The sequence below is a fragment of the Molothrus ater genome, chromosome 2 (assembly GCF_012460135.2).
Source record: "Molothrus ater isolate BHLD 08-10-18 breed brown headed cowbird chromosome 2, BPBGC_Mater_1.1, whole genome shotgun sequence".
Classification (NCBI taxonomy): Eukaryota; Metazoa; Chordata; class Aves; order Passeriformes; family Icteridae; genus Molothrus; species Molothrus ater.
Window position 1 is genome coordinate 101,984,662 of NC_050479.2, and position 144,179 is coordinate 102,128,840.

At 39.7% G+C, this 144,179-nt stretch overlaps 4 protein-coding genes across 10 annotated transcripts; 2 read left to right on the forward strand and 2 right to left on the reverse strand.

Annotated features, from left to right (window-relative positions):
* Nucleotides 1-2,479: 2,479 nt before the first annotated feature.
* Nucleotides 2,480-18,748, reverse strand: GABPA (GA binding protein transcription factor subunit alpha). The gene is made up of 8 exons (XM_036380963.1): nucleotides 18,672-18,748; nucleotides 16,065-16,209; nucleotides 15,130-15,214; nucleotides 9,640-9,885; nucleotides 5,955-6,149; nucleotides 5,163-5,219; nucleotides 3,990-4,130; nucleotides 2,480-2,676 (listed from the first exon to the last, which is right to left on the reverse strand). Exons 1-8 carry the CDS (start codon nucleotides 18,746-18,748, stop codon nucleotides 2,480-2,482), a joined length of 1,143 nt encoding a protein of 380 aa, XP_036236856.1.
* A 4,391-nt stretch (nucleotides 18,749-23,139) lies between these two features.
* Nucleotides 23,140-27,159, forward strand: ATP5PF (ATP synthase peripheral stalk subunit F6). 7 transcript variants are annotated; one of them, XM_036394470.2, is made up of 4 exons: nucleotides 23,140-23,247; nucleotides 23,872-24,051; nucleotides 25,295-25,419; nucleotides 27,036-27,159. In XM_036394470.2, exons 2-4 carry the CDS (start codon nucleotides 23,882-23,884, stop codon nucleotides 27,062-27,064), a joined length of 324 nt encoding a protein of 107 aa, XP_036250363.1. In that variant the 5' UTR covers nucleotides 23,140-23,247; nucleotides 23,872-23,881; the 3' UTR covers nucleotides 27,065-27,159. The 7 variants fall into 7 exon arrangements, with proteins under 7 accessions (XP_036250363.1, XP_036250415.1, XP_036250382.1 ...); XM_036394522.2 differs by having other exon boundaries at nucleotides 23,160-23,247; nucleotides 23,869-24,051; XM_036394489.2 differs by having other exon boundaries at nucleotides 23,213-23,291.
* Nucleotides 27,160-27,764: 605 nt separating this feature from the next.
* JAM2 (junctional adhesion molecule 2) lies at nucleotides 27,765-68,447 on the reverse strand. Its single transcript, XM_036394457.2, has 10 exons — nucleotides 68,319-68,447; nucleotides 46,504-46,569; nucleotides 43,302-43,415; nucleotides 41,664-41,816; nucleotides 38,471-38,676; nucleotides 36,199-36,301; nucleotides 34,651-34,758; nucleotides 33,666-33,681; nucleotides 32,911-32,944; nucleotides 27,765-31,979 (listed from the first exon to the last, which is right to left on the reverse strand). The coding sequence occupies exons 1-10, from the start codon at nucleotides 68,371-68,373 to the stop codon at nucleotides 31,947-31,949; spliced, it is 888 nt and encodes a 295-aa protein (XP_036250350.1). The 5' UTR covers nucleotides 68,374-68,447; the 3' UTR covers nucleotides 27,765-31,946.
* Nucleotides 68,448-81,939: 13,492 nt separating this feature from the next.
* Nucleotides 81,940-92,068, forward strand: MRPL39 (mitochondrial ribosomal protein L39). The gene is made up of 10 exons (XM_036391872.2): nucleotides 81,940-82,039; nucleotides 83,266-83,472; nucleotides 83,696-83,835; nucleotides 84,476-84,575; nucleotides 85,842-85,909; nucleotides 87,186-87,298; nucleotides 88,818-88,883; nucleotides 90,075-90,228; nucleotides 91,217-91,264; nucleotides 91,937-92,068. Exons 1-10 carry the CDS (start codon nucleotides 81,997-81,999, stop codon nucleotides 92,021-92,023), a joined length of 1,026 nt encoding a protein of 341 aa, XP_036247765.1. The 5' UTR covers nucleotides 81,940-81,996; the 3' UTR covers nucleotides 92,024-92,068.
* Nucleotides 92,069-144,179: the final 52,111 nt, after the last annotated feature.

A 144,179-nucleotide genomic window follows, 5' to 3' on the forward strand; every position in this document is an offset into this window, starting at 1 on the left:
CATGCAAGATTCCCACATCTCATGCTCTAAACACTCAAGTTAAAATCAGTTAATGTAGCGAGAGGATATTTTCAATACCATGTTCAATGTATTTCTGATTACAGCATTTGCCTACTCAAAAATATAGAAAACTAAAAATACATAACATTAAATACCCATTCAAGTTCACAAAGTTACTGGAACATTCCAAGACACATGGAAACTTTGTTTCAGAATAATACAGAAGATGAAATTTTTTTCTTCAAGTCTCACCTCCCTACTGGATAACTAAACAGACTTAAACAGGATTTTTAGAACATTTACCAAGATATGTATAACAAATAAAAGCTGCTCTTCCCTTTCTGCCCCTCAGCCCTAGTTTCTATATGCCTGCTTTTCCTGCAGCTGGGCAGAAGAGCCAGCATATTTCTCAATAATACCAACATTATTTCCTGTATTAATCAATGATTGACACAGTGATTTCAATACATTAGTAAACAAAACATATAATCATTTATTAAACTTCAGCTTGGCACCAGTGTTTATCACAGGAGTAGCAAGAGTCATTAAATATCCCTACAGACATTCAACTGTTAGAAGACATGTCAATATTGATGCAGCTGCCAAAATGACACCACTTTGAGAATTGTGATTTCTGTAATTCTCTGACTAAAATATAAATGCAAAATTTTGCTCATAGTGATTTATGCAAACTGGTGTTTAATATCCCACTGATAAGAGCACTATTCCAAAGTTCTTCAGCTGCCTTTGGCATCTTCTGTGGAGCTTGTTGATGAAGCCATCAGCATGGTTTACATAATTTTTATGTATCAGAAGGTTTTCACATATGCCTTTAGTACACAGACTCACAGATACACGGGTTGGAAACATGGGAATGGTATTGGAACAATACAGGCTGGGGAAGAGCTGCACTGGAAAGGTCCAGAAACCTCCTCCAGCCCTCCAACCCAAGAGAGTCTGTGATACTGAGAAAAAAATTAACGTTCTCATTAATATATAAATAATGCAAGAATAGCCATACAAGACCAGACTAAAGATCCATCTAGAACAGGAACAGACTCCAAGAGACTGAAACAAGAAACAAGACTCCCAAGAGACCTAAGGAAAAGCATGAGAGTAAGCATCTACCAATGCTCCTCCTTGCTTTTAGTGACCTGAGGCTCAGGAACTCTCATAAGTTGCATCTTTCAATACCTAATATGGTTCAAAATATTTGTTTTTCATTAATTTTTCCACTTGTCTGTCAAACATAAAATAATTCTGGCATCCTCAGTGCTGTGCCTAAAGAAGTTCTAAGACAATCAAAAGGGTATTAGCTGTGCATCTCATGCCTGTCAAATGCTAATTAAACACTCCCTAAAAGGGTAAAGAAAGCCAGAATGTGATACTTTACCATCATTTCTTACAGAGGGATTTTCAAATAGAACTTGATATTTTTATATAATGCTAGAGGAGTTTACTTCAAAAAACACCAATCAAGCAACGGCACATATCCAGAAGTGAAAATGCTAGTAAGTAAAACATAGACCCTCAATCAAAATGGAACTTCACTCATACAAAAAGAATTTCTAAACTTGCTTGAATAATTTGCAGGATTAGGCAAAAAACATCTTTCTCGAAAACAAATCAAGAGAAATATATTTAACAATATCAGAATAAGAAATCAGAAGTTCACTCTCAATGATTTCAAAGAACGTGGATGAATTTTCAAATGATTCCAGAGACTAATATAATCAGGGAAAAGTTTAAAATTCAGGTACTTGCACTCTTCCCCCTCCTCAAGTACCTCACCCACAGTGAATCAATAATACAAGTCCCTTTTATCAATGTCAAACTAAAAAATCTCAATGAAATGAAGATACTGAAACTCTTCCATTTCTTCAGATCATTGTGATGTTGGAATTGCAACTGTTGGAACATAGCTATCAACCGTATTTTTCAATTTAAGATCCACACAATAAGAACAATGACATGAAACAATGAATATTTGAAGTTAGAAAAGGTTCTTACATACAGAAAATCACTAACAATTACAGAGAAGTATCTGCTTTATTCCATAAAAAGAGCAAGAACACAGACAGTAGAACATAAAAATAAGTTAATAATTCACATTTCTGTATCTTTCATCAATATTGTTTGGCATGCTACTAAAAGCATAAATATTGAAGATAAATAAAAACCAGGCATATTTCTGGAAGCGAGCAACCCAAATTAATGATCTTGAAAAAAGGAAATCTATTTTCAAAAGGTTATTCTACTAGCTTCTTTAAAAATGAAAAAAAAAACCCAAAAAAACAACAACCCAAAACAAAGGCAAAAAAGCCCAGCAAATGCCTCTGCCCTAAGATCAGCAGGATCTCATTGCAAGGACCAGCTTCAGAAGATCTGCCTTACTAAAAACGCTGCAAGTTTTGCATTATGCTAATTGAAGAGGTAGCCAAATGAAAGCAAATCATACCCCACGAGTTCCTTAAGTTTCTTACCTCAAAGCCCGACTAAGCTTCTCATAGTTCATGGTGGGCTTGTTCTTGCGCTGTCCCCATTTCTGTGCAACCAGTTCAGGCTGGTTCAATTTAAACTCTCCTTCATCACCAACCCAAGAAATACAGTCCCGAGCATCTTTGTCTGTGAGAAGTTCTAACAAAAATTGCCACAGCTGGATCTGGCCATTGTTCCCTGTTAAAACAGGAATAACAAGTTTCACTTCAAATTGTCCTTTTCATGTTCCATTCATGGCTAAAAACTTGCAACCAACATATTAAAGCAGACCAGCATAGACTATATGATGGAAGGAAAACTTTCACTTAATTAATCCCTCCTAATGATTCTTTTGCAAACATTTTCTTGTCATCAGTACCCATTTTTATTTAAAAAAATTAAGAATACAGGAAAAAAATAATCAAAATTAATCACATAAATCTTCTCCTAGAACTTGAAAAAACACAACTCCCCCAACATAACCATTTAGAAGCATATCTGTCTTTAAAATAGGACAGATTTATCAAGAGCTGCTAATTCCTCTTCACATACACACATATGTGTGTAATAGGTGTTTTTTAAAAAAAACATTTGGTCTCAGAGTTTCAATATGAAATACGAGAAACATAAAAGAAACCCCCAAATTTCAGTTTACACCAATGTTGCATCTTTCACATCCAATAGTTAAGATTTTTTTCTAACTCAAGTAGCCACAGTAAAATTTCTAAATTCTCAGTGAGATAAAGAGAGTAGACCTGATGGCTGAAGAGAGAAACACACAGTATTCCTCACTAATGTCAGCCAATAAAACCTTGGCCTTAAAATTCTGAATGACATCCTTAGAGGCCTTTATGGAGTCTAAAACAAATAAAAACTCAAGGATGAAGAGAAGGAAGGATTTAACAGAAAAATTCACAACATAAAGGGAAGCAAAACAAAAATGACAGTAAGAAAAAATAAAGAAATTAATAATCAAAGAGTATATATAAATAACAGTAATTCCAGTATTAAACTGTAAATTTAGTGTGCAGTTTTCCAGACATACATTCATTTAACTAAAAAAGAAATATGAAACTTTATAAATTTTGAAGTCACCAGACTGGGGAAGAATGGAGGAGGAGCACAACAGACAGTGCAAGTAGCAGCTAGGCTACATTTTACAACATAGAGTTTATTTTCTTTCCTTTCTACAAATAGAAGGAAGTTCAAAGCTTGAATAAATTCTATGCAGTGGTTTGAGAGGACAGATTGTTAAATGATAGGGAAATATATCCATTTTATTTGCTGCAGGATGGAAAAACCGCAGCATCATGTTGAAATGGTGCCTGTGTGAGCTGACCAACCTGCCAGGGCTGCCTGGGCTTACCACAGATTTTTGTACCCATGGCTCCCTTCACACAGACCCTACAAACCTCTCATCTGGAGCTACAAAGTCGTGTCTCACCAAACAGTAATTAAAATGAATGGGTCAGTGTTCAGTGCATTAGCATGTAAAATAATGGAGGCCATACCTGTTCTGTTCCCAGGGGAACTCCTATCTTCCCCAGAGATCCTTGGAGCTCTCTGTACTTTGGCTGCTTTTGCACTGCTGTTTATCACTTTGATGGTGGTGGGGGTAGCAGGCTGTACGGATGCTGGTATAATCTGCACAGCTGTAGAGCAGAGAGTGTTGCAGAACATCAACTATAAATTGTTTGAAACAAGCATATTTTATTTATTACCTGTATTATGATAACATCTAGAAGCTATTTTTTTCCTTTGCTAAAAAGGCACACTGCATTAAGTCACAATGCTAAGTATAATTTACAGATCTTTTTACCTCTTATTTGAAAATTGCAGTTTTAGACTCATTGCAGAAGTGTCACATTACAGATAAAGCACCAGTTTTAATTTATTATGTGTTTACATGCTTCCACAAAAGGAATACAAACTCTCTCAAGCCCTTGTTTTGTCTTCATGCTGTTCCCACATGATCTGCCCTAATGCCCTTTTCTCTACAGTCCCTGCACAAGCTCCATACCTGATATTCAAACAGCAAACACCTTCTATTGCAATGGTGTAGGAGGAAACAGACGCCCCACTCAAGCTGGCTTTAACTAGACACAACCACAGGATGTAATAAACAGTATGTCTATTTAACATATAAGATGCTTATAAATCATCTGAAAATTGATTCATTTCAATAATTGATGACACTGCTTAGCTGAAAGAATGAGTTTCAAATAACTGGAAAGTTACTTTAATGTATTATTTCTAATATTGGTTTCTAAGCAAGTCATCTCTTCCACAGAACCCTTCAGTTTTTGGAAACACTTTTTTATTTGAAATTAATATTTAAGTAGATCCATTCATTAATGCAATATATAACCTAAAGCCCTAAAACAACTAAAAACCTCAAATATGTATCCTAGACAGCTTATTTCAAGACAGTGAAAAATCTACCATCCAAAAAGAAAGTTATAAACTTCCACAGCTCAGGTCAAATACTACCTTTCAGCCAGTAACAAAATACAGAGAAACTCAATGTTATCTTTTGAAGTTTAAAATATGTCCTCCTCCGTTCCCAAGGAAAATCTCTCCTGAGTGATTTTCTAAAAGTTGCACTATCATACTTCTGAACCACAGTACAGTGCTAAACCTGCACACAGTGAATTGTGTGAATTAATGCTGACACAAGTACTTACGCTGATCAATTGTAACAGTTGCTATTTCTCCAGAGTGTTCTTGGCTAGCCAACACATCTACAGATTGGAGAAAAAAACAATAGGCTTATATTTAACCTGCAAATAGTAAGTCACCTGAAGATCAAAAACCTTTTTATTTCATAGAGGAAAGAAATAAAAATTTGGTGTTAGTTTGCAAGGGACATGTACAGTTCATGGTCTTACAAGTGGAGATATTTAACATCTGTCACACATTTTTAGAAGGGTGTACATGGCAAATTTCCACTAGCTCCATCCCCAAAAACCTTCTGCTATATTATGTAAATGAAGACAGAATTAGTTATTAGTCTGGCAAGTCACCTCCAAGCATGGTACATCTGAAATGCACATATATTTATTATATGCACATACATTGCATCACTTAGCAGCTGTGTTGTGTACCATCTAAGGATTTCACTTCCTGTGCTTAAAAATCTCCACTTCAATATGACACAGAAATGTACATTTAATAAACTCAAAATCAATATTTAATTATAGAACTAGCAAATTCAGTGGATGCACAAACTATGAAGCTTTATAAAAAACAAAGGCGGAATAATCATTCACTACCTTCCACCAGTTATGAGGTTTGATAAAAGACAGGCAGTGTTTAGTATGCAGACAATGTTTCATGGCAGCAGACATTCTAATACCTTCTCTTATCTTGTACTGATACCCTCGTTTTTACCATCAACATCAAGTAAAGGAAAAATGACTGCTCGTAATTGGTTTCATAGTTCAAGAAAAAAAATCTGGGAAAAAAAAGCCCCATACACTTTCGAAGAAGTTCCAGGTGGCTCCAGAGGATTTCTCCCCGTGGGACACGCTGGAAGAAATCTTCTTGGCTGAGGTTGCAGAGGTCCCGCCCAGGAATGCTGAGTGCGTTGAGGTCGATGTCAGTCATGCTGAACTCCTTCATCACCCACACCACCCAGTGGAGCACCTGGTCTGTCGACCACTGAACTGGGTCTGGAAAAGACAGATGAAACTGCAAGTCACTTCATCATACACTGCAAGGTTATTATGTAATAACTTCCATAAGAGTAAAGGCACAACATCAAGAAGCGGAGTTAAAATGGTGATGGGACGGTGTGGGTTGGTGGGGTGACAGAAAGGGTGAAAGAACTATTTTCTTTAGAGAAAGATTTTACATCAGATCTATGCCTGACATACCTCAAACATAAAAAAAGAATTTTCTTCTTCCACAGGTCTTTAGCTTCAAGAAAACAGTACCCTCTCTCACAGAAGGATACTCTCCTTCAAAAATATTGATCAGTTTGTGATTATGACAAAATACTACATTCTAAACTCATTCACATCATCTCAGTTTCTGCTGACAAAAACCACCACTGGCTATGTCTGGGATGGATTCATTTTTTCCCAGAAGTCCCTATTGTGAGGTACTTTAGGCTGGTGACCAAACCACTATTAATAACACTGAGATGTTTTGTCCACTGCTGAGCAGTGCTTGCGGAGGCCACGAAGATGTGGCTTAGCCCAACACAGAGAACATAAACCACAAAACTAGCAAGAGAATTTCGAAGAGAACAATGGGCTTGAGTTGGCTGCAACCCATGTTCTCCTTCCTGGCCATTAGGAACACCTAACTTTGTGATGGTGACTGTATTATGGACACCTGTACCAGGAATCCTGTTGGGATAGGGATTGGGATTGTGCAATGTTCTGAAACTGCTGTATTCATTCAAGAATATCTTACCTCTGTGCTGGGTTTTAATGTACCTTGTATCACTCTACGAAACCAGAAATCCATGTAATATCAATGACTTTTAAGTAAATCTGATATTCAGTATTACACCCTGCACACATGGAGTATCTAGAAGAACAGACTGTCTTGTCAGACTATTGGACTCCAATGCAAGGCCTTCTCTGTTTCTCATTCAGCCACCCCAGGGAGCAGACAGGGGGTGCACACAAAACTGAGGAGGGACAGCTGACCTCAATTGACCAAAGGCACATTCCACACTACAGGGAATACTGAGCAACAAAACTGAGGACCAGGTTTTTTTCAAGTATCCCTTGCAGAGAGCCTGTCTGAGCATTGGCCTGCTGGAGGTGATTGCTTCTGCAGGACCTTTTCAGCCAGACCATCAAGTTTTGGGATGTTAACATTGGATACAACATATCAAAATATGTCAACAGGTAAGGACAAGAAACTAAAGTAGGGACATCTACTTTTCACTGGAGCAGAGTGATTACGTATTTTTAAATTCTGATATCTCAAGCAGATGTCACCTTGACATTTTTTTAAGATTTAAAACAAAATTAAGCATTAAGAAAAATTAAGCATATTAAGATTTAGAGAAAGGAAAGTACCCTAAGTCTATAAGCATTTATCTAGGAGCTACAAATTTAATTTTGGTTAACAAAGAACAGCTACATGGTATCATTTTTCACTAATACTACCTACAACAATGCAATGGAATCCTGTGGCAAAAGACACACCACAAGAGGGTTGATCTACCAAACATCAGCAGCAGTGAGCTTCCATCAAAAAGCTGCTAATTTGTTCTCATTGAGAGAACACAATCTGCAAGGAAACAAAAATCATTACTTTCTCTAACCACTTCTGTGGTTTCCAAGCTTTCTGCTGCTCCATTTTCTGCATTTATTTCTCATAACAATTAATATTTTCCTTCCTTCTAGGTACCAAATATTTGAATTCCAATAGCAGAAATACTTGTAACAGAAAAATATTTATAATCTCTAATAAAATCCACCCAAAACATAACATAAATATAAACCAACATTTTAAAGACCTGCTAAATGCTAGTTTTCCATTTGCAGCAAACCAGAGAAGCCTGTAAGGACAAAGACACTGAACCACTACTTTTCTGGGTGATTATTTATTGACTAGCCTTGACTCTTAACATCAACACATCCTGTCTTCTGAAAAGATTCAATAAATAGTTTTGGATTTTAATGTAGAACCTAGGAGCACCTTATTTCAACCCAGGTCCCTGTAATGTCTACTCAGAAAACATTTAAAATGTTATTCTTTTTAGGAGTGTAATTTAGCACATTTTTTTGATATCAAGAGAACACTATTCTTCATAATCTACAGATCTCTGTCATAATGAACTAATATGATTTTCCTAAAAAATCTGCACTACTATGGCCCAAAAATCATTGACCTTTTGAAGCCACAGTTGTGGGTTATAGGGTTTTCTTAAAGCATCAGCACTATTAAAGTTTATTAAAAATATTATTCAACATAACAACATTGGTTTAAGTAATTATATTCTAATATTAATGTGATACCATGATGAAAAGTATTAGTCTGCTTCTGATAATGCCTCACCGTTTTTTTGTTCAAACATTAGACATCAAATCCCTGATTATCAACAGACATAACACGAGGAAAATTGTTTCTGAAGTGCTTACCAATGAGAAAACTAAAAATTCATTAAAAAGCCTTTGCTTCAGTTATCAAAAATATGCTCAAAATATTGGCAAGCTGCATGCCCTGCAAAGACCAGTGACTTGACTGGAATTCTTAAATCCTTATAAACTTCCCCCTAGCCAAATATATTCCAGTTTTACAGGTCTGCTCATATGAACAGCTTCCTGAATATGTCTTGACAGTACATTTCTGCCAGTCATAAGAAGCAATTCAGCTGGATAATCTCCCAAACATGATATAGGTCAACATCCCACAGTTCCAGTTCAATCTTAAACAGACATGCAGAGATGTTTTTAAAGCTAACATTAAAAGAGCAACCTGCTAAGTAACAACATTAACTCAAAAAAAGATGATCATCCAGAAAAATATTTCTTTTCAGTTCTGAATCCTCTTCCTCCAGTATGATGAAGTCCAGCACAGATTCTCATACAAAATCTAATTTAACAGAATATTCAGCATCCTCCAGTCCATGAACAATTTGTTTCAGCAACTTTACAGGCAATGCCCCAATACTGAGTCTGTTCAATTCCACACACACCTGAAGTGCTTTATCACTACCACACACATTTTAAGGAGGGCAGGAAGAAAAGTACTTTCTAAAAACTACATTGACAAGGTAGTTATGGCACAAAAGCACTCATTTAATGAAACTATTATGAGCATTCATTTTACTTCTCCTTGGTTTTTAGAGTAGGAAAAAATTCTTCCCTGTGAGAGGGGTGAGGCCCTGGCACAGTGCCCAGAGAAGCTGGGGCTGCTCCATTCCTGAATGTGTTTGAGGCTGAGCTAGACAGCGCTTGGAGCAACCTCACCTAGTGGAAGTTGTGCCTGTCAATGGCAGGGGATTGGAACCAGATGACTTTAAGGTCCCTTCCAAGCCAAACCACTCCATGATTCTACAATTCCCTTATGCAGATTATTTGCATTGAACTAAACCATACCACAGGTTTCCTCCTCTGAGGTCCTTGAGCACCAACCCTGCACAGCACAGAAGGGACCAGCCCCCAGCTGAATGCACCCACAGCTGTGCACTGTTACCATAAGGAATTCCAAGGCGCTCCTGCTCCTTCCGGTAGCCTTCCAGCGCTGCCGCCCACCGCGTCACCTGCTCGGACGTTTCATCGGAAATTGTTGCAATATGTTTTGTTCCATCCAAGGTTATCACTTGAGCTTCCTCAACAAGGTGAGCTTCAGCCTCTGCATGATGAGCATCTGGATCAATCACAACCTCCACGGTCTCCACAGGCTTCACGATTTCCAGGATGTTCAGCTTGGGCTCTATCCCTAAGCATGGAAACATCACAAAACTTAAAGACAGTAATGCAAATATGACAAAAAATGTTGTTTTAAAGCTTTCTGATTAGTAGGCCTAGCAAACTCAGGAAAGAAGCAGGACACAGGAGTGTAATCAAATATCTCTGAGTGTCCTGAATTAAAATTACCTACTCTATTACAGCTTCTTGTTCTATTTAAGTGATGTATTTCACAGATCTTGAACAGAATGGTCAGCATGTGAGCATAAAGTACAGTATTTTGGTCTGTAACAAATATACCATATAAAAAACCCCAAAACAAATAGAAAAAGCAACCTCCAAAAGGACCCAGAACAAGTAACCAGCTATACTCCCACCATAAGGCATTTCTTTCAGCATTTACAATACTTCCCTGATATCTCTGAGGTCTACACAAAGCAGTTAACGTTTTGTTTTAGTACTCTGAAGCAGGCAGTATGTTAAACAGCAAATTAAAAGAAACCTAGAAAATTCTTCTCATCTTAGACTTCGTCAGGTATTAATGTTTTGGCTTTTTGTCTGTCATTTCAGGTATTAGATCACAGAGCTAACAAGATATGTCTGTATCTATTCTGCAGCGAGAAAGAAGACATTCGCTAATGCTTTGTATCACCACCTTCTGTTATCTTCTGTTTTGTCCAGCTGGTGCCTCATTAATTTTCATACATTGTACAGAAGATTTTTCAAAATTATTTCAATTTTTCATTATAATGCCAACAACCACACTTATTTTAAGGTATTTTTACCAAACCTACTTTCACATAAAAAAGAATCCTTGCAATTCTATTTTATCGTGAGTTGGAAAACCTTGACTATGGTTAGGCTGATGAAAGTCGGATTCACAGAACCTCATGCGGCCAGAGTAACTTCAGTATCTTATATTGTACAGATATTACTTTGTGTCCTTCCTGTCTAATCTATATTAAAGCACAGCATGAGATGGTTCTGCAGGTAACAGCCTTAAATGCTAAATCCACAATCCAGTCGGAGTTTGTAATGGAAAACAAATGGAGTATGTACCTGTATTACAAGTAAGAAAAAACAAGTCTTTTTCAGACAAGTATTCATCTAGATTTTATTATGCATTCAGCTTGAAAAAATATTAGAAAGGGAACAAGCACTATAAAGACCCTAGAGTACAAAACTTAGCAATGTGAAATCAAGGAGGTGAAAACAGATGTTGACAGCCAGTAAGTGGTTGATTAGATGAAGAAGCAAGTATGAAGACTAAGGAAACAAATACCTTACTTAGGAGAGTGTTTAATCTAGGCCATGAAAAATTAATATGCACAATGCAGGCTTCCTTCAAAATCATACAAAAACAGGTAAGGAAAGCTACTAAGGGTTAAGATTCTATTTTTGATCCTCAAAAAAGTAAGTAAAGAAAAAAGAGATACAGTTCATTATTGCTCAACAAAATAATTCACTGTGTGTCATAAAACTACATGCAATGAATCTCTGTAAACATCTTGTAAGTAAAAATGAGAATTAACAATCTGCCATCTAACTTACTGCAACACCAGAACAACATTAATCGCCTGGGTTTGCCTGCATCTCTCCTCCCTTTACCTATCCATAAGAGATGACCAGTTCCAGATTCCCATTCCTCCAACCAGAGCAAGTGAGTTAGGGCAAGGCAGAGCACCATAAGAGTCTTACTAGTAAAATGAAAAAATAGGAATGGTATTTTATCTGCTGGAGAATGAAATGCAATAAAATAACTACACTCAAGTTCAACTATAGAAGAAGAAGAAATATGTTTCACCAGTTGTCTTTGAATTTAAAGCCAGCTCATCAAAATTTGGTAGAACATAGCAGCTTTTCTTTCAAGAAATAAGAGAGTCCAATCCACCACAAGGATAATCATCACTGATTACTCACAGTTGAATTCTATACATTACATAAGTGAGGGGAAAATAAACATAAGTGAACTGAGAATCTCTCAAAACCTCATTCATGCAGGTAAAATATGAGGATGGAGTAAGAAGCTGTTTTTTCCCATCTGGCTCAAAGGGGGACTGTGGACTGTGGTCAAGAGTAACAAGTCCATTTTCCTGTTAGCGATCCAAGTATCTTCCTTTTGTTTATATGCATGCTATTTGTTTTCTGATATTCTGCCCTCACATATTTTACATGCCTTTAACAAACAGGTAACTTATGAGTTGCTAAAGTATCAAGGCCTGAAAAACAACACTGAGGAGTGTTCCAAAGTGACACAGAAGTACTTAATGAATATTCAAGTGTTTCTTTTAAGATGGAAGGCAGGGAGGGGGCAGGGAGGGGGGCAGGGAAGGAGTGGGAAGAGAGACAAGGTGTGATGGAGACATGAAGCAAGAAGCTCCTTGTGTTATATGATCATGAACCTCAGTTTTACAATAAAGGGAAAAAATGAAACACAGGAAGAACATGGGTGGTGGTTTTGAAACTGGGTGGAAACACCAATTTCACGTAGTGGTTTTGGTTCGCCAATTTGAGATTTCGCCAATTTTGACATTTCCCAGGTGGCACATCAAGGAGTGTGATGGGTTCAGCATTAGCCAACCACCAATTAGCCACTCACTTCCTGCTGTGAGGTAGAAGAAAGGCAAAGCTGGTTCAAAATTTTAAAAGGGTATAAAGAAAAATTTATTAACAATAACTAAAAGAAAGAGCAATAAGAATCAGAACAAAACCTTCAGAACACTTCTCCTCCCCCAGAACCTTTTCTTTCCCAGTGACAATGTAAAGAAACAAAACTTAATTTCAGTCGGTTTACCACCTCTAGAAGAGTTTTTCTTCAGTTCACTTAGGGAGAGAAGTCCCTCTTGTTAATGTTATGGAGACTTCTCCACGAGGAAAAAAAAAATCCAGCTCTCTCACGGCTCTCAATTTGTCACAAATAGCAGCCACCCGGGGAAATCTGCAATTATGAAGTCCTTCCCACTGCCATAAGCCTTCCCACAGCCATGTTTATGGGCCAAGTCAAATTATGGAGTATTGTTTTAAAGATGAGCTGTTCAAAGGCAAAAGTTCTCTTTATCTATCTCTAAAATCATCTTCATCTGTGGGAACAGAGGTCTTCTTCTCCTGGGGGTACAGGACCACTCTTCTCTCCTTTTCTGTTCAAACATCTCATGGGATCACAGCTACTTTAAGATCTGCTTACTTTAGCATGGAAGCCTTTGCTTGATATCAAATTGCACCCTTCATCTCCCCATGGCTTTCATGTGTTACAGGGAAATAGAGCCTTTTCTCCACAGCTTTACATAAGTATTCCAGCTCCAAGATCAAGTCATCTCCTCATCCCTCCCATCTGGGACTTGACTCCTTCACTGACATTGGTGTCTTCATGTTGCTCCTTTACATGCTTTCATCTTGTTCCACTCTCTCAAGGGAGGACTGAAGCACTGAAAGAGTTAACTTCTTGCCCAGGGCCTGCAGATGGTCACTGGGTGCCAGAGGTGGGAACTGTGGCTTGGGCTGTGTCAGGAGCATGGCTGGTCTTTGGTTTTCTCTGCATTCAATTCCAGCCGCAGGGCCACTCTGCCCAGGCTGCAGGGCTGCCCCTGCTCTCAGCTGCTTGATCTTGTGCAGTGGCCGTGCTGGGGGAAGGGGACCTGGTGGCAAGATCTCCACAGCCATGGCTGGGCCTGCTCCAGCCAGGGCTCCACAGGCTTCTCTGCCTTCCTGCCTGGCAGTGCTGGGGCCTGGCCCGGGCAGGACGGGGCCTGGTGCCCCCCAGACGCCCAGAGAGGGTCCTGACCCCACAGCAGAGCCTGCCTGGCCTGGCCCATGGCACTCCCTCCCCTGCCTGGCAGCCGATGGTGGGGGGCCCCATGGGGAAGGGGTCCAGCCCTGTGGCCAGGACTGCCCTACCCCAGCCTGGCTGAGACAGGGTGCCAGGGCATGTTACCTCTTTGCAAAGAAGAGGAGAAAGAGGAAGTTCCTGCACTTCTTTTGTCTTTAACATGTGTTTTTCACAGAGGCACATCCAGCTTTCCAGTGGCTGGAAGCTTTGCATCACTTCTCTAAATGTCTCCCATGCAAAACCATGGCAAACCCAAAAGATGATAGTAAAGACATTCATTGCTCACATCCTTTTGAAAAGGGAAGTCTGAGCACTGAATACTAGAAGCTACTGGGCATGAATTAAGAGCAGTTACTCTAGTTCCCTGAAGGATATTTCTATTCTATTTTATAAGTAGAAAGGTAGTACACTTCCCATTACATATGGGAAACCAAGGACTCAACCTAGCACTAGTCACCTGACATTCAGCATTAAATGGAAATTGTCTTACTGAAGACTGTTAATACAAAGCAGAAAAGTTTTCTTCTGTTTAATCTACAATGAAGCCAAAAGGAAACAAAAAGTGCACCTCATGTTTTGCTCATTTGCTTTGCTGATATAATTCAAACCAGATAACTAATCTACTCCTGTATGAACTTGTCTCTGTTTAAAAATACAGAAATAAACACCTGTAGCTGTTGCCACAGCCCAATATGTACATTGTCTATAAAGACTGGTGGCTGTTTGGCTGTCCTTCCACTCAAGACATATGGAGGGGGCAAAGAAGAAAACTAGGACAAAAAGTAAAATAATGACAAAAAGTAAAACAATGAAGCTGCTAGTTCCTGAGAATCTGACAAAGGGAAATCCTGTCATACCAGATAATACAAATAGAAACTGTGCGTTAACAAATCCATATCCAACTGGTTAAGGTTCCTCTTACACAATGGTTTATTCTGACTTCTCACCCAAAGAAAGCAGACAATAGACAGTGATCATGGACCTTGATAAGGATTTTCAGTGAGCTACATTTACTTTCACAATGTAATTGTTCCTAAAGCACAAAAGCTCACTCACTTCGCAGGGGTGAAACTGCCACCTGCCTCCACAAAAATCCTTTGCCTGCATTGATATTTGGTCTGATATGAGTAACTACTCAACCCTGAGGAAAACCTCATACTGTAACTGATACTACTTGACTAAGAGTTGTTTGGGTTCTGGATTTGCGTTTAATTTTGGTAGTTAGAAAACAATACAAAATTCCTTTAAAGAACCTTTCAAATAGCATCAGTGCATGACATTTACTTCAATTTTACTACTTAGAACTACACAATGAAAAAGACATTTTGAAGCTCTGTGACCATTCATTGATTTTCTCAATTTTACAGCTAGGAATAGGAGATTAGGTTTGCTCACAAGTATTTGTGCAATATTAGTTTGTCTGCACAACAGACAAATGTAACTGCTTACCTTGCCTAGATATTACTTGTACACTGAGTTGCACTGTTCCATCTGTTTTCACTCCTTGATCAAAAAGGCTTCGATCTGGGTCCAGCTTGAGATAAAAGCATTAAAAATATGTATTAGTCTCATAGATAGAATAAACTTGCTCTCCTTTAAATTTTAGAAACACTGGGTGCCTGCAGCAAATTTTCTGAAGAAGCATGCAAATATTTTTAGTACTGTCTTAGACATAGTACAGAACAGAAAAAAATTTATTGTATTTGAAACCTGCCACTCTGTTCTGTTTAAGGTATTTTTGCCTACAGGAACATTTTTTCACCTAAAAGAAGTAATGCAATAGGAGGAGGTACCTCCACTACCTGAAAACTATCTACAGCTCCTTCTCTGAGTTTTTAACACCTTCATAAAAATTCTTATCTCTATAACAATATTCTCCTGCTGTTTCTGGAAAAGCCACAGATGTTTGATTGTAACTTCAAATAAAACACAAAACAGTTACACTAACATGTGCCAATGCCTGTAAAAATGAGGGGGGGAGATTTCTTGAGTAATGCTTTGCTATCTCTATACCTCAATAATACAGAAAGCTTCTCATTTAGATTAAAAATAAGATTAGAATTATGGAAGTTCTGGCAGCAATAAATTATGTGGGCTACCTCAAGAGAAAGTAGTATGGTCATCGCCCTCATTCTTTCAACTAGGCAAGGTGCTTTCTTAACCTCACACCAGGAACTCCAAGAATATTTTGATTGTATTCACACTGAATTAGTGTGCATATAGCAAACGGTCTGATGATAATGAGCCTGACATGAAATTAAACTCTTAACTGCAGTTAATATTCCACATGAAGCATGAATTCCACAGACAATGGAAAGAAGGGGAAAAGTATGTAAAACTCTTCTCCATTACAAAGTTAAATCTTTCATAACCTTTCAATTTACCTGGATATCTTGCAGACAAATCTCATGTGCATCCAAGGAACACTGCAGTCTGGGTTCCAGCAACTTCTTAAGATTTCCAATGGGTTCACTGATGTCAATAGCCTGACTCACAAATTCTGCGGTGGTGTAGCTTTGCTCGACAATGCTTAAATAGCAAATTGATATAATAAATCATTACTTACATGTTAACAGAGCAGGTATAGGACAGCTTAATAAAAGTTGGAAGTGAACTAGATAAAAAGTAATACTGACTCTGAAATCTTAATAGCATGCAGTGTTGCATTGCACTGAGTAGTTTATTCAGTTATTATTTTGCACTGAGTGGTTTGTTTTGTATCACATAGTTTGCTCTGTACACCCTCCCAAGTCCTGGGGTGTTGTTTTCCCCCAGGTTGGTTCCTCCCTTTACCCCTCTCATCACTGTATCCCATTGGCTGTAGTTCCTTTCCTCCTCCGGGTTTAAAATCTCCCACCACGAGGTACCCAGTCTCTTTCCTCTCCCGGGCCCCCTGTTTTCTCTCGCAGAGTTGTTCTACATTAAAGCTGTGGGACTTTGGTCCCGAGCAGAAAGACCACGTCTCATCGTTTGCTTTTGTCCTTGTTGGTGTTGCTGGGGTCCAGAGCTAGCCAAACTGATCCCCCATGAGGTGAAAACTGACAATGCAGTATTAGTTTGAGTACTCTCTGCTTGAGTAGAGTCAACTACTAAATTTGGTCTCATTAATTTTACAGTTGTCTAATTCCTTTTTTACCCTGTCACCACTAAAAAGCTCAGGTAAATACCAAGATTCAGATCACATTTTTCAAGACAGTAAGTAATGGTTGTTAACTTGTTAACATGTTGTTAACTTCCATGTAGAGTAAACTGATTTCATTTGCTTTGCCTGGACTGTATTTAAAAGATATTCAAGTTAAAAGCAAACACAAACACAGACAGGGAAAATAGAAGGAAAAAAATGCTCACACCCATACAGAGCAACTTTCCATGCCTTTTCACTGGTCAGTACAAGAATAATAAGCTTAACACATAAAAGGAGCAACCAGAAGGAACTACAGCAACATGGAGCCTTGAAGGAACTATTAGTCACATGACATGGTTGTCCCACACTACAACAATGACAGTATTGGCACAAGCATTCAGAAATGTCATTGTTATGGGACACATTTATAACAATGGCCTTACACAGGCTCTTCATTTACACAGAAAGAAACCAGAATGTACACAGACACAGTCTGTAAGTGGCAAAAATACACAAGGAACTTAGAACAGTAAGAAACTAGTAAGTGGCTTTGAGTCAGTTCTCCAGAATAGGTTCTTGAAGAGTAGTTAACCTAACCAGCCTCAGTTCTTTCTACCTGTTGGAGACTGAAATGTTATGGTATATGGCTTAAATATCTTTATGAAGGACTTCTGCCTATTATAGCAAAAGTGAGTAACCAGAACTGCACCAGTGCACTCTGAATGGGCCTCCTGACTTGAGGCCCTCAAGTGCAAATTAATAGAGAGAAGATAAAGTGACCTAAGTCTGGGCTGAGGGAAAAGAATACATTCACAGGAGTGTGATAAATGATACTCCCTTCTAAAACTTTAAAAGGTATATTAAAACCTTATCAAAAATACAAGAGAAGACTGAATACAGAAAATATTACAGAACCAGGATTTTTCCTACCATGGGCTGGCTCATCTACACAATGAATGTTTTGCCTTTTAACCCTTTAGCCCCTCCCAAAGTTCTGTCTCACCACCAAGGAGACCAGACGGATGGAAGCAACAAGATATCATTGGGACCCTTGGAAGGGTGATATGCTTCCACTTAATATTTGTCACTCTCCCTGACCCCACCTCTATTGCTTTTTTTCTTTCTAGTATTAAATAAAATATATCAATTTTTTTGGTATCAACATCTAACCTCATTGGGTTTTAATTAAGTTTTGGGTTATATTTCATACCTTCTGTGTTTGATCTGTTTTATTCTGAGAGAATTTGTTTTCTTTGCTCTTCTGTGCTTAGACCGGAATGCAGCGCTACCCTACACATTAACTGATGCTCTGAGCTTCCAAACACAGCAGTGAAAATTAGAAAGGAAGTATACAAAACTAAAAATCCAGGTTGAGGTAATTAAATCAGAGGGTATCCTACTTCAGTATGCACAATTTCAATGGCCCTAACAACAGTATAGTAGATACCGAGCATCATTTCTGCCCTGTTAAAAACAAATCATCCTGTACAAATCCTGTATAACAGTAAAGCAAAGGACTAGAGATATAGAAAGAGATAGATTTTTCTATCTCTAATATAGAGATATAGAAAAATCTCAATTACAGAAGGATCCACTGAAGCTGAAAGGTTTGCAGCACACACACAAACATACTACTACAGACATGAAAATAGGAAAAGTAAAGTACTAATAACACAGCAAGAGATAACCAAAACAGTTTGGGATTTAGATAATTAAGGCTGAAGAACATGACAGCACTATACTGATTTCCTATAGTGGCTACATCTCAACTTCTGGAAAACCACTGTTTAATTAGACAAGAAACAGAAAAACAAATTAGTCAATTAATTGCTGCCCAAGGATCCCCAAAAGCAAAGATTGTACATACCTTTCTTCAGTGCATTCCTGTTTCTCAGTTCCATCAATCTCAATTTCTATCAGCTCCTCTGCCTCTCTCTTAGTCATGGCTGCAATGTCTTAAGAACAGAGCTATGAACAGAAAAGATTTTTTTGTGTAAGTCACAGACCAACAAGACTAGACAATATTTTGTGTCCTATCCCACATTTTTTGAATCAAATACTAGAACAGCCTTTGAAAGCCAAAAATAAATCCAAAACCTAATTCATATTTCACAAAATATATTACTATGGCTGTTCTCAAATAAATGCTCTAGAAGCAAACATGGGACTATTAAGACATTTACACAGAGCCCAAAGCCTCCATCGCTTGGAGGCACCCAAATTTATGGATTTTTTTTTGTTGTTGCTACAGGCCACCTACAGCAAAGCACATCTGAAAATCCAAACTACTTTCCCAGCATGGCTGAAAGATGCTTATAAATTTGAGCAGCATTTTACATGAAATGCTGCAGAAGGCATTCAGGGAGAAGATGAACGATTTCTTCATAGGCAAATAAAGTCAACAACAAAGTTTTTGTTGACTATCTCATCTTTCCACCCATGCCTCCCATAGGTGAACAGCTGATGACATGAACACAATGAATGTATCCTGTGAAGTCCCACACTAAAGCAGGATGTTAGTAATGAAATGAAAAGCTATTCTGTGACAACTTTCTCACTAACACTGCAGATTTTCATGCCCTGTAGAACACTGGAACCTCTTGGGAACATAAGTGGGAAACAAAGAATTACAGCACTTGGTCTGTAAGACATAGTTAGTCTGGTATTACTATTTTTCACTAACCAGCACATACACCATAACTATGAAATGTATATGATAAAAACCAAACCAAATTATATTAACAGTTTACAATAAATAACAGCATGAATTCATAGCAAAAGAAATAGGAATTAGAAGTACACTGGAAGGAAAAAAAAAAAAACAACACAGGAGAAAAAGCAAAACATTACTACTATTTAAATAGCCAAAATAGAAGAGGTCACCAAGATTACCATCCTGGAATCATCCTTTCCCAGGTACTACTCTATCCCAAACCAACTGTTAGCAAGAGTATCTACTGAAAACAAGACAATAAGGACATGCATTAATCTTTAAAACTTCTCAGAAGCAGTAGCAACCAACTATGTTTTACAGCTACTACATAAATTGTCTAAAGAAATTCAAACTACTCATCATCTCCTTCAAAAACTGTTTTGTAAGATTAGCTGTCAAGAAATCAAGTGCTCGATGTGGTTGATTCTGTAAGAAACTACCAATAGGAAGTAAATAAAACACCTATGAACATCTCACCACAAGAAGCAAACCCAGAACCTGTTCACAGATCTGGCTCCGTGAAAATCTCCAAAGGGCCAGTCCACTGATTAGGGCCCCAGGAATCCAATTCCTGTATCACTTAATCTTGTGTATTATTCTCATGATAAATGGGAAAGACTGAAACACAGCTTCTGAAGAATGCAGACAGGCTTAAATATCTGAATGCAATGACACCCACATAGTTACAGGTGATCTGCCAGACTGTAAAAAAATATTTCCAACCCAAGATTTGAGCAATGTCTCTTGCTGAAAACTCCCAAAGAAGCAAAATGATAAAAAAGGGGAGAATGTCTTTCCTGCATTAGCAATCTGTTGTCTTATCTATTACAACAGTTCTATTATCATTATGGTGCAAGGATTCCATAGCCTCAGAGTTTCCTACCTCCTCGATGTTTCTCACAGGCAGCTCCTCTGAGCACTGACTCTTCTTGGTCCTTGCAGTAGCCAGCTGACCCCTCTAAGTCCTCCTAACCTACTCTTTTATGCCATTTGTTCTTACTGGCTACAGGTGTGGCCTGTTAACATCAGGCCTGTTCCTAATCGTTAGTAATTGGTTCCAGCTGCAACTCATTGGGGGATAAGATTACATTCTACATTACCTTCATTTATCCATGCTCTGTCCCCCTACAGCAATCAGATTAAAAACACAAAGCAAAGGTAAATTGTCTTTTTTGTGATGAAGGGAGTTTACCAGTAAGGTCACAAAGGCTTTAGGCTGGGATTTCTGTTCTTTCACATATTTATACGTTATTTACTGAGAAAACAGTGCAAACTTACAGAAAGAACTCACCACCTTGATAGATTTCTGCCAGAAATTATTCAATACAGCTAAATGCAGAGTGATGGGAGTGAGAAAATATTACTGCCCACAGCAGCAGTACAGACTTAGTTAAGGCATTTAGAAGTCCCTGTGGATTGGACTCCAAACTGGCAGCTGGGACTAGTCACTGCTCACTCCCTCTTCAAAGGTAGTTCATGGTTGAATCCCTCAGGCTTTGCTATATTTCCAGATCCCTGGAGGGACAGGAAAGAGGAATCCAGGCACAAAAAGCAGGTGCACAAATAACAGGCACACAAAGAGGAAGAAAGATGGTTCTGCTGAGCACAGACACAAAGAAGGGAGATGGGTATAAAGAATAACAACATAATGTAAACACATAAAGTCATTAAAGTTCACAGAAGCCTAAAAGGGAAAATTATTCAGTCTTCCCTATACTAGCATAAAGAGATTTCTTACAATATGAACATTTCACATGAAGTCTAGCGGTTTGCTCCTACAGGATGATGCAGAGTTTGAAAGTGAATATAGGTTCAGATGGGACTGAACTGCCTTCCCCTTCCCTGAAGGCTGCTGAGAGACAAGAAGGCTCAAAGAGCCTGGCTTGCATGGAGGGTTCATGTGGCAGGAACACTTCAACAGCAGTACTTGTTCAAAGGAACATAAAACCTGTGGCTGATTGCTGGAAGGCTCAGCCTACTGATTTCTGCTTGTTTCTACTTTTTCCTTCAACCTAACAAGCCCTAAGACTTACCAGTTAGCCAAGAAGAAAGCTGACCTCCCCTAACATACAAGAAGGCATGTGTCAACAGAGCCTTTTTCCCTTGTGACAGCCCAGTGTTACTCCAGTATCTTTTACAGTAAGGAGAGTAGTCCCCCTGTTCTGTTTAAGATCTATTTAGTTAAGCAAGGAATGAGCCCACTGTGAAATGGGCACAAACTCTATGAGCAGAATTGTTTGCTACCCCAGCAGGTAATTGTGAGATGGGCTCCAGCTCTGGAGCTCATACACATAATCAGCTGATACTGAAGCCCAGTCACTGGAGTTATCTGTGCCCCAGAGAAGCTCTGGTGTGTGCAGCACATGGTTCCTATCCATCCATATTATCCAAATTATAGACACCAACACAAAGCAGGTAGCAAAGCAGACAGCCCGTCCTTTACAGATCAGCTTTTACAATCATGAGCCAGTTCAGTTTTATGATGGAGATAGTGGAGCACTGAAGAGGGTGGGGGAAAATCACACCAGAATTGATGGGTTTAACTTCCCTACCAACAGCCTGAAGTGAGAAAATAAAGCCAAACTGGGAGCTGTGTCTGTGCAGCATGTACCTGGCCAAACACTAGGAAGCAAACTACGCAAGATCATGGGATCAGTTAGGTTGGAAAAGACCTTCAAAATCATCATGACTGAACGCCATGAACATCAACTGAGCACCATGTCACCTAGAGCATGGCACTAAGTGCCACATCCAGTCTTTCCTTTAGCATCTCCAGGGATGGTGGTTCCACCACCTCCCTGGGCTGCCTGTTCCAATGTCTAATCACCCCTTCAGTGAAGAAATTCCTCTTACTGTCCAACCTAAACCTTCCCTGGCACAGCCTAAGCCTCTTTTATTACTGATTTGCGGAGGAGCAGAGCCCACCTGGCTGCAACCTCCTGTCTGGGAATTGTAAAGAGATACAGGGTCTTCCCCGGGCCTCCTTTTCCCCGGGGTGAGTCCCTCCAGCTCCTCCTGATCAGACTTGGGCTCCAGACCCTTTCCCAACTCCGCTGCCTTCCTCTCGACTTCCTCCAGCCCCCTTAATGTCTTTCTGGGAAAGACTGGCCCAGAACTGGACACATCACTCGAGGGGCTTCTCACCACTGCAAGGGGAGAGCCACAAGACGCCACACATCCTGTTAAGCTTTCAGCCAAAACAGGGCTTTTACAAGCGGGCATAAGTTTCCAGGCGCCGGGGAGGCCTCGCGATCCCCGCGGCGGGAGCCCTCGATCCCTGATCCCAGGGGCCCTTCCCCGCGGCCGCCAAGGCGCCACCTCCCCGTGGGCCCCGCTTCCCGCGGCGCCTCCGCGTCGTTGTTTGAACCCGAAACGGAAATGGGACCGCGGAGCCGCCGGGAGAGAAACGGAAACAAAACACGGGCCGGGCCGCGCTCACCCGCCGCCGCCACCGTCCGTCCGTCCGTCCGTCCGTCCGCTCGCCCGGCGCACCGACACGTCCCGCCGTCCGTCCGCGTCCGGGAACTCCCCCAGCTCCGGGTGCAGGACCGGCTCCGGGAGCGGGTCCAGGAGCGGGCTGCGCCAGAATCGGGGCGGCGCGCAGGCCCAGCGCGGGGAAACGCGCGACACCGCCGCGCCCCCGCACGAACTACGGCTCCCGGCAGCCCCCGCGGCTCCGGAAGGCCCTGAGCCCCTTTCCCTCAGTTGGAGGCGGCTCTGTACGGGGACGGTGCGTGCTGGGCTCTTCCCGCGGCTCTTCCCGCACTTAGCCAGGTCCCACGGGCGCTAAGCGGGGCCGGGCAGTGTGTGCGGCTGGGGCAGCCCCGGGTGTGCGGGTGCAAGGGGCGGGGGGGGGGGTGTGGTGGTGGCTCCCGGCGCGCACTGCGAGGGCGGCGGGGCCGAGCGGAGGCAGCGGCTCGGCCAAGGTGACTCTGGGGTTGGAAGAGTCTTCTTTTTTTCCTACTTAAACAACGCGAAGAACGGAATTCACGGTTTGTCTGGGTTGTTCTGTCGCGGTTCTGTACCGAGCCGCGGTACCGAACCGGGTCGCGGAGCTGCAGCCGTGGGATCACGGTGCCCTCGGGTTCAGTGGTTGCTGGAATTTCCCCTCCCCCCCATGCTGTTTTAAATAACCTTTGAATACTTCTCTGCTTTAAAGCTCAGCTCCAAAGTACATTTTTCTTTTTTCTTATGCATTTATCTTAACAATATCTTAAAGGACATATTTTAAAAATACTTTTCTGTATTTTAATAGCTCCAAGCTATTTTTTTTCCTGCTTTTTAAATGCATTTATTATATCGCCGAGACTAATTTTTTATTCTTCCTTTCGCGTTTTGTTAATGGTTAAAGTAGTAGTGCCATCATGATTCTGCGGCAGATCTTGCGGCTTTCCTCCCTTTTCCACTCCGCTGTGTCCGTTCACCTGCGCAGGAACATTGGGCTCTCTGCGATTGTCTTCAACAAGGCAAAAGAGCTCGACCCCGTCCAGAAGCTCTTCGTGGACAAGATCAGAGAGTACAACACGAAGAGCAAGTGAGTAAAGGAAATTTTCTTAAGGGGAAAATCTGTTGATTTTGACATAAAAACATCAGACCTGAAGTGTTTGGTACTTCTGTAGGCTGGTCCGTAAATATTTAAGGTGTGTTTTCCTGCAACACTTATCGTTTTGCTATTGGGAAGGGTTGTTCTTGCATATCTAATAGAAGATACCAGTTTTTTTCCCCTTAAAAAAGAAAAAATCTGATGCCATTCTTCTTGGGCAGTTAAGCCACACACTTAAGGCCTCTTGCACACTGCATGAATGTACTGGTATGTTAATTTTTACCCATCTACATGTTCTATAAATAAGGGGGGGGGGAAAGCTAAACAAACCCTTTCTTTTGTTATTTTTTTTTGGCTGGGGAAAACAGTTATCCTGCAGTCTTGTTTCCAGAAGCTGAATGGAAATAGCCTCCAAAGCCAATTAAGAATTAATGGAATTATCAGGATAGTCCATTTACTTAACTGCTTAAGTTAATAAGCAGTTCCTTCAAATGGAATCTTAGTTTCTTGTAATGTTTGGATGAACTGCTGACCAGGAAACGAAAACTATATAGTAATTCTGCGTGATTTATTCTTGGGAAGTATTCCTGGGAAGGAATTAAGATGCTTCTTAGCTCAAGTGATAGAAGATGTGTCTATCCCTACCTACTAACCCATCTGTGTAGGGAGGCAGATATTTGGTGGTTTTACCAATCCTAAGCATGGATCCTGTGCTGGTACAACTGAGTGCTGGCAATCTAAGGAGTTACTATTTTAGTTATCCGATGCTTGAATGCCAAGAAGCTCCTGTTATAGAAGGGATTTTTGCTTCTTTAGTGTTTAAAATGCATTTTCTTGGCAAGAACAGTTAAGCTTTACTAACTGAGATAACTAGTTCAAAGGCAGAAGAGGTGCAAATCAGTTTTGTTAGGAATTCACACCTGGAACAAACAAAACTATAAGCCAGGAGAGCCTCCGTACTCATCAGTGATTTTGCCTCATAAGGCTTGGATTTTCATCCCTGATAATTGGAATTTCTTCACTGACAGCAGAAAACCTTTACCCTGAGAATCTTGTTTGTGTGTAAGGTAAGGAGGCCCTAAGGTGTCATATCTTGAGTTTTGGAAATATTTTAAATTATTTCTTTGACTGGCTGTTAAAAAGGTTTTAATTTATAAATGGGCTTGAAAACGTAGAATTTTCCATGTGAAATAATAGAACTGAGTTGTTAATCACAACTTTTAATGTTTATTAGGCAAGCTGGAGGGCCTGTTGATGCAGGACCTGAGTTTCAAAAAGATATGAATGAATCCCTTGCAAGACTCCAACGGGCATATGGTGAGGGAGATCTCACCAAGTTTCCAGAATTTAAGTTTGAGGGTGAGTTAACAATCTCACTGAATTCTAATTGCAAGTAGAGACACGGGTTTCTTAAATTCCCCTTTAGTTTATATTTGTACCATTAATTTTGTGTAAAATGCCCTCTGGGAATCTTATGCTTTTGCACAGGTTCACATCTGTTTCCATGTGACTCCTATTTTGATTATTTGCCTTTTCTAGCGGGGATGTGGTCTTCATTATACTACAAAACTTGCAGTCAGATCAGGCTATCTTGATTGTCCTTCAGACACCCTAAAGAGAGAGGTCAATTAGAAATAGCCTAGGGATTGTATTTTTCTCATCTTGCCAAAAAGATCAGCAGAATATAATGTGAATATCAGTTAGTCTTAACATCATCCAAACTGTGACTTTTTTGATTTTGTAAGCTCCTCTGGAAAGCCACTGATTTCAGAAAATTAACATAGGACTTAACTTCCTTACTTATGAGTATTTTGTGGCTAAATTACATTAAACCTTTTTCCTCAGCTATTTGGATATGATTTCTGTTTAACTGCTCTAAGTTTGTTTTAGCGTGGAAGGGAAAGGGCAGACAGCATGAAGCTTGGTGGGTATCTGGCAGCCAGCCAAGGCCTAGCAACCATAGTCAGCAACTTGTAGTTCTGATCAGACTGTCTGGGAATTCCAGACTTGGAACACACCTGAAAATATTTTGGATTTTGGTAGTATTTCAGTTGGGTAAAGTTGGTGTGAGGTTGTTACTGGTAGAGATAAAACAAGACTACCTGTAAAGTAGGATCTGTGGTTTTTCTGTTTTATTTTTCCACAATTTTAGGGATGTAGTTTCTCTACATTCAATTTTATTTTTGTGTCATATGTGAAACTATGCATATTAAAATTTTACTTGTTTTTGTAAGGAAAAAGAATTTGTGTGACCATAGGAACAGAGCAAAATACAGACACAACATGACTTTGTTCTTTTGCCACTATTGCCTATTCTTGATCTAATTTCAATTAGGTTTCAAATTATACTTAATATGAGTAATTATATGAGTAGGAACATCAATTTTTTTTACCTTAGGGATGCTTACTATAAGCTGACCCTTGCCTCCCAGACTTTGTATTGAAGACAGCAGGCATTAGGAGCCCAAGTGCCCAAAGCCCTAACCTTGGTGAGCCTGTACCTTTCACATCAAGAATTCCTTGGTCAGTGTTTGCACGTGGAGAGTATCTTGCTGAGTTGAGTTGAAATAGTGTGCTCCTCTCTGTTAATATACTCTGATGGTACACTAATGAAAGGGAGAGAAGAGAGATTACTTGTTCAAATACTTGTCCAGTAATGTTCTGGTTGACCTCTTCAGTTTCTCTGCTGTCTTCTCCCCTATCCCAGGTGTCACTAAAAGCTGTTCAGGCAGAATATTACTGAGGCTTAGCCTTTATACATAACTCCTTCAAGGTGAAAAAGACCTGTCTCCAGCCTACTTATTGTTTACTGCTGCCCACATTTAATCAGTCAGGAGGGGGCATAGACTGCAATGTACTGCTTTAGCTTGCCAATGTAATAGTTAGTTTTCTTTGAATTGCAAATTAATTGTGTTGTTTGAAGATGGAATAAAAAAAGACTAATAGGAATTTTCTCTCTCCCATTCCTTCTGTAGAGCCCAAGTTTGAGGAGACTCCAAAGTGATCTCTGCAGCTTGTACACCAAACAGCAATGTACAGCCATGGAGTTGTTGAACATGGCACCGGTTGTAATTTAATAAATGTAGTACTTCAGTTTGATTTCAGTGGTGTGAAGAAGCTCTTAATTGCATGGTGAGTGTAGCTAGCTGTGATCATCAGCTCTTACATGACAGAGGCAGCTGAGTAGTGCTGCTCAGTGTTAACTGCAAAACTCCTTTGTGTGCTATGTTTTAATGCTTAGCTATTATAACACTTGTAATGATACACCAGGAAGGAACTATTTGTTCTGGTGAGTTTATCAAAAAAGCTTCTGCAGAAAAAAAATCTCCATGAACCTTAAGTCTGTAGCAAAGCCCTACGATAGTGTTGGAGGTGCACAGTCAAAAGCATAGGCACAAAAGCCCTAATTCTACACTGCATCAATGAACACAAAAGTGATGAAGGTAATCTTCCAGAAGAAAAGGAAATCTGCTAAAGAGGTTGTAAGGTGTGAATTTCTGCAACTGAACTATTGACACAAACACTTCTTCTAGCTTCTGAGGAGCTATTTATTTATAATAATTATATCTGAGAAACTACATAAACACTTTGACAGAGTCTTCATACTACAGTTTGAATTGTATTGACATGATTTTTCTTCAGAATGAAACTACATACACAGTCTACAGAGAGAGAGACTTCCACATTAAACACTAAAACACTGCTTGAGCTTTTATTACAGGAAGATTTATTTTGTCAGCATAGAGAGTTTACTGCTACATGCTTGAAATTGTATCAGATTTGCCAAAGTCATCTCTTAAGTCCTAGTACATTAGAATTGCAGAGAAATTGAGCTCTTGACAATGGTTGAGACACAAGTAGTGAGATCATCTATGAAAGTTATTTGAATAGATTGTTCCAAGCTGCAAGAATGAATCTTGTATTGCTGCATGTACATATGAACATAATGAGAAGCTTTCACACAGAACTAAATTGAATATACAAGTTAATTTAAGTTTATTTGGGGGTTGTTTTTTTTTTTGACATACCATCACAGCTAGGTTGACTAAATATTGGTGGTTTTTATTTTCAGCATGTAAGACATGGAAACAATATTTACAGAGCAGAGGCCAAAAGATCCCTTGATGTCGTGGTTTTAACCCCAGCCACCAACTAAGCATCCTATAGCCTCTGGCTCACTCCCTGTCCCTTCCCCCTACTGTAGGGAAGGGAATTAGAAACAAAATTCATGGGTTGAGATAAAGCACTTAAATAGCTGAACCAAAGTAATAATATGGGAAAAAGAGAGAAAGAGAAAACCTGAGAAGCACAAGTGATGCAGAGCACAAGTGCTCATCACCACTCGCCTGTTCGCCAGCAGCAAATGGCCCCTCCCAGCTAACTTCCCCCCAGTTTAAATACTGGGCATGATGTTATATCCCTTTGCCCAGTTCAGGTCAGGGTCCTGGCCCTGATCCCTTGTGGCTGGAGCACCTTCTCACTGGCAGAGCATCAGACACTGAAAAGTCTTTGAGTCAGGGTAAGTACTGCTGAGCAACAACTGAAACATTATTGTGTTATTGACCTTATTCTAATATTAATTAAAAAAAACAGCTCTGTATCAGCTACTAGGAAGAAAATTAATTCCCAGCTGAAACTAGAAAATATCAGCTGCTTACTCAATACCATTTATGTCATGCCAGATCCCACACTTCCCAATATACCAGCACCTTTCCTGTCTTTTTATAGATGCACACACAGATACCATTTCCTTAATCTGTAGACAATCCCTGTAGAAGTCTATTGAATTCATTCAGTCCATGGCTTTTGGCTTATACAGTTGTGACTTGTGAGTGTCATGAACAGTCTTTCAGGGCAGGGAAGAGGGTGTCTGGTGTTGGATTGGTGCACGTTGAAGCCAGTTCTGATTCTGTCACTGCTCTGCTTGTCCAGTTACAACAGAGTTCATTCTTAATACAGCAGTTGAAGGGGAGCTGGGTTCACATCCTGAAAGCTGGAGGGGTGGAGACAGGCACCGTGAGGTGCCCAGTGCAATTGTGGACATGCAGCTGACGTAGAAGTGCTAATACACAGCATTTCACAGCAATTAACATCAGGCAATGCACTGGCTATTCAATGAAATCAATGCACAAACCAGACTTGCCCATCCTTCCATCTTAACAAGTATGCCCAAGTCCTTGAGCAAAAACAATCCCACAGATGAGTTTGCCTTTGCCCAAGGCAGGAACAACCCAGACTGTCTTCTGCAGCACAGTTTTCACGTGCGCTACAGGAACTTTATTCTCTTCCACATTAAAAGTTTTGATTGGGGAGGGCCAGCCCATTTGGCAGATCTAGTGCTGACTCACCAGGTGGCCTTTGCCAATGTGCATCCCAATGTTTGAAGGTTGCCCCTGGCCATTGCTTTCAATGTAGTTTAACAGTCCATTGGATCATGTGGTTTTCTCAGCTGGTTTATGATACAATATACCCACTAAATGCCATGTTCCTTGGCCATGTGGCTGCATCTGTGAGTTTTCCAAGTATTTCTAGTTTATTCTGTTGAAGAGGTGTTGCTTGGGGCCCCATGTGAAATCATTCTTCTGAATCACTTGATAAAGAGGGCTTACAATCAGACTAGTTCGGAATATGCATTTTTAAAAAACCCACATCTAAGCTTACATTTTGAAGAAATGGATTAGAATTTCTTCCCATAGGATCAGGAGTAAATTTGGCCCTTCCACTCTGCCTGGGAAACCATCCACTGGAGATGGGAGTAGCAGCTTTCCTGGAAGAACCCCCATCTGGGATTGTTTTCCTTACAATTCATGTCTCTAGGGTCATGGTAGGTCTCCCATCCCAATTCTTCATGCCTCCTCTGTGGTCTCTTAGCTAAACCCGCAGGGTATCCCTTCTATAGAACCTTCTATATCCTCCCTCTTGGGCCAATGCTTACTGTCATTAGCATGGGTCTGTAGAGGTGAGGAACAGAATATAACCTCTTTGAACTGCTGAATCTCCTGGAACAGTTTATCTGATAGTTTCTTCACAGATGAGAGAGGAAGAGAGGTCGTCTTCATATTCCCAGAGATGGCAAGCCACCGTATCCACAGATGGTGGTGTGATGTCTTTTCAGATTAACATTGCTATTGGTTTGGTGTGTACTCTTGGTACTCTCTACAAACTTCCACCACAAAGGAATTGGTCTGGATCTGTAGGGAACCTTGTATTGTCCAGGTCAAAATAAATCTCTAGCATGGCTAATTCCCTCAAGTATTGGATATCTTTCCACTTGCATGGTGACATGTAATATCATTCTTGTAAGGATACCTTTCCTTCAGGCTTGACAGAAGTCGCTTCCAGAGGCTGGGGACTTGTGTCTCTCTTGCAATCACCTTGTCAATGCTTGCTTTCTTAGAAAGTGATTCCCTCCCTCTAATTCCAACCTGTTAGTCCCATTATCCCAGCATTGGAACAGCTAGGTGGTAGTATGCTCATCAGCACAACAGCTGAAATATTTATGTATATGCTGCAGCTCACTCAGGAGTAAGGATTGAGTGGTTGTCTCTTCTTGGCCTGTTACTGAAGTCCGTGTAGGTACAGTACATGTCAGTGGGGTTTCGGTTGCCACGGATCATTTCCTAACCCTAAAGAAGGCCTGAACCATATGCAAAAACACACTGATTGTTACCAAAAGGACCAGGTTGGTTTCAAGGGTAGTCATAGGATATGCAAAGTCTTTAAAATTCTCAAATGCTATTGTAATCATCCTGGAGGGGAAGGAAGGTGTTTTTCCCATGGGTTGGCTCTCTGAGGGTAAAAAGCAGTAGATGTAACTGTGGATAGTTTCCAGCAGATGGCTCCCAAAGGACAGAGGGGATACACACCAGACAGGCTCATGACCAGCCATTCTATCATTTCACAAGCCAGTACAACATAGAACAACACAGTGATAACCTTAGCCCAGGCCTAGAGCAAATGAATCAATATGATGACCAGCAACTATTAAACCTATACAATGAAGGCTTATAACAAACTTGTTTTAACATGCTCTAGTCAGATCTGGTTTTATCTCAACCTTTTGAGTCCCACATTGGGTGCCTAAAAACTGCCAGCAGCTCAGTCAGCAGCTCAGCCCCATGCGGCTGCTTGCTCACTGTCCCCACTCCAGCCCAGTGGGAGAACTGGGGAAAAAAAAGTAAAACTGGTGAGTTGAGAAAACAACAGTTTAATAATTGAAACAAAGTAAAATAAGATACTACTAATACTACTCATAATAAAAACAACAATAATAGGAATTGTAGTGAAAAGGAGAGAGAGGAATAAAGCCCAAGAAAGGCAAGTGATGCACAACAGTTTCTCACCACCCAATGACTGATGACCAGCCTGTCCCCCAGCAGCAGTTGGCTCCTCCTGGCCAACTTCCCCAGTTTAAATACTGGGAGTGATGTTCTGGCGTGGAAGCAGTCACCAAGCACCAAGCCTGTTTAAGTTCCAGAAGTGTTTGGACAATGTGACAGGCACATGGTTGTGATTCTTGGGTGTCCTGTGCAGGGCCAGGAGCTGGACTTCATGATCCTGACGGGTCCCTTCCAACTCAGCTTATTTGATGATTCTGGGATTCTGTGCATATCCCTTTGGACAACTCAAATCAGCTGTTCCAGCTGTGCCCTGTCCCTGCTCCTTTTGCACCTCCTCACTGGAAGACCATGGGAATCTGAGGACTTCTTGACTTGGAGTAAGCACTACTCAGCAGCAACTAAAACATCAGTGTGTTATCAACTTTATTCTCATATTAAATCCAAAACACAGCTACTATGAAGAAAATTATCCCAGCTGAAACCAGGACATTGATACTTTTGTATAACAAGTAGTAATTTGATGTCCCTCACAGAGGCTGAAATCTTCTAAATAACAAAGGACTTTGTATGCTTGAAATCCTAAATGAAGCAAACAAGGTTACAATAAATAATAGTTCAAAGATTTTAACCAGGTTATTAGTGTACATTTCAGAAGAAACTAAGGCACTGAGCTTGACGAGAAATGTGTCTGATGTACTCTTAGTAAATATTCTTTTCTGAGATGGGAGGTCTACAAAATGCACTCCACAGAAGTAGCAACCTATTCATAAATACAGGTATCAAACAGCTCTGTTCAGAGCATCTGATTTTTAAGTGCATTAACAATGATAAACAGATACCATAGCTCTTCAGAGCTTTATCTTTCTCACTCAGAGCAAACAGTTGGTTTCAGGAAGTTTCTTATATACATACTAGGTCAAGGATTAAGCTTATGCAATTTAGTATGTTCTGTTTTGATTAAGAAAATGGGTGGTGTTCAGGGATCTTTTAAGGTTACATCAGTATTACTCATGCTACTTTAACTCCTCTTGTTCTTAAACTCTAGATAGTGATATTAAGTCACTCCTAGTTGAAATTTTACTTAGAACTCTATTCCTTTTGCACCAATCTGAAAAGCTGGAACGATGTAGATGTAGTTAAAGCCCTTTGAGCCAACTCAGGGAAGGGGAGGTGGAAGTAGTAAATTCAGCTTCCATATTTAGTCAAGTCTTTTGACCCACATTATTATTAGAAGAGTTAGGGCCCAGTCTTTCTCTTACTGCTGTCTTGGACTGTGTCTCAGTTAGTTATTCAGTATGTACAAGAAGATGCAAAGTATGGAGCAAAGTGCTGCAGCCTGCATTGCACTAAGACCGTGCAATAGGAAGCTGTAAATGCAGATAAAGTGTTGCCAGGTATGGGCACAGCAGGAGTGAGGAGTTTGTGTACATGTGGAAAGACATTACAGATCTAAGGAATTTTGAAGATATCTAAAACTTTTAAAAGATACTAGTGAACAAAAAAGACTTGCCTTTTCACTTGTAGATTGATAGTTTGTCTTCTTTCTGTTAACAAAGCAAGAAAGGAAGACAGGTTAAAAAGTGACTTTTCTGGTGTTGGGTTTACTCCTTTGGGAGCCTTATAAATGAATGCATTTTTCCAGATTTCCAGCAATCCTCAGGAATTTTTCCCCTACTCTTAGAAAAACTGACTATAACAAATCCATTGAATGGTTTTAGATATCAGTCATCTCATAAACCATGGCCAAACAGCTTCTCTAGCTTGTCTTTCCAAGTCTTCCAGTTACACTTTTTGCCTATACCTCATGGCCAGAACTAAAATAGCTTGGGGAATTCTGACTTGCTACTAAGAAATTTGAGTGAAATAAATCCATATCAAAGGAATAGACCAGGCACTGTCAGAAAGTTTCTACCAGTTATATTTTTACAATACACTTCCTGAAATAACTTGAAGATATGCATATGAAAGCAGTTCAATTTGGTTCTGATTGTCTTTTGTCAAGTTTGAAGAGGAGACATATGAATAGCTGAGTTAGAAGTGTAAGCTGTAACTATGTAAAAAGACATATCTCTATGTATTTACCACAGTAATGTAATGATTCACTTTCTGACCAGCACACTGGTTTCTATTAAGGAAACCAGCTAGTGTGTAGGATCAGGTATATCTCAGTGTCAAGAAAGCTATTGCACAAAAATCACATTAGAAAGGCTGTAAAAATCATGTAAATGAGGTTTGCAGTGATTTATGTACTGCTTGCATACTTACTGGGAAGAACTTTCCTCTGAAATAGAAAGGAAAAAAAAAGAATTAGCACAAGAACAGTTTTCTAAGCTGTTTTAAAGTTCTTTGAAATAGTTATTCCTATAATATTCAGCTCTTCAGTTTCTAGAAGGAGTTTCTGAACCAAATGTCTCTTTTTGGTGTAGTGAGTTTAGGCAGAAGAAAGATTAGGTTTCAAGGGTAAATGAAGCTCCAAGTGAACTCTAACGAGCAGCTCTGTAGCCTCTGGTAATTTCAGGCAGCTGACCTTTTCAGATCCCAATGTTTAGCATCTATTGTTGCTGTGCTCAAGCCTATAGGTACCAATGTAAAGGCTACAGAGAGGGTTGCTGGATGTCAAGCTTTATGCAGCAATCCCTAAAAGCAAACTTTTTCCATGACCCAGAGGAAGAAGACAGTTAATTTAGTTTCCCTTTCATCAGAACTTAGTTGGTCAGGCACTGTTGACTAAAGCAGGTTTAATTTTCTTTTGCCTTTCTTAGACACTCCTTATCAAAACTAGGATGGAGAGGTTCCAAGAACCAGAGTCAGGCTCATTGCTTTCCCTAGGTTGTTGTTTGGTAGCCTTAAGCAACTGCACAAACATCTCCATGTCATTTGCAAAGTACCTTTTGCAGCTGATGTTGGCAGAATAAAAATGTCTGCAAAAAATATTGCTGTTTTAATGCTCTCCAGCTTTAGTACCATGGAGTTAGACCCTTCATGGAAGGGAGGGCATCATCAGAATCATAAAATCATGGAACGGTTTAGGTAGGAAGGGACCTTAAAGATCATCTGGTTCCAACTCCCTGCCATAAGCAGGGACACCTTTCACTAGATCTGGTTCCTCAGGACTCCCTCCAACCTGTCCTTGAACACTTCTAGGGATGGGGTTACCCACAGCTTCTCTAGGCAAGAGACAGTGTCATGGAAACACTGCTAAATAAAGACATTTTTTGACTCAAGGAAGGAGTGATTTTATTCTACTTACTTGCAAAGTAGCCCTTTTTTTGGGCATAGAATACTCCAAGGCCGCACAGTACCATCACCAGAGCCACAATTACTACAGCCACAATGATACCGCTTACATTAAGGTCATCTGTAATTATAAAGCAGAAGTTCTATGTTCTAAATTGTAAAAATTTCCACTGGCTGGATTTTTCCCTAATTACCACAGGCATTTTTGTATCTATAGGTGGGCTTTGGCCCAAGATGCATAAGTTAATTAGTAACAGTTAGATGTATTTAAGCAGTAAAAAAGCGCTAATGTGCCACAGCCACTTCAAGAGAAGTGCTTGGTACATATCAGCTGCTTAGTTTGGGTCAAAAGTAAGAAAAGAATAAGAAGGACCAAGGGATACATATTCCTTATCATATCTACCCCAGATAAGTATTACCCAAGTCATATGTCTCTGAGGAAAAACATCTCGACATTTTTGTAAATGTTAAGCAAGTTTTTTCATAGTTAATTTGCTTAACACAACTGAAACAGCTGATGGCAATTGAGTTCCACTTCTAAAGAACTCTTCAAGTGGGTTTTTTTAAACGCAGTGATTTTAAAATTTTTAAATAGCAACGCTTTAAAAATACAACACAATAAAGCTGAGTTGCCTGAAGTTAAACTCTACACCAGGCTACTGAAACATCTGGCCTTTTCATTTTGAAGGCTTGACTTTAACCATGACAAAGACCACACCCATATCCTGATACACTCACTAAGAGCTTCAGACTATCATTCATTTTAGGAAAACCAAAATTATCAAGAAGCAGAAACATTTTCATAGGTTTTTGTTATGTTTCCAATTATTTGGATCCCAACTTTAAGCATTTTTTAATATATGGTTGAGATTTTTACCCCAAAACCTACCAAATTTTTGTACAATTTAGGCTGACAGCAATTTAGGACTTAGTGCATATTTTCACAAAGTGATTCTATCTCAGTAGCTTGAGGAACATTTGCTCATAATCCACCAAGAATGCATTAAAACCCATGACACAGTGATTTTCAGCTAAGTTCCATGAAAGCACCATATGGAACTTTGCAGTTCCATGTGCTGCTTTACGGAACACTTGGAGAGGATCTTCCCTGCAGTAGTTACTAGGATTTGTTACCATTTTTTTTGGTATGATATCTGCAAGAATCAGTTGTGTATTTTGCAAAAAAAAACCCTCACACATTTTGGGTTATTACAGACTGTTACATTAAGATTTCCCATGAATGAATCCCAAAAGGGAGGCTTTATGTGAAGAAAACATCCCAGTGGACTGGCACACTCTTCTGTAAGCCTTCCACAAAAGCATTTGGAAATATTAAAGTTCTCATATGGCTCATATGGCTGATGCTTTTCTGTGAATTCAGTGTTTAGCAATCTAAAAGCTAATTCCTGTGATAAGGAACTTATTATTTCTCCTCCCCCCAAATGCCACAATCAAATAAAAATATTTAATTCAATCTGGTCTTAGATTCTTAGTTATACCATGCAATTACATAAATCCTACTGCAAGACTGTCTTCCACTATTATTTTCTTTAACACATACCAACTTGCATTCGCTTCACTGAGCATTTTTGAGATAATCCAATCCCATTGGAGGCTTCACAGAAATACTCTCCAGTGTCATTCTTTGTAACTGTATTAAACAGCTGTTAAGAAAGAGTCCAAAAACATTATCAGAACAGGGGAAAAACATTCTGTAGGATGGAAATTTTGACATGTCAATGTAGATTTGTTTGTTTTAAACAAACGAAACCCAAAAAACCCTGAAGGCAAGTAAGAAATTCTGGTCCATTTCAACTTTGTAACAGCTCTCTAGTCACATTCCCTGGTCCTTCAACTTCTGCTTGTTGCCTAAGAAGTTCCTTTAGATGGACATTTAACTCAGTGGAGTATATCTACAAGGAAATTAATTTTTAGTGGACCAGAAATTTCCAATAATATCCACGTTTTTAGATATGGTCTAATTTCAGAATAGCTGAAATCAAACAGTTTCTTCATTTTATCAAAACAACAACCCCATTAACTGATCCTTCAAAAAACTTGACACATACTGCTTATGATGCATTGTTAACTGAAATTTTTCACAAGTAAAGAGTTTGGGTGGTTCTCAACCCTCCAAAAATGCACTTTGTCTTCTTCCAACAGAGAAATACTAAATGATACTATTTATCAAATACTACTACTGTAAAAATGAAATGAAAATGAGAGTGTAGCAGGAGGACATCTCCCCCTACTACAGAAGAGCTTATCTGTTACTTGTTAGTTGGTGCAATAACTCAGAGCATCTTGCTCTCACATGAGCCTCACAGGAGCCTTGGTGAAGTAACTCAATCAGGACAGTTTATCTTGTAGTGAATTATTTCATCGCCATGGGATTGATGCTTTCAGCTGACAGTGAACATCTTGCTGTGGAAGCAGATATGGAAAGACAAGCTGGAATTTCTGACTGACAGACACTTCATTTTACAAATTATAAAAGCTACACCATATTTTCACAAAGCTGAAATCTTTTGCACATTCCCTGGAAATGTGTGGGGTCTCCCCCCAAAGTCAGGAGCCCACTTTGTGTTTTCTCTCCTGGGGGCTGAGTGTAAGGACTCTGTGTAGGCTATGAGTAATTCCGTGGTAAGTTACACTGACTCCTAACCTACACTATTTCCTTGCTAGCTGTAATATAGGTACCTTAATGTCATGCACTGTTTTATGTAATCTACTAGTAGTTCTTTTATTTTACACTGTGTAATAAATAACTGTTTAAGGCCTCTTGTCTGTTACTTTCTGCAAATTCAATAAGTAACTCATTTTATAATAGACCTAACTGTCCACTCTTAAGGACTTGTGAGCCAGAGCGATTTAGGTGCAGGTCACCTAAGTAGAGCTGCTGCAAAAAATCTAAGCCTAAGGCAGGGCTTTTCTAAAGCTCTCACTTGATCTGTAACAAAGAGATGGATAGAAACTGACCTCATGTAAATTCCAGTATTTCTAGTGTTTTAATTGTTAGACTTTTTAACTGTTTCTTTTTAATGTATGCCATACTTTGATATTTTCAGAAGTGATTAGTAAGTTTTAGTAGTCCACCCATTCCATGATGAGCATTCAGAATATCTGAATGCTTAGTCATACTTCAGTTTTCATGTTTGATTTTGCACAAGAGTAGTGTTCCTAGAGCAACTCTTTACTTCTGAAAAATCTCAGCTCCCTAAGTAGCATCAAGTTCTTTTGAAGGATCAGCTAATGGGGGAAGAATGAGAGAGACAGCCAGCTCTGAAGGAAAATAAAACCCCACACCACAACCCACAAAATAAACTACAACTAAAATGAAGAACTAAGCTTACTTACAGTCCCAACTCATTCCCCGTGACTTCACAGGTCCTGGATGGGAACTTGTAAATGGCACTGGATTGCAGAGATTCTGTACTGCCCTGAGTGCTGCACTCCCCTTGAAGTGTATGAAGCTACTGTTCCAAATTTTAAGGTTCTGTCAACTATATCTATTGCCATACCAAAACCTCATTCTCACCTGGCACTAGTTTACCAGCTGACAAGGTAAAATTTGTCATGTATTTCTAGATTCTCAGTTATCACTACTGCAGCCTTGCACCTCACCCACTTTGTGTGTATCATTCAATGTCTATGGCTTGTCACTGGTTTGAGGCAGAACCACCTTCTACATCTCAGCACATTTCAGCATGACATTTACCTCCAACAAAGACCTTGTGAAGTTTTGGATTTAGACCCCCTGTGCATCATTTTACTGAACAGTAAATTTGGTCTCCTTGATAGCTGTCTATGACAGAGTTGGTTATTACACTTACCAGAGTGCCAGACTTTTTATTCATGGTGTAAGTTATGTTTGCTGCTCTAGCACTGCCTGTTGCTGTCTTCTCCAGCAAGGCAACACCATTCTTGTACCACTGGTACTCAGATGGAGGGGAGCCCTCAGTTTCCTTACAACTCATCTGCACGACCGTTCCTGTCATTGCGGAGCTGGGTACCTCACACACTGGAGTAGTCGGAGCAACTGGACAGTGAAATTGAACTTGTTACACATGTACTTATACTGTCCACATCTGTCAGAGTCTGAAATAGTTCATGCCTCAAACATTGATATAAAGTTTTGCCCATTATAACAATGTATAAAGAAGCTACAACCAAAGAAGCCTCCCTGAAGAAACCTGACTGGGACTTTGGACTGAAAGTCAAAGTGCTGAGATTAAATAAAGTGAAAACTCATTCTTCAATCACCTGAAACAAGCAAGTGAACAAGGAAAAGAATGTGAGCCATACCCAGCAGCCGTGCTAAGAATCATCTCAGGCTTGCTTTGGGTGAGGGAGGCCTTAGCCTGTCACTGATGGTGGAGACAGGAATGTGACATTTGGAACACAGCAAGGTTCATGCAGCAACAGCCAGAGTTTATTGATGTGTGCCCTCTTTGTGAGGGCTTTGAATTTCCTGTTCTTACAGATGTTAGTGGTCAAAGGTCTTAACTCTGCCCAGCTCATTGGCCAATGATACGGGTGCATTCCTGGTTCAGAGGGATTGGCTGGGGTACCCTTGTTTGAACTTGAATTCAGCCTATCAACTTAAAACCTGGACCCTTATTTACTCCTTATTGTCTAACAAGCTAGGCTGGTTGAGTTGGTATCTGCTATGGCCTAATTACCTGTGCAGCCATAGACCAGCTATAGCTGTCACAGTAGCCCACTGACCCATTTGTTGGGAGCAGGCTTGCACAGATTTTCCCCCCAGCCGAGGTGTGTTTTGGTGTGTTGTAACCTCTGCTCAGGGGCAGGGAACCCATCCTCCCTTACACAAATTGGCTATGGAAACCCCCGGCCTTGGGAAGGCCACATCCACAGGACATTCACGTGAGAGAGGCAGCTGAGGGGGTGCCTTAATCCATCAAAGGCTCCCTAAAGTGCTCCCCAGTGTCATTGCTGAAGCCTTGCACCACAGGACTGCACGTGATGCAGCAAACCCAGAGTCTGTTGTAAGCGACAGTGGCAAACTCCCCCTGCCTCCCAAGGGAGGTGTCTGGATTTTCCTACCTAGCCTGAGTATATATTAACCAATCAGATTCTTCTTCACCACCAAGAAGACCAGCTGGAGAGGATCAGTGAAACATCACTGGGATCCACTGAGTGATGGTATTTTCCTTATTCTGTCCCTGTTACTCTCTGTCCCTCCCACATATTTCTTATTTCTCTCTCTCTCCTTCTCTCATATATTTACTATTAAATAAACCCCATACTATTGTCACTGGCATTTGGTCTCGTTTGCACCTTGATTTGGCAGGGGCATTTCTAAGAACTTTACTAATGGGATCATGACAAAATGAGAGCAGGCTGACAGTCATTGTGAGGAGCTGAGCACTTGATAACTACTACATCAATGAAATGAAGTGTAGGAGAAGGGCTGGAAGGCACAACCCTGCTACTGAGAGCACAGTAAAATTTATGAGTTGCTAAAAATGAAAGAGGTGGTTACTGCCAGCCTCCCCCCACCATATGCTGTGTCATCCTCTCTCCAATCTGTTCACTTTCATCCAACCCCAGAGAGTTTGTTTCACTTTGTTTCTTGTGTGCAACCCCTTGTTCACAGACAGAGATGGGATAACTTGGAATCTGTAGTTCAGCAATTGGCCCCTTCCCTACCCTAGTATTTAAAAACAGAAGTGAAGAAGAGGAAAAAAGAGTTTTTGTATTAAAAGGAGTAAATTTTTGAGAGGTGAATGTCCGAAAGATTCACCGAGACACTGGCAGTCATCACAGGCACTTTATAAACCCCAGTCTGAGGACCAAAACCAATTGGTTACTACATGCTAGTTTAAATTAAAAATGAACATTCACCCACACAGATGCAGGAGAACTATTTGTTCCTTCACCTATGAAGATGAACATCTCTTTTTTGATTTTTAATATGTGAACAGAAAAGAAACTTAATTTTTTATTTTTTGGTACTTTATATAGAAGAAAAGTAATGGTGAAGAGGCATCCGTGGAACATTAAAAGAAAACTGATACCTTAACTAGTATTGATTGTTTTTTCTTGGTTGATTTTAAGATAAAAAGCAGAAATAAAGAAAACCAAATGAAATACTAATTCACATTAACTTTCAAAAAGGTTTGTAAGCCACACATATCTTCCCCCACTCCTTCTCCTTTGACCTTGAAGACTTCAACTTTAAATTAAGAAGCCACATTTAAAACAGGAAAGCTGTTGAGAAAGTAGAAGAAATTGGGGTTACCTCATTGTTGATGCTAATCAGAAGTTCATGCATTTATCATCTTTTATGAAGAACTTAAAAACTTTATGTATAATTTTGAATGATCAATTATTATTAGTTTTAATAGGACAAATATAGAATCTACAAAAGCAAGTATTCTCTTTTGTCCCTGTACAGGTAAAAAAGGAAAACTACTGGCCTCTACCACTCATCCAGTGCAACAAATACCAAACCCAAGGTGAGAAAACTGTGCTCAGTATTCACTTTTCCATAAATTCCTTAACTGGGAAAGAAAACAAAGACCCACAAAGAACAAGTGCTCCCCAGTAGGCACCACCATCTCTCTGTAAATAAAGTCCACTCATTGCCAGCTCTCGGGCTGGCATTGCACAAAAACTCTCTCCTTCCAAAACCAGGACAAGACTAGCATCTTGAACGAACTTCTGCTTATGAATATTTGATAAGTGTTGACAGATGCTGACTTTCCAGAGCCAAACACCATAATCATCTTATCCAGATTCTCAGTCACTGAGCAGCTTCAGTTTTGAGAACTGAAACTCACTTTGATTTAATAAAACCATAGTTATGTCCCTTTCTAATGCAAGTGTGACTTTTGCCAAGCTGTTTTGTGATGTTGTAGAATGCTCAAGTGTGTTTATAAACCCAGCCCGAAGAAGACCCAAAAACCCAGCAGCCACACACTGAGTGGGCAACCCTACATTCAACATCCCAACACCCCATCATCCAGTTTCATTAAAAAGCCTAAGTAGTAAAGTTTGTACCCAACACTGTGAGAGTAATAGTAGCCTCTCCCAGGCGTTGCCCCTCTTCACTCTCGGCACTGATTTCACAGCGGTAGGTCCCAGAATCCCTTCTAGTCACGTTCCTAATTCGGATTCCTGTATTCAGCATCTCTGCTCGGCCTCGAAGATCACCTTCAGGGAGAACAGACAGAGAGGTTTCTGCTCTTTGCTTTTAGAATCATAGAATCACAGAGTGGTTTGGATTGGAAGGGACCTTGAAGACCATCTCGTTCCATCCCCACTGCCATGGGCAGCGGCACCTTCCACTAGACCAGGTTGTTCCAAGCTCCATCCAACCTGGTCTGGAACATTTCCAGGGATGGGGCAGCCACAGCTTCTCTGGCAAGCCTGTGCCAGGGCCTCACCATCCTCACAGGGAAGAACTTCCTTTGTATATTTCCTCTGCATATCTAACCTAAATTTCCCCTCTTTCAGTCTGAAGCAAATATCTATGGCTCATTAGCTTATACTGAAATCATGTACAATTTATTGATATTTTACGTCATATTGTACATGAAACTATTGCTCATTTGTTCAGTGTTAGTTACCTATCAGCAAAGAGCAATATGTAATCCCCTTCTGAAAACAATATGAACCTTCTATTTAGTCAAAAAAACCACCCTCAATTCAAAAAATCTCCATCTACCATACATTATCCACTTTGAAGATGGAATGCATTTTTCTGCAGGTGTTTCAAGAAAATATGTATAGCAGTAGTGAGGTGACTGAAAGACATCCCTTTCCACTAGAGACATGGCAATCACTAACTTAATTACCTTAAAGAAAAAGTTGTGAGTGAGACCACAGCAGAGTATTTGTCATTTTAACTTGGCAAGGAAAACTTGATGGATTTAGCAAAATACTGTCATCAGACTTCTAACAATAAAGAAGTTTTTGTAATTGTGCAGCTTATTATGAAAGTTACATGCACACACAGAAGCATGAGTTCCAGTGTTTCTCTAAATTAAATATATGCAGAAAAAACCCCAAGTTCATCAAGGTCAACACATCTGCAAGCTCTACTAACTAACAAAATCTCTGTACTTTTATTTTACTTCTCAACCTTCGTTTATTGTGTTCAATGTAACAGAGACCAATATGTTCTCCAACACACAAAGCTTAAGTAAGTCCTTTTCAAAACATACAAAGAGAAATTCTTCTTCTGAAAAGAATACAAATAATTTATAATATACAGCTGAGTTTATATTTTATGTATATAAAAAATGCTGAATTATTCATATCTAAGCCTCCTGCTTTACAGGAGGCTTCAGAAACCTCTTTTTAGGATAGGAGTGCAGAGCCTACAGTAGTTAGGGGAATTTACATCTGCATGTAATTTCATTGTTGAAAAATCACAAGAAATCTGCAGTACCATTTTTTTTTAGTCTTTAATTTTATTCTATTTAACTTAATTAAAAGGTAACTAATAATTGATGATTTTAGAAAGAAATGCCTTTTTTTCCCCAGAGAAGGATTCTGTTCTCAAAACGACAGCTCTTCTATATGAACAGTTAAGAGCCTTCTTGTTCAGTCTTATTCTTGGTGTTGTTCCCCAAGAAAGAGTCAATAGCTATGCTAGAGAATGACATGTTAAACCATCCCTTTGCAGTACTGTACCTGTAAATTCACTATCGTAGTAGACAAATGAGACTCCTTGAGATTGGATTTTCTTCCACTCTATTCTTAAACTCATCCCTTTCGAAAATTTGTGTTTGCAACTAAGAATAGCCTCTATAGAGAAGAAAAAAAAATAAAGACAAAAGGGAAAATTAGAGATTTTAGTATTGTGTTGATATACATTCAGGCTCCATAAAATTCATGTTCATCCTTCAAAAGAACTTGTACAGTCAGCAATGGCCAGATCTACTTCTCAAAGTGATGCTTCTCCAGATTTACACAAACACAGTGGGGAAAAAGAAACCAGTAATTTTCTTATACTTCAGTGACTTTTGGGTCAAACTTCAGATGCTGGGGATTCCCATGCTGGATAGGGTTTATTACTTTCCCCATCTAACATGGGAATATCTACTTTATCAATTACATTTTTTATTACTACCCTCATTTTAGTTTAAACAATTCTGTGCAGATCATCCCTAAAAAGGGGGACTCTGACTTTGTTGTAAACATATTTTTCGAGTTACCATTCTGAATTCAGTATCAATAGCTTTTCGGTTTAAATGTATAATTTAATGGAGATGAAACATATTGCAGTAAGATGGTTAAAGAAACAAATGCAATATAGACCTTGCTACCTGTAAGCTACTAATTTTCCAATACAGGCCACAATATCCAGAGCAAAAGCCTTTATAGTTTTGACAAGGCCTGTCTAGCTTTCATAATGCCAACACACACTGCTCAAACATAATCAACCATCATGCTCCTTTCCAGTCTAAACAAATGAGGCTGGAAGGTAATTAGGAGCTACAGACAGATCTACTTCCTTGCCCTTCAGAATCTGATTTCCTAGGTCTGCTCTGAAAAGAAAAACCCAGACTGGTAGCCTTGGTGATACCTCGCAGGGGAAAAAAATATCCAGACTTGAAAGAAAAATTGAGGCAGGAGGGTGTTCCTTGCCAGAAACATGTTACACGTGCACTGGCTGTTTTGAAAAAACATACTGTGCACTCAGGAAGTCTGAGGTTCCTGACTTCAGGTTGAGTGTATGGGTGGAGGCTTCCTGAATCTTAAGATTTGCTAGTTTCCTTCCCACTTTGTTTTTTGTATCGTTCTAACAAAGAAAAACCATCATTCAAGCTCAGCTTGCTTTTGCTACTGGCCTAGTGTCAGCTGGCTTGTCAAATGAGCTGGTCTCTCTCAGCTGACACAGAGACAGCTCAGCTGAAGTGTTCTCAGCTGAACAAGTCACCTCTGTCTCAAATGAGCTGCCCCTTTCTTGCATCCCACATGTTTTTGTTTCAGAAAAAAAACCCTAGCACTGATGCCCACCCACTAATCTTATTCAGAGAAAAGGAATGCATGGAAGAAGAGAGTGTGCACAGAACAGAGAGATAATAAAATTGTCCCTAGTTATAGCTCCCCTCTGCAACTTTTTCCTATAATAATGGAGTCAGTGAGAGGTATTTTCCAGACTTGCATTAAAGTAGGTCCACAGGATACTGTGCATCAGCACTGGTACTGCTAGGCCTGCAAAAGCCCTCTGGAATCTTGGAGAGATCTGCACAATATTTAATTTGGATTTACATCTGGTCTGGAGGCTATCATTGGTGATAGAATTATAGAATATCTCAAGTTGGAAGGAATGCCAAGAATCAATGAGCCCAAGCCCCTGCTCCTTGCAGAAATATCTAAAACAAAACCATGACTAGGAGTGTCACCTAGATGCTCCTTGAGCTTGGTACCATGACCACTCCCCTGGGGAGCCTGTCCCAGTGCCTGACCATCCTCCTCTACAGTCAGAGGAGTTAGAGGAGAAAAGGAAAATGCATTTCAGACCAGCTGCACTCAGTGGAATAGCTGTCTATTGGCCCTGCCATCTCTTAGTGCTGCTACACATGGAGAACTTGGCTTGGCATCTGGGCTGTGCTAAACTGATTCCATTCAATGTACAAATATCAAAAGAAAAAATGCAGGCTTATATAAAAAGACAGAACCTAATCAAGCTGTAATATTAGCTGAAGCATTTCTCTCTGGTTTTGGCTGCCTTGAGCTCTAAATGCATTCTGTCAAGAGAAGAATACTTAACAGAAGTCCAGATGACAGTTTTAGAGACCTCTAAAATATTTGATTATTACCTCAAAATGCTGAGTAAGGTTTAAAGCTCAGAGAACAGTTTTTTTGCTCCCAAATTCCCACCTCTCTCCACTCCAACCAAATACAAAAAACAAACCCACATAACCCACAAACCTCACACTACAGTACTCCCCTTTCTCATCTACCCAGCAAGCAGGTTTTCCTCTTTGCCTCTGTAAGTTCTCCACCGCATTACTAGAAGTAATTTGCTGTTTTATATATGACACATATATATATACATATATAACTATGTAAATAGCCATTACAGCTACTGACAAGTAAAAATAGCCATTAAATTATTGTTACTTACAATTAACTAACTTATATCTGTTCTTTCTAGTCCTTCACTTTTCTGTCTTGTCATTTATAAAGATATTTAATGTTTCTCCTTTCCATCAGCTCCCATAATATTGTATGGAAGGAAAGCAGGCAGAAGTTACAGGACTGACATCAAGTCATAGAACCACAGAACAGGTGAGGTTGGAGAGGATCTCTGGCAAGCACCTAGGTCAACCCCACCTTGAGTGGGGGGGGTTTTGTTTTCTTTGTTTTCTTTGTTTTCTTTTCTTTCTTTCTTTCTTTCTTTCTTTCTTTCTTTCTTTCTTTCTTTCTTTCTTTCTTTCTTTCTTTCTTTCTTTCTTTCTATTTATTTATTTATTTATAAGTGGGATTCTTTCTTTCTTTCTTTCTTTCTTTCTTTCTTTCTTTCTTTCTTTCTTTCTTTCTTTCTTTCTTTCTTTCTTTCTTTCTATTTATTTATTTATTTATTTATAAGTGGGAGCCTGCTCTGCTTATTCCTGGTCACATCTCACAGCAGAAACCAGGGAGAAGGTATCCTCATGGGGGCACTGGCATTGTGCCAGTGTCAAACCATGACATTTTTTGGCCAGTCTCTGTATCATGTGAAAATGGGGACAAGACCAAGATAACACAGAATCAGTGGAGAGAGTAGGCACAAGACCCCTCAGGAAAGAGGAAGAAAACCTCAGTAGCTGCACAGCTTCTGTATACACAGTTTGCATGTATTGTGTATATATTAAAAATTATCACAGCAATGCCCACACTGTACCTTTAAACTCCTCTGCTTTTACATTTTTGTTATCTGTTTCAATGGAAATTCCAGACACATCAGGATCTGCAAAAAAAGACAATTCAGCAATAAACATTCGTGATTTCACACAAAGCACATTGCTTGTGCTTTGCCAGCTTGTGCTTTGCCATTTTTGAGACCTCCTCACACTGTACAAGTTAGACATTCACTAAAAGAAAGCGTACAAACAATGAGCTAGACCAGGGCTGGCCTTGAACAGTTCATCTTTTTTCTCCAGGTTCTGGTATCTGTAAAATACAAGTAATTCTTTTTTACAATGCCATAATGATATTAACATGTAAGAAGTTCTATATAACCAGTAAACATTTTATGCTATGGTAATGTCTGTTTATAACTAGGGAGACATCTATTAATCCATAAGTGTATTTTCCATAACATTCTTATTACAAGGCATGCATATTTTCTGAAGAATACCACTTACAGTTTCTACAGGGTAAAAGCACAGTAATTGGCAATTATCTCAAATTCTTCTTGAAATGGGAAGGAAGATAATGAAGATTTATTAACTCAAAGAAAGAAAAAATCTCCATACACTCTTGGATATCTTATTGTTGGGGGAACTGCAGGAGGTTCTTCTAAAACAGACGGCTGAGGATGGAATTGTGTGAAACAAGGCAAGTATTCTATCTGAGAACCATTTATTGGTAGTGAAAAGGATGTTGCCCTACTAAGGAAGAATAGAAAAGACAGAAAATGAACAAGAAGGAAGAAGAATGGGCAGAGAAAGAGAGAGGGGGCAACTAGGAGGAAAAAATGGGTGTTAGCAGCAGAACCTCAGAGTGGGCTGTCAATGTCCAGCTGGCAGGAGGTGTGGGCACATGTCCCATTGGGAGAAGCCTTTGCAGCTCCTGGAGCAAAGGCACAGCTCCTGCACAAACAGGCAGCCAGACATGAGGTGAGCAGGCACTGGAGCAGGAGGGGCAGAACCCTGGGCAGGGTCATGGTGCAGACCATGGCGACAGGCTAGGTCAGCGACGCAGAGCTGGATGCAGGTGGCTCAGGTGGGAACAGGGCAGGCATGGGGCAGGAATGCAGGTAGGCAGGACAGCTGGAGCACATGAGGGAGACCAAGTGGTAGGGCTGGACACAGAAAGCGGTCAACAAGTGTCCAGCCAGGGAGGGGGACAGCAAGAGAGTGAGGGTAAGGAAGGGCCAGTGAAGGCAAAAATGGTGGCAAAAGAACCAGCTAGTCAGGGCTAAATGATGAAAAGCTCCGAAGCTTGTGACACAGTTACTTTTATACCCTCTGGCTCCTCCCAAGGTCTGCAATGCTGAGAGGAGATCATTGGCCCAGTCCAACATTCCACTGCAGCCCAATGTCCTTTCACCATCTAATTGGAGAACCTCTCTGGAGATCAGTGTCCTTGGTGGCCTCCTACTGACTGCCCACTGTATGTGAGATGTGAGATGGCTGCCAGGCAAAGGCTCCTGGGAGACAGGGCTTTCCATCTTCTCCTAGCTGCCTCCTGCTGGTAGTGAAAGATTTTAAAATCATAGAAAATTCGGGGAGCTAGAAAGAAAGTTAGGCTTAGTAGGCCCTGGGAAAATGTTAAGGGTAGGCCCTTGGAAATGTTAGGCCTTGTGTTTGCTAAATCATGTGAAACTGGACCTCTGTAATCAATATATGATAAATGATATGATTGTTAGATGCGATGATTACTTAATAATTAGATGTAATTATTTAATAATAAGAAGAGTCATGAGAAACTATGTTTGAGGGTTTGAGGGAGATCACGAGAAAGCCATGCCTGGATGAAATCAATGTATACAATAGAACAATGTAAATTTAATAATTAATATGTAAGTTATATAACAATAGAATACAAAACATGTTCAGCTTGAAACCATATTGGAATCAGATTTGGGTCTGCGTACCCCTGACACTCAGAGCTCTTAAATAAAAGCACCTGCATATAATCATTCCATGATTATGTGTTCCTGAATGCTAACACTGCAAGTAGCACTTGCACAGCCCCTCTCCACACACCTCTGGTAATTTCAAACAATATTGAGACAGAACTCAAAATCTAACTGATTCCTCACACTCATGTATTGGGAACACTGAATAATCCAGAAAGAACAAGTGAAATAACCACTAGACCTACACCAACCCCCACCCAGCTACCAGGAGTTTGGCACAGGTATTACAATTAATCCACGTCAGGTTAGCAAGTGCTTAACAACAACTGAACACAGTTCTTTACACAGCACACAGCACAGGGCTACTTTTTTTTCTTTTTTTTTTTTTTTCTTCCCAAAAGCATCTCAAGTTCTTTTGGTTTAGTACTAGTTTTGAAGACAGCACAGACATTCCTAATGCAGTCTATTTCCTCCGTCTGCATCAGCCAACTGAACAATTGCTATAGTGGATATGGACAAGAACTGAGAACCTGTTTCCATCAATGTTTAGAAAGTTGACTTGGTTAAAAATAATCTTCTTTTGACTGACAGAAACCAGGAAAATAGCAAGATTAGATGTTCTTAAGCACACAAGACCCCCTTTGTCCATCCCTAAATTTTTAATTTCTCTTTCCCCTGCTTAATGGGGGAAGAGTTGCACACACCCCAGCAGATGAATATCTAGTCTTGACCTGAAGACACAAACCAATTAACAATCTCTTGATTCTTATGGCTTTCTTTTAACAGATGATTACTTTTGTTGAAGTTAGTGCCTCACTAATGCCCTGAGTGAGTCCATTTGGCCTTTCAGTGCTCAAAGATTTGTTTCTAAGATATCACCATAGAATCTCAGAATGGTTTGTGTTGGAAGGGATCTTTAAAGGTCATCTAGTTCAAGCTCCCTGCAAATGAGCAGGAACATCTTCAACATGAGTAGGTTGCTCAGAACCCTGTCCAGCCTGACCCTGAATATTTTCAGGGATGGGGCATCCACTCTGCCTTCGGGTAATGTGTGTCAGTGTTTCACCACTCTCACTGTAAAACCTTTCTTCCTTACATCTAGTCTGAATCAATCCTCTTTTAGTTTAAGCCATTACCCCTTGTCCTAACCCACAACAGGCCCTACTAAGAAGTTTGTCCACATCTTTCTTATAGGTTTCCTGTAAGTGCTGAAAGGCTGCAATGAGGTGTTCCCAGAACCTTCTCTTTCACAGGGTGAACAACCCAAATTTTCTCAGACTATTTTCACAGGAGGCATCCCCATGATCATTTTAGTGGCCCTCTGGACTGGCTCCAACAGGTCCATGTGCTTTCTATGCTGGGAGCCCAGAGCTGGATGCAGCACTTCAGGTGGGGTCTCACCAGAGTCAGGCAGAGGGACAGAATCCCTCTCTTCCCTGGTGCCCATGGGGCTTTAGAGGCAGCCCAGCACACGGGGGGGTTCCTGGGCTCCCAGTGCAGCCTCTCACCCACCAGCACCCCCAAGTCCTTCTTGTAGGGCTGCTCTGTTCATCCCCCAGCCTAGACTGATCCCAGAGGTTGGCCCCACCCACCTTGAACTCAGTCTTTTTAAACCTCATGACATTCCCACGGGCCACTTCTTGAGCTAGTCCAGGGCCTTCTGGATGACAATCAAATCCTTCAAATGCAGCAACAGCACCACTCATCTTGGTGTGATTAGCAAATCTACTGAGGGTGCACTCGATCCCTTTGTCTATGTCAATAATGAAGACATTAAACAGCACTGATCCCATACACCAGAGTACCCTATCACAGTTTTCTTCTCAATTAAAGATCATTCCTTACAGTTTAAGTCCAACACAACACAGGGAATTCTTCATTCATTCTGTTCCTATGGCCTTTTTCCTCCTTAATTTTCTAGAGTTTTTTTCAGTATCCTTTAAAAATACAAATTACAGTTCTACAGGTATCTATAACCATTGCCTCTGAGCCATGGAGAAACACTCAGAAATGGTATCTGAGGCCCTGGCACTGTAGCAAGAAGTTAATTCACTGTATATTGTGATGGCTTGACCTTGGGTGGCTGCTGGACACCCACACAGCTGCTCTCTCACTCTTCCTCCTCCTCAACATGACCAAGGAGAAAATAAGATTAAAAAGCTCATGGGTCAATAGAAAGACAGGGAGTCAGGGAGTTTAGTTAGCAGTTACCATCACAGGCAAAACAGACTAAATTTAGGAAAAAGGAATTAAATTTACTGCCAGTTTAAAACACAGTAAATGCAGTAGTTGTGGGAATGTGCTCTTCTCTGCTGCTCCCTCCTCTGCATGCTCTCCCCTACTCCAGCATGGGCTGCTTTCTATAGGTCACAGTTACTGCCAGGAGTAGTAACTGTGCTCCAACATGGATTCTCTGTGGTGCTTTCCCGCTATCTCACATCCCCTTCCAAGTGCACGTCCAACAATTCTTGTGTCTAAAAGAACACAGCCTCACCTCACAGTGTAAAGTGAACTTTCATGTGTGTACATGACCAAAAGATCCAAATTGTGTATAGCTATCCTGTCTGCAATATGTTTCAATTTTATCCACTTTATGTTACCCCAAAAGTTATAATGAGAAGTTTATAATATGAAATAAATAAGACATGAAGAATTCTAGCAATGACATTTATGTACTCTGAGAATACTGAAATAGCAAAAAAATATTTGCACTACAAATAGCACTTAGAAATTTTTCCATCCCTCCAAGAAAGAAAACTTTCCTACTGAACTTTAAAGAAAGAAATTTTAAAAATCCTCTGTATAAGCCCCCTCACACCCTGTTGAAACCAGAGGAGGAAACCATTTCTCCAGCTCCTCCCAAAGCAATCATTTCTCTTGCAAGTCCATACACAGCCCAGCTCCTTTTTTTTGTTCAGGCTGGGTCTAGAATAGCCTGGAATCAGTAAGTAATTTTCTTTTTAAACTATTAGGTCCTATTTAGATTTATGGGAAAAAAATTAACACGTGACTTTTACCCAAACCATATTTCTATAACAATACCCTTCTTGCCCCCTCTTCCCCCATATTCTAGATGCCAATAGTTAACAATCACATTTATCTATTGAAATAACATCTTCCTTCATGATTCGGAGGAGTATTTTATTCTGAGACTGACAGCACCTAATGCTTGATAACACCTCAAAAGGAAGCCTTTCTAGGTGTCCAGTGTGTGGATAAAACCATTTATAAGTTATTGTCTCATCAGCCTCTTCTGATGGACACAAAACAGCTCTAGTACATACAATTCACCACTGTATTACATTCTCTGTTTCATGGGCCCAGAAATTTCTCTCCTCCTCATTAATACAGGTGTCATGCAGCCCACTGTCATGATCAAAATATTCACAGAATAATAAGCCACAAAAGGAAAACACATTTTATGACTTCTGGGGCACGACCATGGTATTTACCTTCCACTATGGAAGTCATTACAGAATTACTTTGCATGCTTTTTATTGGGAGCACCTGCAAAAAGTCTCCATATTTACCCTTACATCAAGGGATTTATAGAATACATGAAGATTCTATTATACAGTACAATTAAGTAGAAAATATGAGAAAGAGGGGGAGAAAGGGAGAGAAAGAAATGCAACATACACACAGCCCTCCTCCTCACACACACAAACCACATATATACACAACCCTTTTCAAGAAGCTGTAGAGTTCAAACAGTAATGTAAGGCAGTGCAGAGACAGCTGACTATATTAAAACCATTATATATTCTGATCAAGCAGAAAGATAGGACAGGTCCTTAAAGCTAGAGCATCTCTCCCCTCAGACATCCTTTGAGACATGTCTGTGTCAAATATTCAGAATCCAAGTCTTCAGCTTTGGATTTTAATTCACCATATAAAGAGCAATAGTGAAAAGATGACATATTACTGTACCAGTAAACCTTTTATTCAGGCTGTTTTTTAAAGACCAGAAAAAAAAAAAAAGAAAAAAAAGCTGCTTTTACATATCAGTAGCTATGTTTGTTTAGAAGTGAACTCCAAAAAAACACACTTTCCACTTGATAAAGGCTCACAGCTGTAAACTGAAACTACCAGCTAGACGGATCATTAAGGAAAAACATATTAGTCAAATCAAATCAAAAGAAACAGTGTGCCTGGAAGAAATTACATGAGAACAGAATCAAAACAAAGTTGTAAGTACAAGAGAAAAAACAGTCTTGCATTTGTTTTGCCAAGTTCTAAACAACAGGTGGTCTAAAGCAAAGTTTAACAAAGGGTTTCTGAGGATACTGTAAATTTAGGAAGTCCAGCATCTCAAGAATAAAGCCAATTCTCCTCCTGAAGTCCCTGAAAGAGAATAGGAAACCAGACGTCTGTTTGGTGTTAGCATCCTTCAGACGTGACCACTTCAGGGTAAAGCCTCAGCTACACGATTAGGTGCTGATGCAAACTTCTCAGCCATGGAACTACCTACCACAAGGCACTCAAATGATACCTGGAGTTTTGCCATTGCCATGCCATTTAAGCACACCTGTTTTGGCTCCCTTCTTGCCATGCCTCACAGGATTCACAGAATGACTAGGCTGGAAGAGACTTTGAAGATCATCGAGTCCAACCCATGCCCCAACATCTCAACTAAACCATGGCACTGAGTGCCACATCCAATCTTTGTTTAAAAACACATCCAGGGATGGTGACTCCACCACCTCCCCAGGCAGGCCATTCCAGTACTTTATCACTATTTCTGTGAAAAACATTTTCCTAATAGCCAACCTATACTTCCCTTGATGCAGCTTGAGACTGTGACCTCTCGTTCTGTCAGTTGCTGCCTGGAGAAAGAGACCAAGCCCACCTGGCTGCAGCCACCCTTCAGGAAGTTGTAGAGAGTGATAAGGTCACCTCTGAATCTCCTTTTCTCCAGGCTGAACACCCCCAGCTCCCTCAGTCCCTCCTCACAGGGTTTGTGTTCCCAGCCCCTCACCAGCCTCGTTGCCTCCTCTGGACGTGCTCAAGCATCTCAAGGTCCTTCCCAAACTGAGGGGCCCAGAATATCTCACTGCTTCTCTCCATCTGGTCTCCTTGGTGGTGAGGGTCCCCAACCAAAAAGTGTAGAATCCAATGGATAATTATACGTTTGGGCAGGTGGGAATACACAGGTACCTTCTGGCGGGGGCCAAGTTTGACACTGTCCCTTGCAAGACTGCAGATCTGTTGCATCATGTGGGATCACCTGCAGTGCAGGGTCTGGGGACCCCTTTGGTGGGGGGCCTTTGTTGAGCCATGACACCCCCTCAGCTGTCCCTGACACAGATGTGGCCTTCCAGGGGTGGGAGGCCCCAGAGCTGGGCCAGTCTGCCCGGTGGAGGATGGGTGTTCACTGCATCTGGCCAGAGGCCATGCCACACACCCAAAACCTCTCCTCCTTCCCTGCCTTGGTGTAATAGGCAAAAGTCCTTCATAAAGATGTTTAAGCCATAAACCATAACATTTCAGTCTCCATCAAGGTCCCTTCAATCCAAACAATTCTGCGACCCTGTGATTAAGTTAACAACATAAACACAGCATTAAGACCTCAAACTTTGAACAAGAGCTAGAGGAAGTTATCCCACATCACTAGGGGGAAAGTAGGCAAAAGAAACTCAATTTCAGTCACTCAGTTACCTTAATCCTCAGCTTTGTGGGGACTGTTAAGTGAAATCTGGAAAGCCAGCACACCCGTCATGGTGTCTTAGTTTTCAAGTTAAGAAAAAAAAAAAAAGGAAAAAAACTTTAAAGTAAAAGTAACTTTTGTTAAGACTTTTGAAGTTTTCAGAGCCAATTATCTGATGTTATCCGTGGGAGTCCTAAGAATTTAAGGTTAATTTCATTTCAGAGCCCCAAGGACAGTTGGCTCTGGAAACAAAAAACTTGAAGTGCTTGTAGAGAAGAAAGTGGAAGGGAAAAAAAGTCAAGTGGCACAGGGCAAGAAAGCAAGAGATTATTTAGGTCAGCCTTTCTGAAAAACTGAACACAGAGGTACAACAATTTTAGATAAACTCAACAGCCTCCTAAGTGCTTTCAGTAGTCCCCGACACTGAATGAGTACTGCATAAGAGGGGGAAATACTGAGGAAAAATTATAATTTAATGTTTTATAATTAATAATCAAAATGTAAAATTTAATTCCCTTCAATGTTTATATTGCTTCCTTCTTTTCTACTCACACAGAAGAGAGGAAGGGTTTGAATGCACAGAATACGCAACTTGCAAAGGTTCAATGTAGCATGGAGTTTATTCCAACAGAGAGACACCACAGAAAGCATATGCTGTTAGCCAAATAAATATTTATAGCTTTCACTTTTGCAAGTCTCAAAACACCAGTACTCCTCTTGTCTCCATGGCAATTCAGAGGGAGCTTCTGCAAATGGGGGATGGGGATTTAAACTAGTCAGGCTCTCAGAAAAGGCCTATTTTCCAGCCATCTCCTGGTCCTGCCCAGCAATGGTTTCCACAGCAACTCATTGGCAGCTCAAAGACAGCTTGTAAATGCAGTGAGAGCCTATAGCTGCTTCAGCTCTTGCTTATTTTAAGATGCATCAAGATGCTGAGAACATGTGTCTAGTGCCACCATTTTTCAAAAGACTGTGTGAATAGGCCACTGGTGTATAAGCCCCTTACCACTGCTGTCCCACCCCCCTCATATCAAACAGTGCAAAGCTGAAGCTGAACAAACAGATTTCCCTTTGCATTTCTAGGGGGTAACAATCCAGCAGAAACACTTCCCTGTGCAAACACCTGGTGAAACTGCATGATGTCATTAAATGTGCAAAATAAATCTTGGCACCCAGTGCAAACCAGTGTGTTCCTGGTTTGCAAGACTGATTTACATCAACAGCAAAATCAGCTCTGAAACACAAGAGAGTTGGAAAACCAGAAGAAACAAACAATACCCCACCACTCCCCAAATGAACACAAGCATTCTGGCCCCCAATTTGCGATAAAGTTCTCTGAAGTCTCCTACAACCTTTAAGTGACTTTTGCTCGAATTGCCAAACAATTTGGAAAGAATAAACACTTTCATGAAGTCACCTCATTTATAAACCTATAAATACACCCATTATTTATCTTAAAATCCTGAAAACAGATTTTGTTTACTTTCAAACTGTATCAACCAGTATTACTTACAATTCCAGTATACTCCATATGAAATCGGAGTCCTTGCCCATTCAGAACAAGTGAAGTCAGACAAGTTCCCTTACTATTGGAGCATGTTTCCAGATATTTAGGAGGAACACCTTGACAGTATAATTTAAAATTGTTCTAAGTAAATACATTGGTAAAGTGAGGAGGTGTTTCATCCTGTAGTTAGTCCAATTTATTTAAGCTGGAACCAAATTTCTTGGGCATCATAGAATCATATAATGATTTGAGTTGGAAAAAACCTTAAAGATCATCCAGTTTCAACCTGTCTGCCATCCTCAGTCCCTTTCAAATGGAACTTCTCAACACCTTTTTGATTAATCTCAATATTTCTACAAAACACACATAACAAGAGGATGAGTACATACAACACTGTATTAAGTTCTGGCTTCTAAAGGTATAGGAGTAGCAAACTAACCAGAATTGTCCACAGCAAACATCTCAAATAGCAGGCAGGATAGCTAATTTGTCTAACTACAGACAAAAGTCTCATTTGCAGCAAAGTATAATGACCAAGTCAGCATTGCCACCTTATATCCCACTGTGTTCCACCAATGAAGGAGATAAAACATCTGAAATAGTTTCAAATTTTTAAAGCCCCATTCTCTCTGAAGCACACATTTACCTAGAATAAACTTCTACATGCAATGTGTGTAACTCCTTGAGGTGAGTTTTTAAAAGGACGTTACACATGCCCTTGTTCAAATATGCCTTGTTCAAATCTCACTCAATTTTTCTGACTTTGGGACACATTACTATGACTTCATTCTATTTAGCATGCCCATTAAAAGAAAAAGAAAGGTCCTTCCAACACTGGTAGGCTGCTCTCTAAATACTCAGCAAGGGTCTTGTGCAATGCTTTGTGAGTTTAGGACTTCTGAGGTGTTTCCAGTAACTGGGGGTGGGAGTGGTGGTTTCACTTGTGTAAATGTCACTTGAACCATGAATTTTAGGACTGCATCCTATTAGACAGCACTGAACTTGGTTTGTAAGCTTTTTGTCCTCCAGACTAAAGACCAGGTTCTTTGCCAATACGAGCAGGGAAAATGATTACCAGTTCTCACAGCTAAAAGAATATTGTGAACCCTTCCTAAAATCCAAATGCAATGGCCAAATTGCTCATCCCATTTTCATGCACAAGTTCTTTTACATTGCCAAGGTTGCTCAATAGTCCCTTCCTGGCAGAAGCAACTAACAGCTGTGTTTGATGACCAGTATCTTCAATCAACTTTGTAGCTTACAGTATGAATGCATATTTTTAACTTTAATTCTACAGGCCTTTAATAGATAATTTAGTTGTTTAATACTAAATTTTATAGAAACATCTTCTGGCATATTTGAACAAGACAAGCTACTCTAATTCCATTAAGGCTAACACATACCAAGAGAAGCTACAGCAAACAGAAGATGTTTTTCACACTCTAAGGAGAAGGTTGATTAGAAGAAATCCTCCGGAAGGTAGAGCTAGGAACAATAGGTCACAGTATAAGAGATGCCAAGTTTTCCTTAAAGGGGACAAAGAAAATTAAAAAACCCAACTACAAAACACTACAGTCTTCATCACAGTAAAATCTACACAATCAAAGCAACATACAGGTTCAGATTAGTAGATATTAGAACAACACTGGAAAGTTACACAGGAAGCGGGAATAAACAAACTCTATGCCTTATCTATTTTTAAATCAAGCATAAATTTTAACTCAGTGATCATCACAGCTTTCCACAGGAAAGATGTTTTAGGAGCCACATCCTCTAAAGTGTTTCCCTCATTAAACACTTGCAGCTTTGCATCAGAAGAAGGGAAAGCTCAGTACATGAGCCAATATTCACAATTCAGTGGTTAGCTCCTTCATGCAAATGGCATTTGATGATCTTGTCTGCAGGTACTTACACTAAGCTGTTGCACTGTCACAAAAATTGTCTTAGAGTGATTTATTACGATAGTGTATTCCACAATCCTCAGGTCTGTGCCCAAAAATGGGTATTGTATCCTTAAAACCCTCTAGCCCAAGACCTGGTGTGTGGGGGACCAGGGGGATGAAGAGTTTTGCTTTTGTATGAGCATTTTTAAAACCTCCTGCCCAGCATTTTCATGGCTCTGTGCAGTGTAGGTTTTGCTGGGCTGGTTTGGTTTTTGGCCCAGGCAAAAAGCTTTTCCTTTCCTTGGCTCAGAGATGCTGCAGTAGCAGTCTTTGGGCTGCCTTAAGGTGAACTGAGCAGCTCCTGGTCTCAGGACAGGGACTTTGTGTCAGCAGAAGTAGAGCTGCCCTACTCCGATGCAAGCCAGACTCCATGAACCACGCCGAGCTGGGAAGAAAACACACTGAGAGGCTCCAGCCCAGCTGCTTTACCTGCTGGGATCTGCTGTACTTTGTCCTGGGGAGAAGGCTGGTGACAGATGAGACACTGGGCCTCCGTCTGCTGCTGGAACTGCTCCCTGAAAGCTTCTGCCTTCCCAAGATGGAAGCTGACACCATTCTGGATTGCATGTTGAGAGCAGATAATCTCTGGCATTTTGGGTCTTTGTTCCAGGGTGTGGGGGGTGAAATCTAACAGTTTGATATCTAGCAGTTATTTACTTTTTCCTTCCTTGTGGGCATTCTTTTGTTAATAAACTATTGTGCGTTTTTTTAATTTTCATCTATTAGTATTCATTTTCTATTGCTGGAAAGGAATTGTTGGAACCTTTTAGAGGAGGCAACTCATTCCAGAGTGTTCTCCTTTAAATTGTCTCAAACTGAGACAAAAAAAAAAAAAAAAAAAAAAAAAAAGTCAGCAATCCTGTTATTCTGTAAAAAGACAATAAAAATATTTTTTAAAGCTATGATTTTTTTAGAGTAAACCATATGTAATTAAGGATTCTGCCCCCTGCATCACTAATATCTCCAGCACAACTTCCCTGCTTAAAAGTCTGGTGGTCAAAGTGGCTTTCTGCAATACCTCGATAACACATATAATATCATCAAATTTAGTTGTTTAATACCAAATTTTATAGAAACATCTTCTGGGACATTTGAACAAAATTGAAGCCACTCTAATTAAGGCTGACACTTGCCTAGAGAAGCTAGAACAAACAGAGGATGTTTTTCACACTTGAAGAAGAAGGTTGATTAGAAGAAATCAACATTACATTTCTAGAATACCTGTTAGAGTCAATAGATCAACATATTTTATTAAGCCATGCCTGCCTATAAGCATATATGCTGCTTTAAGCTAATGTTTTGTCATGTACTTTGCCTACTTCTGCCTGTGTTCCCTTTATAACCAACTGCTCATGGCATATTGATGCTCTAGAAACTTGGGTGACACAATTATTGCTGAAAGTTTCCTTTACAAGTCACAGAATCATTAAGGTTGGAGAAGACCTCCAACCTTAAGTCCATCCTGTGACCAATCCCTATCTTGTCTCTCAGACTAGAGCACTGAGTGCCACGTCCAGCCATTCACTGGACACCTCTAGGGGTGGGGACACCACCACCTCCCTGGGCACCCCATTCCAATGCTTGAGATCACTTCCCAAGAAGAATTTCTTCCCAATGTCCAACCTGAATGTTCCCTGACACAACTCAAGGCCATTTCCTGTTGTCCTGTCACTTGTTCCCTGGGAGAAGAGCATGGCACCACCTGGCTACACCTTCCTTTCAGGGAGTTGTGGAGACTGAGAAGTTGTTCCCTTAGCCTCCTTTTCTCCAGGCTGGAAATTCCCAGCTCCCTCAGCTGCTCCTCATCAGACTTGTGCTCCAGACCCTTCCCAAGCTCTGTTGCCCTTCTCTGGACATGCTCCAGCCCTTCCATGTCTTTCTTGCAGTGAGGGCCCAGAACTGGACACAGGATTTGAGGGGTGGCCAGGACAGGAGGACAATCATTGCCCTGGTCCTGATTACATTAAGGCAAAACAATACCACTTTGACTGAAGAACAGTCCAAGGACTATACTGGGAAACAACTTATTCAGGCATCAGCATAAATACTGTGATTATAAAATAAGGTCTTCAGAGTTCAGCTCTAAATTCACAGAACAGTTTTGTTTTTATAACAGGATCTAGGCACATTTACAGATTTATTTCCACTGTTGTTGCAGGGCTGAACTTATTGCAATGAGCCGGGATGGTACAGAGCATCAGCAGTTCTAAGAGTGGCCAAGAAATCAAGAAAGGGAACAAGATGGCTTGTTGAATAATACATTGCTACCCAAGAAATACCCAAAGAGAAACCCATTGCCAACTCAGTCAAAGTTCAACAGTTTTGCTGAAAAAACCTTTGAAAAAATAAGCCTGTAAGTTTTTATTGTTTATGAGCATCAGGTGTTATTTTAGGGCAGAAACGGAATAGGTTCTTTACAGGACAAAACTAATTACCCTTACACAGGAAAGATTATCCACTTCAGAGTTCACAGATATGTAATGCAACTCTTTGTATGCAACTCTTCATAGCCAAGTCTACACATTTCTTCTACTTAAACAGTCTAATTTTATAACAAAGCCTCTTGTCCCATTTAGCCATAAAACTTCCTTGGAGATTATGTGTCCACCCAGCACATGTATCCCATCCCACAGCAGAGGCAGCTTAAGAATGAACTGTCTACCCTTCAGTCAACAAAACTGGCAATTTAAAATTACCAGATTTTTTTTTACATGCAAGATTTCAGCAGGGCTCTATAAAGGCACAGGGGATTCAAACAATTCAAACACAGCATACACATGCAGGATTGCAACTTTAACAGTAACACAAAGCAGTAGAAAATTTTTCCCATTTCAAAACTGATTAGCCCCATTCCAAAACTGAGAGTGCTTAAGTTAATAATATATCTAGACTGAATATACTATTTAAATAGTGTGCCTTGTGTCAGAGCTAGCTCAGGAAATACGTTCTGCACCTGAAAGTCCATACCTACAAAAGAACTGGCTGTCCCCCTCCTCTTTCCCTGTTCACATAGCTTTCAAAAGCTTTGAATAAATTTTAAATATGTGCAATTGCTTACAGAGGCCATCACTTCATTCTTCTCTCACAAAAATCAGTCCTCCCAACAGCTACTTATGCTAGAAAGCCACTGTCTTTCAGCAACTGGGCAAAGCCTCTGTAGCGCTGTTTTCCCTCCCTTCTTACCCCTTAGAAAGGTGGCTAAGAATTTAAACACAACTGGAAAGCGAGTAGGAACTGCTTGTGGATTGTTCTTGTTTTGACGACCCAGCTAGAGATACAACTGGAACATAAATGAAATAAGAAACAGTGTGCAGTGGCAGGGAAAAAGCAGAGCTGAAAAAAATCTTTAGTCAGTCTCTACAAATATTGCTGATTCCCTGTTGACAGAGCCTCCCCACATGATTTTTTATCCCCCAAAACAAGAGCCCGAAGACAACTGCTATAGGAGACAAGTACATTAACTTCTGCAAATACCCAACTGCACCCTTTCCCCTTCCCCTCTTCCTCCTCTCAGCCACATCTTTTGTCTCATAAGTGTCATCATTATAATCTCTTAGGCAACAAATGGAAGAAAATTCCCAGAGAGAAAGAAGAAAAAAAAAGGAAAAATCCTAACTTCCAACTTTTTTTACTCATTTTTGCTAGCTACTAGAAGGCTTCAGTTCTGAGACAGGGCCTCCAGAGACAAGTACTGCCTATGCATTCTAATGGCAAACTGCTGTCTGCCTCACATAATAGGTATTAAAATGCTGTTTTTCTGCATGTTATAGATGGGTAATGCAATGGTTAGCTCCCACAATTAAGGGATGAATATTATGTGTAAGCTAAGAGAAGTTTTACTGATGTATAGTTATGTTATTGTGATGTGTTCTCCCCATACTCCTCTTCCCCTTCCCATTTTATTGTTGTCACAGGATGGCCTTGGTAGTCAGGGCATTTGGGGGGAGGGCAGGCTTGTTGCTGGGGGGCACAGCATGGCAACACCTGACCTTCAATCAAATTGCAAGAAAGGAGTCTCCACCAATGGAAGGTGATGAAGAGTTGACTGACGGACTTTGGGCGGGGCCGGGGTTACCTGATGCAACACCGGGAGTAAAAAGGTAGAGCAGCCATTTTGTGGGTGAGCATGTGGTGGTTTAGTTCCATGCTCCCAGCACTGCTCTTTCTCCTTGTTCAGTCATTTGTTGTATTTGTTAAGGTTTAATAAACCTTTGAAATCTTAAAGTGAGAGGTTGTTTCTCGCACTGCATATATTTTCCTTATATTTTTACAAATGCACCAAACACAAATGCTTGTCCAACTCTAACAAACATACACAAGTCCACATAATACCCCCAAGATTGTCTCCCAGTTCATACTGGGCACTTTCTGCAGGCTGAGATACAATAATTTTGGCTTATATATTGTACTAATTTGAGCAAATGTAATTTCTCAGGAATTTTCCATCATTACCTCCAAGTAGTATATTAGAAGTTTGTGAACAACAAATATAGCCTGTTTTGTTACAATTATCTAGTATCAAAAAAACATATCATACATCATTTTTCCATCCAGACAATAATATGTTTTGTTCCCCTTTGAATCTGATCCAGTGGTTTGGATGGGGTCAAAAGCATTTTCAATCCTTAAGATGTTAATCCACATAAGAGCAATGAAATACATCTATTGAAACTACATACTTGTAGGGTCTGTTCTTTCCAGCTCAAATTTCACCACTTTGTACCTCTTTAAACAATCAGAATCAAATTGTAGCTATTTCAATTCTAGTTTTATTTTCCCATCTCTTACTGAAAACTGCTAAGTTTTGAACTTCTAAAAAGGAATAATTCAAAAAGGTTCAGTACCAGATTTTTTTTTCATGTTTCCCCTGCAAATAATCTTTAGGAGAAATTGGATGCCTGCTTTAATTTTTATTAACCAGAAAGGTTGATAGACTTACTAGTGGTTCAACAACTACGACTGATACATTACTTTCTCTTTTCAAAAATTGCCATTTTCCCCTTCTTCTTTCTCCAAAAGCTCCTCCACCTCCCACTGTGTTAGAAACCAACAAATGAACAGGAGCAGATGTTCAGCTGCCAAGCTTACTTTCTGCCCAGTTAAAGAAATTTTATGTAAGCACTTGAGTGCTTGATGATATATTGTGAGCATAGAGGTCACAAAATCAGTTGGAGTCCTCCAGGAAAAAAAGTGACTTTGGAAATACAGGTGAGCACAAGCAATGGCAGTCATCCAAATGCTTCTCCAGCCTCATCTGCTGTCTCATTCTTTGAAATTCATATTCCATTCTCTAAAAAAACCCAACCATTTAGATGAAGGAAACAAATAATTTGTCTTGATTACAAGACACCATAATATTTGCTTTAAGCTTCCTGAAGTTGAATTACAGAACAATCACAGTGCTTTGAGGAAGATGTGACAGGCAGAAATGTTTTGCTGAAACTGATGGCGCTTTCAAAAGTATCGGGGATGGGAGAAGATGTGCTAGAAAGTAAAACTGTAACAAAGTTAGCTTAACAAAAGTGGGGTGGGAGAGGGGGTGAGCTAACCAGAACAGAAGGAACGACTTGAAACAAAATAAACAGCTTCCACATAACCTTTCCCTCAGTTTCCATTAAAGTGCTCTCCCTGTGGTACTGAACTAGAACTAAACTAGCCCCTGAACTAGACAGCAAGAACTTGTAAACCATCTCTTTTCCCACATATATACAAAACTGCCACAAAGTTAACATGGTGGAGAAAAAAACCAAAACAGCAAAACAAGAAAAAAACAGCAGTAAGACAGCTCATTGTACACATCCCCAAGGACACTATTTTATGCAAATTTTGTTTTTCCTGATATCCTTATATAACTTCAAAGGAATTTAGCCATTCCATATGGCCCTGTCAAACAGTGTGCAAGGACAAATACATATGTCTGCCTTTGCTTCAATTGCTTTAATAGCCAATATATTTATTTTCTAAGTAACCTTCCTTTACATAAGCATTTGTACTGGAGTCACCTCTAGCATTTCTAAGGGAAAGTATATGACACTAAGCCTTACTTTAAGAAAAGGGTTCCTAAAAGGGTTCACCATGTGCAGGGCGCAGTCGTCTTCAGAAGTGCTCCAGCACAAGGATTACATTTTGAGTGTTGATGGATTCTAAGTAGATCATACCAGATGGAAACTTTTACATGCCAACTGCAGAACTATACTACTAGCTGTTCCTGGCTCTCTAATAGCACCACCAACCCAAATCTCTTCCCCCTCAAACAAGGGAAGCTTGCTTACTGCTACTACAGAAGGTTCACATGCATGTCACTGTCTATCTGCAGTGAAGAAATACTACTATTATTTACTCCTGTGAATTTATGAGGAAACTTAAATTTCTTAATATCAGATGTACAAGAAGATTCTCCCATACTTCACAAGAGGACTTCTGTCTTACAGACTTCCTCCTAGTGACCACCAGCACCTGAGAAGAAATTAAAGCACCTGGGGTACCCTTGGAGGAAGGGTAAGTGTCTGCTGTAATGTTTTTAGTTCACTTCTTTAAAAACAGGTCTCCACACACCCCAAATAACATTTGGAGTTAGCCAGTGAACACAGACAAGTTTGGTTGCTCTAGGTCATGAAAGATGAAACCAGGTGCTCTGTTAAATCAATCAACTGAAAAGATGATGTCAAAATTCAGCTACTTCTGTATTCTCACCAAATCATTTGCACTGGCATCAGCCAGTTTCTGAAGCAGAACCTGGCAGCTACCAAAATAGGCTGCAGCAGGAATTACAGGTGCAATACAGGAAATAATCACAAAAATATCTTTCTGTAATTCAGTTAAATAGCCAGTGGGAAGACCTCATCCAGGCTCAATTAGATCTGTGAATCACAGTGGTAGCTTTATCTGTCCTTATTAATGCCAGATGCCCTATGATACTCACAATTACCAGAAATATGTATCCTACAACATGAACAAAGAATTGTTGCAACTTTAAAGCTGAGAAAACAGGACCTCAGAGGCCAAGCAATAACAAAAGCAAATCCTCCTCTTGCATTCATCCACCTTAAAAAAAGAAACAAGGAATTGCAACTGTCCTGATGTAACATTTCCAGGCATGTTTCTTGTCTCCTCCATACAGTGAGCGAAGACAGCCACCCTCATTTTCTCTTTTGGGCATTCAGTAGCAGTCTGTGGGGCCAGCAGCCTAGAAGAATGATACCATGGGGGCAACCAAGGAGGAGCTCTCTCTGCCTCCTCTCTGCTGGAGAGAGACAGGAGGGAGACAGAACAGCAGCACTCGTGGCTGAGCTGTCTCAGGAATACAGAGCCCCTTCTAAGCAGCACACCCAGGTTTAAGGAAAACATCATGACTTGCTGTTTTGAAATGCAGCAAAAGCCATGATTTCTGAGAGAGATACCAGTAACTCACAGACAGCTTCTTTTGAGCGTGAGGATCTAAGCAAGAGGGTGAAATTTAGTAAAGGTTATTAAATAAGCTAGAGAGAAGCATGTATCCCTTTTAAAGACAGAAATAGTCCTTCCTGCCATGTCAATTTGTGTCAGGTTTAGAAGCATATGGGTATCTCGTGCAGTCTCACCACAGTCATAAATGAAAAATGTTAAGCTGAAGACTAGAAACAAACATTGCCTTTTGTACTTAGTTTTCATTTGTTTGTTTATATATTAGCAGTTTATTATCCTCCTACAAATTATGTTGTAGTGTCTAAGAGTCTGTGCATGCTTCTAAACCTTGAGCAGCCTTTAGCAAAGAAATACTGCTTCTCACCTAAACCAGCAAGAGAATGAACATTCAGTTAATGCCTCTTCCCCCACTCCTCCTCCAAAACCAAGCTGTCTGCTTTATAGCATTATGTTGAACAGATATTACTAGAGAACTACGCAGTCTTAGAAATTTAAGAAATCCCATCTCACCTGAATATGGCCTAATTTAGAAATCAGTTCCTACCAAGCTCATCCAGCAAACAAAGAGGGTTCAACCAAAGGCTGAGGATTGACAATAGCCTCAATTATGAGTTCATCCGTTGTGTATCACGTATAACGAAGAAAGCATAGTTTAAACACTTCCACTGTCAATTCCTACAGCAACACAGTCATGCTTTATGATTTTTTTGTCAGGCTTGGGGGGGGTGGGGGGGAAAGAAACCAAAGGCTTCTTTGGTCTAGAATCTCTGTATCTGAGTGAAAGATTTCTGAGAAATAAGGAGTGGGGTTTTCTTGAGCTGAAACAAATAAACAAAATATCACCCTACTTACTGCTCAAACTACCCCAGTGAGCTCTATGAAATATTTAGGTAAGACTACTATTTATTGCCTCTGCATTGTCTTCACACACACATATTGTGCTGCATTTGCTTCCAGCGTCACCACCTGAAGTCTAATTTCAATGTGCACTACTATTAAGAAAAATCACATCTAGATGCTTCTCAGAAAGGCCATTTGGTCAGCACACACTATCTCCTCCCACAGAGCCACGATGGTTAATACCAATTTCTGTACCTATTCTGTCTTGCCAACAGAGTTCACAAGTCTTAGGCTGTGGCACCTTTTACAACTTTGAGATGTCAATTCCAGAAGCTTGTGCTGAGAGAGAACATGATTAAAGACTCCCAGCTCCCTTACTTTCCCTAAATTAAAGGTGGAAGGGAAGATTAGCTCACAGAAACCACAATTTCTGCAGGTCATGAATATTTCTCAGCAAGCCCTCAATGAAAAGCAATTCAAACATCATCTGCCTTGGCTATACTGATACCCTGTGACCAACTTACACAGCTTTTGATCTCTACAGCTCAGCTACCAAGAAAGTTCTCAATACCTGCTCCACAATTTAACCACAGAATTGCAGAACCATTTAGGCTGGAAAAGATCTCTAAGATCATTGAGTCCAACCTTGGACCAATCACCACCTTCACAGCTAGACCAGGGCACTGAGTGCCATGTCCAGTTGTTTCTTGAACACTTGCAGGGATGGTGACCCTACCACCTCCCTGAGAGCCCATTCCAATGCTTAACAACCTTCTCCATGTTCTTCCTGATGTCCTCCTCTGACTCAGCCTGAGGCTGTGTCCTCTTGCCATGTTGCTGGTTGCCTGGGAGAAGAGGCCAACCCCTATGCTGCTTGTGAGGTATTGACCACTCCTTCCTTTCCCTCACTGGTTTCTGCCCATTCCCCACCATCTCCAGAGCACATGGGTCCCACACAGGAGACTGCTCAGCCCATATGCCTGACTTGGACACCTGAATTACTCAGCCTTATTGCTCATGTAAACACACTCCAGCCACAGGAGCAGCAGCAGACTTCTGGTTGCCTCGATTTCTTCCTGGGTTTCCTCTGGCTCCCACAAACGATAGGCATTTGCACACCCATGCACCTACGATCACTTTCTTCGCAAAAAGACTCCTTATCAGCACCTTGCTTGTAAACTTGCTTTCCACCTAGTGTTTCTTTGGAATTGGGACAGGAAGGGAAAAAAAAAGCCCACCAAGAAGAAACCTCCAAGTCTGATAACAATGCAGGCACCAGACTTTGATGCACTGTATTGCGTGCTCTATCATTTCCTTAGCAGTCAAAGCCAGCACTGCCAACAGACAACTAACCAGGAGGCTGAGCAGCCTGAACACACTGAAACCTGTCACCAAAAAAAAATCACAGCAGCTTCACCTGCTCAGATATATCATGCAATTAAGAAGAAATGAAGTTTAAAAAAGAAAAAGAAAGCCATGTTTATTATTATTATTAGTTACTATGTGAAAGAGAATTTCTGCACTAGCTGTTCATTTAACAGCCCAACATTTCCATAAGGTCTTGTAGGAGAAAAAAAGAGGAAAAAAACAAATTTCAAGCCTAAGACCTATCAGACATGCATAACTTCAAGTATCTCGACTGCAGGACTCAGGGGGAAAAAAAGGGAGTTTACATACACAGAGCTTTCTGGTAAGTAATGTTCTGTTAGGAGGAATGACAGGTAAACCTTAAAATATACCCAGCATCAGTACCATGAATGTTCCACATCTACAATGGATTGAGAACCCACCCTGGGCTGGTCCTAGGTGGTCATTTCATTGGAAGACAGTGCTACATAGTCTTTTCAAAACACTATTTTCATGTACTGCCCTTTCCCCAAACATCAGTGAGACACAAAAAGCATAGAACAGAAGCACAGTAAGACATGATCTGAAAGTCACAGCCTTATCACAGCTGGCTCTACTAACAGTAGTGTTAATTCAGTGATTCTCTGCAGGTACCTGCTGCACATATGTCTTTTTCCTATTATTTATGCATGCTTTCTGGCTGGGGAATCTTTGCCCAACTTATTCTAACCTTACCCTTTTGTTTTTAAGGAGTTAGGAGCATAAAAATACTGGAAACTCAAGTCTGTTCCAAAGATGCAGCACCCAGTGCTGGCAACAGAAAATGCCCTCCCGCCCCTTGTTCATTCACCTTGCAAAGACCACCAGAAAAACAAACTATACTGCCCGCATCCTAAAGTTTCTACGGCGGCAGACGGCCGCTGACTCGCACTTAGCCAGGCCGGCCTTAAACAGGTTACATCTGCGCGAAAACATGGAAAAAGACACATGGAAAGAATCAGCGCGCACCGCCCCGGCTGTGGCGGGGGACGCGCTCGCTGGCGTTTCGTTCTTGGAGACGCGGCTTGGCTCCTCTCGCTCCGGGATGAGGAGGGGAAGCGGCACCTCTGGGAGCCATCCCCCTCAATACAGACAAACAGAGATTCCGCGGGGACCGTCCCCCCGCAGCCCAGCGGGTCGGGCAGCCCCCGGGGCGGCGGTATCCCCACGGGACAGGGACACTTACAGCTCAGGAGCCGCAGGCAGAGCAGGAGCAGCAGGCGCAGGCTGCGGCTCGCCATCTTCCCGCGGCGGCGGCGGCGGCGTGGGGCGGTGCCCGGGGCCGGGGGCTCGGCGCCCGCGGAGCTCTCGCAGCGCCCGGCCGTGCTCTGCCTCCTCCGGAGCCGGAGCCGCCCCAAACTTTTAACGTGTCCGAGGAGGCGTCTCCCCGCCCGGAGCGCAGGAGCCGGGGCTTGAGGCGGGGATGTGCCCTGGCCGCCAGCCCGCCCGGCCGGAGCGGGGAGCCGCGGCGGGCTGCGGTGCCGAGAGCATCCCTCTCCTCCGCCGCCCCCGCATCCCGGGCACTGGGCTGTGTTGGATCCAGAAGTTCTTCTCCCCGTTTCGTTGATTTATTTATGTTTAAGCGGGGACATTTCATAAACTCAAGGACATTTGTTGCAACAGAATAAACTTTTCGTTAGGAAAAGATTTAATTGCTCGAAGAAGAGCATTGTCCCTGTTGGTGCGTTTCCCTCAGGAGAATCCTCCCCAGGAGGGAAGTAGGGATAACGGGGTGAAATCACGGAACAAACATTTGGATATTCCGGCTTCCCCCAAGGAGGAAGTGGGGATAACGGGGTGAAATCACGGAACTAACATTTGGATATTCCGGCTAACAAAAACACAAGCCATATGAGGGCGAGGCGAGGCGCTGTTTTAAGGCGAAAGAAGTCACAGTGACTCCTTGTGCCTCTCTGTACAGAATCCCACCTACAGCAGGAGATGGGTCACACGGTGACCTTCAAAACATTTTTATTATGTTATTGTTTTGTACCAGACTAGGAGAGGTTTTTGTTACATACACAAGTGGTGTAATGGTTCTTTAAATTTATGAATCAAGGAAAATTACTCATCTTAACTGTTAATAGTGCATCTAAGTAGTTTCCAATGACATCTTAAAAATGCATTACCACTGATGTAAAGCAGTTCTATAACAAGAAAAGTATCACAAGTATGTTTTTTGGTAATCAGAACAGCAATGTCGGCTATATTTTGTTAGAGGGCAACAAAATGAAGAAAGATCATTTATAAATAAAATCTCTAACAGCTATTTTAATGGAGAGCAAGGAATTAGGATGCCACAATGCTCTTCATGGCAAAATCTTCTTAGTTTATTTTTCACGTGGAAAAAATGTATACAGAACACAAGTAATATTTATTTTAAAAAATCTGCATGCATATATGTATGTATGTATGTCCAGTATATATTACTGGCATCATGACATGCATTTAATAAAATCAGAACTGTCCCATTGAAAACAGAAGAGTTTTTTGTGTGTCCCAACACATGATAGCTTTAGGCAAGTACAAAGGTTCATTGATTTCGGTAGGACTGTTTTACTATTTAGTCAGACAGTGATGGAAATGCTGTCTTGATATAACATTTAAATATGGCAAGAGTCTGGTGGGAAAGTTATAAACATGGGGAATGTTAAGAAATGGCAGTATGGAATTAAATTAAAGTATAGGCAATAGGATGTTATTAATACTGATGGTTGATGAAAAACTAACATGCCCTGGCCGTGTGTACTGGAAGCCCAAACCCCCCCTCTCCCGTGTGCTGGGCTCATCCAGAGCCCCGTGGGCAGCAGGGCAGGGAGGGGATTCTGCCCCTCTGCCCCCTCTGCTGAGACCCCACCTGCAGGGCTGCATCAGCTCTGGGCTCCAGCACAGCAAGGACAGGGACCTGCTGGAGCCAGGCCAGAGCCGGCACCAAGGGGATGGGGGGCTGGAGCACCTCCCTGGTGAATACAGGCCAAGAGATTTGGGGCTGTTCAGCCTAGAAAAGAGAAAGTTGCATGGACAACTCACAGCAGCTCTCTAGTATCTGAAGGGAGGCAGGAGAGGGACTCTTCATCAGAAAATGTGACAGGACAAGGAATAATGGGTTCAAACTGAAAGAGGGAAAACTTAGGTTTACACATATGGAAGAAATTCTTTATAGTGAGCATGATGGCATGGATTGCCTAGAGCAGCTGTGGCTGCCTCATCCCTGGAAGTGTTCAAGGCCAGGCTGGATGGGGCCCTGAGTGAACTGGTCTAATGAAAGGTGTCCCTGCCCATGGCAGGGGGTGGAATGAGATGGACTTCAAGGTCCCTTCCAACCTAAAGCTTTCTGCGATTCTGTGATTCATTAACACAGCTCTTATACTATAGTAAATCCATTTAAATGAGAAGGTTTTATACAACCATGAGGTCAGACTAAAGTTCCTTTCCTCTGTTCACTATTTCATTTCTCTTGCAGGTGAAGCAAATTCCTAGTGCTTCCCCCACATTTCTCTGACTTTTTCTAGTACAGGTCATATTTTCTTTCCATTCCCTTGTTTTATTTCAGCAATAACTAGATCATAGTTTCTCCGCTTGCTTTATACAACTACAGGAAACACCAGCAGTTAAATGTTGGTATTTTGAAGGCATTTACAGAATTACTGGAAAAGTGGTTGTAATACATATAGTTCATTTAATATATACAATTTTTCTCCATGTACTTTGCTCAACAATTGTATTCTTAAAAATACTGTTAAGTACTTTGTTAGAAGGGTACAAGACTGCTATCCATATTTTTTACCTTTTAAAGTTGGAGTAGAAATGTTTTCATTAAATAATGCCTAGACCCCAAAATGGAAGAATTTGAGATGCTCAGTTTAACAGTTATTCTTGGAGAACTTTCCACAGACATTCCTTTTTAGACTAATAAAAATAGTCTATAATTAACATCTACACACAAAATGCAAGTCAAGAATAGCTATCTTATTTTGTGATAGCTGTTCCAGACAAGTTCTTTGTATAGAAAAGCCTTGAAAAATTGAATGTAATCGCAACATGATTTCAAGATTTGGATATTTTGTAGCAATCCCAGGAATTAATAAAATGAAAGAGTGCCCTTATTTTATTAGGCAATATTTTAGATAAATCTACATTCTTACATTGCAATGGAATTCTTCCTCTTTTTAATGAAACTTTCTATTGCAAATGTGAAGTGCTGATGATAATCTGTTCTAATAATGAGTTTACCTCTTTTATTATTGCACCATCACTGTGTTATGGTCCAATTTTTAGAGTTATTAGAGAGGCCTCTGCTTGAATTAAGGTGCAAACAAGGCCATATGCCAAAGTCAATAATACGGGTTTTATTTAATCAGAAATATGAGAGAGAGAGAGAGAAGGAGAGAGAGAAAGAAAGAAATAGAAAGAAAGAAATAGAAAAGAAAAAAAGAAATAGAAAGAAGTGCTGATGATAATCTGTTCTAATAATGAGTTTACCTCTTTTATTATTGCACCATCACTGTGTTATGGTCCAATTTTTAGAGTTATTAGAGAGGCCTCTGCTTGAATTAAGGTGCAAACAAGGCCATATGCCAAAGTCAATAATACGGGTTTTATTTAATCAGAAATATGAGAGAGAGAGAGAGAAGGAGAGAGAGAAAGAAAGAAATAGAAAAGAAGTGGAGGGACAGAAAGAGAGTGACAGACACAGATGAAAGAAAATATCACTACTGTGTGAATCCCAATGATGTTCTGTTGATCCTCTCCAGCTGGTCTTCTTGGTGGTGAAGGTCCCCCCTGAAAAACATAGAATCCAATGGATTAATGAACATCCAGGCCAGCTGAGAATGCCCAGGTACCTCCCCTGGAAGGAGGCAGTCTCTTCCAGCAGACTCTGGATCTGTTGCACCATTTTGCATCCATGCAGTCCGGTGGTGCCAGGCCTCTGGGATGCGCTTTCAGGATCTTTGATGGATTATGGCACCCCCTCAGCTGCCTCCCATGTGAATCCCCCGTGGATGTGGCCTGTGGGCTTGGGGGTTTCACAGCTGGGCTGGTTTGTGTGAGGGAGGATGGGTGTTCACTGCCTCTGACCAGAGGTTACACCACACATCTGAGACCTCCTCCTCACCCCTCGGCTGGGGGGAGTCTGTGCAAACCCAGCCTCTGTGGGCTGTGGTCTCCCACACCCCAAAACCAGTAGGGATGGGTTTGGCTTTCTTGTGGATGAATTAATTTCCCTCAGCCTTGTTTGTTTCTCCCCAGACTTGATATGATTGAACATAATGTTGCATTTATCTTATCTAGGCTGCTTAACTCACAGTGCAAAGTTCCAGTCAGGCATCTTCAAGGAGGGATGGGCTTACTGTGGTTGTAGCTTCTTTATACAGTTTTTGCTATAAAGGGCAAAACTCCTTCAGAACAATGTTTAAGGTGTGATCACTTCAGTCCCTGACATGCTGTCGAAGAGTTCTGTTCTCCTCACCTAACAGGAAAACTGTTTAGAAAAATAATTTGTAAAAATTCTGTGAAAGACCATAAGCCTCTGGCTCTTCACTTGGGAAACATTTTATCTTTCCTAGCTGTAGGAAGCTAAAAATGAATAAAGATAAATGAAGTTATATGAAGAGAATCCTCCTTTTGGTGATTTCTCCACTCAAAATATATTTTATTTTGCAGGGGGAACAAAATCTCCCTAGATTTATTCTTCTACAATTTGCATGCTGATTTCTAGAGTAGCTTTGATGTAAAATAACAACAACAAAAAATCAGTATAACAAATTAGAACTGCTAAATTTGGTTGCAAAGGTGTTGCAATGTAGATACTCAAACACCTATCACAGATACATTAACAAGGAAGATGACTGATTCCTTTTCTTGAAAACCTGCATAGAAGAGGGGCAAAAGCAGTGCAGTACATGAAGAGAACTGGCTGTTTAATTAGCACCTCGAAGAGTAAGATGCTAATTTCTATGGAATCTCTTCTCTGTTATGGCTTACATATGCCAGACTAGAAGATAGTTGCAGGAGAGATAATGAATGTTCATCCCTGCACTGCCATTAAAAATAACTTTAGAAAAAAGTTTAATGAAAGACAATGTTTCCCTAGTCAGTCACATTCAGGCATATCTCAAGTTTACTCATTGAATTTAAGTAGATTAAATAATGCAACCCTCATTCCATGTAAGAAAGCACATATTTTTATCCTGTTGATAAGCAGGTAGTATAGATGTCTGATGATCTGGGAGTAGCTGTTCTCTTATTTGCAGACTGAAATGCCAATCAAAGCATAAAGGACTGCAGTTCTGTGCTGCTTCTCCTTTTTCTACCTGTGCTTTCCTACCATGATTGCTCTTTAAATGTTTTAGTGTCTCTTGGTTTGTCTATAATAGAAGATAACCCAGCAAGTTTGGGGATAACTGTGCCTGATAATGATTAGAGTAGCAGTGGGGAAGATGTAGAATATGGAGACACAAAGGGAGAAAAGGAAAGACAGAAAAAAAGTCTTCCTGTGCATAAGCATGCCTATCATTCTTTATATGGACAGTTGAGAGCTTACTGTTATTGGAACTCACATGGTTCAAGCTTTCATCAAGAAGACACCTTTGAATATTTTTCCATATTTAACGAAGAAGAAACAGATTTTTTCATATTTCTAAAAAGAGAAATGTTATCTTTGAGATGGTCAGAGATGTCATTAGAAATTTGGTGCCATAGCCTGTGCATAAGATCTCTGTATGCATCTTTTTTCCAAGCACACTAAGTTGTTGTCACATAAATTTGCTCTAATAAATGCTGAATACAGTAGCACACAGCTGTGAAGTGACCATTCTGATGTGATTCCAGGCATAGCTATGGGACAAGTTGATGGAAAACTATTTTGTAAAACTGCTAAAACAGACTCCATTGAATTTAGCTTAATTGCCAATATGCATATTTTGCAATCTGTATCACAAATTATTTTTTCTAAAATCCATTGATTGATGTGCTATGCATTTTTTGTGCAGCTTTGACTGCCAGCTGCAGTACATTGAATCCATCAGCTTGAGAGCCTGGTCCTTTAGTGTAAAGAATAATCAGCAGCCATATGTAAGTGCGTATCACAGGCTGATATTTCCAATTTAAGGGACACTTCTTTTCCTTTGCAATTTTAGTTATCACCACACTGGTTTTTTTACAATGTCCTGGGGTATTGCTTTAATGGCTGTCCCCTCCCCTGGTTACAGAAGGCCTTGTCTCCTTTTGAGTGGCTTTTTATTACTTTTTATAGCTGCTTCATGTGAATTGTTTTAACTCACATCTGGGGGGAAAAAAACTGATTTATCTGACAGATTATCTGCTTGTTTTGTAATTTGAAACTAAAAACTGAGCAAGTATATTTTTGAGACAAGAAGTAAAAAAATATTTTCAGATACTTTTTTTTTCCCCAAGCTGTCATTGATGGCTGTTTAAAGACAGACCATGCCATGGATTAGTTGCCTGGATGTAATGCAATGGACTAGAGCAGTGATAGAACACTGTATTGCTATTAGACTGTTAAAATATTTCATACCTAATGGGACTGCCAAACTTCCACCAAGAAGGCCACAAAATGTGAGGGTAGAACAAGTAAAGAGCAATACAAATTACTTGTTCTCAGTAATGTTTTTCAGTGAAACCCTCTACAGCCCACCTTCATTTTCTGGAATGTCTTGTATGATTTTATCTTGGACTTGCAAAGTACAGAATCAATGCCTTTTTCTTTTTTTTTTTTTTTAACTGAACTTGAAAGATTACTGCCACTGAGTAGGCAGCTCAGTAGCAATTAAAGGTACATTTCCAAAAAAGATCCATCACATAGGATGGCACTGTTGGACACAATTCAGCCTAAACAACAGTGGACAATGCTTTAGCCACAATGCTGCTGGTGGAGAATTCAGAATTATTTTGCCACACTGTTCATAACGCTTTACTGCTCACTAGGTCAAAGAAAGCCTGGATGGCAGAACCCAGAGTTCTGGTGAGTGCTGTTAAATCCAGTTGGCAATTCGTCACCAGGGGTGTCCCTAGTGCTCAATATTGGGGACAACCTTGTTTCATATCTTTGTAATGATCTGGACTCTGGACAAGGGGATCGAGTGCATCCCCAGTCACTTGCAGATTCCCACCATTGGGTGGGAATGTCGATTTTCTGGAGGGCAGGAAGGGTCTGCAAGAGGAAGCAGGACAGGCTACATCAATGGGCTGAGGTCATTGGTCTGAGGTTCAGCCAGGTTCTGCCCTTAGGCCACAACAACCCCCTGCAGGACAGGCTAGGGCAGAATGACTGGAGAGCAGGAAAAGGACCTGGGGCTGCTGGTTACAGCAGCTGAACGTGAGCCAGCAGCACATGCCCTGGTGGCCAAGAAAGCCAATGGCACCTGGCTTGTGTCAGAAAAGGTATGGCCAGTGGGACCAGGGCAGCAACCATTTCCTGCACTCAGCACTGGTGAGGCCACATCTCAAAAGCTGTGTTCAGCTCTGGGCCCCTTAATTCAGGAAGGACATTGATGTGCTGGACCATGTCCAGAAGGGCAATGAAGCTGGGGAAGGATCTGGAGCTCAAGTCTGATGAGGGGAGGCTGAGGAACCTGGAGTTGTTTGGCCTGGAGAAAAGAAGGCTGAGAGGAGATCTTATCATTCTCTACAACTACCTCCCAGGACAGTGTAGCCAGGCTGGTCTCTACTCCCAGGTAACAAGTGATAGGATAGGAGAAAATGGTCTTAAGTCATGCCAGGGGAGGTTCAAGTTGGATATTAGGAAAAATTTCGTCACAGAAAGGGTTGTAAAGCATTGAAACAGGCTGCACAGGGAAGTGGTGGAAGTGTTCAGAAAATAAGCAGATGTGGTACTTTGTCATACAGTTTAGTAGACATGGTGGTATTCAGTTAAAGATTGGACTTGATGGTCTTGGAGGCCTTTTCCAACTTCAGTGATTCCATGATTCTATAATTCTATTGTGTTATGAAGAATACACCTCTTAAGATGTAGTTACACTGCATGTTGTCTTACAAGGCTGTTGCTGCTTCTGGCCATGGATTACTGCTCTCACTTTGCTTGTGCATGAAAATTAGTATAAGAAATAATGTTAATCATATGAATAAAACATTATCTCTCAGCAGTACTCATCCTGCAAATTGTATCACTTCAGCGACCTTGCATTCAGTGCCTTGTACAGTGCTGCTACAGTTGTTTACCTAGAGGATGAGCAGAGAGAAACAGCCAAGAATGGCAAAGGGAGGCTCAGGAATTTTTAAGCCAATTTTACTTCTGAAGCAATCTTTAAGTGAGCTCAGATCTGCCTTTGGGACTATGAGGCTGATAAACAGTCATGGTTTGTTGCTTACACACTTCTGTTGGGTCACATACCATGACATAAGAGCAATTGCAGGGTTCCTGTTGCTTCAGAGGGAAACCTCATACTTTCTGACCATTATAAAATAATAGACATGGTTTTCCTGAAAGTTAACGGGCTTTATGAAGACTGGTAGAATGTAATTATTCTTGGACAGTTCTGTTGAGTGATCTCTTCTTTGTTTTTCTTTAGGCATTGAGGGTGGGCTGCCCAGGCTCCTTTGGATGCAGCCCAGAACACAATTGGCTTTCTGGGCTGTGAGCACTCACTACTGGCTCATGTTCAGTTTTTCATCAATCATCACCCCTAAGTCCTTCTACACAAAGCTGCTCTCAATGAATCCTGGGTGAAATTTCCAGCACTTTTGGATGTATTTTGATTTTCTCTGGGGGTACAGCTTTGCACTGTCATTCTGTTGGCTGAGGGTTACCAAAAGGCAGATAACCTTGCTCCTCTCTGTAGTCTTCAGTGTGCTACAAATCCCAGATTTTTTAAAATATACATTGTGCTTCCAGAGCTACACCAAACAACTAAAAGGACAGAGCAGATATCCTACAATCATTTTTTCTGAAGATTCAGCTGAATAAAAAGTTGCAAATACTTGTACAAAAGAAGGTCTAGAGATTAGGAAGTGCCAGTTTAATATGGATATGTATGATAAAGTGTGCAGTATTAAGTAGGACTTTACTCCTGTCAGTCAATACTCCCTCAGAGTGACAGAACAGAGTTGGTTCTGTCTCTCATTCTCTGAACATTATGAATTATCTACTTATACAATAAAAGTGTTCTTTTTATGCCCTACTCTAGTAATCTTGTTTTGCTTATAGTTTTTTAACCATTTAAACCAAAATGATTTGTCATGTGATCATTGACTGCATATGATTCCTTGAGTTAATAGGAGAAATGGTGTAGTTGAGCTGTATTTACACAATTCTGTGTAACTTCTCTGTTACATTCTACGTAACTTGTATTTAATTCATTTTAAAAATGAGGAAGCAAGATGACTGAGTTGCTGAAATTCTTAACCTATCAAATAATGTAGCCAAGGGCATAAATAGGTACCTTACTCACACCCCTGGTTTTATGGATGAGAGCCCAGGTAAAGAGGAAAGCCAGTGCCAGGTACCAAACCAAGGGGACCCAGCTGTCCCACTGCTCCACAGATGTGTTTCTACAGTGGAAAATGCCAGGTCTTTTATTTTTTTTTTTTTTTTTGATGCTGAGTTTAATTACATGCTTTAGCTCTTAATGGCACTAATTCAGTGTCACTGTCTGACATTGGCTTCATGATGGCTACTTATATCATTGCCAGCTGAGGATTGCAATGAAGACCATCATCAGCTAAACTATAAAGCACCAAAATGAACTCTTCAGTTATCTCATAAATTTATTTTTTTGATGTGAACCATGGTTTTCCTACTTGGGTAGCAGCTAGTTGCTACTGGCATTCAGTCTTTTGGGGAGGAGGGACAGTTGGGAGGTGTGAGGGGTTGGCCTTGGCTGGACACCAAGTGCTTCCCAAACCACTATCACTCCCCTCCCCAACTGGATAGGGAAGAGAAAATATAGTGAAAGGCTTGAGGGTTGAGAGATCACTCGCAAATGACCATCACCAGCAAACCAGACTAAACTGAGGAAAGTTCATTTAATTTATTGACAAATCAGAGTAGGAACTGAGAATTAAAAACAAGTCTTCCCTCATCTCTCCCTTCTTCCCTGGGTTCAATTTTACTCCTGATTTCCCAAATTTACCTCCTATCCTCTTCAGTGGTGCAGGAAGATGGTGAATGAGGGCTACAGTCAGTCTGTCACACGTTGTCTCTGCTGCTGCTTGCTCCTCATGAGGAGGACCCACACTTTTCCAGTGTGGGCAGTGGAACCTCTGCTCTGGCACCGGGAGTCCTTGATGTCCACAGGGCTGTTCCTCTCACACATTCTCAGTCCTTCCTTATCTGCCTACAATTGCTGCTGAAGAGTAACTCTTTTCCCTCTTTAAATCTGTTATCCCTGAGCACTACCACTATCACTGATGGTTAATTTTGGCCAGCAGTGGGACTGCCTTAGATCCAGCTGGCTCTGTTGGACACCAGGAAAGCTTCTGGTATCTTCTCACATAAAAATACAGGGGTGCTCCGCTGTAGCTCCCCTGCTCTGCTTCTCTGTTGGTTTTGCATCATGGAAGTGATGTTTTGAGAGAGTCTGCTGGCAGCTTCTTTTGTGTCTGATAGAAAACTAACTAGTGGTTGACTTTGAGAATTGACAATCTGTTGAACCACTGGAAAGCTGTACATGCCCCTGTGACAAACACATGTTAAAGATGAAAGAAACCCGTGAACTTTCTCTTCTCTCTCCCAGCCAGCAAAGAGGTGACATGGCTGGCCCGGCCCTTGTCTCGGCCAGGCTGGGCCGGGCAGCCCCTGCTGCAGGGTGTTGGAACCCAGGAAATTCCTCTGGCTGCCCTGGAGGGCTCAAGCCCTTGCCCGGGGGCTCAGAGACCTTGGCACAGAGCCCAAGACCCCTGTGCCTTTGATTTAGCCCTTGGAAAAAACAATTACCAACTTTTATATGAAGAATTACAAGTCAAGAAAGTTTAAGTAGAATAATGGTTAGTTTGTCATGGGGTAAAAAATAGATTTTTGAGGTTTTTAGAATGGGGGCTCAGGGTCCCAAGATGGAGGAATTTGGGCGCGCCTCGTCCTTTTTCCTTCTTCTTCTTAGCCTCCATCTTCTGGGTGATGTTGGCATTTTTAGATTGGTTTAGGGTAGAAACTTACTGTCTAACATAGGTGATAGGTATTGGGAAGTTATTGTAAATAGTGTACATGTAGTTTTTAGTATAAAAAGGTAACACCGCCCTGAAGGCGGTCAGTGTGCCTCAACCCAACCTGCCAGACAGACCTCGGTGGGTCGGAGAAAGAATGTTATAGATAAGAAACAATAAACAACCTTGAGAACAAGAATAGAAGAGTTCTGACTCCTTCTTCGACTGCTGGGCTGGGAAAAGAGACTTTCTAAGGGGGAGGTTGAAGAGGCATCTCGGGGTCACTCTGACCAGCAGAGATTCTGAGAGTGGGGCACCCTCTGGGACCCTGCTTTTGGCTGCCAGGCAGGGAAAAGGAGAAGTCCAGGTGTGTTGGCTGCTGAGATCGCAGTCGCTCCCCAGCCCCAGCCACAGTTCCTGCCACAAGCAACTGAGCCCAGCCTGGTTAGTGACCATCTACAGGCCCTGGGTAAGATATTAACTCTTGCAGTGCTTCAGTCCTCCCTCAAGTGAGAGAACAAGACCAAAGTGCAGACACGTAAAGAAACAACATGAAGACACCAATGTCAGTGAAGGAGTCAAGTCCCAGATGGGAAGGATGAGGAGATGCCTTTAGTTTTAAGCTGAAATCCTCTTGTAGAAGGACTCTTTATTCCCTATAATGCATGAAGGTATGGGGAGATGAAAGTGTTCAAATTGTAGATATCAAGCAAAGGCCCCCATGCTAAAGTAAGTAGATGTTAAAGTAGCTGTGATGCTATAAGAAGTTTGAACAGAGAAAGAGAGAATAGTGATGAAGATCCTGCACTCCCAGGAGGAGAAGATCTCTTTTCCTAGAGATGAAGATGATTTCAGAGATAGATAATGAGAACCTTTGCTCTTGAACAGCTCACCTTTAAATCAGTACCCCAGAAGTTGACATGGCCCATAAATGCAGATGTAGGAAAAGCTTGTGGAACACGGGAGTGATTTCACGACTGCAGATTTCCCCGGGCAGCTGCTATTCATAGAAATTGAGAGCCATGAGAGAATTCTTTTCTTGTAGAGAAGTCTCCACAACATTAACAACAGGGATTTCTCTCCCTAAATGAACTGAAGAAAGGCTATTCTAGAGGTGGCAAACTGACTGAAAATTTTAAGTATGTCTCTTTACAGTGTCAGTGGGAAATAAAAGGTTGTAGCGGGAGGAGAAGTGTCCTGAAGGTTTTGTTCTGTTTCTTATTACTCTTTCTTTTAGTTACTGTTAATAAATTCTTCTTTATACCCTTTTCAAGTTTTGAGCCCGCTTTGCCTTTCTTTTAATCCTACCTCACAGAAGGAGACGAGTAAGTACATTCTAGTGAGTACACTAGTGATTGGCCAGCACTGAACCCACCACACTAATTAGTGAATTGGCCGAAAAATCTCAAATTAGCAAACCAAAACCAGTACACGAAACTGGTGTTTCTGCCTGGTTTCAAACTGAAAGTGCCCCATCTTCCCAAAGCCTAGCCATGCAAACCCAGTGCAGGTGGGCAGTGTTCGCAAAGGGGAGCAGACGGCCAGTGGTGGAGGTACAACATTCTGGGATCATGTTGCTGCCTAGAGTAATGCTCAGAACTACTCTCCAGAGCACTGGAAACAGCACCCAGACTGTCAGAGCTCACACAGTGTTTGGACAATGCTCTCAGAATCACTGACTGGAATTGGGAGATCTCCCTGGTCCAACCTCCCGCTTAAGCAAGGTCATCCCAGAGCACATGGCACAGGATTATGTCCAGATGGTTGTGGAATATCTCCAGTGAGGGAGAATTTCTCTGGGCAAACATGGTGTGAATCCACAAGCTCTGTCTCAGGCACACGGTGGTGGGATTCTTGGGATTGTCCTGTGCAGGGCCAGGAGCTGGACTGCAATCACAGTCATAGATTCATAGAATGGTTTGGGTTGGAAAGGACCTTGAAGGTCATCTAGTTTCAACCCCTTGCCATGGACAGGGACACCATTCACTAAACCAGGTTCCTCCAAGCCCCATCCAACCTGGCTATGAACAATTCCAGGGATGAGGCAGCCACAGCTTCTCTAAGCAACCTGTACCAGGGCCTCACCACCCTCACAGGGCAGAATGTTTTCCTTATATCTAATCTAAACCTAGTCTCCTTCAATTCAGGCCATTTTTCCTTCTTCTGTCACTACAAGCTCTGGTAAATTGCCTTGCCTCTCTTTTCTGTAAGTTTTCTTCAGGCGCTGGAAGGCCACACCTAGGACACCCTAAAGCTTTCTCTTTTCCAGCCTGAACAGTCCCAGTTCTTTCAGCCTTTCCTCCCAGCAGAGCTGCTCCATCCCTCTGATCCCCTTGGTGCCTGCTCTGGCCTGGCTCCAGCAGGTCCCTGTCCTTGCTGTGCTGGAGCCCAGAGCTGATGCAGCCCTGCAGGTGGGGTCTCAGCAGAGGGGGCAGAGGGGCAGAATCCCCTCCCTGCCCTGCTGCCCACGGGGCTCTGGATGAGCCCAGCACACGGGGGGCTCCCACAGCCCATGGCTGGGGCATGTCCAGCCTCTCACCCACCGGGATGAGATTGTCCGATGATCGCTGCGGGGCCCTTCCAAGTCAGAATACACTCTGTGGCTCGGAGTTGCGGCGGTGGCACCGGGACCAGGAGGCTCCCGCCGCCCGGCGGCCGCGCTCGGCACAGCGGCGGAACGGCGCGGCTGCGGCCGGTGTTCCTGGCGGAGCCCGGGCAGGAGGCACCGGGGCTGCTGCGGGAGCATGGCCGCGCCGTGGGCCGCCCGCGGGCTGCGGGCCGCGAAGCGTGAGTGCCGGAGGGAGCCGGGACTGCGGGAGGGAGCCGGGAGTGCGGGGCCGCGCCGAGCTCGGGCTCGTACTGTGGCCGTGCTTTCAGGGGCTGAAAGGGCCTTTTCAGGCCGCGGGGGAGTTGGCCTGTGTGAGGGAAGGGCCTTTGCAGCCAGGGAGCGACATTAACCTTTGCATAGGACCAAGTAGTTAGGGTTAGAAGAGACTTCTGGAGATCATCCAGTCCTGCCAGGGCAGGGTCACCACGAGCAGGTGACACAGGAACATGTCCAGGTGGATTTGTCTCCAGGAATGTCTCCAGGGAGATACTCCACACCCTCCCAGGGCAGCTTATTCCAGTGCTCTGCCCCTCTCCAAGGAAAGAATTTCTTCCTCATGTTGAAGTGAAACTTCTTGTGTTTTAGTTTATGGCCGTTGCTTCTCATCTTATTGCTGGTCACCACTGAAAGGAGTCTGGCACCAACCTCTTGGCACCCACCTTTGAGATATTTATGTGCATTAATGAGATTTCTTTTCAGTCTTCTCCTCTCCAAACTAAACAGGCCCAGATCCCACAGTCCCTCCTCACAAGAGAGATGCCTGAGACCCCTCATCATCTTTTTGACCCCTTTTGTTGCCTCAGAGTCTCCTCTTGTGATTTTGGGCAGGCAGTGCAGGGTCCCATCGTGCTGGAGCTGCAGAAGTGCTACCTTGTATGTATTGAGACACGCAATATTGAAGTGGGTGATCAGTAGTGTTGTAGAACCCAAAACCTTATAAAGAGGCTTTGAAAACTCAGAATGGGTCACAGAATGGTTGAGGTTGGAATGGACCACAGTGGGTCATTTGGTCCAACCTCTCTGCTCAAGTAGGATCATCCCAGAGCACATGGCACAGGATTGCATCCAGGTGGTTCTGAAATATTTCAAGTTAGGGAGACTCCACACCCTCTCCGGGCAATCTGTTTCAGTGCAGGAAAGTTCTTCATGTTCATGTGGAATTTCTGTGCATCTGTTTCTGCCCCTTGCTTCTTGTCCTGTTGCTGGGCAGAGCTTGGTCCATGCTGTGACCGTTCCCTGCAGACACTGGCAGACACTGATGAGGTCCCGCCTCAATCATCCCTTCTTGAGGCTGAACAGCCCCAGTTCCCTCAGGCTTTCCTCATTACAGGGATGCTCTGCTGGACTCACCCCAGGATTGCTTGCTGTGGGATTATTGCTTACTCAGTGTCTCTCCTGTGCCCAGGGTACATCTCCACACCAGCTGTTCCTCGGCTGACGCCTGATGAGGTGGTTCGGATGCGAAATGAGCTCTTCACCAAAGAGAAAGAGAGACAATTGTCTCTTCACCCACGGATTGAGAAGATTGAAGTGAAATACACCGGGAAGCCGCACCCTGGCAGTGTGTTTGTCATGAACAAGGCTCTGTCCACGCCGTATAACTGTGCCATGCGTAAGTGGATGCACTTCTGAACTAGCCCCTCATGGTTAATGTAGTGCTGCCAATTGAAATAGAAACAGTTAATTTTTGGAGGCTTATTTCACAGTTCATCCTTCCAGGTCATTTACAAATATGAAAATTGCAGTTGTTAGAAATGCAGCAGTCTGAACTGCTGATCCTGAAAAATATGGTTATTAACTAACTAATACTTTAGGGGTTTTTAAATTTTCTTTAGATTTAAGTGAATGGCATTGCAAGAACTCTGTTCTGGCTTTTGTGGATGGTGAAATCTGGGACATGTACAGACCCCTGACCAAATCATGTGAAATTCAGTTCCTTACCTTCAAAGATGAAGATCCAGAGGAAGTAAACAAGGTAAGTTATTATCTTGTTCCATTGTAGGTAACCCTGGTTCTCTGTACCTTGTCTCATTGCAGGTGGCCCTAATTATGACCTCTTGATTCTGTGTGCACCTTTCAGCTCCATGCCTGTCTGCTTTCTTGAACTTTGTTGTCATTAAAGTTCAGACATTTTTAATGTCTTTTTAATGGTGCACCATGGTTATCATTAGCTGGACTAGTGTGTGGGCTAGGTGGTGAATTGTTGGCTTTCCTTTCAACTCTTGTGTTATTCTGGGATTTCAGATTTAAATATCTCCAGGGTTACATCTGGCTTGCATTCTAATTGCAGGGGTTTTTTTAGATTTGATTCTGTTTGGAGAATCATCTCTGAAGAGAAGTTTAAATGCTAAAGAAAGGAATCATAGAATCATGGAAAAGCTTGGGTTGGAAGGGACATTAGAAGCTCATCCAGTTCCACCCCCTGCCATGGGCAGGGATGCCTTCCATTAGACCAGGTCGCTCATAGCCCTGTCCAGCCTGGCCTTGAACACTTCAGGGGTGGAATGCTTGGGTTGGCAGCTAGGTTTGTGCATCATCCAGTTAAGTTTTGGGAGATTTTTTTGGACTAATTAGCTTCTAGGCGTTAAATTCCTGTTCTGAAATTCTCTTTGCAGGCATATTGGCGTTCCTGTGCCATGATCATGGCGTGTGTGCTAAAGAGAGCATTCAAGGATGAATACTCAGTCAACCTAGTTAAAGCTCCAGAAGTGCCAGGTGATAAAAGTGTTTTATATTGATTATCTTTTGCTGCTTCTCAAGTGAGTGCTTAATAACCAAACCTAGAAAAAAATTACTTCCAATGATTGATGGTACACATTGATATGTGTATTACATGCTGTTGTAGTTGCCTTTAATTTATAATAACCACACTGAAAACAATTTTGTTATCAATGTTCAGAAAATAGGTCAGTGTGGCCACTGGGTTTCAGACCACTCAGGATTTCATAGCTGAAATTAGTAACTAAACCTCTGTATTGTGAAGTGACATGAGCAAGGTTTCTGGATGTGATGAGACATGTTTCTGTGGAATTTGCTCTAATAACCGCATAACCTTGTCCATCACTTGAGTTTCTAAAAATGATAATGTCTACACCAAACTGGAAGATTAGTGAGGTACAAACAAGCTTAGTAACAACTTCTGCTCATCTGTGGTCTGATTTAAGATTTAGAAAAGTGAGAAAATGCACAATAGAATAGTTTGTTTCAATAACCAAACCTGCATAATTATGCATTTAGTGTATGAGAAGGTTGGTTGCTGGCCATGCGGAGTGCTATAGCTGCTTCTCTTTTTAGCAATTTTAGCATTTGTTGTGATTGATAAGTACAGGTAAATATTTCAGTTCTACCAGAATTTGGAATAATCTTGGATATACTCAGCTATATCATTATACTGCATATATAGAAATAGTGTGATCTTACTGGGTTCATAGATTGGATTTCTAAATAGCCATAACTCAATATACACAAAAGAGTGTTCTAAAAACTGTCAGATAAATTTGTGTTGCCTTTACCAGAAATCTGTGCATTGCTTGTGTCATGGATTAATAGCTCTAATATTGTCTGATTTCTCTATGCAAAAAATTCCTCTTTATAATTTAATAGCTCACATTTATTGTATCAGGCATACAATGGAAAAACAGTGAAGTATTTTTAAAGTGAGTGGTTTTGGGTTTTTTTGCAGTGTTAGATGCAGTTTTGTGAAGCAGTTTATTTTTTCTGCTCTTTATTGGGATTCTCTTATACTGACGTTACATTAAAACTCCTTTCAAACTACTTTCTCATTCAATGAAGTGAAATTAAAATAACACAAGTTCAGTCTGTCATTTTACAGTATAATCAGAGCTGAAAACTTTTGTGATGAATTTCTAGAAGTAATTCTGTTTTTCTTCTAATTTATTTTGTTGTAAGAATATGGTATGATGGTGAAATGCATATTTTGTTTCAAACATTAATATTTTTGTCTTTGGATTGGAATTGCAGTGATCTCTGGAGCTTTCTGTTATGATGTGGTTTTGGACAGTAAACTGAATGACTGGAAACCAACAAACGTAAGCACTTTTCAGGCATAAACCCTGGAGTTCTAGAGTTTGTGTCCTTGTCCAGTTGTTCTTTTTTGATAGGGGAGAAGAGACAGAGCTTTGTTTCCCTTTTTGTTAGTGCACATTTGGAGTAGTCTTTGGGAGCTGATCTCTGCATTTGCCACACACTGGTGCTATGGCAGAGTGCTCTGACATTTCCTTTCAGACAAAAATAAACTTTGTGCTGTCATCCACATGCTTTCAGGCTTTAGGTCTGTGGAGTTAGAGAAAATTCTAGTCTGAAGTACAAGTTCAGAAACAGTTGATGGGGCTGTTGGGACCTCAGTGCCATATTTGTTACTGTACAGATCTGTTCCTCCTCAGCTGCTCTTGCCTGGTAATGTGGATGCAGCCACAGTATTTGTGTGAGTAGAGTTTCTGAAAATAAAAGTGTGTATAAGGCATATTTTCTGGTGATTTACAGCAGAATCAGTTTGTTGTTGAATAAAATCTGTGAGCACATTCAGCTGCAGCTTTCCTTAATAGCTTGCTTATGTTTCATGCTCTGCAGTAAATCTAATAATCTGAATGTTCTAAATCTCAGAACCATTTGTGATCACAAATATTTTACCCATCTGGAGCCCATTCCTGTTCTTGTGCCCAAAAAGCAGCAGACGGGTGTATGGCTAGCAAAGCAATATTGGTACAATGCAGAATTTTTCTTCAATATGATCTTGTGGCTGAAGTAATTTGGTTAGAAATATTTTCTACATGACGTTTTAAATGTAATTCCACCTTGTAACAATTTCTTATTCACGAGTAAATCTGAATTACACAGAACCTCAGATTCTGGGCCAAGGTGATAAATTTTTATTTATTAAATATTCAGTACCTTTTTTTCACTTTGATCTATCATAATAGAGCTTATTTATAAGTGAAGACTCTACTCTGGGAAACAAGAGTTATAGATGAGTATTCAACAGTAGCAAGACTGTGTATGTAGTGCCATGTAGGGAAAACCTACTATTAAACTGCCTACATGTGCAGTTTAATTAATAGATATTGTTTCTGATGGAAAATGCCTATTTCTCATTGAAATGACTGGTCATTGAGTCTGTCCATTAAAAAACTGATGATCTGTAGTGCTCTTATGATAATAGTAAGACACTCCTACAGTAAAATTGCTATGTTTAGGGTTTAAAGTAGATGATCTTTGTTGCTTTGACTAATTTTTAGTATTTGTTGTGCTTTATCTGTTCACTACAGCTGTGAAAAGGTGGTTACAGTTTTTATGTTCTTTTATTAGGACAACTTCTGTTCTCTTACAAGGGATGCCAAAAAGCTAATCCATCAAGACCTGCCATTTGAAACACTGCATGTTGAAGCAAAAGTAGCACGTGAAATGTTTCAGCATAATAAGTGAGTGTCTGAATTTGCCTTTCTTTCAAAGAGGCAATTAGAAATCAAGTCAAATCTCTGCTTGGTTTTATAAATCTAAAATAAGATGTGAAGTAAGAAGGTGCTTCTCCCACTGCTGTAAATGAGCTTGCCTCCATTCTCTTCCCACCAACTTACTCACACCAATTTACTTAGTTCTTGTTCTCTTCAGAAGCCAGCACCAGGCACCTTCACTGGATGTATTTTCATGACAAACTGAAAGACTGAGACTACTTTTGTTCACTAGTGAGCTTCAAGGTTCCACTACTATTAAGTTGAAACTCTGGTGCTTAGCCTTGACATGGTGGCCTTTTCTGAAGGAGTTCCATATTTAAAGAAATGTATATTTTTCATGTCCTGGTATCTTCAAATGAAGATTTAATGAAATGCAGTTTTTGAATTGTGCAGGGGAAAATGGGTAAAATACTTTGGTCTGTGCTTTAAAAAAAGGTTTGTTCAAAACCTCCTGTTTTCTTTGCTGAAAAGAATACCTCAGCCATGTTTCTGGTCCACAGCTTTTTCATCATGGAGAGATGCAGGGGAAAATGAGAAATAATTTATCATTTTGTGAACCAAAATTAAACTACAGTGAAGCTAAAGTTGCAAAATAGCAAATGTTTTTGCTTAATGCTGAAGGTCATTTTAATGTGACATATGGATCATCATCTCCACTTTGTTGGCTGCCTTGACAGCAGGTGGGAGCTGACTTTTGATGGTCCCTTTAGATTTTGTGTATGGAAAGCCCAGAGAACACTTCCCTGTATTGCAGGCAGCCAGCTGTTAATGGCTGCACATTGCATCAGGTCAGTTCAGGTGGTGTCACGGTGTCTTCTAGTCTTACAGGTGACCTGAAAAACTCTTATTTGTAGTAGTAGGTCCATTGTATCTTTCTGGATAAAACTGTGGTGTAGGAGTGTAGCCCTCCTATAAAATATGCACAGAATAGACTGGAATAGATGTTCCAATGGGAAGGGACCTACAACAACCCCCTGGTTCAGCTGGCTGACTGATGTGGGGCTGACAACTTACAGCAAGTTATTAAAGGCATTGCCCAGATGCCTCTTAATCAGTGACAGGCTTGGGGCATTGACTACCTCTCCAAGAAGCCTGTTCAGTGTTTGAACACTGTCTCCTAAGGAAATGCTTCCTAGTGTCCAGTTTGAGCCACCTCCCAGCACAACATTAAACCATTCCCAAACATCCTGTCTCAGGATCCCGTGTTGGCTGTGCCATGATGATTGCACTATTTTTAAAGTACCTTTCAGTTGTGCTCAGTAAAATCTCTGTAATTTTTCCATGAACTGAGGTTGACTAACAGGTCTGTTAATGAAGCATGTCAATATGTGTTCTCATTAGGAATTTAAACCAGTCTCAAAGCTCACATAAATGGAAGCATGATTTTTTAGGAATTTTAAATGAATTAAATTAGTTTCTGAAGTGCTCTTGTAAGAGCAAGGTGTTAAAGGTGAGGATTTTTAAAATAATTTTTTTTCTTGTCCAGATACAAAATGGAGATGATAGAAAGAAAAGCTGCTGAGAATATGGAAGGAATTGTACCATTATATAGGTAAGCAAAACTGAACTCCCATTCTCTAATGATTCACTGGAACATTTAAGTATATTGCAAGTACTCTCTGCAAGTGAGAAGAGCAAGTTACTTGGGATGGTTTTAAATTTAAAGATCATTTGTTTTCATTACTGTCTGTGGTCTGTCTTAAGTTGGTGTGGTTTGTTTGCTTGGTTTTTTAAATGTAACTATTATTTTGTGATACTTTGTGATACTATGTTTCCATTTCTTGTTATGTTAAGGGTGGTTAAGTGCCAGAGAAGTCTTACTGTTTTCAGTGCTTTTACATGAAAACTAAATAAATCTCTAGAGCTTGACAGACTGAATAAAATACAACCCAAATACTGGTTTGAAAACAAGAGTTAGCATTGCATAATGGATTTTTCTTTCAAAGTTGTCAAGATTTTCCTAACTTGCAATCCACTATTTTGTAGTGGTGGAGATGAGAATAGAACAGCATCCTGGGGATACAGTGTAAGATACAGAGTTCTTAGTCTGGAGGCAGGATAATTGTCTGTATCTCAGGCCATTCTCTGTCTTAGGCTGTTGTAGGATATTCAGTTGTGTAGATGTCTTAAGAGTTCCTAATTTGTTTTTGTTCTACCTTAAGGAGCATCATCCATCTAAAGGAACAGATATCTTTGCAGTGGTGGTTCTTGAAATTTTAGAACAATGTTGTGTCATTCTTTCCTTCCACCCACTCAGATTTGCTCAATAAAGAGGAAAATGGGCTTACCTATTGCTTTCTGGGAGAGGTTCATTCTCAGTATTGGCCTTACTATGCTGTGTCTCTTTTCTCAATTGATTTGCAGTTTTCCAAGAACTGGAAAGAGAAATAACTGTGCAGGTTGTAAACACTGTACTGTGTAAAACTGGTGATCTTGGAGACAAATGTTTTTCTGGTGAATGACAGTTATCCCAGGTTTAGCGCCAACATGGCATCAAAGACTTTCCTAGACTTGAGGTTTAAATTTCCTAAGTTAATATAAGGAAATTGTGTGACCTATACTTTTGGTTTAGGAAACTTCAAAATGCTGAGCTGGAGATTTGTTTAGATTTAGTTTGGGATTTGTGTGGATTTTCTTTCTGTTGATTGGAATTTACTAATCAAAAATAAAACCTAATCTCCTTGTATTTTGCTCCAAATATATTTGGCATATAAACTGGGTTTGTTTTTTTTGTTCTCCCCAGGTTTGGTGACTTTGTAGATGTCAGTGAAGGTCCTCATATTCCAAGGACAAGTTTCTGTTTCCAGTATGAGATAACAGCAGCCCATAATCTTCAGACTGATCAGTCTGAATTGATAAGGAGATTCCAGGGTGTGTCCTTGCCAGTCCATTTGAAGGTAAGTAATCCATTTTGCACAGGTTTTTCTTCTTTAAATTGGAGCATTTTACCTGTGTTTCCATTTTGTTAGGTGCTATGTTGGTAGCTGAATGGAATTCATAGTTGAGAGCTGTAGAAAGGGAGTGCCCCTGATGGTGACTGTGTTGGATATTTGGGGTTCATTTTCCTGAAACAGTAGTGGATGTGCAGTCAGAACTAGAAAAGTTTGCATGAGAGGGCCCATGATGTTATTTTTTAGTATGGAAGGTGTTGTTTTGGCTGTATAATTTCTGCATGGATATTTCATTCTGCTTGCCTAAGTTGTGCATGCCAGTCTTCTAACATCTAGGCCACTGACAGTGCTTAAAAGAGCAGAACTTTGTGTTTATACTCATGATAAATATACCATTCAAAGAATTTTATGGCACCAAAGTAAAAAGTAGCAACAACAAAAAATGTCCAAGCTCTAATGAGTCTTAAGCAAAGAACTGAAGGTGGAGGCAGGAGTCTTTATTCCCATTCGTGTTGACTTACATGATTTTGACCTTGTTATCTAGCACATATACTGTTGTCTTAGTTGGGGAAGTTTTCAAGCGTTCCTCAGCTGATCTCTGTGTTCCCTTCCTAAGCATAATTCCCTTTTTTTCCCAATTAATTCCTCAAGGATTCCACACAGTGAATGAATCATAGAACCATAAAATGGTTTGGGTTAGAAGGGAACCATTTTATGGTTCCAATTCCCCTTCCATGGACTGGATTGCTCAGAGCTCCATTCAGCCTGGCCATGAACACTTCAGGGACGGGGCATGTGATGGGTAGACATTTATTCAAGTCCCCCACATGAATATGGGCAAATTGGACACCAAAATTTTAAGTTGTTAAAGCGGAACATTTGAACTGGGCATTATTATGGTTTTCTGCCGTCATTTCTATACACTTGTCAAATCTATTCTATGATAAGATTATTTTTTACCTCTGCTAACATCATTTAATGTCATTTCACACAGGCTCACCACACTGTGTGGCACAAGCTGCTGGAAAGATCAAAGAGGCTGGTAAGTCTCACTAGAGGTGAAGTACAGGTTACCAAATACAAAGGTGTATGCTCTGATAGAGGACACTTTAAATTATTAGAGGTAGGTAGTATACTCAAGAACATATCTTTAGGAATGGAAATATTCACAGGTGAAGGGAAATCAGAAATCTAACTGCTTGTTTATTAGAGAATGTGGTAGCACTGTTTCTGAGGTCTGTTATTGAAAAGCATTGCGCCATTTAAGAAACATGTACTATTTGCTTGATATGATTTATCCAATTAAAAAATACTTCAAGGTAAATGGAACTATAAGATATTATAACCCACATATAACCAAATAACCACTATCAAGACATATTTAAACATAGGAAGTCTTTGTAAGAATTAAGGAGCAACTGTTGTAGAGCCTTTTGATCAACAATTTTACTTACTTGTTTGGCAAGAGACAGAAAAAAAAATACTTCATGTCTTCTGAAACTTGTTAGCCATGGATATGTTCTGAGTATGCCCCGTGGCATCTTCCCTGAAGTTAGTTTGAATATTCTTGTTCTTCAGGTTTTTTAATTTTGGAGATAATAGTCTTTTTAGATTGTCCTTTCTTGTTACAGTGACAGTATGAGGGGAGGGTTTTCAGGATCAAGGAGAGTGAAATAATTTTTAAAAATATAACAAAATTGATATCTTTGTGCAGGTCACTGAAGAAGAATATTTGGAAACAGCAGCACAATGTCTTGAGGCAAAAGATGGAACTGAAGAAGGAAAACATGTATCAATTTAAATTAAGTTGAACCTCTAAATGTACATAATAAAACCTGTATTTTTACATGGCTGGTTTGTGCCTCTTACAAAAATGTCTTGGGTAATTAATTTGAATTCTGTGACATAAATCATAGATAAGTATAGACACAGGTATACACAAAAGGTTTCAGTCCCCTTTAAAGTTTTCCTTAAAGAAAAAAAGGATGGGTGGAGGGAAGTTAATTTTTTATCTGCAATAACTTGCAAGTTGCCCCTGTCCTTACCTTGGCAACAGTAATTGCATGTGTCCATCCATATGTTGATGCCTACTGCAACCAAAAGTTGAGACAAATAGTATCTTAAAAAGATACCCTTAAAAGTATGTAAAGGTATAATTGCCACTGCTTTACCAATACAAAAATAGTACAATGTAAAAGCCAGAAAGTTCTTGGAGTTTAATGATTTCTTTCTGCTGCAAAGTGCTGTTAATTTTTCCAGAATAATACCAAGAATTTAGTTCATTACTTGGATCCCTAGTGTACTAAGATTTATTATGCATTTTCTTCGTTTGATATTTAAATATGGTAACTTCAGTTAAATTTTGCAAGGGGGTTTTGTTAGATGATGTTTTCTAACGTTTTGTATTTTCATCCCTAACTCATTAGAACTGTTCTCATTATACCAGAGGAAATTTTTATTACTTTTTGAAGTGCAAATATTTTCTCCGAATTTCATCCCAATTATTATTTTTACCATTAGCTGCATCACATAGTTCCTAATCGGTTGACACCACAGTTTTGTGAGAGCAGGGTAGTAGTTCAGTAAAATACATTTAGGTATAACCCATGTCTTCTCAGGATACTTGGAAAATGGATGGGTTTTTTTTCTCTTGATTAATATTGTTTATAATGGTATCAGATGCTTATTTTTTAAAATAAGATTGTGGATTCAAAGTTTACCTTCAATGCACACATATGCATTTACACATTCTGTATATTTCCATTAAATTGGACTTGCTGGAGTGTACTTTGGCTTTGAACATGTTGTTCTGGTGCTGTTGAAGAAGCAGACATTGTTTCTCATCTTAAGAAACACAAAAATTTGTTGTGTTGTTTTCTTGGGTTTGTTGTGGTTTTCTTTTAGTTTTGCTTGGTTGGTTGGTTGGTTTATGTTTGTTGTTTAATTCAGTACTTGCCATCTTTGATTAACCCAAGGCTGGTGAAATTTTGCCATCTGAATTTTGAGATCCAATCCAGGTGGTCTGTTTTGAATCCTAAGCTTCTTTACTACAACCCAGCAAGCCCCTGATGTCTGCTTGCTATTTTGGGTATCCAGAATTCCTCCTGTATTCCACCAGCTGCAGAGGAAGGTAAGATGGCTGTTATCTCTTAGGAATATACCTTTTTTAACCCTGTCTGGAATTTCAGAATTTTTCTGGCAGGTTCTTTTTCATGGGGCTGGGGAGAGGGGTTTTTTTTTGTTTGTTATGTTTGGGGTTTGAGTTTTTTTGGTTGGAGCAGCAGGAGAGTCACCCCACAGGTGAATCCCCACAAAAGGGACTTTTGCAAGTGTGCGACTACAATACTGAAAACGTTGATGTCTGTAGCAGACCCTTCCCTGGAGGTTGTGCATAAAATGGTGGAAGCTCAAACTTCTATAGAACTCTGTGCTGTCTCACACCTTGACTTCCATGGGGTCTGGAAGACAGGAGAGATGTAGCTGGAGGATGCCTTTGAAAAGCACCAGGATCCTCACAGAGTAGAGCAACAGTTAAGAGAACTGGGCAAAAATGTTCATTTCTTTCTTACCATAGCACATTTTGAAACTGGAATGCAGATAGACGTCTGCTCTGCCAATGTGGGATTCAGAGCCACATGTGCAGAGAAGAACATCTGTGGTTTCTGGGGGAGATGGCTCATATAGTGTTTTGAGCACTCCCTGCCTGATCTGTATTAAGTGGTGGCACTGCTAGAAAAGTCCTGAACATTTCATAAATGAGCATGAGAACAAATGGAAGCAGTGCTCAGTGCCCCTGGCAGCCACAGAGCAGCAGGGAGATACAACCCTGAGCTCTAGGCCATTTGTTTTAGCACTGGCTGTTGGTGCATGAAATGCTGAAATTGTCTGCTGAGAAGGCTCAGCAGCAGCTGAGCCAGAGTGATGCTTCCTTTCTCTTTTTGACTTAGGTTTTCTAAACTTCAGCTGAACTGCAGGGTGACTCCAGCCTGGCTGGCTCTTGGAGGCTGTGCTCAGACACACACCTGCAACTATCACTGTGTACCAAACTTAAAGATATGGGGTTATCTAAAATACCAAAATGGGCATGGCAGAGCTCTGACTGAATGTGGATTCTGGATGTTTGTGCGCTCTCCTGCCCTCCCTAGGGCCTGGCCCAGTCTTCTCCATTGGAGATAGTCAGAAGACACCATCACTGATCAGTTCAAAAAGAGACAAGAAAGTAGATGTTATTTTCTATACTGAATGCTATAGGAAACTGCAGGGATTAGGGGTGGATAGATGGGCAAAAGAGACTGCAGAATTTAGCCAAGTCCCCTTCTTGGCTATTTCTTTTTATTAAATTTCTGTGTGTAAAGAGGCAATTTTTACTCAGCAAAAGAACTGCAGAACCAGCTAAAAGTAAGGAAGTATCTCGGAGGACAGTGCTGCAAAGTGGAGAAAGGGGAGGGTGGGGTCACTTAGGCCAACATACATGAGCAGAAGCTGATACTGGCCAGATTCTGATAAGGAATAAATAAGAATTTTTTTTATGGTGAAAGTGGTGCAACGCTGGAACGTGTTGTTCAAAGAACTTGTGAGTACCTGAGCCTTGGAAATGTTCGAGGATGGATTGGATGGAGCTTGGTGCATCCTGATCTAGTGGAAAGTGTCCCTGCCTGTGGCAAGGGGGGTGGAACAGGTTGATCTTTAAGGACTCTGAACCCAACCCACTCCAGAATTCTGTAGTGACAGGGGAAAAGGCCTGAAGCCTTCTTCCTTGTTGCACATCTCAGCAGTAGTTTCATGGCTTCTCACATTCAAGTTGTTCCTCCTTCTACGTCTTGTTTGAAAGAGTTGAAACTTTTAATTTTTCCCTTTACTGGTTTTATCCAAAAAAAAAAGAAAACCGTATATTAAGGTTAAAGCTACATGGTGTCTTGATCCTAAGAGGTGGCAGTAGGAAGGTTGAGCAGTATCAGCTGACACATATAACCAACTGAGAAATTTTTTTCCGAAGAAATACTCTGTATTTCATGTTATCATGGATTTTGGAGATAGAAAAGGCAGTGGGGATGTAGTATGACTTATTTCATAACAGAAGTAATTAAATACTCAGAAAGAGATGTTTTTTTTTCCTTACCAGGCAGTAAAGGCCTTCCCTGGGAAATTGAACACATGCAAGTGATGAAAACAATCATCAGTACACATCAAGTCCTTTCATGACAGCAACCAGAACAAGTTTCCCTTTCAATTTTAACTTCTGTCAAGGAGTAATACTCTACTGCTTTTTGATAACTTATCTAGCACTATTCCACTCATCACAGTACTTTGTTATGTTTGAACCCAGTGAACTTGCTACATTTATTTTTTTAAATTTTACAGACACAGGAACTTGGCAGCATAAAGGTGTTTGATGGGAAGAGTTGACAGTGGGTATTTCTTGAAGAACACCAACCATCTGAAAATGGTAATGCTATCATGCTGTGGTTTTTCACAAGACTTAACCCCAGTCATGGACAGCATTAACATTTTTTCAGAGTGAAAAGAAAACCTATTATTTTATTATCTGCTAATATAATATCCACAACCTAACTATGTCCACTTTTCTGGGGAACCAGCTGTGCAGAAAGAGTGCATATAATTGATCTAACATTTGACCATATATATAATGGCTATCTATTTCATTAAGTTTGCAAGTTACTCACATTTTAAAGAGAGAAAATGTGAGTGAACAAATACTTGATTTTCATGGCACGAATAAGAATCAGGATGGTGAGGGGAAAGATCTGTTTTCTTCCTTAGGACACCTTCTATTGACATGTGTCTATACAGGATAGGTGCTCTAGGATCATCTTTGCTTCAGCAAACCAATGCTGCTGAATGTGGCCTCAAATGGACAGGGAAATCAAACTGAGCTTCAGTGTCACACAAGAAATGAGATTGTCTCTGGACTCTCCTCTCTTTTGCCACGATATTCTTCCTGCTTTTAAAGTAATTTTCTCTGGAAATTTAATAGGAGTATGCTTTTCTTTACCGAAATGCTTTTCTTTACTGAAATATGCTGCACCACTTTGGGAGTTCCCTCTCAGAGTTATGGCTATGACTTTGGAAGGGGTAAAAGTGGCTCTTCCTTTTTGGTGGTTATGGCCCCCCAACTGTATGCAATCTAGGAGAGCCACTTAACCTAGAGACTGATTTGGAAAACACTTATGCCCTGCAGCAGTTCTGTCTGAGTGTAAAAATCACATTCAGTGAGACTCTTTGTATGGGACACTTTTTTATGAGGCCATTGATTTCTGTAAGTTTCTGTGGTCTGGAGTGCTCTGTGATCATTCTTTGTACTGGGGATTCACAGGCAGAACACTGCTAACAGAAAGAGGTGTTCATATTGATACATGACAAACATTAAACATATTTCTTAATTTATGGTGAGTACTTTGAGTTTTTTAGTTTTCCCTTTTGTTCTCCCATCAAATTAATGTTTCATAGCTAAACTATTCCCCAAGCAGATTTAAGTAGAGATAAGAGAGAGTTTTAAGGACTGGCTCTGTCACTCAGGTTTTGTGACTGTGAATATTCAGGAACTATTTTGACCTTCCACAAAATAAATATAACAATACTTTCCTGTTTCTCTACAATTTTCTATGACTTCTTGAAGTTTGTAATGCACGGGTAATCCTTAAGAAAACTAATGATACTTTCATTTTCTCCTAATGACCCATTGACCCATTTCTCCTAAAGAACTGACAATGGAATCTCAAAGAAACATTTTCTGTCAGTTTTTGTCTTAGGTATAATTAAATTCTGTAGAAATTAATAGAAGTTGTACACACCAAAAGTTTAATCCATCATTTTTCTTTCCTAATAAAAATGAAGAAATGAAATATTTGTGTAGGAAGTAAAACCAAAAGAGCTAAAAGGTGACAAAGTAAAACACAGGTTGTGTTCAAAATGTTACATGTTTGACATCCTAGTAAGGATTTGATAATACACAAAGCTGCTGTTTTTTCACTGCTTTTCCAGACTCTATACCCAGCAAGCATGCCTGTATGCAGAACAACTTGTCTTTTTACATGTAGAGCAGAGGTTTTTTCCCAGCATAACACTGACTGATTCATGATTTCTGTTCTCCTCCCACAGCTGTACCAGTTTGTTCCGTGTGAATTCTGGTAAGAGGCATAGTACAGTGTTAATGCTAATGTGTAGGAGTCAGTCATAGGTAAAAACCCCTATCACGATTAGCATTAACAACATACAGCCAGCAGAACTCCACAGACTGGAGTATGAGACATAAAGAACTCAAAGCACTGGGTTTTCCCCTTGACATACCTAAAGAAAAAAAAAAAAGAAAAAAAAAGAAAAAAAAGAAAAAAAATACATATCAAGAAATTATGGCAGAGGATGGAGAAATATCAGAGAGGGAATTATTGCAGTTAAATACACAGGAACCATCTGCTGTACATTTAAACCCAGTCAAACTTGCCATTGTTTAAGTTAGAGAGAGAGAACCAGAGTGCATTGAGCTTGCTGTGAGCAGGCAGAATACAGATTGCAGCATGGTCTTCCTTAATTTTGTATCCCTTTAGGTATCAGGTAATGAAGACTTCTAATATAAACCCAGTTCCTCAAAATGTTTTAAACTCCCCAAAAAACAAAACCAAAAATGACTTGATCTATTCTGATTTAACTAAGAAAAAAATGCCTCTCAGGAGAGCTGACTCTTTAACAGGATGTGTGAAACAGAGCTAAAACACAATCATACTTTCATCAGTATACAAGGTTGATGTTTAGGCAACAAATATTCCTTTGGATTCTGGTATAAATGAGCAAGCAGAAAAAAAACCTTTTGGACAGATGTCTAGAATCCATATGCAGGGCTCCTACACCCTCATACCTACCTCTAACCAGTACATTAGAATGAGATGAATTAATATAATTGCCTATGTTGAACCATTTGCTAATTGCTCCATAATATTAACCAGTCCATTAACTGGTGCTTTGACCATAAAATTAATGTGCTGAATCTTTTTGACCAAAGTTGAACACTTTTTAAACTTATTTCAGCCTATTATCAGTTCTCCTCTGGAAACAAACAAGGAGAGACAGTTTTAGAAAACAGCAATTTCAAATATCTGCAAAGAAATCACATCATGAAATAGAAATACACTCAGTAAAAGCAAGGGTAGAGAATCATCATTATTATATTAAACTACCTGATTTGTTTTTACAATTTTCTGTTACTTACATCAGTAATAAGGGTTGAATTGTTGAGACAGTCTTTCCAAGCAGTTCTAAAAAGGCCTATGCAATGCCCATTTAGTTCTCTGCTAAGTATGTCTTGATTGAAATATATTTTTCTTTATCTATCCTTCTGAAATAAAGTATCAGCTCCTGTGCAGAGTTCATAAATAGTTGAATCTTGTTTGTTTTCTCTTTGGTCTCCCAGTAACCACTTAAAAAAAACAAAAAACAACCACTTTTTTGTTGTTTAATCAAAAAGTAACAAGAAAGCTTGTATGAGAAATGAGGCATTATATATGAGGCAGCTTTGGAGATCTTTTTGTGTATGTAAATTTTAAGAAACTGATGTACTTTTATAACTTCCTTACTGTTACTAACACATGTTTTAAGGGGAAGTTAAAATGTCATAGTAAGAGTGTGATCTAATTTAGAGATTTTAGGGAAATTACCTTTCACTTTGTGCCACTCTAAATGAAACCAGCCTCGTACATGGCTGCAATATGTGAGTGTCTAGCAAAAATTCCAAGGTGAATATAAAATTTTTGGTAGGCAGAAAAAGGCGGTTTAGAAATTTCCAAACCTCAGGTTTAAAGTGATGATTCAGAGCTCTGTTGAGTGTTCAGAGTAAACTCCCACTAAAGCTGGGCACAGAGAGCTGTGGTGTAAGATTTGCATTTGTGGGCAGTGAAGTGAACAGTTTTTAAACCTGTGATAAAATGTTGTGTGTCTGCTTGTGGTATGTGTTTGTAGGATGAGGGACAAAGGCCAGGGAATAAGGATAAAAGATCCAGGTTAAGAGATTAATTTTTGGTGGGGTTTTTGTTTGTTTGTTTTTTGTTTGAGTTTTTGTTTTTTGTTTGTTTTTAAGGAAGAAAGCAAACCTGTAATTTCTGTCAACTAAAGGTTACTGTCTTACCAAAATTCATTCTGTATGGAACCTTCTTTGAGCAGGGCTTTGAATTTGATGATCTTCAGAGAATCTTTTTAACCTAAATTATTCTTGAATTCAATTATTGTGCTTTTAATGTCCCTAAGTCCTTATTCACTTGATGTCACCCAGTGGGGAAAGGTATGTATGAAGGGCTCAATGCAAAACATCAGTTCCTTCTGTGGAAACACTAAATTTTTTCTTCATTAAACTTTGGATAAGGATCACTTTAGGCAATAGGACAAGAGCTTTCATACCAAAAGCTTCTGTCACCTCCAAGTCTACTGCATCTAGAATATTTGTAGAATATGTTTGTTAATTTGCACTCTCTTAAATGCATTCCAGGTTGCTATTCTTTACACCATGCTTCCAAATTTTAATTATTTAATGTCTTAAATGGGTTTTGCTAAAAAGCAAATGTTTTTATCTGTGGTTGGCAGCAGCCATTTGTGATTGACAAAACGGCTCTTTTTTCTCTTCAGTCTGCCTGTGTTCAGACTTGGAGAAGAGATAGTTTTGAAACAGATCACTTAAATAATCTAATAATTGTTTCTCTAGAAGCTGAATGAGTGCTGGACTTGCCCATGCCAACTTCCGGCACTATTGTTGAGCAGTGATAGAAGTGAGAGACTCTGGGCAGCACATGGTCTCTGCAGCTTTATTCCAGAGCCAGCCCTTCCTGGCAAAAGCACAAGGCCATAACCACAGATGAGAATTTACTTTGGGGCTTTACTACTTCCATGATCTTGGATTTATGTAATGGAATAGTTTTGCCTAGGCTGCTATACTTGCATTTCAGTTTTGGATTTAAAAGCTGCATAGCATCTCCAACACTGCAAACTGTCTGGCTTCTGTGTGCTAAAGACAGAAATACAAATCATGCTTTATCAGGAAGTGGTGAGAAATGACACGTGTTTCCTCTTGCTGAACCTTTGTAACAGCCTTTTGTACAGCTGTCAGGTTTCTTTTACATGAACAAATACCTGTATTGTTCCCTGCTGTCTTCTCAAACAGCTCTAAAAATGTGGCCTTGACATCAGTGGAAACAGCGATCATCTCCTCAGGTTTAAATATAATGAAATAAAATCCCCTGTTATTTCCCTTGCAACATTAATAAAGAAAAAGCTCATAGGATCTGGTCTGACTTTCCTCTTCTCTTTCCCAGCACTGTCTTTCTTCTCCTGTAATCAGGAATAAAACATGGATCCTTCCTATCTTATCTGCTGACCTCTGGTCATTAGGTCCCATCCACTCATCTGCTTCTCTGTTCCTTCACCTGTTGCAGTGACTTCAGATAGGTGTGTGTTTTATTTTCATTTTCAGACTTCATGTCTGCTTTCCCTGCTACTGCCTCCATGGAAGCTGTCCAATTAAAAAGTCAGATTCCCTTCAGAAGTATCATCAAAAGTATAGTTCAAAGTACTTAGTTGAACTGTGACAAATGCTTCTTTCCCCAGCTGTATATTTGGACATTTTTGTATAGTACCTAAAGGTTCTGAGGGGACTCACTGTAGTCCACTGAAGGATTAGAAGCATCCAGCTCATTAGTCAGGTTATGTGAATCTTAGCCAGTTTTGCCTCTCCAGTTCCAATGACCAAACTCTTACTTACTTATTGCCCAACTGGAGGGGCTTCTTTGTCACAAATCTGGAATAAAATTCAACTTTTTGTCCCTGGATTGATAGGAAGAAGACATGCAAGCTTTGGTAGTACTTCCCAATATAATTTTTTTTTTTTAATGAAAAGCATGTGCAGCTTAGGAAATTAATGCCAACTCTGCAAAATTCAGTAGCCAGTTTAGAAAGATAAAAGGTGTTCTCCAAACAGCAAAAATAATTTAGAACTTGCCTTTTGGGAAGCCTTATCTGCTGATGCTTAGGGTTGTGCTCTCACATCTACTAAGTCCTTTTCTGGTGGGAGGAAAGGCAGTTCACAAAGGCTAGAAATCTGCAGTTATAAGTATATAAACTCATGTATGAGTATGTAAACTCACAGTCCTGTTGGAAGAATTGGACTGTGATGGACCCCAAGCCTGATGCTTTGGTAGTGAGAGAGTGTCTTTTGAATCTTTATTGCTCTGCAGTCATGGAAAAACACATTGTTTTGTAAAAAAATAAGACCACAATGGAATGTACCAATTTCAGAGGTGTTTTTAGCTTTGAATAGCAGAAATCTAGCTTTGACTGAAAGAGAATTAGAGTTAATACAATTAAAAACTCTATGAACATTTTAATCACCCATGAAAGGCTGTTACATATAAGCAGTATACAACCATCCATTTTCAGATATCCTGTTTACATTTTCAGGAGGTTTTTAAGTCTTCTCATCTAATTTCTCAGAAAGCAAAGCTATTCTTTTAAAAACATTTTAAAAAATATTGAATTCAGGTTTTTAAGATACTGGAAGAGCTCCAAAGATGTGTATGTAGATAGAAAAAGCTTTACTCTGCCAAAAACATTTATGTATAATAAAACATACCTCCACTTAGTGGTTCAGTAGCTGGATAATCTGTTTTTTTAATACTAACTTTCAGCTACTTTGCTTACTCCTTTGTAAATTAATAATTGCCATATTGAAAAACCAGTAGAATAAATTATTGATCCCAGATATTTGCTGCCAAAATTGGAATCCAAAGCAAATTTTTATCATCAAATAAAACCTTAGAGTTTTTGCCAGACAGGTATTAATGATGAGCATGGAGATCCTGTTTTGTTTATCTGATTAGGGATTTCAAGAAAGCTATGTTGAATTCTTATATTGGTATTTGGATCATGTTAATTTTAAAAAGAATTAAACAAACCATTGTAAATTATGTAAGTCTAATGGGTATATTTTAAAGAAGGCATTTATCTGCTGCTTATTTATGAAATGAGGACAAAAACTTGACACATTATCCAAAATTACTTCTTTGATCAAAATTTAAAAAGTCACACAGTTAGTTTTCCACACCTCAAAATGCCTCTGACAAGCTGTAGGCAAGACAGTAACTGCAGATGCATCATGAAACTCTTCCAAGTAGGCAACTTAATGCTGTAGAAATTCTATTCCATGCTGCATGTTCTTCCAAACTATTGACCTCAGAGCAAAAGGAGGAGTGCATGAGCCAACAAGCAGCATGCAGGCACCTTTCCTGTGTGAGCTGTCCCACCAGATAAATGAGGTCACCACGAAGGTGAATTCAAAACCAGCAAGGGAGCTGCCTTTGCAGTCTCTGGATGGCTGGAGGCATATTCCATAAGGATGCCTGCTAGAGTATTTCTGCATGTGTGCAAAAGTTTGAGGTTCAGACTCCCTGACTCTTGAGTCCTCTAAGCCCTGCCCTGGGGGCCCCTCCCTTGGCCTGGTCCCGTCTCCTTTAGCACACGAGCGTCTCATTTTTAAAAAAGGAGTGCATACAAAAATAAACAAACACCAAAGAACCAAGCTAAAAAAACCTACCTGCTATGAGGCAGTGTCTTTACACAGAGATACAAGCAAAACCAATGCAGCAAGAAGGCCACAGACTTCCTTTGTTCCATCTCACAGGTTAACCATGATCACTCAGCTTGGCTTTTTTTTTTTTTTCCTTTTTAAGGAGAGAGAGAGAGAGAGCAAAAGAGAGAGACAGAGAAAGAAGGTAAATGGAAAATGAGGCAGGAATAATTGCCACAGAGATGTGTTGGTCTGGCTGGCTCCTGATATCCTGTCAGCATGAGTTAGGTGGAGAAAGCCTCTCCAAACAACTTGAGACCCTTTATAAGTCATGAAGGTGACTCATAGCTAACCGACTCGCCTTGCTTTTAGTAAATCCCCCGCTTTCCTTTTCTTAGAACAGAGCTTAAAAAAAAAAAAAGAAGAAAAAAAAGTAGAGAAACCCCAAGGAAAACAGAAAACTCCAATCAAATTGAGGACTTTTTAAAAATGCACCATGTACTTTCCTTGCCTCAGACATCTTGACATCAGCCTTTGAATTGAGTAATAATCATAATAATAAATGAAAATGATTGTTTAGTGGTGCTGGTACACTTAAACAGGTTGTGGGTATGTTGTGTGAGAGAGTTCACTCCAGTATCTTCTGACTGAAGAGGGAGTTCACTGTGGTGAGGTGTTTCCTACTTTTCTCTATATTCCTTTCCAGGGCTGTCCTGCATGGAATTTTTGTGTAACAATTAACCCTGGCAGATCTAGGCAAAAAACCCCCAAACTCAATAAATGATCAGAGACACTGGACAGCTGTAGCTGGAACAGCTACAAAACCTCTAAAACCAGGGACATACTTTAGTGAAATTAGGGTGTATGTGGGGGACTGTAAACCAGTGGGTTGTGGAAACCTGCTACTGAAATTATATAGCATTTTTAACACCATTGAAAGACCACTGCAGATGACTGGAAAGACATCTTGGTTGGTCTAAATGGACAGGAGATACAGTATTATACAGTCCTTAGTTTCTGAACATATTCCCTGAAAAATCCAGTTTATTTTAATTTCCAGCAGCAAAAATGGTGGCTGCTACTGCCTGATTTTTCTCAGACACTGAGGTTTGTATCTTTTAAAAAATTAATATATTTTCACTGTGAATACAGGATCTTTTTGCCTTGAGCTTTGGAAGTTCTATGATGCTTTTAATAATATTTTCTTTCAGATCTCACTAAGATGGCTGAAATACAATAGCTCCATTTACCAGCCACTGAAATATAAGGAAAAAATTCCATCAAATCCCATCTTAAACATACTGTTGTTATCTTTGTTTTAGGTGTGTGATTACAAATGTCTTAATTTTCCCCAGTAAGCCCACATAAGTTTCTGGTGTTTGTCCTCAGATCTGCACTTCCATGGTTCCACCAGACCCTCATTGCTCATTAACAATGGGATAGGGTTTGACTTCCGTGGTTATAGAGACGAGTTTGAAGCTGTGGCTGGAGCAGTGGTGTTTCCCTGACACATCCCAGGCAAAGCAGCTCTTGGAAACACAAACAATTTTGTCTCCCAGGGCCCCTGCTTTGGGAGCACTGCTGGAGGAGAGGAGGGTGGTCAGTGGGGCTGAGCTCTGGTGCTCATGCCTCTGGATAGGTGGGGAGGCCATGGCAGACACCTCTCTGTGCTCTTCCTGCACCTGTGCCTTGAAACAAGGCTGGATTTCTCTTGGGCTCTTACTGAGGAAAAGGAAAAAAATCCTGAGCTACTTGGTCCTCTTCCCCAATGATCTTCTCCCATGTGATACTTGATGTATGGCTAAAACTTGGGGCCAGATTTTATGGGAAGGAAGTGTGAGATTGGACACTCAGATTGTCTCCAACCTGATCATATTACAAGACAATTTCTTAATTTTTACCACATATTCTTTTTTTTTTTAAACTTGCTTGATTACCTTGATTTCAGTATAAATTGAAAACCTATATTCCTAAGGAGATCAGACTTAGGGAATTATTTTATATGTCTGTGACCATACCTGTTGGTGTCCTCTCTAATAACTTGAAATCAGGGATTAATTTGAACACATTTGATGATGAAGGGGCATTTTGAGGATATGAAGCTCCTATAATTTCTGTGACAACAAATGTGGAGATTAGACAAGATGTTATTAAAATTCCCTTTTGTGGCAAGGATGGGAATTGGATTTCAACTCTTATTAAATATCACAATTTTGCAGTTCTACAGGCAATAAGATTTTGTTCATTTTGCCACTCAAAAAATGACCAAGTTTGTAAGGGATTATTTTAAATGCATGAAACCACCACTTGGTACATTAAGTGATACATAATGTTGGGTTAAACAACATATAAAATCCTAATGTTGCTAAGAACAATATGCACAGGTAATTTAGCAGGATAACTGTCAGCTGGGTTTTGATGCCTGCTTAGGGTTAGAGTGTTTAGGGTTCTGTACATGCATTTGTTTGAAGGCAGGTAGAAAAGCAGCTCCAAATGCTCAGGCCACAGATGCTGTGAGGTGGTCTGGTGGCATTTCTGTGGTCTGGGGTGCTGCTGAGGCTGTCCCAAGCTCTCTTCCTGCTCCTCTCGGTTTCCCTCCCTAAACTCTATTTTGCAACTTTCAGCAATTATTAACATGGTTCTGCACTTGAGTATGGTGCAGCATAATTTCCAGGGAGATTAGGATAAACAAAATTTGTATTTTCAGTTGTGTTCATATGATTCCAGTGGCTACTCTGAGGCCCAAAGCAATATCACCTTGCAGGAATGTAGTAAAGCCCTGGAGTCTTTCTTGTTGTCCAGCTTACATAGAAACATAAATCTCCTGGACGACAAGGCAAAGATGCTTAGGTTTCCTGTCTTCTATGAGCAATATATTCATACAAGGAATAGACTCTAGTCCAAAACTTATGGGATTCAAAGTGAGTTTGAGCTGAGTATGACACTAGTCAGACACATAACACTCAGCACTGACTTCACTTGAGGTAGCGGTTAAGGCTCAAAATAACTTACCAGAGACAGGAGCAAACCACAATTTGGGGTCTATTAGAAAATAGACAATGGAGGAGGTGGAAATGCTAGGTTTAATTTAAGTTGCTTAATGACAGAAGTACTATTTTCAAACAGAGTTTCTTCATGAGTAACTGCAGAGCTTTAAAATATAGGTCACTGGGAAAGGTAACAAAAATCTACAAGTAACAAGCTTCCCTTTTTATTAGCTGCAATTTTTTTCAGACTGTCCAGACTTATCTTCTCCCTTTTGAAATAAGTTTTGTTCCTTAATGAGGCTTTTTCCATTGAAAATTTCAAAATTGCTAAAACTTGTCTTTGCAATAAAAGCTGCCTGTAAATTTTGATTTTCAGTACCCTTTTAATATTTTCATGGAAATTTTGACATTTATGAGACAAGATATTTTTGAACAAAAGTTCCATTAATATTACCATTTCAGTTAGCCAAAAAGTATTCTGTATGTTTTAATCAGTTCTTGAACACTGTGTAGTCTAAAACATTTGAGATGGACATTTGAAGCTTTTTAAAATCATCTCTCCCCATTCTCCTGTATTCCTTTGCCACAGTTTCTGGTACTTCAAGTTGTGCAATCCTGGGACTTAAAGAAAAATGTATTGCTTTTATAGGAAAATATGTTTTTCTTGTGGACACCAAAATTCTGTCCAAGTTACTCTTTAAGTGCCTTCTACTGTGATAATGAAATTGTACTGATGAGCCAAAGAGAAGACAGAATGTGATTGCTCAGATCTATCATCCTTTACTGGTGGAGCTTTAAAACTGATGAACAGTGCCTTCTCTTTCTTGTCCATCTTCTTGTGCTTGCAATGGAGATGCTGCTTTCTAAATCCCCCACAAAAGCAAGATGCTCTGCAGGACCTCCTTGGAACTTGTCTTTTCTGAGGACCTAGACCTAGATCCAGTGCCCCAGGAGATGAGCAGGCTCAGGAAAACCTTGTGGTCCTTCTCCATTCATGTCAAAATGGACAGTGGGGAATCCAGGAGCATATACCAGAGCAATAGGTAGGTGGTGCAGATGGTGGAGTGCAGCTTGGAAGGTGTTCCAGTGGAAAACTGGACATCAGAATTTGAACATGAACTCCAAAGTCCCCATGGCCAAGCCCTGGAAAGACACAGCAGTGATGGAGAAAACTGCTTGAAAAGCTGGATCCTATTGTTAGCGTTCGGAAACACACAACCACGAAAATGATCATCTGTTGGTGCTTTTATTAAGAGCTCTGGGTGTCAGGAGTATTCAACTCAAATCTGACTCCGACCATACATCCAAGATGAACATGTTTTTATATTCTACCGTTATATAACTTTCATGTTAATTATTAAACTTATATTGTTCTATTGTATACATAGATTTCAGTCAAGCATGGATTCTCATGGTTCCCCCTTAAATTTCTAACATAGTTTCTCATGATTCTTCTTATGATTATGCAATAATTATATTTAGTTACTAAACAATCATCACATCTAACAATTATATCATTTATCATACTGCTTACGCAGGTGCAACACAAAGCCTAACATTTCAGAGTCTATTTTAACATTTTCCCAGGTCCCCACTCTCAGTATGGAAAACAGATTTCTTCTACTTTTTTAAAGGAAAGACTCAGTCTCAGAAAGTAATGGAAACTGGAACTAGTAAGCAGGTTTTTTTAATACTAGAAGGAAATGGATATTAATGTGAATTGCTTTTGAGATTAACTTTACAAGGCAGAATGGGCTATAGTCATAGAATACACATTTTAATGCATCCTGGATAAGTCTAAATGTGACTGAATAGAATTCAGGTATAATTAAAAAGATGTTTTTTTAATGCTGAATTACTCTGTGTAATTTTTAAGTGCTTGGAATTGCATCCAGACATCAAAGAATAATGTTTGCATTTATGTCCTAATGTTGTTTTTCCTAATAGAGTCCTCAACTTACCGTTGGAGCTTGCATAGTTTCTGGATGTTTTCTTTATTACAGCCTTTCATTCTTAAAGGAGAACCAGGCTTTCAGTAATTTAAATTTCTAGCAGACTCTGACGCAGTCCTTTATTTTTCATTATGTTTATCATCCATGCTTTTTCCACTTGGTTTCTAGGAAGGAAGGGACAATATAGAACAGGTAGAAGAGAAATCCCTGCTGGGCTTGGCAGGAGGAAAAAGGAGCAAGGAGAGGGAAGTGCTAGCTGTGTAATGAAATAGCAAAAGATGCTTTTGTAGTAGAGTGCAGAAAGGTTGAATTTCCACGTCTCCTCATGAAGTACTTATTGGAGCTTTCCTGTTCAGCTGTATAATGTAGTCTACAATTGCATTAGGCATTGAAAATATGCCTGAGGAAATTAATCACCCCAAAAATGTGTTTAGTCCAAGCTAGGACCACAGAAATATGTCTGTAACCTTAAGCAGGGATGTTTTATGTTTCTATTGCTTTTTTTACCCTTGGTGTTGGTGGGCATGGGACAACATGACACCATCTCGGAGAAACGACCTTCACAAACCCCTTAGGTCCCTCACTAAGCTAAATCATCTGGTATGTGTCTTAGTAGGGAATCACAGCTAAGCTTCAACTCAAACTAAAAGAGAATTTTTTCTTTCATCCTAGCCCAACTGTTGCACTTGTATTTTCACAGAGAAGGTGTAGCCACATTTCTCTTCGCAAAGAAAAGGAAGGCACAATTCTTCCCAAGAATATTCTTATCTCATTTGCCGTGCCTGTGTTGTGCCAAAGTAGAATGCACTGTGGAGATTGTTTACCCAAAGTGATGGTGTTTTGTTTCCTTGGCCTATCAGGGCCAAGGGTGTGCTTGTGTCTGGACTGTCAGCTGACAGTCACGAGATTCTGTGTTGTGTGCAGAGTGGAGTGCTTGCAGATTCAGTTTAGATGTAATGTAATATAGTATAGAATGTTACAGTATAATAAAGTAATTAATTACCCTTCTGATAAGATGGAGTCAGATGCATCATTTCTCATTCCTCCTTCGTCGGGGCCTTCTCAATGCAGCCATAAGAAGGGGAAACTTGGACTGCCTTCACTGCTGTGGAACCTCCTTCTATCTGTAGGCCATTTACTACTCTGTGCCTTCCTTGTGTGGCACTTGAGAATAAGTACCCTGAGTAGTCAGAACAATAGTTGTATGATTTTTATACAAGTTACACAGAAAAATGTGCCGGTCACAGGTAAATGCCCCCAGGGGCAGACCAGGTATCAAATCCATCAGTTCTTACTTCCTTCTGAAAAGTCAGAGTTAAATTTTTGGGAATCAGAAGAACATTTCCATAGATTATTGATCACTTAAACTGAAGAAAATGGCAAGTCTGTGGAATTTATTTTCTCAGAAGTTTTATTGTATTTCTGAGGGTTGTAATTGTGGGCTTTTTTTTGCATAAGCCAGGTTAGTGCTGTGAAAGAAATGCTGTATTCTCTTGTTCCCACTTTTCCCCAAATAAGTAGTTTTAGATGTGAAATTGGACCAAGGGACATCTGCCTTCAAAAATAATCACCAACTGTTTGAACTTACTGAAATATTATTATTAAATTCCAAAAGTACATGGTCACATACCCTCAGCAAAATGTGGGAAGTAGAACAGCAGTTCAGAAGTTATGAGAATATAGGACTGAATACAAAGCAAAAGAATGGCAAGCCTCTTGTTTCCTCACAAGAGAAGAGTTGGCAATATTTTAGGGGCTATCTGCAGGTTTCTCTGAGTGCTACTGGAAAGTCAAAAATCCTTTCCCTGAAATAAGAACTATTTTGCCTTTAAAGATGATTTGCATGCTGCTCCTTCCTGAGCTGCATCTGTGTTCTCTTTGGTGGTTGTGTTTAGTCACTTTGCCCTGTGGTCAGATGCAGTGAGATTAGGTTGATCTTGTAATTGAATTTCCTTCCAGCCTGGTGTTATTCAGTGGTTCAGGAGAATTCAGGTAGAATATAGCACAGATAAAGAATTTCTTGGAAAAGAATGAAAACTTACAGGTAGTAGACAAAACATTCTGACAGAAGATGAAGTTAATGGTACATATTTTGGGTTTTGAATCTTGAGTTTATGATCACTGCTCACCTCTTGTTAAGGTGTAAGCTAAGGACCTCTGCCCTGTCTTCTCCCCTTTGTACCACAAATTTTATCCATATGGAATATTAGGATACTTCTAAGTGAGTGTCTACTTTGATAAGCCATTATCTGCAGAACATTAGGAATCATTAAGAATTCCACAGTGCAAGGTATCCTTACAGCTCCAGAATTTTTCTTTGTCTAGATGTCTAGGAAAATTTAGGTAAGGATTATGAATTTGCATTGTTTTATTCACAGCTCCTAATCTCTTGCAGTCTGCCCATCTCTAATCATCCAGCAAAAGCCTTTAGCAAGAACTAAATCAGAAATATCTACCATGAGTTGGTAATTTAGAGCTGGGTCTGAGCTCATGGCACAGCTCTGTTTCAACAACATACTAGAACATACTAGGCTGCCAAATCAAGAAGAAAAACAGATGTTAATTTTCTATGCTGAGAGACTATGCTAAAGTTTTGTATGAGAAAAATATTTTGTAGCAGTTAGAAAAAACATTGTTGTAAAGAACATGAAAACACCCATAAATGTTTTCTGTGGATAAATTACCCAATGAGTAGAACAAAAAGTTCATAAAGAAAAAAACCCTCCCCCCAGCCACTGCTGCTTTCCACTGAGATTGTTTTTCTTTGTTGTAAGACATGCAAGGTTACAAGTGTGTAAATATAACGTGTTCTGAAAGGGTTAATGGAGTTTATTTCCTTCTTTCATAGTCACAGGAAAATGACTTAGGTCAATTTCCTGTATGATAGAGAGCTGTATCACACTGTGAAACACTCAGCTGACAGTTTTATGGCAAGAAGGAGCAGCTCTGTGAGGTCTTCAAAGACAGTAATGTGGGTGGGGAATTTTTACAAGCTCTACAAAGTTCAAAAATTTCTGAAGAAGTCAGTCTTCAATCAATGATTTTTCTTTCTGTAAAGTACATGGGATTTTGTGCTTTTTTTCTCCATGATGAATATTTCCTCCCCAGGATACCCTTAATGACAACATTGGTTGGTACTGCAGAGACATGAGATTAATGAAAGAAAAGAGATTGCCTGGTAATATGGTAGTAAGTATTTTTGTGTCAGAGAGGGATGATGAATAAAAAATTACATATTTAGATGTATTCTATGCTTTTCTCTGTTCCTAGGAAAATGGAATAACTTTATAAATTGTTCCACAATTGTATTTTCTCTTTAAATGTTAGTAAGGTGTATTAATAAACTTATTAATAAAGTAGCAGTAGCAATAGAGTAAGAACAACAACAAATAATTTAATAATTAACTCATTTGCTGAATCATAGTCATTAAAAATTTTCATTAGATACAAGCACTCTGCATTTAAGAAATGGGTGAATAGGTAAGTAAAACAAAAGCAACACATAAACAAATGGAGAGGGCTTTCAGGGAGGTAACACACCTCTGAGAAAGGTTTTTAGGCAGGAGAGTGTCACAAGGTCGTAGCTGGGAGCAGAAACTCATTGGGTAGGGAAGATGTCACTATAACCAATATCACTATAACTTCACTTCTATTTAGCTTTTTAGAAGAATGGAAAAATGGGGTCTACCTTTCCTGGGCTGGCATCCTGGAAGCTCATGGCTGCAGAGAGGACAGGGTGTTTCAATGCCATGAGGAGCTCTAGGGCTCCTAATCACAGCCTTCTCTAAGTGGCAGTGGCAGAGCTAGAATAATCAAGCCTTGAGGTATAACAGCATGTGGTGCAAGCATCAGGTTGTCTTGGGAAACCAACTAGTAATTATGTACCTAAAAATCATGTTATTACATCACACCTAACATGGCCTTCAAAGGAGAGGCAGTGGTCTTCAGTGGGGCCATCACTTTTATTTTGAGTCACAACCTCAAAAGATTGCTTCTCTGTTGGAGGGAGGGATGAAGTAATATGTCTGTCTTGTTAGAAAGAGAGCAACAAAACCCTTCACTGAGAAAAGTTACAGCTGCATGTACCACCATGTTCTCTGTAAAAAAGGACATGGTAGCACTGAGGACTGTGAGGTGAGAGTCCTTCCTTACACACAGCCAGCCATGTGTGGGGTTAAACACTCGTGTCTGGTAATAGTAGATCTAGATCATCTACATTTCTGGAACTACAGAAAAACAAATTACAATACCACAGACCAGAGCTTTCCTCAACACATATGAGCAGAGAAGTAGCATTATACCTAATAAACTGGCTGACAGTGTGACAGTGTAGCAGAGTCTATCTATCTATCTATCTATCTATCTATCTATCTATCTATCTATCTATCTATCTATCTATCTATCTATCTATCTTTCTATATATTTATTTCCATGTAGGTTGTAGTTATATGACTATTCCAGTATTTCAAGTTGCCTCAGCCTGAGAATGGCTAACCTGGACACCTAGGTCACTGCATGAAAGTGAAGTGAGATTCCTCAAATGTGATGCAGTTGGAGGTCTGGGCGAATCAGTGGCTGCTAGAAGCAGCCATCAAATTGTGGGCAGGTATTCCAATCCAGAGAATCTCTGGCACACAGGAGTGGTTGATCCCTGGTATGAAGTGCAAAGCCCAGGAGAATGGCTGGCTTCAGAAGAGACTCCATAAAACCCTGCATAGTGGGGCACAGCAGGGACCGAGGTTCCAGCTCCTCCAGAACTGCTGGAGTTTTTGCTAAGGCATCTTAAAAGTCCTACTTCAATTTAGGGCAGTTTGGGCCTGAGGCTTTAATTTAGGGCAGCTTGGTCCTGAGGCAGTCCTAGTGGAAGGGAAGTAATAGTCTGGAGCCAGAGGCCTCAGTGAGCAGAGCTCACTGGGAGAGATGAGGTGCAGGAAACCAGGGGAAATGCTGCTCCCTACTTAGTAAAAGTTTTTTGAAACAGAAATGTTTCCATGAGGCCTATGGTCATCAAAGAATTGCACTATGTTTCTGGATTCTTGACCAACTGTATGTGATGTCTCCAGGTGTGAGACTTTGGTCAGAAGCAAAATGCCAGCATATTCATTTAGAAGTGGTAAACCTTTTTTTTCCTGTTCCTTCATGTATTCTCCATTTTAGGATATTTTTTCCACCTTCTTTGTGTGCAACCATGAGGGCTTGCAAGCTTCCCTGAATGAAAACTGGAACTATGATGTTACTACAGAATTCTTGAGTCCGAGTTTGCCGAGGAAAACACCCAATAACCCACAACTTCAGTGTTGTTCTCTGCCCAGTGAAATGTAGCCACAAGAGAACCTCATTCTTTTAGCTTGTGCTCCTTTACCCTGCATTCTCATATCCTGCAGGAAAAACAGGTGTCAGAGTAGAACAAGGAAGATCTGGTATCAGCCAGGACATTTACCTCTGTCATTTCAGCTCCATGCAGCAGCTATCAGCTACTAAGCACAAGTGAAACTTTGTGGGACACAGTCTCTTCTAATGATTCAAAACATCAGACAACTGTGTTGCTGTGCATTGGGTGATACAAAGAGATAAATTGGCATGAATTTCCAGTTTTCAGCATGCAAAAGAACATTTATGTGGCCAGAAAGTTTGCTGCCAAGGCAGAGCTGTTGAAATGGACAGGGATGATCTATTGGGAGACATGAGACAGATCAGTAGCTGTAAAACCCCTTAACCCAAGGGAAGATAGTTCGAGATGAAGAAACTGGTTGCAAGCAAAAGTCCATTCCTCCTAGGACATGTAAAGACCTTGCTCAGTCTGCCCTTGGAGGTTGAATGTAATCATTGTAAGTGTGTGCATTAACATGGATTTATCTCTTTCGTCTCTCCCCCAGACCATGGTGGTCTTTGCTGTAGGTCCTCGGATGACTGTGGGCACTTCTCAGAATGCTAAATGTGTTGATGAATGATTTTCAGAAAAAATAAGACAACACCAGATGGAGGATCATTAGATCTGTAAATTAATTTATGATTCCAGAAACAAGGTTACAACTCACTGACACACATACACATACACTTCTTGTCCCAGATCTTATAATCCCTTTCTATAGGGTGTACCTACACTCTAGCATAAAAAGAAAACCTTCAGGTATTAAATGTTACATATTTCTCTGAAATTTCAGCCTTTGAAAGATGAATATTTATAAAGGACAGTCCAAAACTAATAACAAGAAGTGTGTCTAGTATTTTCTTGCCCTCCATGTAGATATCCTATTTTCAAAGTGACATAGCTTCATGCACAAAATTTGAATTTCTGAAGTGACTCATGAAATGTATGCAGGCTCTGTTTATGACTTCTTCACCTTCTTAAACAAAGAATGCCAAACCACTGAACGTTAGGAAGCATTCCTACTTAATTTCTTAGAAGTTTTTGCTGTTCCCCTTTCTAACGAAGGCTGCCGTTACAGTCATATGTCAAGAATGATTCATATAACACAAGATAAGTTTACATATGCCTAACTTTGTGTACTTTCACTTATTCATAAACTTACACACTCATTCTTGTTTTAGATTTTATTTTAATCCTGTATAAGGATGTGTGTTCATTTACTTACAGACACACCATTTATCATATTGCATGGACTTTTGTGCATAACATATATTGCCTGGATGCTTTATTTTTGAAAAAAACAGACACTTAAAAATGAACTCTAAAAACTAGCTTGTCCAGATACATGTATTTTTGTCTCCTGTATGTCATACTAGAGGTATATGGCTTTATTTTACATTTACTGTCCTAATTTTACGGGTTCAAGCAATTGATAGTCATTTGTATGGTAATTAATTTGCCCTTTTGCACATGGTGACCTCACAGATTTCCAGATGTTTGCCAACACAGGCTACTGGATATTTCAAAATCCCAGTAAGAGATGCCTAGGGCAGAGTTTAACTATTTCATATGAAAACTAGAACTGAGCAGGTCTGGATGCATGGAAAAGGTCAGTTCTTGCTAAAGATTTACTGCATAGGCAGGTGAACAAGGAGGTTTATGGAGTACTTTGTTGCCAGTGATGTTCCAGGGACAATAATTTTAATGGAATTGGGACTTTGTACAGGAGCAGGGTGATTCTGAAGTCCCTTTGGGCTTGAATGCAAGCAGGTTTAGGTCATTAAAAAGGGATTAATCTCATGAGATGGACTTTAATGATATTGATATCTGTGCTAGATTCTCTGTACAGTCTGTAAGTGGGAAGAGATATACTTTTTGGACACACTTCATCTGGCCTGGTTTAGATTTCTACTTTAGATGGAGATGACTTGTAATCTAGAAGACCTATTTATCTCCATGACTACTCAGAAAACCTATACATTTACTTCAGATACTCAGGTCTACTTATGCTAGACACTACATTTTTTCAGACAAATCCTATTCCTGGAGCCCAGGCAAAGTCATAGATTAAACAGAAGAGCCCAAGGAAGTGCACTAATCTCAGCATCCTCCTGAAGCAGGGGGTTATATAGGCATAGTAATTGAGATGAAATATTGATTACCAACTTTAGCAACATGAACACAATTCCAAAATTTTTGTAGAGTTATTTGAAAATATTTCAGGTGTGTATTAACAAAATTGATTTATTTTAAACGTATGATGTGACAGATGAATACATGCATTTGCTGTAACATGATCCAAATAAGTCTCCAAGATTCCACAGTTAAAAAGTAAAGAAAATGTCTGAAATCCATTTATGAAAGCTACTACATGGACTTTATCAATTTGTGGTTTTATCTACAACTGGCTCAAAAAAATCATCTGAGTAAATGTACCTGTAATGACCTCTATTTGCCAAAGGCTGTAAATAAGGAGAGAGGCTGGGAATCTTGTGGCACAGTGAGGGCTTTCTCAACAGGCAGTGATTGCAGTTAACTGATTAGTTTCTTATTTATGGAGTGCAATGCAAGAACATTTATCTTGATCTAAACATCAAAACTTTCTGTGGATGCTTATATGCAGAAGTCCAAATTATGATACCCATATTTGAGCCCTTAAAGGCTTGTCATTCAGATGATCAGATTTGTTTGGAGTTAGTAGACCGGATCCATAATCTAGACCTAATCACAACCCTATGGCATTGCCATAATTCTAGCAATACCACAGCCATAAAAAGGTGGATAGGAAGGAATTTACTCACAGCTTTGCAGAAGTACACATTATACCTTTATTTAAATGTGCCACTAAGGACCTCCTCTGATGTTGCACTCCTACCACGTGGTGAAATAGGTAAGACAATACACATGGGTATTGAGTGCAGGGAATGCTTTTCCTTACATTCTGAGCTGTAAACAAAGGTTACTCCACAGCTCAGAGCACTGTGCTATGAAAGCAATTGCACCACTTGAGTGTTTCTGGCATTGCACGCTCCTGAAAGACTCTGCTGCTCCCCTCTTTCAAACAGGAAATGCCACTCAATTTTATCAGATTTTTAAAAACAGGACTGTGTTTTAGCCACAACATTTTCCCTGTGAAACAAAATGACTATATTCTGACACTTCTGAGACATGCACATGCACAGGGGGAAAAAAGTAATTATTTTTTAAAGAAGACTCTAACTTGGATTTCAGCCAAAGTTAAAATCAAAGAATCATAGAATATTCTGAGTTAGAAGGGGCCCATCAGGATCATGGAGTCCAACTCCTGGCTCTGCACAGGTTACCCCAAGTATCCCACCATGTGCCCAACAGTGCTGTCCAAACACTTCTGGAGCTTTGTCAGGTTTGGTGCTGTGACCATTTCCCTTAGGAACCAATTCCAGTGCCCAACCACCCTCTGGGTGAAGAACCTTTTCCTCATATCCAACCTAAACCTTCCCTGACTCAGCTCCAGTCATTTCTTTGAGTTCTGCCACTGGTCACGAGAGTGAAGAGATTAACTTGTGGAGTAGGGTGACCTAGAAGGACTTGGAAAAGAAAAGATGCTTCATTCCAACCATTTAGATCAATGGAAATCTGGGATTCTCAGTTCCTTCTGGGGGATAGACTACTAAGAAAGGTAATTTGTCCATTAAATATCAAACACATGAGTGATATTTAATTTAAAACCACAACAATAAAATTTTTGCATCGGCATACATGTTCCTACTTATTTTCTAAAAGCAGTATGAGTTTTCCAGACTTTTCCTTTGGAACAGATTTGTAAGAAACTATAAAATAAAGCTAAATAGAAAGAAATGTGTTATCATCTGGAATGTATAGTTAAATTTAACACTGATGGAGTAGGAAGCCAATTTTCTTGCAGGTATTAACAACGAACAGTGGTTACTCATTAGTTGAATGGATTCCTAAAAATAGTTGGTTTTTCACACCCATGCTAACTAGTGTCTTGTGATCTTAATACTGAAGCCCATGGGACATATACCATAAGAATAGCAGGTTTCATTTTGTCTGAATATTATGTAAAATTAATAAAGATTGACTTGAGGGACTGAATGGATTTATTCATGCTGTTCCTACATATATATCATAATGTTGTGTCTGTTGAAGACTCTCACTTGCTTCACTGTGAATTTGGAAAAAGCTGGATCCAAATATATGAAGACAGAAAATGTGAACTATTTCTAAGAATAAAGAGTTTATATATATATATATATATATATATATATATATATGATATGTATATATACCTTGGTATGATACATGCACTTACTCAGAGATGCTGAAAACATGCTGTTAAATTAAACAGAAAATCTTGTGTAATCTTATTTTTTGTCACATGCAACTGTTACTTATTTTTGATTTTCCAGTGTCTCAACAGCTAGAAAAATGATGTGGGAACAGATTTCTCTATTTGAAGAAGAAAATCTCATCTGGGATTTTTTTTTAATTTCAATTAATTTTGGAACTCAATACTATCATTTATTCAAAATTAAAAACCAGGTCCCAGAATTAAAACCTAGTTGAAACTGAAAGAATTTGGAGTCTTACACAAGTGTCACTTCTTCATGTTTCTTTTCAAGAAATGAATCTGATTTTTGTAGTGGCCTGTGGTTATTTTAAGCTGAGAATCTCACTAGTGTGGGGATGGTTTTACAGTTCTTTTAGGAATGTTATAGGGAAAATCTAAAACCTCTCGCTTTTACACTTTTCATGCTGAAACTTTGTGTTTTAATATGAAATTACTCAGGGTTCTTACCAGACATAGGGGAAGTTTGCTCCCAAACTTGTCTTCTGCTCTCAGAGAGGATGAAGTGATGCCTTCCCTTCATTTCTCCTGTTCTACAGGCCCACTATAGTGGTTGTGCACACAGAAGTGAGAACTACTCTGTTCAACATGTCAGAAGACAGTACATCTATTTTCTTTTTGTGAAGCATGAATGTAATGATACCTGTTCTCACTACTGTTTTTTTATTAGTTCACTATTAATTTCTTGAATACACTTCAAATTCTTTTATTCCACGAGCATGTTCAGATAAAATATGCTCAGCAATTTTCAGGTATTTCAGCAATATTCAGTGTGTGTTGAATTCTCCTTAGGTAGACAGGAAGTGTCCTACACCTCACTTTCCCTCCTAGTGGCCTACTCAGCAACCCTGCTTCTTTGAAAAATATTTTAATGAGCTTTGGAAACTTTCCTGTAGTCACAGAAATCCTGATAACAGCACTTGACTTCATGTGAAAGAGGAACTCCAGCAAACCTAATGGGACTATTCAAAAGTTCAAGGTAGAATAAATCTGTTTGCAGGATCAGAACCTGAATTTCTGCAGGATCCATGGAGATTCACCATGATGCAGATGAGAAGACAGTGAAATGATTTTTTAGATCCCTTGTAACAAACCCTTGAGAAAGGTTATTACCCAAAGAACATTTACATCTCATTTTTGGCTGGTCATCTGCTTCCTTCTTGGGACCTGCACCTGCAATGAGTAATTTTTTTTTTGTATTTTAAGGCCTCTAAATCACGGATGGAGAGGGAAGGCAGTGAGATGACTATTATTTCCTTTGGATAACTACATGCCATTAAGTTCCCTTATAATTCCAGCTTTTTCTTGCATCCCAGGGTGGAGTTGTTTTACTGTGTGATACATATGAATACTGTTCAGTGATCATTCTGACCATTAAATGTTTTCATCTCTTGAAATCTGCTTATGTTAATTTTTGCAGATCTTCATGCTTTTGCCACAAAGAGAAAAAAAAACCCTAAATCATTTTGCCACCAAACTACAGGCAACAATTTAAAAAGAATTATTAATTTGGTATATATTTATGAATAAATGTATCCCTTTGCTATTACCACAGTCTTAGAGCTACAATGAAGCAACATGATTTATGCAGAGCTGACTTAAAATACCTACAGAAATAATAGCAAATGAAAGCTTTGACTTAAAAAAGCAACATATTTTTTAGTGATTTTAAGCCCAAGGTGTCTGGAACAACATCTCTGGCTTTGGCTAGGGCAGGTTGAACCACAGCTATGATTCATCCCGGCAATTCTCAGTTGATTTTATACATTGAATGGGGATTCCCACTGAACAAGGGTAATTCTACAAGAGTGGTTGAAAGTGAATTTCTGCAGCTCAGCAGATTTCTGATTTCAGCCCTGTTGTGAAGATCAGGACTTTATCATCCTACATGTGCATCTGCTGATGTGTTCACTCTGACACTCACGTTCCCTCTACCTAAACCTGGAGGGGCACTGAACTGTGCAGTGGAGGGGTATGGTACCATTTCCATGTGAGAGTTGACTTCTTACTTTCATAATGTTTTCCTCCTTGTCTGTGCCTTCTTTTCCTTTTCCAAAAGTCTTCATCAGAAACAATAAAGAAAAACTCTTTTCGATCTCACTGTCTTGGCTTCTCGAGTTTTTTATCCAAGACACTTTCAGTCATTTACCAGCAGTCCTGGTTAACCCAGAAAGGTCTCAGTTGACTGGAAATTGGCAAATATGTCATTTATCTATAAGAAGGGCTGGAAGGCGTATAGGGGGAGCTACAGGGTTGTCATCCTGACCTCAGTACTGGGCAAGGTGATGGAGCAGGCCATCCTGAGTGCAGTCACACACCATGTGTAGGACAGCCAGCAGATCAGACCCAGCAGCACTGTTTGTGAAAGGCAGGTCCTGCCTGACCAATCCAATGGCCTTCCATGAGAAACAAGGTGACCTGCTTAGTAAATGAAGGAAAGGATGAGGGTGTCTTACCTGGACTGTAATAAAGCCTTTGCCACCATTTCCCACAGCATTCACCTGGAGGAACTGGCTGCTTATGGCTTGGACAGGTGTATTCTTCACTGAGTTAAAAACTGTCTGGATGGCCAGGCCCATGGAAATGGAAATCTGTTGATGACATTCCAGGTTATAGCAGGAAGATTAGCATCAAGTTTCTCAGTTTGTCTTGAGAAATTTTTTACTTTCTTCCATCTAGAGCATGGGTAGGAATGCTGGGAATGGAAAAACAATGACATAATTGTGCGTCCTTGGCTTTCAAAAGACTTTTGTATAGGTGATAATAATAATATATAGGTGACAATACTTTGGTTTAGATTATTGTTGCTAAAGATGTATTTGCTTTATTTTGCTCCTCCAAAAACCCAAATATTTGGCTAGAAAATGGACATCTAAAACTATGGCATATGGGTTTAACCCATGCTACCTCAGGGCAGGCTGTTTTCATTCCCTGCAGAGATTGCGTTTCTTTCAGGAAGGAAAGTATATTTCAGTGATCTCAATGAATACAATAAGAAAGATGACTGACTTCCTCTAACTTTTACTTGAAGACAGTGGATGAGATACTTCTGACAGCATCTGCTAGATCTGCCACACTCAGCTGTGTTGGAAAAGAGTCAAAAAGAAATGAGACAATAACATACAAAATATTTAACTTTTGTAAGAACAAGCACAGCTCCTTTAAAGGCCCTGTTCTTTAGGAAGTGTTGCCTTCTTCTTCTGTCAGCTATCCATGGGATTTAGTATCTGGGAAAATGTGAGCATGTGGTCTACAGGACAGTCATGCAGGGGGTCACCTCCTACTCCACATACCTGAAAGTGCAAATGGTGACAAAAGGGAGTGATGGGGTTTACAGGCAGGTTTTGTTGGATCTGATTTGTGCCTGGGGCAGATATTTGAAATGACAGAGCAAGCTTGATGTGGGCTTAAAATCATCCACAGTTCTCTTTGTAAACCTTTAGAAAACAGGTGATATTAAAAAAGTCTGCAGGAGGGTAGGCACATCACAAAGGGAATCTAGCGAGTTATAGACACTTATCTTTTATTACCAAAAAATACTGAGACAAATAATAAAACAAGGAATTTATAAACCCCTGAAAGTTTAGATTAATTAAAGACAAATTGAGTCAAGCAGTTTCATTCATGAAGGTGAACTTGGTTTTGTGCTAGGAAAGATGCTTGATTTTACATCTTTTTGCACTTTCTTACATGACGTTGCCATAAGTAAACTGTGGAAAAAATATCTAGATGAAACTGCTGTAGAGTGCAAAACTGGTTGGAAAACTGTTCTTACAGAGTATCAATTAGTGATTCTTCACCAGAAGAGGAGAATAAATTTTCATTAGTGTCCATGATGAAGTAACAGGGAGCATGACTTATATTTAGAGACGACATGAATGACACTAGAAGATGGCATTAAAATTCAAAGTGTTCCTGGTAAACTTCCAAAAGAAAATTCAAAAAAGGTGCTATACAATAAAGACAAATGCCAGGTTGTGCCTTGAAGGTCAACTTTCTGGTATATTTACCATGTGTTCATCAACCAGAGTATTTCTTTCAATCCTCATGCTACACAAGCAATACAAAACAATTGGAGAAGATTTAAAAATGAACAGCAACAATAGTTGACCTCCTAAAACATGTGACCTATAAGGAAATCTTGAAGGATCTGGAGATGTTTAGTCAGGAAGAAAATGAGAGAGGTAGCAATTAATCAGTTTTGAAAACCAGAAGAAAGAGGAAAAAAATAATCTGTTCTCTGTGTTCTTGATTGTTAGGATAAGAAATAATAGACTCTGATGTAAATAATAGACTCTGAGGTAGAAGAAATAATAGACTCTGATGTAAACTCTTTGAGTTAAGAAGCCTACACAAAACCCTAAATAATTTCCAACAGGGCATGTATCTTAGGCTTATGCCTTATGTAAAGCCATTATTTGAGATTTTTCAGATCAGCTTTTAGGAGTAGGAGGAGTTCTACAGCATTTGGAACAGGTGAATATACTAGATGGTGTCTTTCAACCTATTCCTCTCCTGGTTTCTGTGGTTCTGTGATACAGCTTTTGATAGACAAATCAAAAGTTGCTGCTTATAGAAGTATTAGTCTTGAATTTAAGAACTGGTTTTGTGCTTCCTGTGTCTCTTTGGTTAGAAATGACTGTTTCTGTCTTGCTCTGGTTGGGGACAATCATGCCAACATTTAGCTTGTATTTAAGTACTGGTAAAACCAAGAACCTGTAGTCTGGCATGGCTGTGTTCCTTCTGCCTCTCCATTACCAGGGCCCTATGTACACTAATAAGCCATAAACCCCCTGACCAGCCTCACCTGGGGCTTCCAACCACACTGGTGGTTCCAGGAGCTCTGTATAAGATCAGCCCCAAGCCTTCTCTCCCTGGCTGAGCTGGGATCCTCAGCTCAGGTTCAGCCTTGCCTTGGCCTCTCTACAGAGCCCCCTGAGCTGGGGACCCCATGCTGTGGAAAGCAAATGTTTCATAGCACAAATAAGTACTGTGGATGAATATCAGGTCAGCAATATTTTCTGTTTAGACAGGCAATGTGGTTTTGATTCACCTCCCCTAAGTGTAAACCTCTGAAGTACTCATTTTTATGTGACAATTTGACCTTTTGCTTATGCCGTGCCTATCATGAGGCTCCTGAAGTATTTTACAAAATGAAGGTGGCAAAAGGGGACACAGAATAAAAATCTTAACATGGAGGATGTATTTTAGATTATAAATTTCCCAATCATGTCAGGACCTCAAAAATGCTTTTTTTTCTACAAATGACATCAGCTTGGAAATAACCTATGACTTCTCTGGATAGAAGATATTAGTGCAGACTCTTGATAGTAGTATTAATCATATTTTTCACTTCTGTTATGCATAACCTTGGTAGTACAGACAAAGTGAAAAACTTTGAACTACAAGATTAAATAACAGGTTACGTATATAAGGGAGACACCTAAATTGGCATTTGAAAGCATAGACATTAAATTCCTGAGGGAAAGCAGAAAAACTGCAAAAACCAAATGAAGCAATGTAGTTGCATTGTGAATTTTAGTGTAGTACTTTCCAAGGTCTTATTTAACTTGGATGTATATGCTTACTATTTTTTCACTCTTTAAATCTTGTTTGTGCTGAAACTAAAACAATTAACACTGACATTTAGTAGACATGTATTTTTTGTATACTTATTTTTTTAAAGAAGTCTTGAAGAAATTAGGAACAGAAATTATGAAAAAACCCTAACCCTTTCTATACCCAACTGTTCCCTTTCCACATCAGTCTTGGAAAATATTACTTGAGTTGTTTTCCTCCTCTTTGTAAGTTTTGGTTTTTTTCACTTATAACCTCCTGACTGTAAAAGAAACCAAATACTCACAGGAATTGAAAAACAAACCCTTTGAGATTTACCAGCTCTACTTCAAAGAATGAGGAAACAATGGAGAAGCTAGGAAAAACCTGTCTTTAAGGGTTTTTCAAGGAAAGTTATATCAATCTTAATCAAGACAGAAAGTGGCAATGTTTGGATTTTCAGGTATGTTTTAGTGCTGAACTACTTATTAGTGTTTTTTGAATTTTTGATGATCCTGGAATGACTAAAAGTGCAGAATTAAGAAGCATCTGGCACTTGTCAGAGCTCTGCCTCTCATTGCAAACTGTTAATTTACAATCCATTTATAGTAAAAAGGTTGCAGATACTTTTTTGATATTACAGAAAGAATAAAATTGTAAAATGTTCTATAAAATTTCAGTACAGCAGTAGACATGATGTTCAAGAAGATGATGCTGACCACTGAGTAACAATAACAAACAGATGGGAGGGCTCTGATCAGTGAAGAAATATATTAGGTTTCATCAAGTATGGCTATCTAACAGATATCTGGTTGCATAAAGACTTTTTTTAACCTAATTTATTAATGTGGGATTTTTTTCTAAAAATAATAGGTAAAGATAGTTCCTACCAGCTGTTGATTCAGCTTTACTTTCTTACAGACCTATATTAAGATGCCATTAATTACCCTGTGGGTGGGACCGTATGACACAAATTTTCTATCAATAAATGCTCATTGGGCTCTTGGACAGCTATTACTGCATAACTTTTAATTTGCATTTCTTCCTGTCTCTTTAAAGAGAATTAAAAAAGAAACTCGGTCCTACTATGCATTTCCATCAGGCAGCTTGAGTAAGATGCCAGGCCCTGCTGAGTGCCCACTGTAATAACTCTGGACAGGGGTGTCACACATGTGATATCCACATTTCTGCAGTAATTCTTGGCTGAAGGAGGCACAAGAAGGTCTCTTGAATTTGCAAAATGAACTGCTTCCACTGGGGATTTCCAAGCACCTTGCATCTCATATGACAAGGTGTGAGCAATGCATTCAGATCTAGTAACCACAGTGAATCAATTTCCTGCACAGTCTAATTGGTTATGCTGTAGCCTGCATCCCTAATATTCAGTATTCCTATATTCTCTAAACCCAAAGCACTTGTTTTTTCTCCAGTGCTGATATCACCAGTGCTTTTCAACTGTATATATTACTGATAATTTTTTAAGTACCATTAGCTATATTGCATTAAAACTTTTTTGAGTATAAAAGTCCCCTGCAGACTACACATATGCTCATAGCTCTGCTCCATACACTAAGGAGTAATAATCTGGGGGCAGCTTGGATTTTTTTGGGGAGAAAAGCCCTGTACCAAAATATCAGAATGATTTCTCATAGAGTTTAATTTTTAAAAAGCAGAAGCTGCTGCTTCTTGCTTGTGAAGGGACACTTTGCAGCCCTCTTAGGATTGTCCTTCCTTTCTATATACTGTGGATTATCTTCCTCCTCATCTTTAATAATTCAACAGTACCTTTTCTTTCCAAACTTAGCATTCCTCTTTAGTGTCTGGATATTAAAACAGAATTTTCATGCTCAGGTGATTCTCTGTTTATAGTCACTGGTATATCCTCTCCCCAGAATTTTAAAATTGATTCAGTTTTGATGATTTTTTTTACTGAGAAATCCCTCAAGTAGAAAAAGATTTCTTTTTCACAATTTAAAAATGGGATCTCCTTTTTAGCAAAAACTTTTTGTGTTGGCAGTTTTGTTCCATATAGTAAATCATCACCTATTATCAAAAAAATCCTCACAATTTTAGTCATAAAACCTCAGTTTATTTTCTTATCGTTTTGCCAGTCTATGATCAGTAAAACCAAAATTTTGTATGTTGGTCGTCTTCCATCCAAAAGTTTTGTTTTAGTTAATTATGGTAATAAGTGGCCACGAAGATGCATCAGTTGTATTTGAGGACAGCTTTAAGAGCTGAACCTGTGATAGCTGGTCTGAAAATTTATGTTTGGATCATAGGGCTAGATTAACTTTGGAATGAGATGGATATTTCTGGTTAGTCCTCCACTGTTCTTTTGAATGTTCAGTAATCAGTGCAGGAAGGATTTCCCCTACAGTAATTAGTAATTTGGAAAAAGAAAAAAGTGTCTCAACCACAGGAGCAACGTTTTCAATAAAATTTCCTTTTAAATGTTAAACTGTCTGTACAATAAGTGAGTAAAGACTTAATCATAAGTATCACTATGGCAGTTTGGGGAGCTGGATTGAAACTAATCTACCACAAAAAAGCACACCACATATAGTTCTGGTATATTAAAGATTATTTTTGAACTTGACAGTCTTTTGCCTTTTTAAGAAGCTGATGAAAATTCAGTCTCAAAAAATCAACTTCTAGCGTTCTTAGTACACAAGCTACAGTCTTGGTGCTCAACACAGACATGGTCATGTAAATACAAATTTCTACCTTTGGTTTACCTGCTGCAATTATCTTTGTAGATGAGTGAATACTTTAGTCTGCTTAAATACACACTAGCAACAGCCAAGTTTCCATGACAACAAAGCCATACAGTTCATTTTTTTGCTGATTAATGTCTGTAGTCTATCCCAGTGATAGGAGCTTTAAAATGTAACAATCTTGTGAGACAAAAAAAAGCTGAACCAAATGAAATTATTTATTTGGAACTCTTGTAGTTATGAGGTGTTACTGATAAGCTGCAATTGCGAGTTTGCCCTATTCTAGAGCTGAAGAAAAAAAGGTTCCAATTTGATGGCAATATCACCAAATAAATATGCTGATTCTTGCAAAACTGTCAAAATTATCCTGTATTTGTGACTAGATTGAAGGGGATTACCTGAAATTTAAATATTAAAAATCTAATCTCTCTTATGTAAAATGGAACCTGCTGCAAGATCAAGTATCTTGAGCATAAAAGAAGCAAAAACTAAGGTTTTCTTTGTGTGTGAAACCTTATGCTGAGCAAGACCCTTATGCATATATTTGTTGAGGTATTCTGTTTATTTTTTATTGTTTCAAATTTATGCTCATTTAGTGAGAAGCTATTTGATATTTTATTAATATCACAGTGTGATTCACTGCAGTATTTATTTAAATTTGCCTTCTTTGAAGACAAATAATAACTCATGATCTTGATTACTGAACTACGATAAACTTGTTTAGTATACTACATGTCTAGAGAAGTAAAAATATCAGCTTGTTATTTACAGAGGGGAAACTGAGGTACAATATGATTGTAGGTCTAAAGTGTTTCAATTTTGAATGCCAACTTCAGGTTGTCCAGAGCTTGATTTTTATCCAGGGATTTAATGAGAAACTTACAATTAGTAGACACTGAGAAAATTTAAAAACTTTTCTGATCAGCTGATGAGTCTCTGTGACAGAGGCAGGGATAAAATGTGATTCAGTGGGATAGATTTCAGCTGTCTTACTCAGAAGGCCATCTTGATTCTGATTTCAGCTTACATCTCCCATGTCAATGACAAATCAAACCAAGGTGTTATGAGCAAGTGCTTATTTTGCTGCAAAGCAGAGATGTGTTCCAAGAAATGATTTGTACTCTACACTGAGAGAGGTAGAAATCTGCACAACTTGTGATAGTATGATTAAGACCTTTACAATGCATTCAACCAGGAGTATGAAATACATGAGATAGACACCACTTTAATCCTCACATTTCTTAATTTTTGTGTAATTAATTTTACAGCAGTCACTAAAATTATACAACTATGCATAATTTTCAAGGTCTTATATCACAAGACAAAGAGTTAAGAAAGAAAATTAGGGCCTATAGCAACATACAACTATGAGGCCAGTTGCTACTCTTAAATCAATAACTCATACTTCTGGCATTTAAGTTAAAAGCAACTGATAAAACTGACACTTATTCTCTGTGTATTGCTACTTAAGTGGTGCTAAAACTTTCATTTGGCCAGTGGATTTCACACTTTCTTTCTAATATCAGAGGAACTTGACCTTGGAAATTTTAGTCACTGATAGAGGACCTAGAGTATTCTAATATGTTACTAATTTTGGATTTTTTTCATGTTGATGTTCTTGGAATTTTTTTAGCATTTCTCTCTGTTTTCTCTTGTCCTGGTCCCAGATACTATTTGCTTGAGGCAGAGACAGTCTTTGTCTGCTGTACGTGGTACTAATCGCTACAGGATTCTGGTGATGATGCATGCTGCTGGTGGGGGGGCTGCAATTCTGGTATGTGCTGTTGCAATACAGCTAAGCACATATATTCACTCTTCTTTCTGAAAATTAGGCATGGCCATCGACTAATGAAGTATGCTTCATGGAGATCTAGCACCCTGTAATGTATTATATATTCAGTTTTCAATTGTCATAGATCATCCAGTTCCAGCTCATCTGCAGAATGTATTTGCTCATGGTTAAAGCTTTTTTTCCTCCAGCATATTTGATCCAAATAAAGGTGGAAAGTATTATAATATTTTATTATTGGCAGCAGGCAGCAATATCCTATCAGTATTATAATATTTTATTATTATTACTAGTATTATAATTATTTTCCTATAATGGAAGAAGTTAATTTCTTTTTACCAATATCTCACTTGATGCTCCTCCAATTTTCTGCAATAATTTATAAACAGGACAAGAGGACACAAGACTTCAGCTGGAAAAAAGTTGTTCAGAAGAATGAAAGTGCCTGGAAACATAACTGGATTGTGAAAAAATCAGTCTGTTTCGCAGAGCACCTGAAAACTCACCCTTTCAGTAGAGCTTGTTATTACCTGTCAAATATTTTAGGTGAGCTATTCTTCAGAAACCTGAAGACACCAGATTTAACCTTCTAAATATTTTTGAACAAAGACTTGAAAACTGCATCTTTCTGATGATCATCAGTTATTCTTCCAGTATATGCAAATAATATTTTATAGTATTAATATCAAGTTTCAAGATGTAATTCCTATCTGAACTGATTTTCTAGGAACAGATAGGCTGTACAAAAATTGTTTGTACTCCGATTCCTCAACCTCAGGACCCTTAGATACCGACCAGAATCTGCTGTATGCTGTGGTAGTCAGATCGGTGAAATGATGGAGCCCTCATTCAGACTCTGGGTTTCTGACTGCCAAGAAAGGAGTTCACAAGTTGAACAGGAATGATCAAAGTGCAATGAAGAAAAGAACCACCCATATCCACTGTATTAGCAAAAATGTAGTCAGCAGGCTCAGAGAAGTGATCATTCCATTCTGTTTAGCGTTTGGGCTGCACTACTGTGGCCTGATTGGGGCTTCCCCAAAGAAAGTACAAGAAAGACATGGGCATACTGGAGAAAGTTCCCTGGAGGGCAACTGGAATGAAGAGGGGGCTGGAACATGTGGTGTACCAAGCGCTGTCTTTGTTCTGTGTTGAGATAAAAAGGCTGAGATGGAGGGGATTTTAATTGCTGAGATAGTGAATGAGCAAGTATAATGAGGATGGAGCCAGAGTCTTATTTCAGTTGAACAGTGAAGGGCTGAGAGATAAAGGGCATAAAGAGCAGGACAGGAAACTCCAATGAGATACTCGATTTTTTAATTTTTATTATTTATTTTTTGCAATAAGATTAATGAAGTAATAGAGCAGATGTTCTAAAGAGATTGTGAAATCTCCAGCCTTGGAGATGTCCATAATTCAAGTAAGCAACTGGCTCTGAGTTCATCCTGCTTTGAGCAGGCCTCCAGAAGTCTTTTACAAGCTACACAGATCTATAATCTCTGAAAAAGTCTCTTTGCCTGGGCAAGACAAACTTTTAAAGTAAGACTCATCAATATTTTTTTACTAACAATCATCTGTTGGTGCTTAGGGTTACAATACAGTAAACATGCTCATCTATCTATGATAAAGTTCTGTGTGATCAAAGTGAGAAGCACTTGCACACTGAACACTTCTGAGTGCAAAGCAGTTTTCTGATGCCATGTCACAATCACTTTTTTGGGATAGCACACCTTTGAAACACAGTTATGGTGATTATAAAAAGGGAGTAAAGTCTTCCAGTAGCTGCTTTGTTAAAATGATGATTGAATGGGAGTCTGATCTGTATTTTCCAATCATGTGAGTCAGTACAGTCCCTGTATTGGGACTGTTTTCACAGCTGGTAAAGCACTCCTGTACAGAGTCAAGGATTCAAATGGGTTTTTCAATTTCCACTTTAACCACTCATCCCAGCTGTGTATGAGAAATTGTCACAGTTGCTAAGTATTTGTGCCACTTGGCACCAAAGAATATTCAGTGAACCAGCAGCAATATCCTCTCAGTGAACACCTGTAATTTCTTTACCATGGTAAAAATTCTTGAATGGTATTGTGAGTTACAGTCTCCTGAAGATGCTGATTCAATCCTTTCTCTCCAAATATAGTCTTCCTTTTCCATCAGAAAGACAAAGGGCTATCTATAGCTGAGTGGTCTTGGCAGTGCTCTAATGGGCCAATCCTTTCACATAAAAATTAAGAGCCTTTAATACATTGTTGTAAGATATGGCCAGGATGCAATGGTAAACACTTTATTCCCTCATTTCTTTATTACCATTACAATGGTAAACACTAATTCCTTCTCTGCAGTAGGAATTGCATGGGCCTTCTTTGTAGGGTATTATCTGCTAAATTCCCATATCATGGCCTCTTCTTTTCAAGAAGTCATTGTGGGACCCCAAGAACATGGCCACCCATTGCTCACACTCTAATTTCTTTCTGGTTTTTGTGGGGGTGTGTATTAGCTCTATGGAACTGGTGGCAGATGAACTATGTAAGCCTTGATCTTATGTGGTCAGGCTTGAAGTTCTCAGGTGAGAGAAATATTGCTAGTTTCTATGTTTGGGCTCCAAGGTAAAATGAATTGTGGTGAGTTCAGCTCTGGCCAATCACTAGTGCACTCACTAGAATGTACTTACTCGTCTCCTTCTGTGACGTAGGATTAGAGGAAAGGAAAAGCAGGCTCAAAACTTTAAAAGGGTATAAAGAAAAATTTGTTAACAGTAACTAATAGAAAGAGTAATAAGAATCAGAACAAAACCTTCAGAACACTTCCCTCTACAACTTTTTCTTTCCTACTGACAATGTACAGAGACAAACCCTAAAATTTTCAGTCACTTTACCACCTCTAGAATAGTCTTTCTTGAGGTCACTTAGGGAGAGAAGTCCTTGTTGTTAATCTTCTGGAGACTTCTCCACAAGAAGGCAGTTATCTTGTGGCTCTCAATTTCCATGAATAGCAGCCACCCAGAAAAATCTACAATTGTGAAGTTCCTCCTGTTTTTTCACAGTTTTTCCCACAACTGTGTCTATGGGCCATGTCTGCTAATGGGGTACTATTTTAAAGATGAACTATTCAAGAGAAAAGGTTATCTTCATCTATCTCATCTCTGAGAACAGACATCTTCTCTCTCAGGGGGCACAGGATCTCATCACTCCTATCTCTTTCTCTGTTCAAACTTCTCATGAGATCACAGCTACTTCAGCATTTGCTTACTTTAGCATGGAGGCCTTTGCCTACAATTTAAACAAGTCATCTCCCCATACCTGCATGTGTTACAGGGAAAAAGAGTCTGATGTATCAATTACATCCTTCTCCATAGCTTTACAAGAGGATTTCAGCCCTAAGATCACGGCATCTCCTCATCCCTCCCATCTGGGACTTGACTCCTTCTTCACTGACTTTGGTGTCTTCATGTTACTCCTCTATATGCCTGTACTTGTCCTTTTCTCTCACTTGAGGGAGGATTGAAGCACTGAAAGAATTAATATCTCACTTGGGGCCTGCAGATGGTCGCATGAGCCGTGCTGGGCTCAGTAGCTTGTGGCAGGAGCTGCGGCTCTGGTGGGGAAGTGGCTCGGATTTCAGCAGCCAGCATGCCAGGGCTGATGGCTTCTCCTCCCCCTGGCCCAGTGCTTGTGGGTGAATCTCAATGGTGGCAGAATCTTGGCTGAGCTGGCCTGGCCTGGGGCTGCTCCTGGGGCCCTGCAGGACCCCAACTCGGCCTGGGCCGGGCAGTGGGGCAGGATAAATGTCAGCGAGATGTTATCAATCATGGCCCAACCCTACCTTGGCTGGAGGCCTCTCCCGGCCACCAGGCCGGGACTGGTGGGGAGAACCTCTCTTTCCAGGTACAGGAAGGAAAACAGTGGGAATTTCTGTGTTTCTTTCGTCTTTACTATGTGTTTTTCACAGAGGCGTGTACAGCTTTCCAGTGGTTCAACAGATTGTTGATTCCCAAAACCAGCCACTGGCTGGTTTCCTGTCAGACCCAGAGGAAACTGCCAGCAGCCTCTCCCAAAACATCACTTCCGAGATGCAAAACTAGCAATGAATTAAGCCAGCAGTTTCCATTCATCCTGAATTGATCAGCTGGTGGCTTTTGCTTAGATCTGATTAAGGCTTTCTAATGTAAACCGAGCGTGACCACAACGAGCTGAACAAACCAAAGTCTGCAAAATTCATGTTTTCAGTGCTTAGGTTTCAATTTTGTTGCAATGTTTTGCTTTCCAATGGGGAAAACAAGCTCAATATTTCATTTCAGACTGAATCTATCTGAATGGAAACATGGTAGTTTGTTGAACTGGTTGAAATAGTTTGCATTCAGGCCAGATTGTCTGAGTTGATGCAGTAGCTCCTGGAAGCAGCAGTTGTGGGGAAAGTAATAATATATCTTGATTTTCTTAGGAAGAAGTGAAATTGAAATAAGTAAGGCTGACCATGTACTTTACCTTCTGGCATCTTCAGGTCCAACTAAGAATCACAGATATTTAAATACATACATTTTGAATGGTACATATACGTACAAATGTGTGTATTTTTAGGAGAAAAGTACATTAAAATACTTTTACATATAGATAAATATATATATATAATTTATATATAACATATATATATGTTATATAAAATATATATATAACATTTGAACTGTAAAGCAGTTATACTTGTGTTTTTATAAATGTAATAAAACGTATTTTTCTTTCCTTTGCAAAAGCATGGCTGGAGCCCAGAGGAGAAGGAAAGAGGTCTACAAAGTAAGAATCTCTTTCTCTTTCCAGGTATGATGTCGTGATACATGGTGTTTTATATTTTGATACACGGCTATGTTTTACCTGAACTGTACATGTGTACACAACTATAACTGGCAATCCTGTGCCACACATAGGGATTAGGAAAGCTAATACTGGAACTTAGCTGAAGTATAGAAATGAATGAATTTATGTTCTTAGGACTCTGTGCAGCACAACCACAAGATGGCAGGAGCACAATGTCATTTTTTTTTCACAGCACTTCCATCCTATTTTCCTAGTTTTCTGGAATTGCATTGCAATTTACATAGTTTTGATGGTTTTAAAAGCCAACTCAGTTCAACAGCAAGTAATTTTAAAGGTTTCAGGTCTGTTACTATGTATGCCAGAATCCAGAGTAAATCCAATAGTAACATTAAAAGCTTAAGTGTTGTACCAATGGAACAATGAGCCATCCAAATCCATAATATTTTCTTTATTTAGAAAATAAATTGTATCTCCGTAATATTTTCAACTCCTTAGGAAATTAACTTTTTCTTTTTTGATCAAGTTCATGATGTTAAAAACTTATAATGAACTGAAAAAAATCTCCCAATCTATTCCTCACATTTGAATTTTGGAAAAAAAAAATGCAAACAGCTCCTTAACCAATTTAATGAGACTACTATAATCTTGTACTACTGAAGGAAAGTGCACCAGGTGCAGAGCTATCAGAGTCTCATGTAGAGCTAGTGACGATATGGAATGTTGCCCACAATTTGACAGGTGTAAACAGTTTTGGAAGGCTTCAGCAAAGCAAAATTAGCTTTAAAACCCTGCATACTTAAAAATAATAAGCAGCTATTTATGAGGCACCTCTAGCATATCTGTGACTTAAAGAACTGTTGAAAATAGGAAGGGATCCTTCAATATCAACAATTTTCACCATCTCTAGGAAATGGGCTCACATTTGACCAAATGATTAGCCTAGATGATTATCATTGTACAAGTACCTAGCAGAACTCTATTAAGAGCTGGAAAATTCAGTATTTAGTGTGTCTTCTTGCCTAAGTGTATACTAAATACTTCAGAGCTTTTCTCTGTGTATGTGGATACACACAACGTCCAACTGAATAATCTGTGTATAAGCTCTCGTGGGTCCCAGGGCCTGAGCAGGCTTTCCCCCTCAGCTGTGGATGCTCCCTATCCTTCTGCTCAGTCTGAGACAGACACTGTCCTGCTGTCTGCAGGACAGACAGCATATGTCCAGTCTGTCATCATGGACTGCATAGAAAGATTATGTAGGTGGTGCAGAGAAGAATGAAAACTGAAGTAGAAGGAAACCACACTTGGGTGAAAGAGAAAAGAATATGATGGGGTTCTTTTTGTTTTGTTTATTGTTTTTTTTATTAGAAGGATTAGCAAGGAATAAGATGAATTTTAAAAGAGAATGCAGAAAAGGATGTATTACACTGCTTAATAAAGCAGAGGAAAAAAAGCATGAGATGTTTGCAAGGGTGGACTGATGCAGCCAATGTAGAAATGTCATCGCATGTAACATCCTAAGAGTCTGTGTGGCCTCAGTGCTTCTGTCTAACAGAGCCCATCCACCTTGGATCCTAAGGATACCACTCATAAATGCAGGTATAAATACAGGTATTTTTAGGAGGTTTTTTCCCTCAAAAGGCAAAAGTAATTTTACACGCACAAAAATGGTTCCTTTACTGCAGACCATCAATGCGAGAAGCACACTGGCAGCTTACCATTTGCTGAAACTACTGGAGTGAAAGAAACATCCTTGCCTTCTCCTTCCTCCTCAGTGCTCCTCAGAAGATGTGGACTGGTGGAGGGAGCCTGATGTATCTCCCCTGCAGTGCTGTGCTGTCTGTTGGAGATACTGATGTTCTTTACAAAGCTCAACTCAGTACTCCCTGGAGCAAAACCTTTGCTCAGGCATTGAGCAGCAAGACAAAGCCAAGGTGATTTCTCACCCCCAGCCCCCACCCACCCTCTCCATGGCATGTGTAGGCAGGGACTGCATCTAAAATCTGACTTTTTTTTTTTTGTATTAAGATCTTGTTTTCAGTTTCTTAGAAGTTTTCACAGCTTAAAATGTTCTCTGTAAAAATGCCCATGCAGGGTGTCATTCTTTTATTTGTATAAGAGGTACAACTGCATGGCTAGACAATTTCCCAGAATGTAAATAGGGGGAAGTACATTTGACCTTTAAAAAGATCTTAAATGTTTCACTGAGATGAACTGGCACTTCTGTGTTTGGAAACATCTCTCGTGGGACTTGTTTCTGAATAAAGGCTTTGCCTTTTCTTCATGGAAAGGAGATGACATTAAATTGATTAATGAGATTGATTAAATTAGGCATAACTAGGAAAACTAGGTACTACCTTGCAGTACCCACGATGATCCCTGTACATGGAAAAAGACCTGGTAAGCCAGGTTGAGTACATCTACTTCCTCTTAGTGTTATCTAGGCTGGTTGCTCCTGCTGCTGGCTGGAAAGGAGGTAGCTCCTTGCTAGCAGCACTCCTCATGGAGTGACACTGAAGGATCTGTAAATCTTGATCCTAAATTATCTCCTCCCTTGTCTTTTACCCTGCTCTCCTCACTCATTTGTCTGCCCCTCTGCATCCTGCTTTTGTTTTGAGAGGGTCAGCAAAATTAAACTTATATTTCTGAGAAGTTATGAACTAGCTCAGACTAGTCCTCCCAGATGGAAAATCAGGCAATTGCTCTAACATGAAACATCTGAGGAAGCCCTATTTAACTGAGGCCTGAGAGAATTTAAAGTGCTAGGATAATCAGTGTAACACCTACAGATAGCATCACTTCTTATGGCAAACACATAACTAATTTGACAGAAAATCTTAACTTTTACATTTATAAACTGCTAGAGGCCTCACATGGTAGTTTTTTTTTGACCTTTGATACAACTAAGGTACGTGCGTGTACATAAAATTTTTGTTTGCCTACTGCAATCTATTTATCTAGCTATCTAGTTCTCTTCACATGAATTGTAATCTATTCTAATATAAACCCACAGCTTTGTATTTCTTCATAAAGTAGAAAATATAAGTGGTAATTTTGCCAGCAGAGAAAATCTGTTTGAAGGTTTTCTCTTGATGGCAGCTGCTTCTTGAATTTTTATCTTCTTTAACATAATGTGGGATGCTAAAATACACACCTACCCAGAGGGATCATAATCCATTTTAGCTGTTCAAACAACATTATGCTATTGAAGGACTTTTGATTTCTGAGACTTCTCACTGTACTGAACCTTTTTTTTTACTGCAGCAGTACATTTGGTCTCATTCTAGTCCATTTTATACCTGCTGTCTGTTGTAATCTTGTATTATTTACTGTGAGTGTTGCATATAATCATCTGCAATTTGTATTGTTACATTTATTTAGCATATTTAGAACTAAACCTAGATAAATACTAAAGAAAAAGCAAAAATTGACCTGCTCCCTTCTGTCCTCATCTCAATCACTTATTCTCTAGTGTTTCAAAAGGAAAAATTAGTTTGGAAATTGGGGGATTGACCTTTTCACCTTTATCAAATGAAAGCTCCTGTTTGTGAAACCTGTTGTGTGTTTCAGCTCTTTACTGAACTCCCAGAGCTATTTATGCAATATAAACCCGTGATGTAGCTGCTGCAGGCATCTCAATTGTGTTGTTTGGAGTAGGTGGCCTAGAAGGAATCCAATTAGAAACACAAATATCTGTGAATGTATTTGAACTTGTTATTTTACTAAGAATTTGAAGGAAGAAAGAGATAACGTATACTTTTACTCCCTGCAGTGTAGCTATAATCCCAAAATGCATACAAAAAACCATATAGCATTAACTGTAAAATGGAATTATTTCCATCACTGAACAGGATAATGTACCAAGCATTATTCTTTGCATCTTCCCTTATGCTTGGTTTGTCATGTTATGCTTTGATAAGCCTCCAGAATTACAATGTATCTTTTTTGTGTGTGTGTGTGAAGAATTTAAAACAATTTGAATTTAGTTTTCTGAAAGATTACAGTCTTTTTGTGCCATTTGACTAAATGGAATAGTAAATATGGAGCTGCTGAATAACAACTTCCCTCAGCACATCCTTAATCCTTATGGAGACTCATGGGAGTTCATGCTAAATACAAGGTTTCTTTCTGCTGCCTTTGCTTATGAAGCCAGATGAAATGTTTGTAAAAACATGAAGTTATATAGGGAGATAAAATTCAGATATTTTATGTCTTTTATGAAGCTTGGGAAAGGCAATGCCAACTGTGGTGTCTATTAAGGAAATCTCCAGGAAAAAGAGGACACACCTGTAATCTGTCACACTTAGTGACAACCTTCCCGTAACACCCCCTTTATACTCAAAAGTCTTCTTTCCATAGGAAGTCTGAAAATACTGCACTCTGCTGGTCTAGCCTGTGCACATCCTCTGGACTGAGGATTCCCAGGGCTTTACTTTGGAAAAAGAGGCTGGAAAGAGTGAATTTAGCTATGGAACAGCCAAAAGGCCATCATACCGAGCCGTTGTTTATGTTGAAAAGAGAGAATATTTTGGGGAACAGTAGGCAGTGACAGTAAGAGTGGTTAATTTTAAAATAATCTCTAAACGATGTTTTTTTCCCAAATAAATTAAGATGGTTTGTTAGTTGCACTGAAGAATTTGTCCATGTCATAGAAGAGTATGGATGAGTAATTGAACATATAATTTTATTTGTATTTGACCTTTGAAAAGAAAAGAAACAGACTCCTTCACAAGCTATTAAGAAGATAAGCCCTTGTTTGTTAGGCAAATAAAATTAAATAAAACCTGTATAAGTGATCTTTGAAGTTACAACCAAATATTAGATATCAACTTATTTATTGTCCCTGTGGTCTCTAGCTTGTAAAATAGTTTTCATTAAACAACTGGAAACAGTTCATGAGAAGGACCATATTGCGAGAAGCTTCTGTCTCAGTTTTCCATTGAACAAATCTGTGGCTTTTCATTAAAAATGTTTTTTCCTAGATATTCATAAAAATATCTCTATTGTTATTACCATAATTTTCCAGTCTTCGTTGTTAGAAATAAATATCATGGTAACTGACAAGAAACCATTTTGCCCTTTAACTTTTGCTGAAAAAATAGAAATCAGGTTTCATGGATGAGTTGGACTCCATCACAATAATGAGAGAAGCAATTATCTAACAAGGGTTGTTCACATAAACCTTTACATGTATCGACATACATTTTTCAGGTTTGCATTTTCAGAGCATAATACTGAGGGATAAAACCTTACCATTAACATTAAACCCTGCATTTTCCATATTAGGAATATATAAGCTGTATGGTACAGGATCATACTTAGAAGCATTTTTTAAAGAGAAATGAAATGTTTACTTTTCTGTGCTCAGATTTAGTACAGAAGTGTATGGTACTTAGCAAAAGTTTAGATTTTTTTAGGGTGTTTTTTGTTTGTTTTTCAGCAGGGAAATGTTTTAACTGTGTTACTTGGGAGTACAGCTGGACCAAAATATTTATTTCTTGATCAGTGAATATTTTCTTATAACCTCTATCCATCCCAAAACCCCCTGTGCCTCAAATTACAAGGAAAATTCATAACCCTCACTCAAAACCTCCTGTAACCTAAATCCCATCTGTAGTAGTGTTAATGATGTTGTGATTAATTTGAAACATAATATTCTGACGTAAATATATTTTTACATGATAAGCATTAGCTCAGAGTTGTCATTTAGATACCAGGTATGTAGACACCTGAGAAAGCCATAGGGTAACTTTTCTCTTGGTGCGGTGAGGGTGTCCCATGGAAGTTCCTCTAGCAGTCCAGAATGCAGAAGGAATGGGCAGTCGGAGCTGTGACTGTGAGGGTGTTCTCACTGCATCTGTAACAGGACAGGGCTGATGCAGCCCTTAAGGCACACAATATAAATCGAGAACTGGAGACCTCAAGTGCAAATAATCGGAATTGCTAATAATCAGAATAATAGGAATTGCTAATAATCACGCAATTTACCTGCTCCTGCACATAATATAAGAAAGACCAAATAAATTGAGACCTCTAATAAACTGAGATGTTTTGGGGCAAGAACTGCTTGAATAGCATGATCTGTTGTGTTTTTTAGTGCTTACAGATTTGGAAATGTAATATTACAAGATCATGGACTTGATGCTACTCTGGGGCTGATCATTGCTTAAGTCAAGCAAGTGGAATGCTTTTCGCTGGTATGAGGGAGAGTAGTTCATATCTAAGAAGGCAGCTTCATGAATACCAGATGGTTTTTCCAAAACAACTGACTTTTACCTCTTCGTTGGCTTTTTCTGCTGCAGTGTACTAGTTTGAAAGCAAACCAGTGGGAGATTCCAAATCAGAATGAAAATTTAATAGGAAAATTAAAATAAAGGTAATAGTACAGAAACTGACAAAGTCAAAATATGACCTGACATCCTGTTGATCAGTCTGGTGTTAACAGTCCAATTAAATGGTGGCTACAGTCATTGTTGGAGTTGGAGTGATGGATGTGGTTTTGTCAAAGCAGTGATCCTGGAGAAAGATCTGGTCCTTCTGTGGAGGTCCAATGGTGGTTATCGAGCTCTTGTCCTCTGAGAATCCAGTGGTAGCACTACTGTGGTGTTCCAATTCTCAGATTACAGACAGGTAATAATGTTTGTTTCTTCCTCTCAGGGTGGGGCATGTCACAATGGGATGATGTAATTCTATGAATCATGCAGCGAGACCTTGATGGCCTGTTATGGAGATGGCCCCCCACAAAGCAGCTCCTGCTTCCCCAGAGGGTGTTATCAGGGCTGAGTCATGGAGAAGATAAAGAACACTGCCCCACCAATTTGAACATCTAATAGATGGTAACAGAATACATACTTTTGGTTACATCTTGCATTCTAACCCAAGTCATACAGTCACCCTGAATAATGGAAAAAATAATCTAATATTAAACATCTGAGACTGCAATTGCCCAAGACCTGAAAAGAAAGGAAATGGAGGAGAGGAATTAACAATTTCAGACTGGGTCATGAAAAATTCTGGGATTCCTTCAAACCATGATGTGTAGTTATAGATTGGGAGCTCCACTTTTTTGTTAGCCTATAAGTCCAAAACTTCTCTTGCTCTGTTTCCTGCATGAGACTGGACTGAATGAGAAAATTAGAGGATCTTTCCTCTTCCTTGTGCCTCTTGTGTCCAGCTCTCCATTTTCTGTGAGAATGCTGGTTTGCCTAATGAATCATGATTTAAAAAAATTAAAATTTAGCTGAGGGTTAGAACCAATTCATATTGAAATTAGATACACGAATGATAAATTAATGATTATTAGATGCTTAAGCTAAAGCTAATTGTTAGATTCTGAGCTCATTTGTAGAAAGAAGTGGAGCAAGTGAACCATTATAGGAACATATTAAAACCAGTAGAACAATACCCAATACCTGGATCCTGAGTTAATCTATCACGAAGCAGGGGGCCTTGGATGGTGCCAGAGGGACACAGAGACCTGACAAAGACCTTCCTGTCTTCATCCCTGGGACCACTGACACAATTCAAGACCACCAACCCAACTCAAGAGAATTGCACACACATGAAGGACTAATAACCTCATTTTAATACAAAGTGGCGATGGAAGGTGCTGGGGTTATGCATATGTATTATTTTGAGAAATAAACAGAAGGCAAAGAACCTTGTGTGGTGTGGCCATGCATTTTGGGGATGACATCCCCCCCCGTGCCACCCACCTGGCATAGTAAACATACTACTTTCTACCTTTCTACCTTTAACTAGTTAGAGAGTCTTTGTCTGCAATCTTCAGTTCTAATGATTCAGTGAGTCCTTTTAGATTCTGCCTCCCTTTCTATCCATGGTTTCCCTGAAGAGCAGCTGATTAACATCCACAACATTCTTCACCATCCACAAACAACGAGTCATATAACTTGATCAAGAAAATGAAAAACTGCTTGTACACCTGTTGATTTTTAAATTTTTTGGTATATAGTTGAATGATCACTATTCATAAAATCATGGGATTTAACTGATGTTTGCAGCTTACCTCTGTCATCAGTATTGTGATGGGTAATTAATTTGCTGCGGTATAAGTAACAATAATATTAATTAATAATACAAAGTTATAATCTCTTTAAATTGCTTCAGATATTTGTCTCTATTGAACTTAAATATTGTAATTAAAGCCAACACTTATCACTTGTAAACCTCAGAAAGTGCAAAAAACATCCCAGAATCATGTTGCTTAACGGCTTTTCCCACATATTTCTCTATTTACTGTGGTATTAATTTGCAGCATGCTGCAAAGCTAAAATTAATTCTGCAGAGAATTATTCATGTTCCTGTTCATATGTCACAAAAGAGAAGAACACATGTGCTTACAGAGTGATGCTATCCCTGTAAAAATATCGTTTACTAGTAAGAAAATCGCTCAAGTATTCTAACAGGCATTGTTAAACTGAGTGAGGCTGCTGAACAATAACAGTATGTGCTGTATAGCAGTGTTTTATTACGTTACAAATTTTCAAGGCAGTGACATCAATATTCTTCTTCTCTAGTATAATACAGAAGTCATTGCAATTATGAACAAAGCCTTCCACAAGTGATTGTTGTTCTGGGTTGTGTGTAAAATAAAATCAATATTAACAACTTAGAAGAAAAATGCTAAATGAAAAGGGTAGTTGCTAATGTAATATAAGAAAATCTTTCAAAATGTGCCACTTCATTTTCCCCCCTGTTATTTCAGCTCAAAGAGGAACAAGGCAATGACATCATAAAGAGAATGTTACCTCAGTAGCCTCATATGCCATTTAAATTTTAGATGCTCATTTTCAGGCTTCTGTGGATTTTGATTGAATTAGTTGCTTGGAAGTATTAGTTATCTGCTTCTTCCTTGAAACCCGTATGTTCTTCTCAAAGAACGTTTATTTTTACAGGACTATTGTATACAGCACCTCAAAAATGCCTGGTCTCCTATAAGGGGAAATAAAATATGAAGATTTGCAAAACATAACTTCCTCTAAAATCTAATGTTAAATGTATTCCTTACTACAATTAATTCTAGCCAGCATATGAAAAAAGGAAAAAAAAGCACAGGCACCATAATTTTTTGTGTCTTTCAGGGGTCACAAACAAGTTCTTCTATTGTATCTTTATCTGACTGTTTTGACCAAGTTTATATGGGTAGTGAAACAAGGAAGATGAAAGTTGTGGTGGAAATTATATGTGGAAGTTATATAAATTTTAGAAGGTGTAACACCAACAAAGGAAACCAGTGAGTCATTGGTATTCTGTGGGCTAGAGGCAATAGGTAGAATGGTTTACTCTCTGAAAAGTTGTAGAAACCATCTGTTGCTGATTTTCATGTTGGACTCTTTTAAGGCCAGGGTACTAGATGTTTCTTGTTCCACAATCTTTCTCCATCCAACAGCCTTTAAGACCAGGGGATTCTGGCTTGGTAGTTTGGAAAAAAATGCTGGAAATCTAACTGTTGTATTTCTGTTTATGGTAAAATAATATTTAGAATGGAGAGATTGCTGAGATGTTAATCTCCGAAGTAAGCAACAAGTTTGTGGTACAGGATATGATTCCTTAACCAAAGACAGTGGATGGCACAGAAGAAAATGAGCCATTTCCTTGCGGTAATACACATCCCTCCAAAATGAATGTGCAGTCTTACTCTGCATTCTCCCTCTCTCTGTTTCTCTCTCTCTCTCTCTCTCTCAAATGGACAGTGAAACATTTTTAGCTGTAATAATTTTCTGTCCCTTAAAAAATCTTTTTTATTATAATCTCTGAAGATAATTACTAAAATAAGAAGGCAATTTGTGACCACATAGAGTCAAAACTAAACCAAACAATAATCCACTGTCCCATTATGTTACTATGGAGTTGAACGCAATAGACACAAATTTAAGGTAAAATCTATAAAACAGGTATGATTACCACATGTATCTCACAGCAAGTATTTTGAAGTCTGCTTAAAGCACACAACCTAAATTCTGAAAAAAGTTGTAAGTCATTAAATAGATATAGAAAGAAATTCAAGCAACTTCAGCACTCGGCACTTCCCTCGTATATTTTCCAGCTCTTGGGGAAAATTTAGTACCTTCTCTGAGAAATCACCTTTGACATTCTCTTGCTACCATTACACAGTTATGTCCCTAGAAAGTATACCCCCTTTCTAAATACATTTCTGGCAGCTGCAGTTATGGGAGTCTGATTGCTGATTGCTACAGGCTGTACATTATTTATTTTCATCTAGCTAGGACTGCAAAATTTTTGCACTGTTTTCCTTTCCCTTATTCTTGTGGAAACATTTACTAGCTCAGCCACTGTGCCATAGTTCACAGCAGTAGGATTAACTAAGAAGCCACGTTTTATGAAATTTGCAACACCTGCACAGCAGTCAGAGAGCTTTTTTTAACCCATTGATAAATGTGTACAATTCTGCCTGTTGCAGAGAAGATATGTGTCTTCTCACTTGTTTGTCAGGACTAGCATATGAGCTTTAGCAATTTCATCTCTGGAGCTCCAGAGTGTATTAGACATGGGCTTTGTATGGAAATTTGATTGCTCCTCTGGAATTCTGCTGACAGTGTCATTTGAAAGAAGCTCAGGGTCTCTTAAGATTCTGTTTAGGTAGATCTTGGATGAGCGTATCTCCTAAGAGCTCTTCCGGAGTGACATTTGCATTCTTCATACTTCCTGCCCTTATCAGTTAGTCTTAGGAAAATAGTTCCTATTAATGATTTCTTCACTGGTTTTCTGAAGTAGCAGTGGAGATGAAGAGACAGCAGGGTTTTTATGTAAAAGAGCTGAATTCTGGTGAGATAACAGAGATCCTATGGACAACATTACGCTAGACGTGCTTCTGACTACATTAGGTACTGATGAGTGTATGAGCTGCTCAACACTCATCATGTTTAAATCTTAAGAGAGAAATTTCTTGAGAATCCTCATTCTTGATCAGATCCCTGATTCTGGTGTTCCTTGATGACAGGCTCAATCTGTGATGTATAGTTATTCCTTCCAATAGAAGTGCTTAGAGGTAGTTAGTAGTATTTTAAGCTGAGCAGAGACAATAAAACCAGTATCATGCTGAATGCAGAGGAAGTCAAATTATTTCCAGCCACTTAAAGAGATTTTTTTAAATGAGAGCAGTAAACATGACTCTCTTATGGTGGGCTGGTGAGTCAGAAAACTGGATAGAGTCACCTATTTTATGAACTTACCTGTATCAGCTTCTAATGTGCTAAATGACAACCCAAGTTATGCTCTTTTCCAAGTTTAGCTTTTCTTTTCTAGCAATTTCTCCTCAAAGTTTCTTCAATCATACGGTTTAGCAAACTGTGTGCCCTGTGTACTGACAGCTATGGTGACTGTCCTGGTAGTGATAATGATGTTAATAGTAGCGTATGTATAACTCCAGGATTTTTCCATCCTTTTCTGGGAAAGATTTCAATGAGGGATTATACATGAATCTGAGATATCATTCTGAAATGTGTGTTTGAATATGTGTTAAACCTCATTTTGAGGAAGCAAAAGAGATGTAAGGAATTTTCCATGAGGGTATGTCCTGGTTTAGTGCAAACTGGGGAGAAAAACCTCCAAAGGGGTTCCTCTAGAAAGCAGACCCAAGTGGCTGGTTGAGGAAAGCTTTTCCTTGGAGAAAAGTGGATAAAACCTGTTTATTTAACAGGCAAAGCATTCACCAACACAAAAAATTAACAATATTAAACAATAAAATCTCTTGCCAATCTGAAGAGATGACAAACTCAGAAAGTCCTTTTAGTGGGCTGTAGCTCAGCTCACTCAGTCTCTTATCAGCCCCTCTGGTGCTGGAAATGCTGCAGCCCAGGCCCGATCTGGTGGGCCACTGGTGTGAGCTGCTG

What these genes read in the sequence shown, in the direction of transcription:
- GABPA (XM_036380963.1), bottom strand. Translation starts at nt 18,748, where the DNA reads ATGACTAAGAGAGAGGCAGAGGAGCTGATAGAAATTGAGATTGATGGA. An exon ending in GCGCCTTGGAATTCCTTATG is followed by an intron (nt 6,150 to 9,639) that starts GTAACAGTGCAC and finishes TGTCTTTTCCAG; the next exon opens with ACCCAGTTCAGTGGTCGACA. An exon ending in TTCCCCTGGGAACAGAACAG is followed by an intron (nt 2,677 to 3,989) that starts GTATGGCCTCCA and finishes CTGTTTTAACAG; the next exon opens with GGAACAATGGCCAGATCCAG.
- ATP5PF (XM_036394470.2), top strand. Translation starts at nt 23,882, where the DNA reads ATGATTCTGCGGCAGATCTTGCGGCTTTCCTCCCTTTTCCACTCCGCT. An exon ending in GAGTACAACACGAAGAGCAA is followed by an intron (nt 24,052 to 25,294) that starts GTGAGTAAAGGA and finishes AATGTTTATTAG; the next exon opens with GCAAGCTGGAGGGCCTGTTG. An exon ending in TCCAGAATTTAAGTTTGAGG is followed by an intron (nt 25,420 to 27,035) that starts GTGAGTTAACAA and finishes TTCCTTCTGTAG; the next exon opens with AGCCCAAGTTTGAGGAGACT.
- JAM2 (XM_036394457.2), bottom strand. Translation starts at nt 68,373, where the DNA reads ATGGCGAGCCGCAGCCTGCGCCTGCTGCTCCTGCTCTGCCTGCGGCTC. An exon ending in TATTACTCTCACAGTGTTGG is followed by an intron (nt 38,677 to 41,663) that starts GTACAAACTTTA and finishes TTCACTGTCCAG; the next exon opens with TTGCTCCGACTACTCCAGTG. An exon ending in ATAAAAAGTCTGGCACTCTG is followed by an intron (nt 36,302 to 38,470) that starts GTAAGTGTAATA and finishes CTTTCTTAACAG; the next exon opens with CTGTTTAATACAGTTACAAA.
- MRPL39 (XM_036391872.2), top strand. Translation starts at nt 81,997, where the DNA reads ATGGCCGCGCCGTGGGCCGCCCGCGGGCTGCGGGCCGCGAAGC. An exon ending in ATGACTGGAAACCAACAAAC is followed by an intron (nt 85,910 to 87,185) that starts GTAAGCACTTTT and finishes TTCTTTTATTAG; the next exon opens with GACAACTTCTGTTCTCTTAC. An exon ending in GGAATTGTACCATTATATAG is followed by an intron (nt 88,884 to 90,074) that starts GTAAGCAAAACT and finishes TGTTCTCCCCAG; the next exon opens with GTTTGGTGACTTTGTAGATG.